This window comes from Pithys albifrons, chromosome 3 (genome assembly GCF_047495875.1).
Source record: "Pithys albifrons albifrons isolate INPA30051 chromosome 3, PitAlb_v1, whole genome shotgun sequence".
NCBI classification, from domain to species: domain Eukaryota; kingdom Metazoa; phylum Chordata; class Aves; order Passeriformes; family Thamnophilidae; genus Pithys; species Pithys albifrons.
The window spans coordinates 48,897,863-49,039,158 of record NC_092460.1 but is presented as its reverse complement, the minus strand read 5'-3'; the positions used below and the strand labels follow the sequence as shown (position 1 = coordinate 49,039,158).

Below are 141,296 nucleotides of genomic sequence, written 5' to 3'. Positions count from 1 at the left end.
CTGACTTCATATTTCTGTTTGACGTCTCAAAGGGGCTCTGTGCAGCACTTAACAGCTGCGTGAGGTTCGCGTGGTCACATTGACCTCTGGTGGCTGCAGCCTTGGCATGCAAGGAGGCACTAAGGAAAACGGGGAGGGTTTGGGGAGCTGCTGCCTGCTGCAGTTGAGGTGCTGCTGGGATTCCTTCTTCTCTAGACTCCATTCCTCATTACCTTGCCACTTGGGCAGTCATTTGTTTTTGTCCTAAAGCAGGTGTGATCTACACCCTCTTTGTGTGTACATCCTCAGTCCATGATTCTTCTCCATAAGAAACAAATTCTGCTTGAACACAATGGGTCCTTTGTTGGAGAGATGAACTCACTCCTGGTTTCTAAACAGTGTGGGTCATATCTGGAGGGAGCAGACACTGGAATACAGGGGACTGTATTCCCTGTAACTATTGTGCTGTCAGTGTTTGGACCCTCCTTAGGCAGCGGAGGGCAGACTTTAATGGTCCTCTTGCAAAATGTGATGCAGAAGCAGCTAACCAGAATGGACTCACAACGAGCATTGAGATGGACTCTCCACTGGCCCAAGTTCTGGAGAGAGGGCAGAAAAAAAAGCTGTGACCAATCCCATAGGGATAATGCCTCAAGAATAAGGCAAGAACCTTATTCTTACAGCAAGGCTGAGGTGGCAGCAAAGCATGAGGAGACTTCCAGGGTCAGCCCTGCTGAGTTGGAGCCCCTTTGCCAGAGGCAGTTGGGCAGCTCTGGAGCAAGAAAGCTCATCCCAGTGACTCTAATCCCGTCGTTCTGCTCTAATTGACGTCTTCCTTCCCACCCTGCACACCTCTGATGCCCTAATGAGGACAGAGCTGTGTTGCCAATACTTTACCAAAAGGCTCCCACATGCTTTTGCCTCTTGTAGCTCCAGGCAATGGGTGTGTTCCTGTGGTGAGGGGGAGGAATGCTGAAGGAAATATTTGCTTGTTTTGCTATCTCCACACACAGATACATGCATTTCCTTCCTGCTGTGAAGGCCACTCTATTTTTTGAGGGGGGACCTCATTCCTCTTCCCTTCTGCAGTCACCACTGTGAAGGGAATAAACCACTCTCAGTATGCCACAGCAGTCTTACATCTGCTATGAAAAGTGTTGGGGAGAAAAGTCTAACTCCTGACAAAGGTTTTTAATATAAACATTGACTTTGAAGAGTATCACTAGGAAAAGTGGTTTTTTCTATATGCATTAACTAATCCAGCACGAAGCAGCGTACGAGCCAATTAGATCAGGCTGGAGTCGATAATTCTGTTTCACAAATTCTTTTGCGTTTTTGGCATTTGTTTTTGTTCCACACAGGAACAGAAACTGCAGAGAGTTTTTTTACTACACTATATCGTGTTGGGACAGCTATTGCAGGGTGGAAGTTATTATTAGGGAAGCTATTTCAAACTTGCTTTCTCGAGCTGACTTGGAAAACCACCCTGGAGACTTTAGCAAACCTGTTCCCTAAAACTTCATTGGAAGCTGTAAGTCTTTACAAATCATCAGGCTGAAAGAATAACAGCATATTTTGATTGGGGAAAAAACCCCAAAAGACCAGGCAAGAAATGCATTGTTGATGATGTTCTGACAAGCTCATATTATGGACACTGTGTGGGTAGCCAGTTTCAGGGCAGCTTTGTAAAAACACTGTGCTTACCAAAACATAGGGCAAGGCTTTACAAAGCATTTAAGCTCAGCATCTGCATCTGTAGCCGCAGCTTGAACTTTATACTGATGTCATTTTAGCCACACAATCAGGAATTTATAAATTCCTTCCCCGCCCTTCCTAAAGCTGTTTCCAGGAGGGGGCAAACAATGCAGTACTGTGGAATATCCAGCCCTGCTCTCTGCAGCACTGGCTCACTCATCTCAGAGGGATCTCACTGACCAGTTAGTGTTGTTGGTCAGCCCCACACTGTAAGGCCCTGCAGAAAACTCAGGGTCATGTGTGCTAAGTCCTTCCTCTGGTGGTGGAAAGGACATGTGGCTCACCATTTGCTAGCTTGTCATAGGTTTCCTCTTTGAGCTGATGTGACTTGGAAAGGTCTACCAGTGTGACTATTTTGGACAGGATTTCAAAAAAAGCAACAAACCCAACCAACAACCCAACAACAAAAAATAACACACCCAAACACACCAATGCCATTCCTACTGTGAACTCAGGTGTGCCAACACAAAAGTAACTGCTACCAGTAAAGTTATTTTGGAAATATAATATCTGGCTGCTATCATGTACAGTCTTGTGAGACTGTGTATCTCTAGTGAACTGGGGTTGTTTTGTACAACTGCAGCTTCCCTCCAAGGGGTGAGCTTTGCATGTCTGCCTCCACACCCTGGTCAGAAAACAGGCACGGAACATATTCTTCCTCTCAGGAACTGTGTGATCTGTTGGAATCAGCTACCCAGCCCAGAGCCTTCAGGGTTGGTTTGCTTGCTCCTGGGATACCTATCAAGCTCAGAGGCTCTCCACGGAGAACAGCTAATGGAGCTTGTAAAAACATAAAAGATCAGTCACTTAGTTAGTCTAAGGACCTGTTCTTATTGTGATACCATTCAATTATTGAATTATTTGTCCCTGGACTTCAATATCTGAGACTCTTCTGTGTGCAACCTTGGGTGAAGAGATTTTTTCAGCAGTTCTTGATGTGAGACCTGCTCTGTCTGATGTCTGGGTGCTCTGACTCACAAAGTGTGGCAGCCATTGTCTGCGGGGTCAGTGTGGGTGGAGAAAGAGGATTTCTTTGTCATCAGCCTTGAGTTTGTCTTTCTCTGTGTGAATAAGAGAAACCAACTCTTGCTTTGGGACTTTCATCAGGATTGTGAAGATCTTATCTTCTATCAGCACATAATATCCTGCTCAGAAAATCTTTTCACCAGCAAGAGAGAGAGAGGCTTGGGTTGCTTCTGAGAGAATAACCAGCAGGCAAAAATTGTCATGGCCTGAGTCAGAACAGGTTCCCAACAGGCAGCCCTGCTTGTACTCGCTTTTAATCTCTCAGCTGGATGCTTCTGGCTGGAGGTAAGAGCTGGAGATAGGAGCTGGACCCTACTGCTGGTGGCCCTGGGTCAGCATGCGTTCCTTGGGCACAAGCTCTGCAGTGCTGAGCTTACAAGGCAGGGGAAGGGGCTGTCAGGACCACTTGCAGGGAGGTTGAGTCAACAACAAATTCATGTGCTCAGGGCATCAACCAGTACCTGTTAGGGTGAGTGCCATTCAAGACCAGTTTGCTGAAAGCCCCACGTGCGTGTGCATGCTCAGTGTTTGCTCAGGATCTGTGTACATTTTGCAACAAAAGAGCCATGTGCTCCACGCTTCGCACAGATACACTCTCCATTCCCAGGTCGTGGTTGTATCTTGAAAAGAATTTAGCAGCACAGGGAAAGAGTCTTGCTAAAGCCTTCCTTTCCTCAAACCACCTTACTGAAGCTGATGCAGGAGCCCTGTGGTGACCGGGGGGATGCATCTGACACTGGACTGGAGAAGAAACAAATGAAGACGTTCAGTTGGGGTGCAGCAGAAGTCTTTTAGGGAAGGGGGTCCAACTCATACCTCAAGATTGTTTCAGACTCACCTAACTTTCACTTCTTCACTTATCTGAGGGAGGAGAGAAAGACTTCCATGCAGAGGTGGGGTCTAGAAGCTGCAGTGTTGGGTTGCTTAGAGCACCCCCCTTTCGTGTGTGGGCAGGGGCAGGAGCAATGTAGGGCTCAGCAGTACTCTGGGCTACCCTGTGGACTGACCTTAAGGCTGGGGGAATCATTTCTCATGAGCTTGATATTGCACTGGGAATTTCCAGCACAGAGCCTGCACTGTCTCTGTCCTGGCCACTGAGGTCTCATACAGCTGAAAGTGATGAGAGTAAAATAGGTTTGCTTAAGAAAACGAAAAACACTTTAGCCTTGAAGGGGGTGGCATGTAACATTGGGAGTGAACCACGCTGTCCAATTCCATCTCTCCGAGAGCCCTCTGTCCCAGTGGTATGCACAGATTTGGGCAAATGAATACATGATAGGTGTGGTTACCCTGTGCAAACTCTTTGGGATGCTGTCTGGACACACAGGCCCACTCCTGTGGCCATTTGGACCAGAGAAAGGCTTCCCAGCACCCGCCCCTGGCCCGGGGAACTCGGTGCTGGGTCAGGCCAGGGGTTTCAAGCCCCTGCATGCCCTGGCAGTACCTCTCTGTCATACTGCCTCGGGGTGCGTCCACGCCCAGTTCCACCCAAGGACGCAGCTGAGGTCTGCGACCAAAATCTAGCCTGTGGGTCCTTTTCTTGCTCTGGATCAGGATTCTTTCCACCACCCTCAGTTTTTCCCTTTACTTGGATATCCCCTCCATCTGTAGCCAGCCCTACACCTTGGGTGGCCTAGCTAAAATTTCTAGAGCCCTTGAACAAAAAAAACCATTACCTCTTATGAACCTCTTCTGTGTAGGGAGAAGTGGGGGGTGGTAGGGTGGGGGTGGGAGGGTGGAGAGGCGCTGCGCCTTGGCCGGAGAGACCCTCATCCTGCCCAGGCAAAGCCCCAGCCAAGCCAGGCACCGCTCTTCTCCCGGCGGTCTGTCGGGAGATGAGGCCGGGTGCCTTTCGGAAGAGAAGTGGCTGGCGAGCCACATCCTTCCGGGGAGCAGCTCCATCCCGGGGCTGGGGACCGAGTAGGGGGGGGTTAGAATAAGGGGACACACGCAGAGAAAAATCCTACCCGGGATCGCCCAGGTGAGGAGCGGCTGGAGGTTCCTAGAAACTGGGAGTGGCCGGCGGGGATCCGCCCCCGTCGCGCCGGTGAGTGCTCCCGCGACCCCCGGAGGTGGGCAGAGGTGTGCTCTGCATAGCCCGGGGGGTTGCCAGTTCCCTCCCAGCCGGCTGGAAGAGGGAGGGAGGGAGGGAGGGTGGGAAAGTGCGGCGGGGTGGGGAGACAGCTTCAGGCACACCTGCCGGGCGGCGAGGCGGCGGCGCAGAGAGGAGCGGGAGCGGGAGCGGGAGCAACGCGCCCGGCGACTGGAATGGCAGGTAAGGAACGAGACGTCGGCCGGGAACAGGGTCCGGGGGGTAGCGGAGTCTCACTGTGCCCCCTCTCCCGCGGAGCCGGCGGCTGCCGCGCCCGTCGCCATCGCCCTGGTGCGTGAGTTTCGCACGGGCTCGGGATGGCGGCTGGCAGGGGGGTGGTGGTCAGGGGCGTGTTTGCGCCTCTTTTCCCCAGCCGCCTCCTCAGGAATGGCCTCTGGCTCGGCATTTCTCTAACAGCACCTCCGGGCTGGCGAAAGCAAAGCGCTGTGTCCCTCGGCCCGCCCGCCACGGGAGGAGGGTATCCCGGGCGGGAAGGGGGGGTATCCCGGGCGCGAGCGGGGTACCGGCTCCTAGAAAGCTCCACCAACCCCGGCCCTCTCCTGCCTTCTCCCGCCTCTCCCTCTTCTCCTTCTCTGCCGAGCCTGCCGGCCGGGAAGCTGATCGCTGCTTGCAGTTTCTGGAAGAAACACTTTGATTTAAAGGCATAAATCTGCAGCCAAGAAACAAGAGTTCAAACCAGCACAACTTCTGTGACCTGCTGTTGCATTCTCCTCCTACATACTTGTGTCCAAGTGAGCCTGTCTCAAATAAGAGTTAAGTTTCTGAAAGAAACACCTTGTTTTTTATTCAACCTAGGACAACCCAGATTTCTGTGTTTAGGCTTCTAAGCTATTTGGTGCTGGAAATGAGACACTTGAGTCTTTTTTGTGGAATCAACAATTCTCTTTTCCTGATATTCTTCATCCATCAGACTCCAAGCCTCCTGTGTTTGTATTTGGAGGATTAACTTCTGCACAGTTCTCTCAGGCATCCTCCTTGCTGTGCTAGTTATCTATCTGAAAGAGCATGATATTCTAAGCACAAGAATGGGAAAAAACACAACGCCAAAACCCAAGGAAAAGGAAAAAGACTGGGATGTTTCCTTCCCCCGTGCAACATGAACCACTACACTGCCCCGGTGATGTTTGTGTGTCTCCAGTACAAAAGCTGGACTTGATGCCCTCATCAGAGTGGCAGGTAACCATGCCTGCTTTGGAGGAGAGGTGGTCCCAGAAGATCTTTACTGTGCTTTGCTTTGCCAGCTAAAAGTATTTGTGATAGCCTGTGAAGGAGATTTTATTTCTCAAGTGAAAATAGATAATACTGGTTGAGTTGATCCACAGCTGGGGAGAGTGCTCCTTGCACATACCTGCTCTATCACAGCTTGTAGGATTTAATGGAGCAGGTTCACCATGGCTCTAAGGGGTTTTGGCCCACTGACTTTTGTTTTATTTGATTGGCAGAGCAGTTGCCTTGTTGCTACATGTTTCCAGGACTCCGTGCTGCTGTATGGCAGATATGTATGTGAAGGATATGCTTATGTGATTCCCCCTTGATTCCAGTACCTGTAGCCAAACTGCTCTTTGGGATGGTGCCCTTGAGAACTTAAGTTTGGTCATCAATGCTTGGGCATGCACAGGGCAAATGAATCCTCAGGGGTTCATTTGCTTGATCCTCTCAAGCCCCACTATGAGAAAGCGTGTCCCAGGCTCTCAAAATTCTTGGTCCTGAGAGCCATTCCCAGGGATGGGAAATAAGGGAATGTGTGTTGGTGAAGAGGAATTTAAGAATGCTTCAAGGATGAAGACGTCATCTTCCCTAGACTTCCTACTGTATTTATTCCTACCTCCCTTATGCACTGCCTGCCTTCTTCCTACCTCTTGCTCTAGGTGGACACTCAAGATCATGCTGAACCAATTTGTATGTAAAATATCTTCTAATGTATCTGAGTCCCATTTGCAAGACTAACAGGTCATTTGCAGGATCATACCTTGACCTATGTTCTCCCATGCCTATCATGCCTTCTGTGCTCCTCCACCATTTGTCATCATTTTTATCCTTTCCTTTTATCCTTCCAGCTGGCGAGAATGCCCCTCTTCAAGTCTGCAGCCTCTCTGAGCAGGAGGAGGAAGAAGACTCCATCTGGGAGAAGATCGAGAGTGCACGACACCAGCTGACCCGCTCCCTGAACCCAGCCAAGCTCACCCCATACCTGCGCCAGTGCCGTGTGATAGATGAGCAGGATGAGGAGGAGGTGCTGAACTCCTGCCGATTCCCTTGCAAGAGCAACCAGACAGGTGGGCAAAGACCCAAACTTGCAGTTAGATGAGCCTGGTTTGTGGGGAATAGCCTGGTTTTAACATACAGTGAAGGCTAACCAGCGTGTGGTGGTGGCCTTCTGCTTCCACTCACTGCACTGCTACCTCAGCTTTGTGGCTCTTTCAGGTGCTCTGTACCCAGACCTCCCCCTCATCCTCTGTGAGCCTCCCTCGGCATACACACACATGAGTGCAGTGCTCTCACCCCATTCCCTCTTCTAACCATTCCCATTTTTGTGGATGGAAGTAGGACTGGTGGAGATGCTACCCATGCCCATGAGGCTTAGTTATGCTGTTTTCTTTCTGTTTTACAGGGAATTCATCCTAGCTCTTTATCCCTTTTGCCAGGTTACCTGATGGACATCCTTCGTCGCCGTGGAAAGCGAGGCTATGAAGCCTTCCTGGAATCCTTAGAGTTTTACTACCCAGAGCACTACACACGCCTAACAGGGAGGGAACCAGCCCAGCGCTGCTCTATGATCCTGGGTAGGGGCTGGGGCTCTGTTCTCCTTTCAGCTGCTGCTTGCATGGGGAGGGCCAGAAATCTGTGCAGGTGCATGTGCATGTGCCTGCATAAAAACCAGCTTCATACTACCAGTGTGTGAGGAACACTGACAGCTCTGTGCTCTGGAACTGGCTGGGAGGGGGCTACATATACAAGTGTGACAGACTGTGGTGCCATAAGCCTGGGGCAACAAGGGCTGTACACCTGCAGGAGAGCTTGGAACCTCTTGGTGGAAAACAGTGTTGGGCAAGTCTATTTTTTGGGGTTACCCCTGTTTCAGAAGCCAGGAACAGATTCTCTTTTGTCTCCTCCTAGATGAAGAAGGCCCTGAGGGATTAACTCAGTTCCTGATGATGGAGGTGAAGAAAGTGAGGGCTCAACGGAAAGAGCACCTGCTGAAGGAACACCAGCTCCAGGTGAAAAACCAGGCTTTGGAGCAAGAGCAGGCCCGGCTGGAGCAGCAGCTGAAGGAGCTTCTGAAGGTGCAGGAGCGTTGCCAGCGGTTGAGAGAGGAGTGGGACTCCAGCAATGTGGAGCTGCTGAGGCTGAAGGATGAGAACTACATGATGGCCATGCGCTATGCTCAGCTCTGTGAGGAGAAGAACATGGCTGTGCTGCGAAGCAGGGACCTGCAGCTGGTGGTATGTTCCTGAGGAGCACAAAGGTTGGCAGTGGAAGGTGGTGGGGGTCTGATGGCTGAGAAGGATGCATATGGATGTCCCCATGTGGTGGTTTGTGAGCGTGAAGGAGCTGATGGCAGGCAGGATATGTGTTGGGGCTCATGCCCCTGCTCTTGATGGGAATGTGCTCTGCAGAGAGGCTGAATCGTGGGCACAGTGCAGGAGGCTTGCCACTGTCTTGGGGCAGCTGGAGATACATCATCAGCTCCTGCCACAGCTGGAGGTATGTCACCTAGAGGAGCTAGAAGTCGGGATGATGCCTTCCCTGGCATTTCTCAGCCCAGGCTGGCTGCTGGTACCACAAGATTCTCTGCTGGCTCCTGCCTGCACTTGCTTCTTACTCTGCTGACAGCTGCCTGTGCTCTGTCTGGGCAGCACAGCCAGGCAGCTGATTCTGTCAAGCTGCATGCTAGCATTTACTTGTTCCCCGGGAAAGGGCTTGCATTTTCCTCTCTCTAGTGAGGATGGTGGCTGTGCAGGCACCCGCGCTGGGTGTGTGCGTGCTGTCTGGAGCTGCCCAGCTCACCTGGCTGATCTTAGGAGCCTTTTGGCCCAGACTCAGTCCCCCCTGCCACTCCCCACCACCTCCTCATCTCTCTCATGACGTTTGTAAGACTCATGCCCGGCATAGCTGAAGGAATTCATGACACTGCACTCCAGCTGCCAAGCTCTCACCTCCAGCAAACATGCCTCCACTTCCTGCCTGGGCAAGGACAGCCCTACCTTGAACCTATTAATAACCCATGTTTTTCAGTGCTCTGCTGCTTCCTGGCATTCCCCCTACCAGTCTGGCCTGGACCTCTCACACAGCCTTCTGATTACCTTTCATTCCTCATTCTGTTCTGCCAGCACCAGGATCCTCCCCACCTTTTTTCCTGTATCCCTGCCAATGCCAGCTCTCTTGGGCCTCTGTGGAGCAGGGAGGTGAATCATTTGTAGGTAACTGTGGGTTGAAGAAATCCCCCTGAAACCAGTGTCAGCCTGCCTTCTCCTCCTGAATCTGGGATCCAAAAATGTCTGGTCCTCAAAAGTAATTCTAAGTCTTTTGAGCAGATTTACAGAAGTTACTCTGTTTCTGAATCCCTCGTTGGCAATTTTGGCAGTGCTTCTTAGTGGCTTTGATAGGTTTCTGCTGTCCCGTTTCCTCTCAAAGCATTACTTAGCTGTGAAACCCTGGTTCTTTGATCTGTCTAATCAGTCATTACAGGTCTTTGAGGACCTCTCTGACTCCTAAAAGTAACTGACCTCTGCTGTCTCTGCATCTTGGGACATGCTGGTGGAGGAGTGTGAAAGCAGGCCAGGGTGTCATGGTGCCCCTGTGGTACCCTGCAGCCTCTGGCAGCTTGAACCTCAAACACTTCCCAGGCCAGAAGTGGCCCCCCGACAGTGAATAGCCTCCAGTGGATTTTTCTGCTCTAAATCTGTGTCTCAGCTGCTCTAGGAGCCTTTGAGATACTCAGCTGCTCGCTCTGGCAGCGCATCTGAGGTCTCATGTCCACCCAAGGTCAAGGCCAGCTGCAGTGGGGATTGCCCTAGGGTAGTGAGAAAGTTGTTGGAGGAAGAGAAGATCCTGAAACTGAATGTGCTTTTGCATGTGTATCCTTCTTTCCTTGAGGGAGAAGCTTTTTTGTGCATTTATGCTGCTAACTTTGGTCTGGTGGTAAGATGGTAACATACTCCTTTACATGGTTGCCCAGCCTTTGCTTTACTCACCTCCAGACCGGTTTTCTGCCCAGTGCCTTCTCTGCTTCAGTTGTCTGCTAAGGCAGAGGTGCAAGGCTGTGTGGGTCAGACTGTGTTTCTTCCCTGGGTTACAGGTGGACCAGCTGAAATGCAAAGTCTCCAGCCTAGAGGAGGAGTGCAGCCTGCTGAGGAAACAGGCATCTGCGCCGCCCCAGCGAGAGGCAGAGGAGCGAGGCCACACCGACACTGTGTCTGAGCTGTGGGCCGAGAACCAGCGGCTCACAGCATCTCTGCAGGAGCTGCAGGGCATGGTGCAGGTACCTGGCAGGGCAAGGCAGGCTCTGGGTCACCTCTTTTCCTGGGCCACCCCCAGTGCTGGTTACACAGGCACTGGAAAGATGGGTAAATCATTAGTTTGGGCTGGCTTGTCCTCTCCTCTAAGCATACTGCTTGGCTGTGATGGCTGCCATTGCTTCTGGGTCTGGGTAGCGATGGGTCCTTGTTTCCAGCCCTGTAACTCTGGATGTGCTTACAAGAGTGACTTAGTGCCTTGGAGTACACAGTAGATTAATGCAGGAGTGATAATGACAGTTGTGCCAATCGGCCAGTCAGTGCCCTGGTCTGATGCTCCCTTGGTGCTTGTGGTGCAGTGACAGTACCTGCTCACCTTCCAGACACCTGGTGAGCGCCCAGTGCCAGGCTCGGAGCAGATCCTACTGGACATCCTGGAGCATGACTGGAAGGAAGCCCAAGACGACCGGCTGGATCTCTGTCAGAAACTCAACTCCCTGCAGAGTGAGCTGCAGTGGGCTGAAGAGTTGAGGGATAAGGTAGAGCATCCATTACTGCCCCCATCACCATTTTGCATCTCTGCACACCAAGCAGGGCCTGGAAGAGAGGGGAGGGAGGAGGCTGTGAAGCCACAGCAGTTGCTGTCAGGAGAACTAATGCTTGCTACTTGCTGTTACTAGTATCTCCAGGAGGTGGAAGATCTGCAACTGAAATACCGGACACTGCAGAAGGACTGTGATCTCTACAAGCATCGTATGAACACAGTTCTACTGCAGCTGGAGGAAATCGAAAAAGAGCGGGATCAGGTGAATTGCTTTCCACCTCCCAGCAGGGCATTTGTCTCTGCTCTGGATACCCTTTCCTTCTCCAGTGGATCTTGTCCATCCACGCCAGGAGAGAGGTAGCATGCCAGTTCTCTGCCTTTTCTCACTCTGGCTCCTTACAGGCAATTCAGAGCCGTGATGGGGTGCAGCTACAATACTCTCAGAGCCTGATTGAGAAGGATCAGTACCGCAAACGTGTGCGGGTCCTGGAGGAGGAGCGGGATGAGCTTCTAAGCAAACTGAGCCAGGCAGAAGGGCTGAACAGCACACTGGAGGCACAGCTGCAGCGGTGCCAAGGCAGCCGTGTCCTGGGCAAGGTGAGGGTGGCTAGAAAGAAGAGGGAGGAGAGAAGGCAGAGGGGTCAGGACTCATTTCTGGGGCATACAATGGGATGATTGAGTCCCTTTTCTCCCAGATGTGCAGCTCTTCCTACTCCCTCTGCTCCAACCTCAGCAGCACCTGGAGCCTCATAGACAAACCCACGACTGGGCTTATCAGTGTTCTGGAGACTCCTGTTACACCATTCCCAGGGGATTCAGCCATTCAGAGCATGGTGAGTGCTTCACCATGAGAGGCTCAGCTGGGGTCAGTGGAGACCCACACTGCTCAGGAAGGGCACAGAGGCATTGAAGTGCATTCATTGTGGGGCTCTGACTTGGTTGAAGACTTGGGCGTGGGGTGGTGTGTAAGGTGTGAGCAGATCTAGGATGCCAAGCTTTGCTCTCTGTCTCTGACAAAGTGGTCAATGCTGCTCCAAAGTGTGTAGCACTCAGCTGAGTGGGAAAGAGGGGAAAGGAACACTTTGTCCTGTATGACACCATGGAAATGAACAGCTTTATGTAATGTGTTAACCTTCTCAAAATAGTTTTATTTTACAAATGCTGGGAGAGAAATGCTTTTGAATCCTATAGTAGCATCATACTGTTTTTAAGGGAGTCAGGTTCATTCCTTTGACTCCTTGAACTATCACCCTAGAGCACCCTAAAATAGGCACTTCCACAGGTTACTCACACCTCTGGATGTGTGGTGGCTAAAAGTGAAATATAAGGACAAGATTGGATATTCACTTTATCTCCTGCTCCCACAGCTCATACATTGCTAAAACATGGGGATGCAGTGCCATGGATCTCTATTTGAGCTATCTGGGAAAGCGAGGTGCCCTTGACAGTTTGGAGGGATGTGGATTATCTCTAAAGGTGGTTGTGATACCTGAGGAGCAGTTTGCAACCTGGCCTGACAGGAGGGGAGAGTTGGTGCTGGGTTGATGTTAGCAAGCATCTCTCTTTCACTCTGCCCAAGGATGTGACTCCTGACAGTGAGAAGGATATCAACCGCCTTTCCACCTTCCCCTTCCCTCCTTGCATCGGCTCCATCCTTCGTCGGCAGCGGGAAGAGAGGTGCATGCCCTACAAAAGGTGATTGCTGGGGGCTGCTTGCGTCTGTGTCTCCTCTGTGGGGCTTGTGGGAGCCAGGAAGAACTGCTTGGCAGGGTTAGGAGAGAACCTGGAGTGGAAACTGAGAGTGGGAAGGCTGTCTAGGAGCTGTGTGCTGGCTGCAAGGGTGTTTGTGGATGGCAGGGAAGTCTGTGGAGGTGGGATTGAGAACAGAACTCACAAACAGGCTTTGGAAAAGCTGCTGCCTTACAGATCCATTTTGTGTTTCCTTTGTAGTTTGTCCTGTGGATCCTTTAGCAGCATTGAAGATGCAACAGGTACCAGGGTGGGGTTTTTTCCCCAAACACCTTAAGCTAAAAAGAAGTGGTGGCTGTGAGGAGGGGGGTTGGACAACTCAGCCTCCCTCACACCTTTGGTTTGTGCAGCTCAGTGTGAGGGTTCTGCACCTGTAGCAGGGTGGTATGGACCCACACATCCCCCAGCACAGCAGCTGGAAAAGCTGGCTTTTCCTCTGCAGAGCAAGTAGCTATTCGCATCAGCTCTGTTTAATTCATGGAAAGCCATGTTGAAGGTGTGGTGGGGAAGTAGGTAACAGAAGAGGGACATGCCTTTGCCTTGGGATGTTAGTCATCTGCTGCTACTTGGGTGATGGGTTATGAATCTCCTGGAGGGAAGCTTCTGATGCTGGCAGGTCCTATGTTGGGTGCTAGTGGCTGGTCTCTGAGCACATCAGCAGCCACACCCTGGCTGCTGCTGCCTTCTGACCAAAATGCTGATGAAAGAAATGAAGATTTGACTGTTCTCAGGAGATGTGGAAAACCCTTTCTATGAGGGTGACTGTTCAAAGCCCCCCTGCAGCCTCAATTTTCCAGTCAGATGCTAGAAAATGGCCAGGAGAGGGTGACAGACCCTTGCCACCCTGAGAACATGAGCTCCCTGCAGCATTAGGAGAGGTGATGTGCTCCTTCTCTCCTTTTTGCTCTCTCCTAGGCAGTGGTTTTGCTAGCACCTTGCTTGGGGCCTTCTCCTCGTCTTCCAGCAGCACCAGGGTGAAGTCGGAGATCTGCTTGTCCACACTTCCCAGCCGCAAGGAGGTCACCAGGAGGTGACCACTGCTCTCTGAGTTAGGCAGTCTGTGCCAACTGCTTGAGGGGACATTTTGCGGTTGCCAGGGCACTGTGTTTGGGAGACACTTCCTTTCTACCTTTCCTCTTGTAGGCTCTTTCTTGCTAGTGGGAAAGGAGAGAAATAAAGATCCTATAGTCCTCGCTTCCTAGCAGGACTTCAATTTCTTGTGCTGTCCCATTAGTTACAGCAGAGGTGGGGATGTTGCCCTGGACTGGACATTGTAGGAGCCCTGCTTGACTTCATTGTTTGGACTGATGGGATGGAAGGGGCTGTGTGGATTCATAAGCTCTGTGTGCCCTGGTGATGGGCACACCGTGAATCACGAGCTCTGTGCTGCAGTGAACACCTTGTAGCTGGACACAAGGCATGGGGGATTTGTTTTTAGAAAACAGAGTAAACTTCAGTTGCCAGACTTGGCATTTCTTCTTGCCAGGTCACTGGTGGTACAGCTCACTAGTGTGGGTCACCCCAGCAACCTCTCACCCCAGGAGAAGAGGCTCGGATCAGACATCTCCATCCTTGGAGGGAACAGGACAGGGATTTACGTCCAGTGGGTCAAACCAGGCTCACAGGTTGAGGACGCAGGACTCAGGGAAGGGTGCCGACTTATTGAGGTGAGTCTGAGAATGGGCTAACTTTGTGGGTTTGCAAAGCACTGGGATGATGAAAGGAGAGTGAAGTAATCCCCAGTGCAAGCTGATCTCTACCCAGCTTGAGGTCCACCTCCATTTCTTTTGTTTCCCCGAACTGTTCCCTGCGTAGAGCTTTATACAGCACAAATACCCATCCAGGTCTCAGGCACTCGAGTGTACCTATGTATATAAAAGTCCTGAGACCTTTTGAAACACTTTCTTGAGCTGTGGGTGGGGAGAAACAAAAAGGAGTCACACGAATAAGATGTGCATGTCCCTGGAGTTGTCTGTCACCTTGTAGTTTTTCAGAAGTTTGCATCCTGCATCCTGCTCATGCTCTTTGCAAAGCAAGCAATTCTGGAGCAATATTTCTCAGGCCTCTGTGACCCTTCTGAGCTATAGAGAATAATTGCTGTGAAGAAAGCTCCTGAAGGGAAGGAAAAGCATTTGTTTTGCTAAGAATGACAACACTTGAAATACAGCTATATTACTTGAATTAATATCTCACCTGTAACTGAAAATAAAACCAATTCTCCTGCTCCCACACACATTCATGCACGTGCATTTCCTTTCATGGCTGCCCAGCTTACAGACTGGGTGGTGGCTGACAGCAGGTCAGAGGCAGAGGGAGCCAGAGGCAGACTGAGGATGCTTTGTCCTCAGGTATAGGTTTTCCCAGGCCTGCCTCACTGTGTAACATCTCTTATGTAATCCTGCTGGGTGAGAGAGTTGGGGAAGCCTGCTCTCCCAGCCCTTAAGTCTAACAGCATCGAGTCCTTGCTAGCTAAGGGTGCCATCACTGAAGGAGGAGGTGCTTTCCCTGGAGAACTGCACACGGGAGGTTGCCTACCTGAGCCTGCTGCACTGGAGTGAGCCCTCAAGTCTCATCTTTCAGCTGGACCCAGAAGGTAAGGTGCTGGCAGCTGGCTCTTCTTTGAGCCTGAGCATTCTGCCTCATTTTCTAGACGTTCTACCCAGCCCTGAAGATAAATCTCAGTTATTCTCTCTCCTCTCCTGTTTGGTCCTAGGCCACCATGTCTGACACAGGTTAGCCGTAGCTCCAGTAGCTTTCCCTGTCTGGTGTGACTTGTGCATCCTCTGAGTTACAGGATGGAGGTACAGACCTTCTGTCTGTTTGCCTCCTCTGCACCCCTCACCCCACCCCAATCTGTAGCGTCACAACTGTGCTGGGGACTTGGCTAGCTTATTGGTGACGGTTGCCTCCTGTGTCCCTGCCTGCCGTGACCCACAGTGTATGCTTCAGGATACCAGGCTCTGCGGGAAGCCCTGGAAGAAGGGAAGAAATTTTCTGGAGACTCGTTCTATGTACGCACCAACCTGTCCCTCCTGGAGCCATCAGACCCTTATGCGCTGTGCGTGAAGTGTCGGGAGATCCTCCACATCACGGACACCATGCACAAAGGGCGTCTGGAGTGGTACTGCTCTCGTGTTGATCCCTTGACCATGCGGGACCTGGACAAGGGGACAGTGCCCAACTACAGCAGGTAACCAGGGTGAGGTGGAAGGCAGTGGATACCTGCCCCATTTATCTGAGCATCCCCTAACAGTCCTGATGGGTGCAGGCTGGCCTCTTCAATAGTGTTGGATACCCAAGCCTTGTATGGGGGGTACCAGTGCAGTAGTATTTGGGAGCCCTTGGGAGGCCAGGAGGTTGAGTGATATGCCTGTGCTCCAGCAGGTCTCTGGGCTGGGGAAGATGATGACAGCAGTCTATGGTCCTGAGGCCTTTGGAGTTTCTTGAGTGCATGCTCTCTGTCTTTTCAGGGCTCACCAGCTTTTGAAGATCCAAGAGAAGGGCCACATGCCTGGGCAGCAGAGAGGCCACAGAAATAATGTAAATCAAAGAAGCAGGTGATGAGCACCATGTGTGTGTGCCCATTGCCATCCCACAACATCAGCATGCAATCTGCCCCACTCTGTTGGTAAAGCATAGAGGTGGCAGATGGGTTAGCAAGCAAAGCAGGGGCTTATAGCCCAGGTAGTGTTACTGCTCCATGGCTGCTTTTTCACCACTTCCCCACTTCCCAGACTGAACTTAGTGGGTGGCAGACCCTATTCCATACTTTTATAAAGGTGCTCCATCCCTTTTGCCGGAGGGTGTTCTTCAGCCAGTTTTGCATGTGTGTGAGAAGGTCAGTGCTCTCAGTCTTATAGCCCTCACTTTCTCCTCAGCTAAAGAAACGGGCCTTAGACCAACTACGCTTGGTGAAATCCAAACCACAGAGGAGCCCAGAACAGCCCCCTCAGCAGCTATGGCTGGACCCCTGCTCAGGTGAGCTGTTAGCCCTGCACTGCCTTGTCACCCTTGGAGACCCAGTTGTCTCCTGTGGGCACTGAAGGGACACTGTCATCTGGGATGCCTCAGTCTTTCTGCCCAGAATACCTCTTATAACTCTGCTGATGGGATTTTGAGAAGTCTGTACATATTTAAAGCCTCTGCTCCTTTTCCCTGGTTTTCTGTGTTTTTTCATTGCTGCTGTCATTCTTGGGGTCATCTAACTTTTTGTGGAGAATAAACTAGTGTGTAACTCAAGAGAGTCCCAGGAAATGGGCAGGGGATCTACATCCAGGGTATCTGCCTGTGAACGAGTGTTGTAAGCAGGGTAGGATCTCTCCTGGGACGTAACATGGTTGGTAGGTACCTCCATGATTCAGGATGAGGGGTTGGGAGAGGAAGAATTGGATTATCTGTAGGCTAGTCTGGTCTTCTGTGTTCTCACCTTTGGCTTTCTTCTTCATTACTGTCTTCCAGGTGCAGACATGAACCTGAAGCCTTACAGTCTGGTGCGCCCTGTGGTGGTGAAGGCACCCCGTCCTGTGGTGCTGTCACCAAACTGCATTGTACCACGACTCATCAGGAACCTGCTGGACTTGCCCACCTCTCGCCTGGACTTCCATGTGTGCCCAGCAGGTAGGCAGCAATGAGTGGTTGGCACATCCAGGGCTGTTTTAGGAGCCTGTGGCTGAATGAGGTAAAGAATGTGAAGGCTGTTTTCCCTTTTTACCTCCTGTCACTTCTTAGCCATACAGTGGGAACCTAAGATGTTCCCTAAAGAGGTCACTTCTGTGAAGGCCTTGGTCAGTCCAATTCAGGGAAGAGTAGCTCTTGTCTTGGAAGTTTGAGTTACAGTCTTATGGGACTCTCGGAAAGCACATGAGATGTCTCTTCAGTGACTAAGTTGTGGGAGTCTCTCAGTCTTCCCACAAAATACCTGTTTACAGGTCACTTTTTTGGGCTTAATGTCTGTAAGATGTTCTCTGCTATTTTTAACTGTGTCCTATCCCTTTGGCTGACAGGGAAGCCAGTCTTCCCTTCTAGACTCCTGAGGCATGGGGATCTTCTCTCTTCCCTTGAGGAGGTGGTGGTGACATTGCCTTGATGCTCTAGGTGGCTCTTTCCAGAGATGAAATCCCTGCTTGATGTAGGATCTGCCGATTGATTTCATAGCAGCTCTTCTTTCCCAGGAATGGGAGGATCCAGCCTTAGAGCTGTTGTCCCCTTCCTTCTGCCAGCAGTGTGAGGCTGACACACTGCCGAAGAGGCTGGTGGGGAAAGGGCATTTCTCTGTAGGGAATGGTCAGAGAGGACAACGCCTTCTTTCCTCCTTCTTCCTCAGTTCTTCATCACTCTCCTTTGCCAGTTTATAGAGTTCTCCCTTTGCTAACTGCAGGACTGAAAAATGAATCAGTATCTTTTTTGGAGGGGTGATTATGGAGTTAGTAAAAACCTCTGGTTTGCTGAAGAAGGATGGCTCTGAAACTTTTGGCTGCTGGGCTTAGCTGAGTGACTTGGCCATATAGGCTGTCCTGCTGAGCCCTCTGCAGGGTCCCCTTCACATTGCATGGGGACCTGCTCCGATGCCTTTATTGTGGCTGGGAATTTACACTGAGGGCAAAAACTCCATGCTCCCCTGCCATTTTTGCCTGCTACTTGGGAGGGAAAGTAACCCATGAGTCCCAAGCCATTTCTCTTTTCTGTGCTGCCTTTGTTTTTCTTTGAAGAACGTCTCAGCCAGCTGATCTTCCCTGGGAGCTTGTTGCTTGCAAAGGAAACATGGCTTTGCAGGCTCCATGTCTACCTAGGAAGTACTTGTGCCACCAGCCAGAGGTAGCAGAGGATGCCCAGCCAGTCTTGGTTTTGGGATAACTGGAACGTGCTTTGGATCCAGTTCCAAACACGCCTTCTGCTAAAATATATTACTTTATTTCTATCTTAGGGATGTGCAGCTCCTGAAAGCCTTATTATATTCCGATCTTGTCTTTCTGTGGCTGTGTGGACAGCTGCCTAGAGCAGCATGGTTGGCAGGTAAAGCCCAGTGCCTGCTTCAGCCATATAGCCCATGTAGCTCTCAAGCCCTGCAGAAAACCTACTTGGCAAAATAGAGTGGTTATTTTCTGTACTCTGTTGCGGGGGTTGGGACAGTGTGGTAGTTGGGAGGGGCGCTGATAATGTCCATGAGCCAGCTTGGGCTGGTGTGGTACAACAAAAGGTGCTGCTCTTGCCATGCAAGGTGTCTTCAGCTGTGGTATCTTGCTTGTTCCATACCAGAAAGCTGCAGGAGATCCATGCTAATGCATACTGTTGTATAATTAGACTTGCTCTCCAGAATCCATAAACAGGACTCAATAAGCACCAGCACAGCAGCAAACGTGCGGGATCTGAGGTAAGAGGTACATGCAAGAGGCAGAAGTGGCTGACATCTCCCTTTGATATGTCCTCTTGACTCACAGAGAAACTGGCAGTAGGGGATCCCAGTGCAACCCACGCTCAGGTGTGTCCTGTGTCTAGAACTGCCCCACAGGACCCGAGGGAGAGCTGGCGAATCCATGTGATCCGGGAGGCAATGGAGAAGGTGCTGAGCTGTTTGGTGCCTGGAGGGAAAGCCAGGATAGGGCATCTCATTCAGATAGGAGGAGAGGAGGAGACAGCTGATTGGGGGAAGAGGGAGAGTGGTATGGTGACAGAGAAGGAGCTGCTTGCTTGGGGGCTATGTAGTTTGAAGAGTGTTTTAGCTCCAGGTGCTGGAGTTGTGGAGCAGCAGATATGGACACTTCCCTGAGTCTCTGATGAACTCAGATAAAATAGATGGTGAATGGGGATTCATGGGGGAGGCAGTGGGACATGCCATACACAGAAGTGACCTGCCTGCTCTCACATTCCTCATCTTCACCAAAGTGGCAACAGCTCTGCTGAGGGCAGACAGAAATGTGAGGCTGTGGGTGACAGCAATGACAAAGGGGATGTGAAGACAGGCTGTGGCTGGGAAAGGGGTCCAGCGAGCTCTTGGGTTGGGTTGGCAGTGATGGAGTGGGCGACCCTGCTCTTTAATTTTCCCCTTTCCTCTTGGCACTGTCCGTAAATCTTACTTTTAATGGAATTAGTATTGGAAAAGCAATGATATTGCACAGTATGGGTTTGATTTAATGTAACTGTCAGGGGCTGGGGTTATTTTTTCTCCATTTAAATCAGTAAATCTATTCAATTTCCCTTCCAGAATAAACACTGCCTGCTAGAGCTGGGAGTTCAGGGTGTGAGGGATCTAATTAAAAGTGAAATATACCCCATCGTTATCCATGTCGAGGTCACTGAGAAGAACGTTAGAGGACTCAGGTAAGAAAAGACGGAGTGGCGTGGATTAAAGCTATCATGGGAGGAGAGAAAAGCCCTTGTCTCTGTTCAGAAGGAGAGCAAGGATCAGGCGAGAGCACTTGATATGTATGTTGGGTTGGCCACTGTGAGGAGAATAAAGACAGGAAAACTGGCCTTCTGTACGTGTGAGGGAGTTGCTGCATTGTTTTGCCACCTCATCTCTCTATGCCAAGGGTAACATTTGTCACTGTGATTTCCTCAGGAGCTTGCTGGAGAAGGCAGGCCAGCGGGACTCAGAGGTGCTGAAGGTGTGCCGTGGTGTGGAGCAGGCTCTCCATGCTCTGCCGTGCTCCTGGGCCCGTGTGGAGCCCCATGCCTGGACCCATGCTGAGGAGCTGCCCAAGGTGGTTCGCGGGTGCATCTTTCAGGAGCAAGCCCGCCCACTATGGATTGAGGAGGGTGATGACTGAACTGGGGGTAGCAGAGTGGGTACTGCCAGCTCCTCTTCCCAAGAGGTGTTCTCGGAGGTCCCTGCCTCCCCAGGCCCCTCCAGGTAGAATGTTCTTCCTCCCAAAAGGGATGCTGGCAGCAAAGGCCCACACAGGTAGTCCTTCTGGTCCCCTTGAGGGGCACCAAGAGCTGGTAAGTAACACATGCTGCCTCCCCCATCTGAGCTTTCTGTATTTTATTGGAGGGACATCTTCCACTGTCAAGGTGGAAACCACCCTCCTGGGCTGTTCCCCATTACCTTGGACTGCCCTTGTCTCTGGTACGTGGTCAGATTGACAGATAGGGAATGCAGGGGAACTGTTGGGATCAGGCTGTGTAGGAGCATCTCTCACACGTATTTGAAGCCCTTCTCGCATCACCACCACCTCCCCTGTCCTGTGGCACTGTGTGCTCTGGGTCCCCTCTTCCCCTCTCTACCTCGCCTCTGGCCCCATGGCACAGGGAGCATGGCTTATATGCCTATGCCTATGCTCCACTGTGGCTGGAGAGACACTAAGGTTGCAAGAAACCCTCGCTTTATCGGAGCTGTACTCTTTATTGCTTGTAAATTATTAATGGAGCCTTTTATTGGCAAACCATGTGTAAAGGAGAATTAAATACCATTCATAATGGGAATGCATGGCAGGCTATGGGCTTGTGTGTTACTGGGAAGGTGTGGTTGATTTTTCTTCTCTATTAGGCCAGCCTTCAAGGGGAAGGAGGGAGCCCTGACTTTGGTATTGTAGGGCAGCAAAAGGTGTGGGGAGAGGACAGATTGTGTGCCACAGACCAAGTCCCCTCTCTTTTCTACTTGACCTCTGGTTTTCAATCCCTTGCCTCTCCCAATGCTGATGTTGGCCAGATTACTTTAGGAAAGTCAGGGAAAAGCTCACTTGATGTGTCTGGCTGAGGTCCCTAGAGCTTTGCATGCCTCCATGCCCTGATTAGTGTTAAGTGACGAGCCAGTTACCTCATCCTCCTGGGGGACAACAGGGTGACGGAGCCCAGCCAGGCTGCTAGGAGAAGGGGGGATGGTGCCCCTGAAAGGGGAGTTCTCACCTTAATACGGAGCCAAGAGTGGGTTCAAACTCTGGCAGAGGGAAGATGGAGAGTTTGGGTAGCTGCGACAGTGTTCATCTCTGTTAGCATGGTCCTGACTCCTGACCAATTGCCGTTATCAGACCCACTATGGGAAAGGGGTACTGGGATACCCATGGTGAGTCTGCTGAATCTGGGGTCAAGGGGAGAAGATGGGCAAGCAATACCAGAGTCAAGTCCTCTCTGTGTCCTCCTTGCCCCTGTGATTCGGCAGTGCTAGTGCCATGCACTTTTGAAGCTCTGAGCAAAGATTAACTTGCTGATCTTCATGAGTCCCCTGTGAGGTGTTATTTCAGGCTCTAAACCAGTTGCCTGTGTCTTTTATGAGGATGACAGTGAAGGGGGAGGAAAGAAAATGAAGACTTTAACTTAGAGTCACTGAAATGTAGAGCAAATCTTAGGTCTGCCCTGGAGCCATGCAACTCTCCTCTCAGGAAAGGGGGAACTGGCATACACATGGCTCCAGATGAAAGCTCCCAAGTGACACCCACTCCCGGGGATGCAGCCTGAGCATCCCGGCACAGCCAGTCCCCTGGGAGGGTGCTTGCCCTGCAGGCAAACAAAGTGGGACTCTTGTTGAGCTGATGAGAAGACAAGTCCCAAAGCAAGCTCCCATCCACCTTGTCATGAATTTGAAGATTAGAATTTGCAACTTTGCAGAAAAAAAATAGCACTTGAATATCCAGGGAAAACACTGTATGAGGCACTCTGACTCAGGGCTTGAAAATTCTTACTGCCCTTGCTGGCACTGAGAATCAACCCCAGCCCTATAGCCTGGGCGAACAGTGGTTAAAAGCTCGCCCACACACTTTGAGTAGTCAGGCTGTGCTTCCAGCTAATCACTTGTTACCCCTGCAAAAGAGACCTCCCCCAGCACCTCTGGTATCCCTATCTCTTGTTGTCAACCAGAGGGCTGGGAGTGAAGGTGGCACAGGGGGATGCACAGACATGTCCAATCGTGCAGAGTGGTGGTGGGGAAGGAGCCGGAGGTGCCATTTTGCTGCTGTGCCTGTGTGTCTCTGGGGTTTTCCAAAGAGAAATGACATGTCCCTTCCTTGCCCAGGAAATGGGGAAAGGAATCCTCATCATGGACCACACAAGAGCCACAAAGGACAAGTTGCTGAGCTCAGCTCTGCTACAGCAGCAAGGATTTGGGTGGGATATAAACTCAGCAGTGACACTGAGCCCCACCCCTGAAAGTGTTCAAGGCCAGGTTGGGTGTGGCTCTGACCAACGTGGTCCAGCAGAAGGTGTCCCTGCCTATGGCAGGAGGCTTGGAACTGGATAATCTTTAAGGCCACTTCCAACCCAGATCATTCTATGGTGAAAAAGGGATTAAAGGGAGGCAGCAGGCTCTCCCTCACACTTTCTGTTGCTGGTGTACCTGTTCCTGTGAATGTCACTGGTTCTTCAGCCACTTGGGGCAGCAGAATGCCCTTGGGCATCCTGGTGGGGATATGAAATGGAGGGCGGGGATTGTGTGGCTAAAGGCGGAAAAGGGATCTTCAAGAGCACAGAGTATCTGGGTCATGGTTTGGGGAGACAGGTGTCAGAAGTGGGGTTCACACCTCAACTTGAGGCTCTGGGGCACGGGGGGAGAACGGGACAGCAGGGAACACACAGCCCTGCTTTGTGAAGACAGGTTGGCATTTAAGGGCGGAGGCAGCAATTCTGACCTGTGTCCACAGGAAAAGTTTGGGGCTGAGGGAATTCCTAGGGTAAAAAATGTTCTTCCCAAGAACAATATAGGACCCCGCACCTTGCCTTCACCAGAGTCCACATCAATGCCACCGTCTGCTCCTCCCTCAAGGGCACTGGCCTGAGCAAGGCTGCAGAGATCGGGCTGGACTGCCACAGAGGAGCTCGGAAAACAGTGAAGCAACAAGTTCGTCCTCCCAGATCTGCTGTTTGCCACCTCGGAGGTGTCCCACACTGGGGATAACCTGGTGAGGCAAATCCACCGTCAGACGAATGACTGCCGTCTCTCCATCTTTCCCCCCTTGCTCCAACCCCTTCCTTCCTCGGGGTTGGCGCCCCGCCCCATGGCCGGAGGCGGGACCGGGGCTGGCAGGGAGCAAGAGCTGCGGGTGACAGCAGGTGGAGCGGCAGTCCTGGCGTACCCTGGACTCGCGGCCCCGTCCCTGCAGCCCTGCGTCCTCCGCTCGCCTGCTGCCGAGCCCCTGGCTCGGATGCGTGGGCTGGTGTCTTCTGGGGAACTGATGCCTTCGGTCCAGACTTCCCGCCGATGGCTCTGATCTCTTTTGCCGCCCCCACAACACCCAGCCTGGGACCCTGGGTCTCTCTGGGGAGCGGGGATGCTCACTTTCCTCCTGGCAGGCTGTGCTAGCCACGTGCCAGTCACCGTGGAGTATTTTCCCGTCATGTGTTCCTTGCTTCCTGGGTCATTGAGCCCCCTGTAGTCTGTGAAAATTCCCCCTGCTTGACCGGTATCCTCCAGGTCTGCTGCCTCTTTGGCTTCCTGGTCTTCACCCACCCTGTTCCTTGACCACACCCAGCTCAAACCCTGCTCTTGGGCTGATCCTGCCGCATCGGAGGCTTTGAGAAGAGCAGGCAGCTTCACGTGGAGGTAGAGGTAGAGTTTGTCCGTGTTTAATAGGATACTGGCTGTGGCAGGAACAATTTGGGAGCCATGGGCCGTCGGCTCATCCATGGTCTCTCTGGAGCTGCAATCTTCCTTACCAGTGTGGCTCTCCTCTCCATACGGCACCGGCACCATGGGGCTCAGGAAACAGCTCAGCATTCAGGGCTCAGGCAGGGCATGTTGGAGAAGCCAAAGCAACAGAACAAAGTGAGCCCAGAGAGAGGTGGTGGCAGGGGGCAGAAGGAACTCAAAGTCCGTTCTCCGGAGGGATACAGGACTGAGGGAAGACTGACTCTTGGGGACATTTTTATAGCTGTGAAGACAACCAAGAGATTTCACCAGAGCAGAATGGAGCTGCTTCTGGACACGTGGATATCCCAGGCCGGTGAGCAGGTGAGTGTGTGGATTTGAACTACAGAGAAGATGTTTGGTAGTGGGGCATGGATGGAGTGTCAGGTCAGGGGTATAAAAGCCAAAGGAAGGGGAGGATGGGCACTGTACTCCCACTCGGTATTTTGCCTCCTTTTCTCTAATTCTCACTTCACATTGAAAGAGGGATGCTACCTAGCAAAATGTTTCACCCGCAGCCGCTTCATGGGGAAGGTGGGCAGAGAGGCCACACCAGACTGAGTGCACAGACAATCCTGGATCTGTATGAAATGGTGGTTTTCTACCTCCTAGTGCCATAAGTTGGCTGGGTTTGGAGCTGACTGGCTCCCCTGGCCCTCCATTAGGATGCCTGCCTTGCCCCTGGGCACCCATTACCCTGGGAAAGTGGAGTGCAGTGGGCAGGAAAATAAGGCAGAAGGATCTGGAGGGCCTCCTGAAGTCAGCCCTGTTCACTCCTCATTACATCAGCATAATCCATACTTTGCTTTCTTGGGCAGATGCTTTCACATGTAGGGTCTTGAAGTGATGGGAGTGTATAGTTGTTTTTAAATTTTTTTTTTAACTGAGGGTCTGATGTTTGCAGCCTTTGCTACAACAGAGTTTGGAGCGTTTCCTTCATGTTAGAGGAGCTGATATGGGGCACCACATTAGTGGTGCTGTGCAGACTTGCTTGCTGGTGGGCAGAAGCACTCCCTGGAGCCTGAGTGAATTTCTCCCTCCCTCGCAGATCTGCTCCTCAAAAAAGAAGAAATCCTGTGGCTGCCCTGAAGGGTGGTTTTTTGCCTCTGTGTGTGTGTGATGGGTGCCTAGAAGGCAATTTCAGGCCTCAGTGAGGAAGGGGGACGGGGGCGGAGGTTTCAGGTAGGAGAGCGCTTGAAGCAATGCAGGGTTTTCTGGGTAAGGGTAGTTTTCCACTTCATGGCGCTGCAACTGTCTGGTCTGCTGCGGTCGTCACAGGAAGTCATGTCCTATTTTGAGCACGCTTCCTCTCCTGTCTGCGTGTCCCTTTCACCATCTGAGATGCCCTGCTTCCTTCTCCAGAAGCACTTCTTCTCTCCATCTGACCTCAGCCCAGCAGCTCTTTGGAGAAACCAAACCCAACCACATGGCTGCACTGGCATTTAGATATTGTTACTGGGGCCTTTGGGTTTTTAAGGAGCAGTTCAACTTTCCTTCTTCATGTGTGTGATGAGCCAGTGCCTGGCTATTCTGCTGATGACAGGAATTAGATACTAGCTCCCCAGATTCATCTGACCCTCTCTATTTGGCATGCAAGTGATGTCCAAATGTGGGAAGAGGTGTTGAATTTTTCATGCTGCTGCCAACCTCTGGGTAAGCTTCATGGACTGAGCAGGAAAATAGGAAGGAAGGGTAGAACAGAAGTGTCACCCATTTTAAGCAATGCTTTTTCCGTGTTACCAGTTTTTGTTGCAAGCTCAGTATTTTCCTTCCCCTCCTCAATTTTCCATGTTTTTCTTCTGCTTTTTTTACTAAATGGCTTTGAGGAAAGGGGAGGGGGAGTGGGAAGAAAGGTAAAGAGAAGTACATGAAAGTCAACCCCCTTTTTTTTTTTAATATATTCCTGCTTGAGGGGGGTTTTGAAGTTTAGGGGAAAGGATTAGTTTTGAAAATTTGACAGTATAGTAAACCTTGCTTAGCAAAAAAGAAAAAACATTTTCAATTCACAAAGTTTATTTAATTGTTGTGGGGACAGGGATAGTGCACCTGACCTAATATTGAGTTCTTACTAAAGCTCCTAGGCTTTAGGAGACAGTCTTGGAGAGATCCAGGTCTCAGAAGTCCTGATGGACAAAGATTGCCTCCTTCTAGGGCTGACCCAGCATCTTTCTGTCTCACTTGTCCTTACTCAAGGCTGGAGACCAGTTCAGCGAGTTCTTTTCCAGCAGTGGCCAACAGGGAAATTTTAGCATCTGGCCATGTTGCTGATGCCAAGCTTGGATTCAGAGCTCATTACCTGCATGGTGTCCTCCTGGCGAGAGCAACCCAGACCTCACAGGTCAGGCTTAGGTGACTGTAACAGGAGACAGAACAGCTGTGGGTTTTATTGCTAGGACAGACCATATAGTAGCCAAATTAAAAGTCCTCTGTGTTGGGCTCTGTTGGAGTAGACAATGAGAGGGAGACATTTTCTCTGAAACTACACTGTTTAAACAGAAGATGTGCAGTGGGTAAGAGATGGCGAAGTCTGAGGTGGGCACTGTTGGACCATGCTCTGCCTCTTGAGAACTGATCCATGACAAACTTCCCACAGGAGACTGATGTGAAAGTCATTTTAGTGAAAGGCCTTTTCCTCAGCAAAAGTTTAATTTAAACAGAAGTGTCTGTTTTGATGATTGTTCAGGCTGGATAGAATCTTGGAGTCATATTCTTTGCCCCAGTAGTTTTGAGGGAGATAAGTCTATTTGTCTTGAAATGGCATTTTGTTTGGTAATGCAAACTCATTCCAACACCTTTCCCCCTTTTAGAAGCCCACCTATCCAGCCAATTGAAATGAAACCTTTGAATAACTCATCCTGAACTGGCTTTCAGATTTTCAGTGTTGTAAATGCACTGTGGGTTTTGAATCTGTGCTCTGGGTGGGAGGCAACAATAACCCTACTGAGGTGTTTGTGTATTGGAGGGGTATTCTTAGGGAAGGGATAGCCTGGGAGATGAACAGGGCCTTGGATTGTCAGGTTCCACATCTTTATTGCCTTTTCCTATTCTTTCCTTGCAAGGCTACTTCCTCACTTTGGGATGAGGAGGTCTCAAAGTATAGTATTTACCCATTGCATGGGCTCATGTTCATGAAGAGCTGCCAAGCAAAGCTGTTTGGCAGTGTCTCCATATCACTGCATGCACTGCTCTTGAGCAGACCTCCTTTCCCAGTCAGACATCTTGTCCACTCCAGAATGGAGGGATACTTTCTGTACTTCATCTCTGCTCAGGTCTGGATTGGCTGCCTTGCTGTAGCATTGAGAGCCGTCCTGGCCCAGTTTTAGTGTGCTGAGGCACCACCGTGGGAGATGCTGCATAGCCCTGTAGATGGTCTGGTGGAGAACAGGAGGGTGGCTGTGAAGGGGAAGCTACTTCTGTCTAGCCCACTTGCCTGCAGCTGACACAAGGTGTTTCTCTGCTCCCATGTCCCCAACAGGTAGTGTAGCTTTGGTGAGAGACCTAAATCTCTTCCAGGCTCCATTAGTATGGACAACAGTGACTGGTGTCTTCTTGAGAAGGACCTGCGTAATTGGGCCAAATGGTCTCCAGGAAGGTTTTTAGCCAGGGCACTTTTTTCTCTCTCCCATCCCAGCCATCGTGTATGGCTTTGCTGAGGGACACAGGGTGGTGGTCACTTGGATGATGGCAGCAGCCCCTGTTCCAGGTTGCCCACTCTGAGGGGTGTGAGGGATGGAGAGGCAAGGATCCAGGCAGCTGCCTAAACTATTGTGATCTTCTTTAGCACTTCTGGAATACTGTAGCCACATGTGCCATGGAGATCAGAATTTGGAAAAGCCAGAAAAATCATATTTCCCAGTGCCCACACTCATAGCTCCTTTTCCCCAGTTATATTGGATAGTCTAGTGTTGCTCATGGTGACAGTGTACCTTCATCCTTGGGTTCCTACAGAAACATGTTGAATGTCTATGAAAAAACGTTTCCCACCTTGCATCAAGAGAAAAGTGGGAGCTTCAGAATATTGTCAGAATTAGAAAATTTGGGAAAATATGCAGATTTTTATTTTAAGTCAATCAGATGTAGTGTTTGTTAGACATATGATTTCTAGTTGTTTTTATGTCTGTAAGCAAGTAATTTCCAGCAACAATATTTCTAGGGTTTTTTTTTTAATGTGAGAAAGTTTAAATGGTTTCAGAATATTTTTTCTTAAGATGAACCATTTTACATAGTGAAAATTTCTGACACGGACGTTCTGACAAGGGAAATCCCATGCCACTGACAATCCCTGCCTTGCCTGAAGGTTGTGATATGGTCCCCTGATCCAGAGCAACTCCTTTACCTGAAATATAGCTAATTGCCTCTTGTCCCATGATCACCTTGAAGGTGGTTTTAACTAAGAAACTTCACTGGTGGGGTGAGGTAGGAATATGTGCATGGTTCATTGCTGCAGCTCAGCTGTTGGAGGGTAGTTCACTAGGCCAGAGTAGCACATACATCTGGGATCATGAAACCATCCTGCTGTCTCTGCTTGAGCCTGGTGATCTTTGGGGCTCCTTCGTTGCCTTCTTTTCATGCACAGAACATTTCTCTTGCTGCATCCTCTTGACAGGGATATATCTCCCAAATGCTATGTGGCTGTGGGGAGATGTAGGGACTCTTTTCTCCTTGCCCGAGCCTTTGGTAGCAATGGTGGCTCCTGGGGCTGTTGTCTGCCTGCCTCATTCCCTTTGTCCCTGTGCAGGTGCTGTGTTTAACAAGCTTGTGGGCAGCTGGTGGGGAGACTGTTTACAGCTTGTGACTCCTTTTTGATTTCATGAAAGCTCATTTTCTGCCTGAGTAAAGCTTTTTTCCACTGGTCCTGATCCTCGCCTGGTCCTGAAGAGGGGGAGATTTGCCACATAATGGCAGCAAGGGGGATTAGAGAGGCCTGGGGGTGGAGGAAAAGAAGGAGGAGGGTGGAAAGTGGCAGGGGGCTGTGCACAGTTAACACACAGACAGATGTTATCCTTTTAACTCAAGCATCATTTAGCCACAATGCTTTAATTTTTCTACAACTGACACCAAAGCCAGGGCTCCCTCACCCCCTCACTCAGTGTCATGGGTCCCCTCTTTCCAAGGCAGTGGGACAGGAGCAGAAATGAAGTCACACAAGTACTGATGATTGAGCCATGCATAGCTGTCCTTCTCTTCAACTGCTGCTTGAGCAGGCTACATCAGCAGAGGATGGAGTTGGGGTAACTGTGTTGAGTGTGTCCAGCTGTGGGAGAAAAGAGTGGGCAGGCAGGAGTGCACCAGCTCCATCCTTGAGAGTAACCTCTTTTCCTTGTTTCCCTAGACCTATGTCTTTACTGATGAAGAAGATGATGCCTTGAAAAGGAGAATGGGTAATGACTTGTCCTGTAATACCACCTTTTCACCCTGCCTTCAGCTTCTGAACTGCAATGGCTTTGAGAAGGGTTCTGGCATAAAAGCTGACTCTCCTGCACCAGCACTGCCCACTGGAACATGCCCCTTGCCATGTCCTGTGAGAGGACCCCAAGCTGGTGGTAGTGGTTTGGTGTAGTTGGCTTACCCCAGTGCACGCAGCCAACTGGAGGCAGGGTGCTGCCTGCCTTGAAGCAGCCGTGGGTGGAAGCAGCCCATGACAGAACCCGTCAACCCCTGCACCATGGTTGGCAGTGAGCAGGGCGAAGAGTGGGTGGCAGGTGTCCTAGTCTTGGCTAAGTGACTTTTTCCAGGTTTTACTTCCTAGTAAGGGGAAAGATGAAACCTGTGTCGCCATGTTGGGGGACCATGAGGAGGCTGGCTGTGAACAAACCCCTTCCCTCCTGCCCAGATGTTCTTGTGACTGCACAAAACTTTCCCTCTTCTGGTTAGGTAACCATGTGATCTTCACCAACTGCTCTGCCGAGCACAGCCACCTGGCCCTCTCCTGCAAGATGGCTGCTGAGTTTGATGCCTTCCTGGTCAGTGGCCGGAGGTGAGGCAGAGCTGGCGTGGGGGGATCCCTGCGAGCAAGAGGCACCCTCCTTACCACAAACCTCTTGTGTTTGCCTATCTTCCCCAGCTGGTTTTGCCATTTGGATGATGACAACTACCTGAACCCTCAGGCCCTCCTGAAGCTCTTGTCTTCCTACTCTGAGATGTGGGATGTTTACCTGGGAAAACCCAGCCTGAACCGACCCATCTGGGCCTCCGAAACACTGCCAAACAACCAGACGGTACAGCCTGTGTTGGTGGTGCAGGGGCCAATGGGTTGTTTTGGTGCTCTGGCTTATTGGCTGTAGGCATACTGCAAGGAGAAACAGATCCCAAGAGCAATGTGCAACAGCTAAAAATTTGCCAGTCAGGTCTAAACATGGCTATGGTTGTTGACTACATTTGATCAGCCTAGGGGAAGAGTCCCATGTTGCTGCTCTGCCTTTGGCTACCCGTCTGACAGGAGATAAGCTTGCCCTAGGCAGCCCACCTGTTGATGCCAGCAGGAGCTTGGCCATTCCAGTCATGAGGAGGTCAAATTCCATGCTGTACTGCTGGCAAGTCCTTCTTCTGGGCAGCAGTCAGGGGGCTGGGGTGACAATAGGGCTGTGTTTGTCCTAGTATCAAAGCTGGGTTTCCTGAATTCCCATCTCTGGGAGTCTGGTATCACCTGAGCCTCTGCCATTGATTTTCTCTGGTGTTTCTCTCTAGAAATCCGTGCACTTCTGGTTTGCCACAGGAGGGGCTGGGTTCTGCATCAGCCGCAAGCTGGCAAGCAAGATGGTGCCATGGGCCAGGTAAGCTGTGCAGCTGATGAGCATGGGAGCCCTTGGGGATGAGCAACATGGCTGCACATTAATTTCTGGCAGTGTCAGACTAGGATTTGTGTGTATGGTGTTTGCAAAGGCACAGAGTGTCACGTGTTACACATCTGAAAGTGTGCGGGACTGGAGGAAGAGTTTAGTGGGTGGGTCTGCCTCTTGACTGAAAAGAGGTAAGAGCAGGTACATCAGCAAACATGATCACAGGATGATATACTCTCCTCTCCCTGCCTCCTTTAATCTCTTGGTTACTCTCCATGTTCCTTTCTATACTTTTCAGCTTCCACTGACACTTTTCCTAAGTGCTTTCTCTATCTGTATATCTCCCCCTTCATTTGCCTCTTTCCTTAAGCTCCCTCCTACGCTAATTTTCTATTCCCTCATCCCAAACCCTTTTCAGCTTCTTAGAGTGGCCACTATCATTTTCTCAGCCTGATGCATGGAGAACAGAGCTGTGTCCCAGGGTCTTGTGATAGCCCAGCCTACAAGAAGATGATGTATTCCATGATGCCCTAGGTTATGCCACAGGCTGTATGCACATATACTAGTAGGCATTGTATGTGCCAGCTGTAACGAGATCTGACCATACCCAGAAAGACAGACCTGATCCATACCAGGAGACTGGTTAGATGAAGTCCATGATACATATTTTATGGTAGACCCAGACACGATGATGATCTGTGATCTGGGGTGAAATGAAAGTGGCATGGAGGGATAATGCCTAACCTGGCATAAATTCTGCCACTACTTTTAAAAAATGCTTAAAACTTATTTCAACTAGCTCAGGGTTGTTATAGTAGATAGTGCTTTGTGCTGCATAACTGATTCCAGTCACAGAGGCCTTAAAATTGGGTTTAGCCTATCATCAAAGGATGGCCATGCATGTGTTGTTACATTACAGTGGAGCCATGGATGGCTTAGGCAAGCTGCAAAATTGTCTCTTCTTCCTCTTGATCCTGGTTCCCACTGTTTCTCTTGTGGTGGCTTGTCTGACCCCTCAGGGGCTCAGTGCCACTCACCAGACAGCAGAAGTGACTCATCGAAGTCTGTCAGCTCTCTGCATCAGCTCAGTGAGTAGCAGGTACATATCAGGGACAGCACCTGACAATCCCTGGGACTGCATGGCTGGGAATGCTCAGACAGCAAACACACTCCTGAGTATTTGCAGATGGAACTCAGAGATTTCTCGAAAACCAGAGATATTTCAGTAATATCACACCCAAGTGGATGTCTGTATCTGCCCCTACCCTCTTCCTAACTCATGCAGCCCTACTCTGTTCCAGTGGCAGGAACTTCCTGAGCACTTCAGAGCTCATCCGCCTGCCAGATGATTGCACCGTGGGTTACATCATTGAGTGCAAAGTTGGTGGGCAGCTGCTGCCTAATGCGCTCTTCCACTCCCACCTGGAGAACCTGCAGCTCATCCCCACCTCTCAGCTCATGCAGCAGGTGAGGAGGGAAAATGGAGCAAGAGTGAGATGTGTGAGGCAGGAGAAGTGGAGGGGAACTTACAGGAACATTGCTCCGCTGATGGCACTGATGTGCATTGAATCAATCATCTGCTCTTTTGGGAAGGTTTTCCTGACAAATGCTCCTTGGAAATAAGGAGCAGATGTTGCTTGTAGTATACTTGCCAGTTGCAGTGTTCTGGGATCAGTGGTGAGGAGCACCTGTATGGGGAATTGTGGTAGGATTGAGGGTGTCCCTGGGAGAATGTGGCACAAAGACAAGCAGAAGTGAGGATTGACTAGGAAAGGGACTTCAACATGGCACTATATCTGCCCTATGTGGGGAGATAATAAGGGGTATAGGGGGCTTGGAGAGGCAAAGGACTAGTAGGGTGGACCATCATGAGGAGGAAGACAGGAGGGATGTGGAGGGCAGAGGCCAAGCCAGCAAAGAAAGAACATGAATGCAAGCTTCTGTTACCCAAAGCAAGTTTGTTGCTCCTGAACTCAGTTTGTACTCCCTGCTCCTTTCTCACCACCACTTTGTAGGTCACCCTCAGCTACGGTGTCTTTGAGAACAAACTCAATGTTATTGAGCTCAGTGGCCCCTTCTCGCCCCAAGAGGATCCCTCAAGGTATGGGGCATGAGTGCTCTGGGTGTTGCTGTGGTGCGAGCCCTCAGACAACAGGCTGGGAAGGGGAGGCAGCCAAACAGGGTGCAGGAGGCCTGGGGTGAGGGACAGAAACCTGGCTTATTGGGTGAAGGGCACACAGTATTAAGCTGTTTGTGAACACTTACAAACTTTGCAAACCTTTTTGGATGAGTGGGAGGAAAAGGAGCACTCAAAACATTTTATTTGGACTATTCCTAAGCCAAAAGTATTGCTGTTCATTTCACATTTTGAGGCTGAGCAAGCTAACCTTTTACCTCAGGGACAGGAACACAAATGTTCTTTTAAACTCAGGAAAGGAAATTCTGCTTGCTTTTTCATTTTATGCTTTGCTGAGAAAACTGAAGGGAAAAAAGAAAAAGGTTCACTTGAGGCTGACTGCAAACAAAACTGTTATTTGATTTACCTTCTCCTCTTTGAGTGAACAAACCTAAAGTTGTTATTTGCAGAGCATGGATAGGAAGATCCTGGCTGGAGATAGCAGGGGTGGGAAGCAGCTGGGTGATGAAAAGAGCATCAACAGAACCATGTAGCAGGGGCTGGTGCAGTGTCTGTCTCCCTGCCTGTGGTCAGGGTGAGCTGTGTGCTTGGGCTTCACGGACTAGAGCTGGATTTGGGTATCAAGAGGGAGGCTTGTCTGCTTAGCATTGCTGAGAAAAGACATTTTGAGGTGAACAACCAGTCCTGAGCTCTGTGAGGCAGGTTGTGTGCCTAATGTGGAATGGGACATGAGGGAGAGGTCTTCCATTCTAAAGCTGTGCGTTGGTGTAAAAACTGTCACCTGACCTTATTTTGCTTTCTCCCCATCAGGTTTCGATCACTCCACTGTCATCTCTATCCCAAGACTTCCTGGTGCCTGCAGGCTGTTGGCTAGTGATGCCTGAGCCTCAGCTGCAGTTGGTCCTGATGATACCTTCCAGGGAATAGAACACTGAAGAAGCTTGCTGCTCCCAATTTCACCTTTTCTACAGTGGTCTTGGGGCTCTGTGATGGCTTTTTTCATTCTCGCTTAATACTGGTGACACAGGATAAGAGACAGAATCTGTCCCAAACATGGATAACATCGGCTGGACACATGGATGAGTTTCCCATCTGTGCTGGGATACATGCAAGGCATGGGAGCAGTATGCTTTCTGAGTAGATCAAGGATCGAATAGTGATTGCTGGGCATCTGGGTAGAGATGAGGACTTGCTGCTGCTGCTCTGTTCTGTGGCTGCATCTTGCTGGACTAGAAAGGCTCTGGGTGTGTGTAGCCAGTGCCCAGCTGAGAATGGCTGACAGCATGTCATGGCTTCAGCCTCTCTGAGCAAGGCTTCTTCCTCCATATCTTCCTGTGCTTTCCCTACTGCCCACACTTCACAGCCACTCATCTGCTGAGTCTCTGTCTAGTCAAGGACTATAGAAATTGAAAATGTGACCATTTCTGTGCTTAGTGAATCTTGGAAAAGTGTAGTCCTTGTTGAGCAGAGGGGGGATGGACAGGAAGTATAAAGAATCAGGGATCCCCTACTCTGCTGGGACAAAGGAGAGGAAGAACGAAAGGGAGCCAGGAGGAGACTGACCGAGATGAGGATGGTTCCCACACTAAACACTGAAGATCTTGTATGGTGCTGTATTATTCCTCTCTTTTTACCTTCTTGATGTGAGGTCAGGATAATCTCTTGCTCTAATTACCAACCTGTCGTCTGAGATTAGACTCCAACTCCTATCTGTGAGAGGAGACATAAAGGATTAGAAGTTGATGAAAGAGAGGAGAAAGGAAGAGATGGAGAAGGAGCTCTCAGGAGCGGATTAGCGGTTACAGTTTTATAACCTTTTCTGTCCCCAACCAAAAAAATTAAGTCATGAAGGAATGGAAACAGCAAGGCAAAGAGTTTTTTATCTCTGTCTTTCTTTTCCCCAGATGCTAATAGCAGCTTTCTGCCTTCCTGCTGTCCCTTCTGAACGTAACAGGGGGAAGGAGTGGACCCAAATAGGTTACAAGCTTTCTGGCATGTTTGTGAAGAGTCATTTTCTCAATACAGAGCCTGGTGTGAAATCTGGTAGCAGTGCTACTTGCTGGGGAATGAACTTTGGCATCATTTTGTCCTTGTACACATGGTTAAATGGCTAAGGGAGAGTGTTGCAGGGAAAGCTGGAAGGCGAAGAAGCTGTTTTAAATGGCAGGTGGTGCCACAAACAGGTATTTCTCTTTAAAGAGCATTTCAAAACAGACTGCTGGGATCTGTGAAAGATCCTGTAGTCTCCAGATGAAAGAATAAATGCCCTTTCTCCAAAGAGCTGCTCAGCTTTGATGCTGCTGATGTGACTAAGCCTGCTGCTGGTGGGCTGGAAGAGCCAAAGGCGACTGTCACTATGGCTTTGCTGTTTTGAAAACTGGCCACTCTGTCACCTCCTTCCACCCCCCCAAGCACTAACATCTTCTGCACAGCACACGTGAGGTTTAAAGGAAAGGCATCAGAAAGACCTTCCACCTCTGCAGAGTGGGATCCAGAAAGGAACAAGCACTTTAATGTCTGGAGAAGCAGAAAGTGGAAGCCTGTAGAGCTGTTTTCCAGCCTGTTCATTCTTACTGGCATTTAATCAGCTTGTGTAGCAGCAGAGACCCCTGCTTTCTTCTGTTGCACAACATGTCCTTGAACTGGAAATTCATCCTGAGCAGGGATGGGGCTAGCTGATGCCAATGACCATTCCTTGAGTTCCGCACAGCACTTGGCTCACACAGCTATGCTAACTGAGAAACCACATGACACAAAACAGAGACACACAACTATTGAAAGAGGTACAGCATAAGAAGTCCTGCCCCACATGGCAAGCAATTGGCTTTGAACTCAACCAGAAGATGAAATAGGCTTTCATGAGAAGAAATGAGTCTTCAAGAGAAATGTACACTACTTGGATATATCCTTTTCCCCCATTCAAAGTTTCAGGGGATGTTAATGGAAGCTTCGAGTTAAAAAGCTGGTCCTATCTGTAGATGTTTTGGTGACAGTCAGAGCAAAATGCAATTCATGTGAGGAAACTGGTACAGCAGCTCCACTTCCCTAGGGAAAGATAAAGCAGAGGAACTGGGAGCTTGCTTTAGATCCTGGCCTCAGCTGGTCTGAATTGACCTGGTGCTTTTTGCATGGCAGAAGATCAGATGTGTGATGGTTTGAATCCTTGAATGGCTGCATGGGGACCTGCTTAAGACTGCCCTTCATTGCTGGAGTATTTAAGTGCCACTTTTGTGGAAAATGTCTTGTCTCATAAGGAAACAGAAGAGATGAGAAGATGTCTGGGGCAGGGCATCTCTTGGGTTGTAGAGAAATGAATAACAAAAAAGTCCTATTATGGCTGTGACTACAATACACTGGAAAGAAAATAGCTTCTCAGAGTCGACAAAAGAAACCAGGTTTTCTCTAAGAACAGAAAGACAGCTTAACAGGACGTTCACCACATGAAATCTGATCAATGTTAAAACATGAGTTAAAATTAGTTTCAGGAATGGTTCCTGCCCCTGGGGCTTGCTGTCAGATGTTGTGGTTTTACAGTCTCATTTTCCTAGTTTATTAAAATGTTTTGATGCTTGGAAAAATGAGAAACAATCTCATGTGAAACTTGTCAGAAGACTGTATTTTTTTATTCTCTTTCATGATTTTCTGATGTAACAAAGATTCCGGAAAGGTTCTGCTGGGTCTATTAAATTTCTATTTCTTTTTTTTGTCCCTTTTTTTTAAAATCTAGCTCACACTTCCTTTCCTTATTGCAGGAAAAATCCCCAAGCAGCTCTTGCAAGAATAAAAGAAATAGAGACATGAACTTTATATTTTACTGGGAAAAAATGGGGTCAAAAGTCAAAGGTCTTGGCATGACCCTGCTGTTGTACAACATTAAGTGTAGTTCAGGGTTTCAAGTACAGAGACCTCTGCCTGCCCAACACCATAGCAACCAACACTATTAATGATGTTTAAACTGTATACTGAAAATTCAGAAAAAGGAGAAGGAGAGGAAAAAAAAGCAGTTGCAGTATTTGAAATGTAAAATATTAAGTAAGGCTTTCATGTTAACAATATCTTTTCTTTCCCCTTAGCATGAAGAATTTTTGTAAGAAAACCCCATTTGACAGTGCAAAAATTGCTAATGACTATCCTTTCTTTAGGGGGAAAAGACAAGTTAGTGGAAATAGGTGGGAAACTGCAGTTGTTGCTAAAGACTTTAAGGGGAGAGAGAAGAATAGCAACACTAGACAATGCTTCTGTCTCTGGTGCCAACTCCTCTTAACAGCTCTGCTGCCACAGAAAACCAGATTTTTTAAACCACTGTGGGATTTACCCAACTTGTACCCAGAGTGCAGCCTTCAGCTCTCTCCCCAGGCTTCTTGCTAAAGAAACAGCCTTCAAAAGATGAGCAATTTATTAGACAGAAGCCAAAAGATGAGAAATAGGAACAGGAAGAAAGGAGATTGGAAGGGAAGAAACCACCAAGCAGGGCCTTGGAGGAGAGCATGGGAATTTTAGCTGTGCACTGAAAGTGCTGTTTGGGAGCTGCCCAGCAAGAGTGGGAAAAGGGATGTTGCCTGGCCCCCCAGCTCTGGATGTCTTTTTTTGTGATCAGGACAAATGCAGCTCGCCAATGCCACTGAAGATGGCAGCCTATGAGTCAGTTCACTGTGAGATCGGTTTGATTGGCCCTCAACCTTTTTTCATTTTTGAAATATCACTTCAGATAATGCCTTTTCATCAGTGTTATAGTCAATTTCTTACAGCAGACTTAGCTTCTTAATTTTGATATTTCTCCTGCCCTTGCTTACAATGCAGGCTTTTCAGACAGTCCAGTAGCTCTTTTCATTCATTTCATTCCTTTAGTCTTCAGTTTCTGAAATTGAGATTGACAACTGGCTCTCCACATTTCTGAGATGAATGCAAAGCTGAAGGAGGGTGGGTGACTGCTTCATTTGGTAATGTCATGGTCACAGAGAGGCATGGACCATCTTTATGTTCTTCCTCGTGGAACCTGCTAGCAGTTGGTGCCAAAGATGGAATACTAACTGGGACTTTATTCTGTGCCAAACAGGGCTTCACTGAAGAGGGTGCAAGCATTACCACAGATACGAGCAAGACTAGGAAGAAGAGCAATATCAGAAATGTACAAGTAACTGTGCCGGTTCTCACCAGCTGATGCAGGATTTTTTGCTGTAGACTTTCTGCCCAAATACCTGGGAGGTTAAAGAAATGCAGAGCTGAGCTGTTGTTGCTCGGATGGCATTGCCTCTTTTAGACTGTTCCTTGTAGGCCTGAGATTTTTGTCACTTCCTGTTTGATCCAGCTTGGGCTCCAAGAAAGCTGGGAACTCATCTTTCTCCCTGCTTGAACTGCATGTGATTAATTACAGACCCCAATAATGGGCTCCTTGTCTATCTCTTATGTTAAATTGCCTTCCAGGGTTTTGCAAGGCTAAAGACCATCTTCAGATTTTAAATCTGACTGTGCCTTGTTCAAGCCCCCTTTGGTTTTGTTGAGGGCTGCATCTGAGCCATAGTGAATTTTAACAAATTAAACTGAGTGCTTGTACATGGATTTGCTGGCCCTCACCCTTCTGATGCTGCTTGAAAAGAAGACAGCGTTGATTTTAGCAGTGTAGGAAAAAGAAACAGGGCAGTTGGATAGGGAGAAATGCTGCCGTTCTGAAACCCTGTTTTCCCCATCCCACCCCTAGAAGTGGGGCACAGAGAGAATCTGCAGCTGGTGCCTTTGGACATGGTGTATCAAATGGAGGATATGCCATGAAATACCCAGCAATTGCACTGGCAGAGAATCTAGCAGCTCTAGTTCTGAGCCAAAGCCAGCTTGTACTTCATATTGGTCAGGGTGCCTACCCTGAATTACTTACAAGCAGAGACAGGTTGGGGAAGGAGGGAAGGGAGGGCTTACATGATCGATGAGGCAGTATTATCATGTCTAAGCAGAGAGAACAAAATGGTCTTTGGGCCAGGGAGGGGCAGAGTTCAGGAGCAGAGAAATACCAAGAAGCAACAGATCTAAAAGATGTTTGATATAAGCACATGGGAAGGAAGAGATGAAGAAAGTGGTTTGGATAAGAGAAGGAGCCCTAACAAAACCTACACCCTCTTCATGGCTGTGCTGGCAAATAATGAATGTTGGCCTGATGACTGGTACCTTGGAGCCTCAGGATTCAGCGGAAAGAGGGGAAATCTGGAAAAAAATGCAAGGACTGTCTTCCCCTACTTGTGGCTTCTCACTCATGGCTCCCCCAGTAGCATAGGAGGAGACATGTGGCTTGGAAAGAGCATCAGACTCTATTCTGTGCTGCGGGTCTTCTGGCAGAGCATACCATACATAAGTCTGCTTTCATGAACACTCAGAGAAGCTGCGGGCTGGGGCAATGAGCTAAATGTATGTGCTGAGAGAAGTCTGCCCATTCCACACTGCCCCACCTTTCCCACATCGCCATTAGCTTTGGCTGGAGTGAGGCTGACTGTAGAAGCTGGCCAAGCTCTCTCTACTCATAATGGTGTTTTTTCTACTTTGCAGGGGAGAACTCTCCTCTCTGGGCTCTCAGATAAACCTGTTTCCCAAAAGCATGATGTGGGGTGCAGATAGACAAGGTCTTGGTGCAGTTGGTATGGAGAGCAGGGCCTTCTCATGCCCCCTTCCTTTTCCCCCAGTATATTCAGCTAGTGTTGGACGGTGTCTGTTTTTAGCAAAAGTTGCAGATTCAGCAGCTGAGCTGATTTTCCAAAGGGACAGATAAAACCAACAGTCTGCCATCTGCTCTATTGTCCTGGAATATCAGCTTGGAGGGTGGGGGAGAGGGAAGGAGGAGAATAAGGGGAATGAGAACAGAGGTGGGGGAGAGAGTGGGAAGGAATAGAAGCAGGAGAGGAAAAGGCAGGAGTGGCAGGGAGGTAAGGATGAAGGTGAAGAAGACTGAGGGAAGACAGATAGAGAAGGACTTAAAGAAAAAGGGGAGCTATGTGAAAGGAGGAATTTGGTGAGGGGAGAGGATCAGAGACAGGCATGGGGGCAACCATGGCTTACTTGGGATCACCCTGGCTAGATTCCCATCAGCATTGTGAGCTACAGGGGCAGGCACTTTCAGCAACCTTGTCTTTGCTGAGCCAGAGCCTGACTGCAAAATAAACAAACTGGACTTAGTGGCCTGGATAATCAGTCCCCTTCCACCCACACAGCCATGCCTGCTTGCCTGCTGCACAACCCCTCCTCTGTGCTGACTTTTATTGAGTGCCGCAGGGCAGGGATTGAACTCCAGGTTTGGCAGCAAAGTAAATAACAGCAACATTGGCCTCCCCGGCCTGGGAGGGAAGAGGGCTGGTTTTAATCAAAGGTAAATAACAGTCAGTTTTGTCTGACCCTTAATGCAATTTCCTAGAACTGGAGAATAATGTTCCAACTTAGACACATGGCTCTGGCCCACCAGAGGGGAATGGCTACTCAGCAAGCCAGCTGCTGGGCACAGGACAGCCAAGGAGAACAGAATTGGGAAAGATGCCACAAGGCAGGTAATTTGTCCTGGCTGACCGGGGACTGTGCTGTACTGTTTTGACTCTTCCCGGTTTATTTTCTTGCTTCAGTCATTCCACAAGATGGGGCTGGCTTGCTGGCTTGCTGGCACATCTCCATGAAATGTGGGCCCCGTCGATTAAAGGCTCCCTGATTTGCTCTGTTGACAGGAGAGTTGGCATCCAACTGGTGCCCTGCATCTGCATCCCTGAAGGTCATTTTGCCTTTCATGGTGACCAGGAGAATGGGGTTTATGAAATGCTTGCAGCTATAAGGTCATGGCACAAATCACTATGAGTTCCTGCTACATGTTAAGTGTAAGCAAGATTACAGTGTTGGAAAGAAGTGTTTGTGTTGTTATTAGTCTGGTAGCACAAGGATCTGTGTGACTGGAGAGTGTGCACTCCAGCTTGGTCACATATTAGAATCACAAAGAGCTAATGAGGTGGTGTTATTGAGCTATCAGGAGGTTGTCTAATCCTTCAGCATGGCCAGCCCACCCTATACCCCTCTGTCAGATGTTTTTCCAACTAACTTTTAAGACATGTTGTTCTGGTCTGGAATGTGGGTGTCAGATTGGAAAACCAGGTTGCTGGTAGCAAAGCACTGGTAACCAAGTTGATCTTGGAAAAGCAGGTTTGTTCTCACTCTGTGCCAACATCATTTGTAGATGTGCATTGAGCAGTTCCAGCAGGGTCTTGGGCACGGCTTTCTCCTCTGTGAGAAACTGCTGATTTGCAATTCTCTGGAACAAAAATGGCCTGATGAGGCTAGGACATGTTTGGAAAGAGGCAGAGACACATACCAGAGCTGAGGGCAGAGGAGGCCAGCTTCATTCCAGAACTTTCATCTTGCAAAAAGTTGGCTGTTCACAGTAAGGGCTTGAACTGCTGGGAGGACAGAGTAGCTGTCCACCCTGTGGATGGACCATGGTTTTAAGACCTCTTTTCAGACCAAACCTTTTGTAAGCATCAAGGCCATGGAGTGAAACCTCCTCACCAAAAGCTCCCTGGTGGCGGATGTAGTACAGAGCACTTGTGTGACTGCTAATTGCTGATCATAGACAGGCCAGGTGCTGGTGGTATAGCTGTGAGTTCATCCTCCCATCTCAGTCTCTGCTCTTCTAGTGTGGATGCTGAGAGCGTGGGATCCAGCAGCAATAAGGACAGAGGACATCCAGGCACATCAAGGGCAACACAAGCTAGGAGTGCTGAGAACCTCGCCCAAGGAGGAGGGAGGCCTGTCCTTCACAGAGAGGTGAAGAGGATGTCCAATCCTTACACTGACCTATCCAGAGAGGTCAAAAATGCAGTTTCAGAGATGCCTTATGCTCATTCACTTCCCTAGCCATGGATATACACTTTACTACTGGTCATCCAGTCCTGCTCTTAGGAAGTTCAGCTCCACAGCTGAAATTACTGGTAGAAGAGAAGGGAGAAAATATCTTTCATTTGTATTTATATCTAGTTTACTGTGTGCTTCTTTCCTCCCTGCTCAGCTCACTCCGGGAAGCACGCTGCTTTTGTAACTGCCTGGAGTCCCCGGAGTGGCCCCTGCACTCTCTGACGGGAAGGAGCAGGAAGAGAGGGGGCCTGGGCTGCAGGCCGCGGGCTCTGGTCAGGACCCTGGACAGGGACGGGACCACCGCCTCTGTCTGCTCTTGTCTTCCCTGCTCTTATCTTGCCTTCCTCTGCCTTGCCTCGTATTTCTTTCTCTTGCCTTGCCTTTACTTCATTCTATCCAGGCTGGTGGGCAGCCTCCTGGTATGTCACGACCCTGCTTTGCCTTGCAACCTGCACCAGCTCATTTTTGCTGTTGCTTAAGAGCAAATACAGAGTGCTCTGTCTGTGTGCACAGCTGTGGCTTAGATCTGGGTTATTTTTGCAGATAAATCCTCTTTTCTATCAGATTTTTACATCAGGCAATCCCTCCAGATCCCTCCCTTTCTCTCTGTCTGACTTCTCCCTTCCCTTCCCTGCCCTGTGTTCTTTCCTTGCATCTGTGTGCCTCCGTTCCCCTTTCCCTGTAGCCAGTTCTCTGTGAATATCATTTCATCTGCTCACTTTCTGCTGCATCTCCATGTTGCCCTATGTGCCTCTGCTGTTCTCAAATGTATGCATTTTCTGCTTTCCTTTTTATAACTCTTTTCCCCATCCCCTCTTCTGGTTGTTTCTCCATGGTTATTTCCACAGTGCTGTGAGTTTCTCAGAAAGCCCTCTCTGCCCTGCAGTGCTGCATGTTGAGATCAGATGCAAAATACCTAGTGTATTCTTGTTTTTTGGGACCCTAATACAGCTGATGGAGCTTGGCATCCTCTGCAGGGAACTTAACTGTTTCACACACTTCCCCTTGCCTTCCAGCTGATCTGGGGAGGAACTTCCAGGATGGTGAAGGCAGAAAACAATCACAGAGAAGGAATTAAAGCTGCAGGCAGTCTGGCAGACAGTGGGAGTCACTGGGTAATGGATGGTGGATTGGATAAGGGCTCTGACATAAAGCATTTCTCATATCTCAGAAGAACACTAGTGTTTGTTTTCCACATGGTCTGTGCCCACACAGAACAACTAGCCTGGGAATGGGGCAGAAAGCCATAGAGACCTTGAGGGAAAGAAGCTTGCAAAAAGCTGTCGTCAAGGTTTGTTCCAGGAATTCAGTGTGGATTTCTATCTCTCAGGTCTTCTTCCTAGAGTCTAGTCTTGATGGCATGGGAATCATTGCAGGCTGCTTCCCCTGGGAGGTCTGCAAACCTGGAGATGCCTCTGAAGCAGTTCTCAAACACTGCTGCAGGACACCAGTTCAGTGTATTGACTTATTTGGTAGGAGTTGGTACCTAGTGGGTGAGAAAACAGACTGAGGGCTTCTGTGCTACTTGGAAGTGATCCAGTTTGGGGTAATGGGATCTCAATTTCAGTTGCAGAAAATAATTTTCATTTACAGGAGCCTGACACCACTGTGCTTGGGATTTAGCCAGGGGACCATGGAGAACAGGACCCATGCCAACATCTTAGGGATCTGAATTTGTCTGGTGAGGAGAAAGGAAGTGGTCTTGGCTGCCTTTCCCTCTTTTTGGTGCTTTTTTAAACAGGAGCCCTTGTGGCAGGGACAGGCCCATCCAGTGACAGATAAATGGACTGTAGCAGATGGAGATTGAGTAGATGGATCTGGAAAAACAGCAGTTGTGTTCCACCTTGCTTGTTCAACAAGCCATGGCATGGCCTCCAGAAGAGCTCAAAAAGTGTTTGGAAGAGGCAATGGATTTTATGTCCTCTGTAAAGTGACATTTACATTTTTGCCAGACAAAGTTTTTCTGGCCTGCAATTCTTCCAGCTCTTTGGGTTAATAGGACCAGAGGTTGGCTCCTCATTGTCTGTGGCTCGACATTTAGATGATGGTCAGAGAGGGAGAGAGGCCAGTGGTTTCAGCAGTGCTTAATGAAAAGCTGAAGAAAAGGAAAATTTTTACTCCACCTTGGATGCTGTCAGCTTATTTTTTCCATTACTCTAACGAAGGTCAGGGAAGAATGATATCCACTCATAGCTTCCTCCCTGGCAGGGAGCTGCCATGCATGGTATTTCAAGACCACAAGCAGTCCCGGTAAGGGTGGCAATACTATGTGTTAGTCTCATGCTGGAGTCTTTTGATGGACTGCATGCGTAAGCAATTTCAGTGTCTTCTTCCAGTGTAGGGCTCAGCACTGTTATACTTGATGAGGCTGCAGGACACCTTTTTTCTCCTTTAAAAATACCCTGCTTCTACTGCATATGATTTTTTTTCCTGTCACTGTTTTGCAATATTTATAAAAGGCAGTTCCTGATGGAAGTACTTGCAGGGCTCAGCTACCTACCCATGACATGTGGGAGGAAGTTTCTCCTCAGGGACTCTCCCAGAGGGCTCGTCTGGGACTCCTCACTGCTCTGTCAGGCCCACTCATACTGGCATGTTCAGCAACTCATTGCATCTCTCCATCATAGGCCCCCAAATACCTCAACACACACCACAGTCCCAAAGGCAAGCCATCTCCTCAGATACACAGTTTCCATTAACTCTTTCCAACTAACAATTTTCCTGAACAGTAAATACATCTGATATTCAGCATTTCTGCAGCAGCTGAGCTTGGAAGCAGTCTGAAGAGAGCACTGCTAATTAGCTGACATCTTATCTGTCAGGTCAGTGTGATTCCTGCTGGAATGACTTAAGATACTAAAGTGCAAAGTGACCAGCTCCACAGAGGAACCCGAACCCTTTAATCTTGCTTTCTCCTTTTCTCCTCTGCTGATAGCCATTGAAGGTAACCTCTGTAGTTCTGAAACCCGGAGATAGTGTGTTAGGTTTTCTACTGGTGTAAATCAGCGTAGATCCACAGAGCGTTCAGACACCCACTCTGTATGCACAGTCTTGGGAAATTTCTTAGCGTAACTCAGGAATCAACTGGTAGGTCTGAACCTAGGTGTCCTGGGTCCAGGCAGAATGATCTCAGTGTTCCCTGCCAGTTTCACCATGGAAGACTGGGATAGTCAAAACACTGGGAGACATCTTAGGGGATCTCTGCAGGAAGATTTGGGGTATAGAATAAATGGAACAGGTAAATGACCAGGATGTTTTGCCCCAGCTCTGTGGAAAGTCATTTACAGGGTCAACAATCTGAATGGCACCAAGCCTAAGGGAGAGAATGTGTTTCTCCTCTGCCTCTTTCACCACACCTCTGATTTTCCTGCCTCTTGAAGCTAAGGAGCAGGGGGTGGACCTTTCCTCCTACTGAACTAGGAACATACCCCAAAACCCACTGTGAGTCCCTGCCACATCTCCACCGTAACACTCCAATGCAAGCATGAGAGCAATTGTTGACTTACAGTTATTTTTGTCTGCTTCCCTGTTGTGCTGGCTCCTCTGGGGTTGTGACCCCACTCTGGCAAGGCTCCCTGCTGCTTTGCGGCTGGAGTAGTGCTCACCACGGTAAGGGTATTGGGGTACAGCGGGGGCAAGCCAAGACCCACCTTTCCAGAGGTACCGGAGGTGTGCAAGGCTTGGACAGTCCAAATAGTCCGGAAATGGGGCCAGCAGAGGGCACTCCGATACCACCGCTAACCCACCAGACCCAGCCCTCAGATGGGAAACAGGGCCACCCCCAAAACCCTATAGCCCTTATGGGCTTTGCCCTGGCTGAAGGAGGCATCGAGGATGAAGCGTAACAGCATTGCAGTGCTGTTTTCGTCACTGCAGGAGGGGTAAAGTGAAAATGGGTACGGAAGATGCAAGGGAGAGATGTCCCAGGAATCTGCCATGTCTGTCTCCATCAGCTCACAGCAGTCACACCACTCGGACATGGACGGGGATGGTATGCACAGTACACACAGTCCTGGGTTTCCCCCCCTAAGGCAATGGTGCAGCTGAGGGAAGGCACTGCCTTTCACTCCTTAGGACTGCTAAGCCGCAGGCTCAATAGTAGGACCCGTGAGACCCCTTCCTTTCCCAGCTGCCTATCCTGGTGATGTCCCTGTCACTGCAACAGACCAGTTCTGGGCACATCCCAGCCATCCCCACCTTCCAGACGGTATCACCAGGACTGATTTGCAAGTGGAGAATGGTCAAGGCTGGTGCTTTGGCAGATGAAAGCATTGCCCTAGTGGAGAAGGGAGGAGCCATTTCAGCATTGCTGCTCAAGGCATAGGGTGGCCATAGCAATAGACAGGGACCTGGTGAAGCCCTGATGGGGTTGAGACACTCTTGTTAGAGGTGCCTGACAGCTGACTCTTCTGGAGAAGTGTTTTGTGCAGGCCACAGTGCATCAAAACCTTTCAGGAGATTGGTGGCAAAAACCTCACAGGAAGTTGAGGGTCACTGCTCTCTGCTGTCTCCTTATCACCTTGAAGAAGCTCAAGGAGTGCTACATGCCAGTGCAGGAGGAATCACTAGAGCTGTGCTTACATGATGCCTCACAGTCATCATTGGGCTGCAGCCACAAAATCAGAGGTGCCCAAATTGGCCTTCTGTTTCTGCCTGAAGTCTGTACACCTTCCCCATCATAAAGTTAGTATGACATGGGAAGCTGGAATACCCTGGAGCTCTTGGGAAGTGGGGGTCTCCCTGGCTCCTCTGCAGAGATTGCAGGACCAGAGCACCTTCCTATGTGCTCTGAGAGCCTGAGTGCCTTGTGGGTTTGCTGCAATAAATCTGGAGCAGCTATAAATCTGGAGCAGCTGGCTTAAGTTCCTCCAGGGTTCAGAAGAAAACACATCCAGCCTGATGTGTTTTGTTTGCCCACTCACTGTGTTTCTAATTGGAATGTTTGTAGCTTAGGAAATTGCTTCTTAGACTACAGTACCCACAGTCCTTCGCTGGCAGCTCAGCATCCAGCCTTTTAGGGGAAAGCAACACCCAGACCTGAAGTGGGGCTTTCCTTACCTGATCCATGCAGGCAGGTGGATGTCTTCAGTCAAGCTTGGCCGACCAACAGGTTCACTTACTTGGTTCACTGCAAAACAACTGGTGAGTTCAGCGAGTGAGAAATGTTCTGCGATTCCCCACCTTCTCTCAGAGGCCATTTCCAGACCCTGATCCTAGCAAGTAGGGTCTCCTGAGTTTATTTCTTCTCTAGTTCTGCACAGTCCCATCCAGAATTTTTTCTAAATGAACCCTTAAGTCCAGTTTGAGAGAGCTCACAAGGCAGAAACAACAAGCATAATGAACCATATTTAAAATTATATTTTTTCTGCCTTTGGAGTTTGGTTAATTTATAATCTATAAAAGTCTCTGCATAATTGTATCTTGATTAAAATGGTATAATTAGGCGCTCTGTATCTCTTTCCCCTTTCCCTAAGATTATTTCTGTCTAATTGCTTTAATCTGTGTTTTCATGCACCCACTAGAAAATCAAAGCATGCTCCCATGAGGATGCGGGTGAGAGTGAATAAAGCTGACGACTCATTAAGTGCAGCAGAGAGAGGAAACTGCATCTAAATCATCACTACATTAATGAGGTAAAATAAAAAATCAAAATGAAATAAATAACAAAGAGATAAAGGATTTTTTTAAAAAATAAAAAGCATCACAAACCCACAACAAAACAACCTGAGATACATTTTAACATTAATTAAGAATACACTGGATAGCAAATTGTCCTTAAAGTCAGCTTCCTCCATTGTTGAAGATGAGCAAAGGGTCTGGGAATGTTAATTCTTCAAATCTGGAGGTGGTTTGTGGATGGGTCAACTTGTGTAGAATGCAGTCCTGCTGGGGACAGAATAAAGTTCTCTGAGCAGAGATGGGAAGACCCAGGGAGGAAGGACATCAGTCCAATACAGCAGTTTAATAGCAGAGCCACAATTAGCTTTGGTTTGAGTGAGAACTGGATTAGACTCCAGGGACACCAGTGTCTGGACTCACGCAAAAGGTAATAATTGGCTGCCTGATTTGCTAGGGAAGCTTGACAAATCCCTCAAGAGCTGACCAAGTATCCTATCCTCTGTCCTAAGACCAGAACAGCTTCACCTCTTCATTTCAAGTGGCTTTCTGTCTTATTATCAATGGTGTTCAGGTACAGACTCTGCCAACTACTTCTAGTAACCTACAAACAGATCACTTACTTCCCTCCAAGTGAGATATCAGGAAAACAAAATATTTTTAAAAAGATTCTGGCAGGGTGCATGGTTTATTAATGTCTGCTCTAGTCTCCTGAGGAGAAGGCCAAGGTAGTGATGTCCTCTGTTCTCCTATTGCAGGGGAGACAAACTGTGCTATTTGCCTAGCTCAGGTGCAAATTCCCACCTCACTGCAGTGCAGAGAGGCTGATTTGTGCCCCGGATGTGATTGCAGAACTTTGTCACCAAGCACAGAAATGTTTACTTTCAGCAGTGCTAAGCAGTCCAGACAAGACACTGTGTTGGTGCAGCCTCTGTTTTCTGGGCTGTGGAGCTCTGCACTATGTGGCACAGAGGAGGTCTCTGGCAGGGCTGGTGATACAGTTTCCCAGGACATGGGTGAGCACAATTATTTCCTCCATGGTAGCTGACAGGATAATACTGAAAAAGAAAGTAGAATCAGCTGCTTTCAGCCCTGAAGTTCAAGAAGAGCCTAATCTAATTAAGTGGAGACCACTATCAAATTACCAGCTCTCTTTTAACTTAGCCATTTTAAGTGGTTTGGTGTATTTATAGTAGGTGCGTTAGGGAAGGCTTTTCTCTCTTGAGGTTATGCTTGTGTGTAAGGGAGATGTGTACCATTAAGACTCCTGCTTTGACTTATTTCCCACCCCCAGCCGAGAAAACACTTTGCTCAAGATTTAGGACACCAAAATCTGATCCCAGCTAGCCTCTTCCTCAGCCTATGATTGGAATGTCTGTCTGACCTGTTCCTGAATCTTGCCCCAAGTCAGCAGCAGGGAAGTTTCCTTTCGGGATTAAGCTTTCCTTAAAGCAAATCCTTGTGCATCTGTCTCGGGTCAGTTGACAGCCTTGAAAGGGCAAGAGGAGGGACTGGCTTGCTATGGTCAGAAACCAGCAGCCTTTTTCTGCTGAACTTTGACGGGAGTGGGATGCACCTGTCACCAGTCGTTACAGAGTCAGTGGAGAGGCTCTCAGCCCCACAGCCTGGCGTGCATTGCTGGTTAATGGAGTGGCCCCAATTTGTCTTCCCCTGATTAGTGTCTCTGGCAGCCTGCAGCCCTCTCTGTTACTCTCCACATAATTCCATCTCTGGGGGAGCTCTTGTGTAGCAGGATCTGTGTCAGATGATCCCCCAGGCTCACAGGAGGGAGAAGATGGGAAATGCTAGTTAGGTGTTGTTTTCAAGCATAACAGTAATAATCCTTAGCCCTTTATCTAAAGCTTTTACAAATGTTAATTCATTAACCTCTCGCAATCACCCTCTGAGTTGAGGGTTGTTATCCACAGGATTGGACAGATGGGAGAAGCTGAGACGTGGAGTGCCCAGCCTGAGGCTGTGGGACAAGTCAGTCAGTACCACCAGGTCCTCCTTTGCCCTCCAAAAACTTGTCTCTTGTCTTCCAGTGAGGGATGGGCTGGCTTCTACAGGTCACTCTGTCTCTGACAAGAGCAGACATGGCTGGCAATGTTTGTTATTGGTCTCTGGCTGCAGAAGAGCCTTTTGAGAGGAGTTGGGGCACTCAGCCTTGTGCATCTGTGCCACCGCAGACTGTCACCATGGGAGGGCTTGACCTGCACCATACATAGGCCATGGCACTGCCCTTTCTCCAGGTGCTGAGGCTCTCAATGTGTTTCTGGTCTGTCAGGTCATTGTCTGTATTACTGCTTGTAAGCAGAGGGGAAAAAGGAAGGAGGGGAGAGAGAGAAAGAGAAAGGGAACAAGGCAGAAGGCATAGAAGAGGACTTTTTGTTTCCTTCACCATCCCCATGTCCCTTCCAGCTGGGATTTCTTCTGCTCTTAATGATGTGTCTCATTCCTGATGTGAAAGATTAAAACCCAAGAGATTAAAAGATTACACAAAGTGCATGAGATGGACTTTGCTGCCTCCCTCCCTCTTGCTGGGACAGACCACTGGGAAACCTCTCTCTCCTGCTTTTTCTGTCTTACTTCCCCTCCCTTCCCCTCCTACACCTTCATCTTTGCAGATCAAAAGGCCCTTGCCTTCTGACAGCTTTAGCTGTGCTGGCCACCTTTAAGGCCACTCTCTAATTCTTGCTCAGGGGCAGGTGAAGAGAAAGGATATGTGTGAGCTTGGGGGAGATACTGACACAGTGCCTTAGCTGTCCAACTTCAGTAACTCTAGCATTTCTTCTCTGAGGAATCCTCCTTTACCAGGCAGTCTGCATTGCTGGAGAGCTCCTGGGATAAGGAAGGAAAAAGTTCCAAGGCATCCTAAACCTATTTTGATGAAGGCACTACCCATGGTGAGGTGAAGTACTCATTGGGAGGTAAGTGTGTGGGAAAAAGCAGACCAAACTGGTGCCAGGTTCCTTTGGCTATTCCTCCTCTTGCAGAGCAGGTGCCAGCACAGATGAGGGACCCCCTGAATAGATCTTCAGCTCTGACAAAGAGATTTTTTCAGTTGCAAATCTGAGAGAGCAGATATTTGCTCCTATTCACTCCTGAGGTGTTGAAGATTTAGAGAGCAATATGTCTGTTGCACTTTGAGTTGGTCCCTCTGTTCTCTGCTCTTCTGCCTTCAGACTGCCTTCTGCTAATGGGGCCTTTGAGGGCTTGAACTGTCCCATTGTAGTTCCAGACCAGGCCTGGAAAAATCCAACACCTTTCTGCCCTTTGATTGTGTTACTCTGTCCTTGTTTGAATTCACTTGGTCTTTTTGATAGCACATGAACCAACAGAGTTAGAACTAAGCCTGGCTCCCCCTGAACAATGTCTACAATATTCACTTGCAGGAGAGGGAAGAAGGTCAATTCCAGGGCTGGAGGCGCTACCTTATCCCAGGAGAGCCTTCTACCTGTAGCATGTGCACCTGTCAGCCTGATGGAGACAGCTGCATACAGTCCTTTCCCCCTCCTCTACATCCACTGCTGTAAGAGAAGAACCTGGAATCGCTTCCACCCTGGAATCTGTAAGGAGGTTAGTGTCCAATGCACTCGTGGCTTGGTATTTCCAAACATGCTGCCCTTACATTGAAAAATGCCCCCCCCCCCCACACTTGGCAAAGATCAAGGCATTGGCAAAACAGTGCAGTAAGTGTTCAGGCTATGTGGTGCCTCTGCAGTCCTTTCTGTTTCCCACATGCACTGCAACATGCATTTACCCATGTAGAAGGAGCCTCATGTCTTTATTCCTGACAAATGTCAGTCCCTGGAAAACAATCCCTTCCCTCCCTCCTCCTGGAGTCCCAAAGCCAAGCTGGGAGGCTGGGAGCACATGAGCAGGGAAGGAAATCTGCCAACTTTGTCTTTCTCCCTGTCGCTCCCTCTTTAGCTGCCTGTGAGTGAGGTTGCAGTAAAATAATGAAATAAAAGCCAAGGACCAGAGAAAGCTGATTCATCCACAGCCCAGGGCCAGCGGCCGGCTCCAAGCAGAGCTGTAAAATCAATCTGTCACTGCTCACCGCAGTATAGATCAGTGGAGAGATTCTGACTGCAACGAGGGCAGAACCTAACCCTCTCCCTCAGCCCATTTTCCCCAGCCATAGGACCTACTTGTACCCTAGTGGGAGACAGGCAGATGGGCAGGGTAAGAGGTAGAAAGGGAGAAGGGTGGATTTGCCAGCTCCATGAGCTGGAAATACTCCCAGTGAGACTCCCTTCCCTGGCAGCATACAGTGAAAGGCAAGTGCAGGCAGACTGCGTGGCTGCCTTCCTTGTCTGACTCTTCCTTCCTCGTGTGGGTAAATGGCACAAGGGCCAGGTGATGGGTGAGAGGGGGTGAATGGCTGTCTGCACTCCCAGATTTTACTCCCTAGAGTTACTGTAAGTCCATGCTGAACATTACCTCTGGTATTTCCCGTGTTGGGCACAGAGGGTTAAAAAATCAGTTTTGTCATAATTTTTGTGACTCTCAGATTCTGGGCTATTCTGGGACTTAACAGCTCCCTGGCATATGTTGGAATAACACTAGGGAACTGCTCTAATAATGTCAGCTTTCTTGTTCACCCCAAGAGCATATCCAGTCTTAGAGGATGCAGCACCCCAATAGAGCAGCAGCTGAACAGAAAGGTGTAAACCAAAGTGGGTTTTGGTCCCCTATTAAGGGGGCAGAGAGGTCAGGCCTGACTGGAAGGTTATGCGGTCTCAGAGACATAGGCATAAAAGAATTAGAAGATGATTCTTCTTCTGTACCTCTGGACATAGGGAATGAGGCACCTCTGCAGCTGACTGAAAGTATCTATGACGTCCTTAGGAATTTTTTTTTTTCTTTCTTGGTGATTTTTTTTCATTTGCAAAGCAAAAAACAACAGAGTCGTTCCAGGACTTTTGGCAAGGGCAGAGCCTCTGCAAAATAAACATGGGGGTGAGTTTCTGTACCCTCTAAACCATCTGCAATGAGCCAAATAAGCACAGAGGGACTGGCTTTGAACTAGATGAAGGACCCAAATGTCCCACACCACTGGGAATGTGGTGCTTGCTTCTGCTTGTCTCTAGTGGCACTTCTGTTCTGCTGGAGTCAAGTGCTGTTCGTAGGTCAGTGGGACTATGAGCAAGTACCATTTGTCCCCCACAGGCCATGGTAGTACAAGGATCCTTCCCCAGCACTTCTGAGTCCTGGAGGATGTGGGCCAGCAGGAAAGCCTCTGGGAGACTCATCACGAACAGACTGAATGATGATCCTGGAGGAACTCAAGTAGGAACAAATCCTGCATTAATTTGGAGTTGGAAACCTTTTCTCCTACTTCAACATCCTCCAAAATTAGATAGTGTCTGTCCTTGGAGGGAGTAGAGGGAGAAGGAAGCAAGTCTCTGTTCCTTTAGCTTTTGGCTTTAAAAGAGCTGGAGGAAAAACCCCACAGTCATAACTCCCCAAAGTGATAAAGTTAAGGAAACTGGAGCCTGTAGTTGCCAAAACAAACTTTCTTTGCCTCTGATTCCAGGAGGAGTGACTAGTGCTGGCATTTAATCCACTGGGAACAGACATCTACAGATGGTCCAGGGAACATCGCAACATGTCCTCAGAGCTGCACATCTGTCTCTTTGCAGAATGTGTATGTATGTGTGTGTATGTGTGTGTGTGTGTGTGTTTTGCTTGTTTTGCAGGTGTGGAGTACAAGAGGGCACAGCAAGCTTCCTATGTGTCAAGAGGGCTGATGACCTCCTGTGTTTGTACCTGGTGGTCCAACTTGTTTCTTTGTGCCATCTAGCTGGTGTGTGTGATGCATGGGGTTAGTTCTGTAGAAGAGTCCTTTGCACTTGCCTGTGTTTTGAGGGAGGCAACTCATTGCCATAGGACTTTGTATTGTTTGCCTCCCCATGTACCGTGTTTATGGGTTGGTGTCCTGTCCATGAGTCTGTTGTACACAAGTAAGAAGACTAGGAGCAGTTCTCTACTTGCTCGGATTGGATTTACATGAGATTGTCTCTTCCAACAGAGACAAAAATGTGCAGGAGGGTCCAAGGAGCTCACCTTCCCTCTACAGAACTTCAGGAGTGAGATAGATGGGGTAATTACATTGTTCTGTACTTTAATATTAACTAGCAGGCTGGAGAGGTGGGTCACAGGTGAACTTCTTTAGATGGAACAGATATGACAATTAGAATAGAATAGAATAGAATAGAATAGAATAGAATAGAATAGAATAGAATAGAATTTTCTGAGTTGGAAGTGATCCACAAGAAACATTGAGTTCAGATCCTGGCTCTTCACAAAACAGCTCACAAAATCACAGCATGTGCCTGAGAGTATTGTCCAAATGCTTCTTGATCTCTGTCTGGCTTGGTACCATGATAACTTCCCTCAGAAGCCGGTTCCAGTGCCCAACTACCATCTGGATGAAAAAATTTTGCCTAATACCCAACCTAAATCTCCCCTGATGCAGCTACATGCCATTAATACAACACATTTAATAACAGTGCTGCTTGCAGTGGAGTGTGTGTGTCAGACTAGTTCCTCGTCATTTTTTAGACTGCATGAAGAAAGTAATTAGTTTCCCATCAGAGGTTTTATGTGTTTGTATATCTGTACCTGTGTGCATGTGAGTGCTATGGGTCGCAGGGCTAGGTGACTATTTACCTAGAAGCTGTTGCAAGCATGTTGATATTTATGCTGAGGAGAATGTCTTCATCCAGCTGTTGCATGTGTGTATGTTTGTGTGAGGCAGGGGTGCAGATGGTGTCTTTTCAGGTGGAAGTGGAGGTTTCAGAGCATTTCCATTTGTTTTCATAACCTCTGTGCATGCCTGTGTGAAGAACATGGTCAGCTGGCACACAAACAGGTGGGTTTGAAATGGGCATGAGTAAATGCAGATGTTGGGGAAGCTTCTAACATCAAGGTGGCCAGGGGGCAAAACAGCCTCTGAGCAGGAAGCAAATAGTCTTGCAGTACTCAGACGGACCTTGAGACATTTGTGAGCAAGACCGTACAATGTGGTTGCCCAGAATAGCAGGAGACTGGATTGTACATCCCAGGAAGCCAGGTCCCATCCAATGTTCATAAGATTTTTGAGCTGTTGCATGTGTGCCTGTGTCTGAGTTCCTCCACTGCTGTGGTGAGTGAGAGGGATGCATTGTGTCCCTCCAGTTGTGATCTTGCATCCTTGTGCAGGAATTATTTATGTTTGTCATGTGTGCTTCTACTTTCCGCAAAGGGACTGGGGAGTAATCTCGTAAGAGTCACCGTGTGTTTGGGAAAGTGGTTTCCTAGCAGGTATTGCCTGTGTGCAGTATTTGGAGGCCAAGCTGTGGCTGATTCCCCAGCACCTGGTGCACATGAATTGTTGTTTCTGACTGTGAGCAAGATACTATTGGTGATGGCATGCATGGGTTTGGGGAGAGGGAGGTGGAAGGTCCTCCAGTAAGGTGTTGCATGTACATGAGGGTATGTGGCTCTGGGTGGTTTCTGAGGAGCTGCTGAATTTCTGTGGTGGTGATTTGAGGAGGTGTATGCAAGACAATCTCCCCAGAGCAGTCATATGTATGTGTTTATGTGTGGATGAAAGGTTTTCCCTATCTCCTGTTATCTTTTTATATGTCTTTTTTTAGCAAATACCTCAGGTGCATGTATCAAGGTGTAGTTTATACTGACACAGACCTATGTCAGTAGGTGTATAGCTGTTGCATGCATGTGTGTATGTGTGTGTGTGTGTAGCTACTCAGGAGCTGTTGTTTATAACTGTGTGGTTCCTAGAAGCTGTTGTATTTTCATGTGGATTACTTGATCCTAAGAAGCTGCAGCCTCCGTGTGTGTGATTCCCCAACAGCTGTTGCTTGTGTGTATTCCTGGGAAGCTGTTGTATATTGTGTGTAGCTCTTCAGCAGCTGTTGTAGGGAAATTGTGTGTGTCTGTGTGTGTGTGTGTGTGTGTGTGTGCAGTTCCCCAGCAGCTGTTGCATGCGTGTGCTCATGTCTCCGGTGTAGGCCCACCCCTTTCCGCCGGCACCGGAGCAGTGGCTGTGCAGGCGAGGAGAGCTCGAAACCGGCTCTACGGAAGGGGGTCCTTTGCCTGTCAGAGCCTTCCCAGCTGGGAGAAGCAGTGCTGCCGGCTCTGGTCCCAGAGCCCTATCAGCCGAGCCTGTGGTGAATTAATCACTTGCGTTTTAAATGCCAATACAGCCCTTTCTGCTTTCTTCCCCCAGTGATGCGGATGCGGCGAAGGCAGCAAATCCTCCGGCTGTGCGTGCCCTCCCTGGACTGCTGCTCCATCCCCGCCTGTCGTGCTCGCGCGTGTGCATGGCTGGGAGTGCTGCCTAGGTGCGGCAAGGAATGAGACAGCTGTGGGGCACTGAACAGTACAGCTCCAAGGGGTGACACAAGTGGGGGATACCCCCTCCCCCTCCCCCTCTCCCCACACACAAACACATCTGCAAGGCTGCAAGTTGCTTGAGGACAGGGGTCTTTTGTGCCTCCACTTCATCTTTGTGATGCCCTGTATGGAAGCTGGGAGCAATCGCCCCTCCAGAAGCAGGTACGTGCATGTGTATGTGTGACACGTTTTTGTGTGCAGTCCTTGTGCAGCTGCCTCGCGTGTCCTCAGCTCCTGGCTGTCATCTGTGTTGCCTCTTGGAGAAGCAGCTGAGATTGGAAAAGGGGGAGAAGGGCAGGATGCATGAATTGCCCTTTTCCTAGAGCTCGTGCACGAATTCCCTGAGGGGTGGATGTCTCTGATCTGAGGATGAAGGTGAGGGTGAGTGCAAGGGAGATGGGGAAGTGGCCCAGGGTGTGTGTGTGTGTTTGGGGGGGGAGATATGCCTACAAGGGGTGATGGGAGGGAGAGAGGCTTGGAGACAGGTCTCCCTTCCAGTGTGAGTGTGAGTGTGCACTTGCTTAGGATCAGGATGCTGAATAGGTTCAGCCTTGCTGCACACAGCTGAGTTTGACCCGTCTGCATCTATTCAGACCTTGCGAGAGGAGAGGACATATGTATATGTACATATATGTGTGTATTTGTGTCTTTGTGTGTGTATACATACATATGTATAGGTATAGCTATAAGTGTGTACCTCCACACATACATGGACGTGCATGTGCAGACAGTTACACAGGTAAATCTCTCTGTATATTGCCTGCAGCTATGGGACAGAGAAGGAGACCACCTCATCCCACAGCCTCTTTGCAAACTTTGTTGGGGAGCTTTTGCGGACAGTGATGTGTGTGTCTGTGTCTGTGTGCCTGTCCATGTGTGGTATGTGAATATTTGCCTGGTTTGGATGCAGGGGAGTGAGAGTAAATCTCTTCTCCACTCTTACACTATTCTGCTGGGAAGCTGACTGGCTGCAGAAAAGTCATCGCGTGGTGTCTGTCGGGTTTGTGAATGTGTCTGTGGTGATGGTGGGAACTGGGTATTTATGTAGGGGCCCAGGACAGCTACTCGAATGCATATGTAAGTGTATATGTATTGCCTGCAGGGTGTCTGCATGCCCGTTTGTTCCACCAGAGAAAGCATGGCCACATTTCTATGCATAAGGATCTTCCTGCTTTGGGGCATGGGATGGGGGGAGGAGAAGCTGAATGAATGAATGGGAGCAAGAGGAGGGGGAAGGAGGAGGCATGGGGGTGGGGGAGAGAGACGAACAGACGCATCCTATTCTCATCCCAGGACAGACAGGAGTGCACAGCTGCTGATGTTCCCATTCCAGAGCTTGGATCTGGCTGGGGAAAGGCAGCATAAATCTGCTAATGCTGCAGCAGGCAGCATATTCGGGAGCTGCTGTACGTAATGCCCTCTTGCGTGTGTGCTCGTGTGCCCCCCACCTCTGCACGCATGCATGCAAGCACATGCGTGTATATCCCATGCGTGTATGTGCACGGGGGCGGGGGTTGCTGTGCATAAACAATATGCTTGCAAACATCCTCACAAGCACCCAGGGAAGGAGGTGTCGGTGGGGCGGAGAGCATCGCTCGCTCGTGAGCTGCGGGCGCGTACATCTTGCAGCCGTGCACAGCCCGCGGTCCACTGGCACCCGCTCTGAGCTCATGCAAGCACAGTGGGTGCACACAAAGGGGTGCACAAGTGCAGGCCACACTTAGGACCTGCTTCCCTTCCTTTCCCCTAAAGGCTGGAGAGCAGGACCTTTCTCTCCACTCTGGAGGTAGGGAGCTATAAACCAAGGTGTGGAGCAGGGAGAAGATTGCTGAAATTGCAGGGTGGGTAAGGATTACATAGGGAGTGGGGAGAAGGAGGGGAGTCCATCCCTAGAGGGGGCCTAAGGGACTGGGGAACCTGGCTGCATTGCATGCTGCAAGCCAAGGAATTTGTCATGCACCAGGAGGTGGGAGGGAGTGGGAGTATGTGTAATGGGGGGGAGCGGGGGTTGAGGGGGAGAAAGGAAGCTGTGTTGAGGTTTGAGGGGATTTGTGGTGAGCCTTATCTCCCTACACCCCCACTCCCCGGTCCCCACACATCCCGTCACTCCTGGGTCCCGAGAAGCGCAGCCTGACAGCATCGCTAATGTAATATTCAAAAGCAGCTTCATTTGCATGGAACATGCATTATTAATATATTTAAATACAGCCCCCCCCTCCCCCCTTCCCCCTCCGTGCAGATCGTACTAGCAGCCGTGAGGAAGCTGCAGGGAGTGGAGGGGTGCCGATGCAGTGCCAGGGGTGAGAAACAGCTACTTTAATCCCACTGAATTCCCCAACATAGAAACCTTCCCCTCATCCCCTTCCCCACCTGCCACCCTCTTCACTCCATTATTTTCCTTTGGGGAGTGGTTGGCTTTCAGGGCACCCAACCCACAAGCATGCAGATTTGTCAGTATGAAGCAAGCTGCCCTAATTGCACTTCTCCCCAGTTCCCTCCTTCCCTCAAGAGCTATGACACCAAGGGAGGAACTGGGGGATGTTTGGCCTTTCCCTCTCTTCACCCAGCACCAGACAAAGCGGGTATTTGGGAATATGCTCTCTGATCTGCTGCACCAGTGCAAAGCTAAGCTGTGGAGCAGAAACCACTTGGAGGGTAGAGAGGGTATTTGGGAAAGGGGGGCATAAGGAGGTATAGTTTTTGCAGGGGGGCAGCTTGTGGCTAAAATCGGAAAGGTAAAAATTACAGGGAAGGCAGAAGGGAGGGAAGCATGGCTGTGATGATGTCTGTGATGTTTGTTCTTACCTTGGTCATGTCAGAAGCCAGATGCAGCTCCAGGCAGAGTGCAGCTGCCTCATCTGCCCCTGTTGAAGAGTAGTGGAGAACATTGCCCACCTGGGAAAAAAGTCAGTGGTCACATCAGGGCCTGTTGAAACCTTCCAGTGCTGTTATTAGCTGTATCAGAAAATACCAGCACATTTGCTGCAGGAGAGAGACCTGGCTGTTTTCTCTCTCATCCCAAAAACAATGGTTTTTTTCCTGTGTGGGCCTGGACTAAGTTGTTTCTTTTCTTAGTGTGAGGGAGGGCACAAGACATGCGGGGAACACCTCTGTCCTCACACTGTTGTGAACTGATGAGGGGTGCCCTGCTCTGGTAAAGGGATGTGATGTCCCTAAAAAACACTTGCAGTCCTCACCCATGCCTGTGCCCCAGAGCAGGACAGGAGCAGCTTAGGTGCAGAGAAAATGTGCTCCAGCAAAATACCCTATTTTTCTGGGAACGGAGGAGCTTTTGCTTTTCTCCTCCATGGAAGAGCAGAGCTGTCCTGAATAGTGATGGATCCCAGGCTGCTGGCAGCTGTGGGGAGGGCTGGAGTTTCCTCAGTAGTTCTGTGGGTTCTGCTGATAGGGACTGTCCAGGCTAGTCCTGACACTGAGCTACAGTGGGTGCTTGAACAGTTCTGAAGGGGCAGAGCTCAGTGTCCCCCAGTGCTTTTCCATGTGGGAAGAGGGTTGAAGGAGGACATGGAGTAAACTACTGAAGGGAGGCAGGCTGAATGCATGGGAGCCACTTCCCTCACCAGGGAGGGGGGTGAAATCCTTTTTATGGACTGGAAGAGGAGAGTGCAATGCTCAGGGAGCAGACCAAGGGGCTGTGACCCACCTCCAGCCCTTTCCCTCTGCTGGGTCAGGATGGGTTTCTCACAGCTGTGAACCAGATGAATGCTGTATTTAAAGCCCTAAATGAGTCAAACTTGGCACTTTGGAGGTGGCAATGACTGTGGGACTTCTGTTGTGTTTGCTTCAGTGGTAAGATGGACTGGCAGAAGTTACAGCTTCACTTTAGCAGAGCTGCATTTGTGCTCTGGCTTTCCTGTGCTCCCCAGCTGGTGTTAATTTCGTGCCTTTCTTTGCCGTTCCCTGACTTCCTCTTTAAGGGTCTCCTGGGTAGCTCAGGGGTACCTAGCCATTGCCTGAGATGAACTGTGTTCCTCACCAAATAATTTTCTGTCACTGAGGAGAAATGACCTCGTTTTCTCAACACTCATAAGCCAAGAAGAAACCCAGTTCCAGCTGACCAGCTGAGGTACAGAAAGAGGAAGGGCAGTTGTCACTCATTCCACTGCATTTTAAGAGGTGGGAAACAAGCTACCAGGAGTCAGGGTGAGATGAATGACTTGATGGATTTTGTCCCCAGATGTTGCCTCTTGCAGAGAGTCTTTAAAGGTACCCAGGCAACACTGGTTTGGGTAGTCTCAGTGCCTACATGGTGCTTTATAGCATAGCACCAGACACCATGGAGATATGCACAGGATCAAAACCCCACAGGAGAATCTGTCCTGCTGCTGAACGTGAGGCTCATCCAGTGCTAACCTGACTAATGTGCTGGGGCCATTCTCTCCCACCTGCAGTCACTCGAGGGAATGCATTTCCAGCTTTTCAGCCCTTTAGTGTAGAATTTTATTCCAGGTGATGCTTTGGGGAGCTGATAGTGCAATATGAATTTCATAGAGGTAAGAAACTGTGTCTGGGGCCCAAAAATTCATGTTCTTCCCTACACAGAGATACCCTCACACAAGGTTAACACCCTTCTGTTTTTGATAAGCTGTAAGGGAAAGGCTTTGCAAGAAAGTGTGGGTGCTTTTGACTCCTGTGAATGTCAGTCTAATAGCAGAGAAATGGAGCAAATACAGTTGTGAGGAAGGATCATCAGTAACATGACACAGGGACGGGGTCACAGAGTAGGCAGAGGGATCCCTAGCTCTGCCACATCTGCCCTGTGGGTAGTCCCTTTCTTCCTTTCTATGTTCCTCAGCTCTCATCTCACTTCTGAATAGCTTTGGTGATAAGGTAATGACCATGGAAGGTGCTGTAGATATGCAGGCTCTGTCTCAGTATGATGTATGTGCTACCAGTTGCCTTAAGGCAAGGTGTCATATGTTTGTATTCATTCTTTCCATGGCTCATGGGCTCAATGTGTATACCAGATGGATCAGAGCTGCCTGTGTATTTTTAGGTTACTATGAGGACTTCATGAGCTATCTTTTCTCCAGGAGCATTGGTTTATGCATGAGAACATGTATGTTTGTGAACAGGGAGAGCCCCATTTTCAGCTAGACTTCCTGTCCTGTCCTTTAGTATGCACAGGTTAGGTGTGCATGACCAAAGTCTATGTGTACATGTATGTTATTCCTGCCTCACTGTATTATCAATGTGTTCCTGTATGCACTTGTTTATGTGCCTGGGTATGATGCAGGTAATCGTATGTGGGTTTATTTGTGGAGTCAAATGTGTGGACGTGTGTATGTGTGTGTGTGTGTGTGTGTGTGTGTGTGTATGCACTTTTCCATCTCTTGGACTTCATGTCTTTTCTTGAGGTATGTAAGTGTTTGTAGTTGTGTCCCTTGTTTGGCTGCAGGACATCTGTCCTATGTGTCCATGTATCTTCTCCCCGCTCTCATGAATTAGCTTCTTCCTCTCCCTAGGGAGATAGCCTTCAGTTGTATTATCTGGTGCCACATGTGTGAGGTGAGTTAACTTTCTGATATCCATGTACTCCAGTACATCCAGAAACATCAAGCCTTGAAGCACATGGGAGACCAAATTCATGTTATTTCCAAGGCTTTAGTGAGACCAATCTGGAAACCCTGGCATTCACTAGATGAAGGAGGGTGGTAAATTGGAGGGAATTCAGAGAAAAGCAATGAAAATTATGAAAGGGCTGAAGGTACTTACTTATGAGCAGAGATTAAAACAACAAAATATGTAGAGCTTGACTAAATGATGATATGTAACAGTTTACATGTATTTGAGGACTGTAAACACTAAGGAAAGAGAGATTAGGGTGGCAAAAACTAGGCAAAGTCAGAGGTATGGGATGAAGCTGAGGAGAATATTGGTCTCTCTCTTGAGGATACATGCAAGCTTCCTGTTGTGAGTGCTCAGACCAACTATGAAATAGTGTGGCAGGTTTTTGGAGATGCAATTGCTTGAAGCAAGGAAACATGATGGGAAAAAGGGGTAGAGGGAACAAGCTTTCCAGTGGCGGAAGTGGAATTATCTACAAAGCCTCTTCTTTATATGCAGTGTTGCCAGTGAAATTTTGAAAGATGTTTGATTGTCTTTCACCTTTTATTGATTCCCTGTCTCATATATGGGAAGAACTTGCAGACACTACAGTTGAGGTAGCAGAGAGGTGATACAGGAGGAATGATAAACAGAGTGTGCTGGAGGTGGAGGAGAATATTCCCTCCATCTCTTCACCCCCTCTAGCTGGAGAGGTAGTCAAGGAAGGAATCTTGTAGGAAGTGCCTGTAGGTGAAAAGGGGCTTTGCCACAACTTTCTAGGACAGTACAGACTGAACCTCCTAAAATAAGGGGTTGACAGTGGGTCAGGAGGATCAGACTTCCCTCCTCTGAATTCCTAGTCACAGATGGTCCAGAATTAGGAAAACAAGGTCAAAAGGATTAATACCCCTCCTTTTTTTCCCTCATTGCAGTCACAGACCAGGAAAATTGAGTGAGATCATAATAAAAGGATTAGCGTGGAGAGGTTGCCATGAATAGTGTGATAGACAGGTCAGAAAAATGCAAGGGAATTCAAGGTGGTTGGACCTGTTACAGTTGGTCTGCTGAAAAGGCTCTGTGTTTATCAACAGGGAAAGGGAATTTGGTCTTAGAAAAGTCTAGAATGTGGCATTGAGGGGTCTAGGGCTCAAGCAGTCATGTTATTCCTAGCAAGGATTGGTATGGAATGGCTGGTTTATATGACCTCAGACCTCCTTCCAGCTTTAGGTCAGGGAGAAAAAAGTCCTTGGAATGGGCTCTGCTGTTTGCTGCCTTGTCCATCCATCTCTAAAACGATGTAATGCACCAAAATGATACTGTTACTCAGAGCGACTCTTTGTCCATGCTTTATGTGTCAGCCTAGCTATGGAAAGCCACAGGAATATAAAAAGAACCCTACTGAGCCAGGTCTGAGATCCTTCCAGGGCAGTATCTCTAACAGTGGGTGAAAGAAGGAAGGGCATACATATAGATGGGACAACTATGTAGCAGCACTTCCTCCTAACACTTTCAGCTTTCAGTGATGTGTGTCTGAGGGACCTTGTGCTAAAAGATCTGTGGTACACTTCATAGTTGTCAATGGATTTGTTTCTTCCCTGAACCTATTTTTGGAATCATGTAAAGTTTTAGCATCCTCAGAATCCTTCAGAATACTTGTATGGTAGGAAGTTCTGCAGTATAAACATGCAGTTTGTCTTGAACCTGTAATTTGCTGGTTTAATTTCCTGACCCCTGATTTTTGAGTGGGAAGAGACAGTTAACACCTCTCCCCTCTCCCCTTCTTATGTTATCTGTGGTTTTATAGACCTGTCTCATTTTATGGTCTCTGCTGTCTCTTTTCCAGTATCCCTTCACATTTCATCTTGCTGCATTTATCAGCTGCCTCTTTCTTGTCTACAGTGGTGTAACTTTTAGCAACAGGACATGGGGCATTCCTCGGTGGGAAGTGACATCACAGTGATGAGTCGCATGAGGTCCCGTACAGGTGAAAAAGTTTAAGTCAGCTACAGTGGCAGGGGGTAGGAGGAGATGAGGAAGCTGGAAAAATTTCTGAAACCAGTTGAGGGTGCCCTTGGCCATCAAGATAGAACTGGGAAGGCTCTTAGGAGGCTTGAAAAATAGGAAGAGAATGGTCCATGGTCTTCCCAGGCACAGAGGTGAGGTGGAGAGCTTGACAGTTTTCAGAATTCTTCTTTCTATCTTTTTAAAAGATGGGTACAGAGTTTTCCTTTTCCTGGTCACCTGGGACTTCATCTTACTGACATGACTTTTCAAATATCATAGAAAGTATCTTGGTAACTACATCAGCCAACTCCCCCATGAGTCTGAGATTCATCTTGTCAGGCCCCATAGACTTATGTATGCCCAGTTTCCTCCAGTGGTCATGAACCTGAACTTTACTTACAGTGAGAAGCACTTTGCTCCCCAAGACCCCATCCTACTGTCCATCCACTCAAGAGGTGTGGAAAGAGATGTTGCCATTGAAGACTGAGCCAGAAAAAGGTTGAGTATCTCAGCCTTCCCTTCATCAATTGTTACTAGTTTTCCAGCATTGTTTATTATTGTTTATCATTGTTCATCTCTAACCTTCCTTTTCTGGTTAACATACCTGGAAAAGATGAATGAAAATGAACATCAGCAATCTTGTGAATGTTCTTCAAATAGAATAGGTCCAGAGGGAGTAAACAGGCTCATGCCAGGAATTAAAAGGCCCTGATGGAGTGCAACAAATGTTGGAGAGTACAGGGAAAGAAGAAGGTGCCCCCAGTAGTCCTCAGAACATTTCCTACAAAGCAAAACTGTTCTGAGTAACCTTCAAATTAAGGGCTGTAGGGGAGTGAGGTAAGTGGTGGGAAGTCTGCTTGGACACTGTCCAGTATGACCTTGGCCAAGATAGGCAGCAGAGAGAGTGACAGACAGTACTGTCAGGAAGAGGAGAAAGATGAAGGGAGAGGTCTGGTGTGAAGGGAGGATCAAGGGGTGAAGGCAGAAAGGCCTGAGCAACATCAGAAGGAGAGATAGTAGTGATGAACTCTGTAGCAGGCACTTGCAACTTGAGATTTTAGTCAGGTGCCCCATTGGGAGCCTCTCACAGGGCAAGGAGCTCTTTCCCAGTTCCAGTACCCTGTACCAAGCCTGGTCACACTATGAGACAGTGCAGCTGCCTCGATCTTCCTTAGAGATCAAGGAAGGTGGTAGGACATACTGTGTAACATCATGTGTGTACAAAGCTTTTCTACCAATAGTCAAGTGTGGAGACAGCAAGGGAGATGTTATTTTTCCTTCCTCCCCTCTCGCTTTCTGTCCTTTCCTTGTTTTGCCTCCTCCCCCATGCTGGTTGTAACTTTCCCTTCCCTGTCTGCTCACCTAGCACCAGCTGCATCCTGTGTCTCTGTTTGTTTTCCTTTAATCCATGCAATGGATCAGTGACAAACCCCCACTGTAATTTTTTAAATCAAAGCCCTTTATCTTGAATTGAGCAAGGTCAGGGGAAGCTTCTTAAGGCATCTTTGTATTTTCTATCTGTGCCTCAGAGCAACTTAAAGGATGGCTCAACAGGATTAGCAGAAAGCGCAAGATTGGACAAATGGATTTGGCAGGGGCTGGCTGGTGGGCCTGGGGGAGTGGGAGCTTGCTGTGCTGGAAAGTGGAAGAGCTGGGCTCCATCATTGCCCACTATGCCTCTGGGCAGGCTAAGGCAGCTGGGCTGATGCTGAATGCAGTCCTGGGAGAGAGCAGCCCAGCCTGAGGCACTGCTCTGCACTAAGCAAGGATACTTAGCACCGGCCCGCTGCTTCAGGGCCAAGGCACAGGGATATCACCCTGTGCTTCAGGGATGGTTGCCTCAGTGCAAGCCTTTCTGCAAAGCCTGGAGGGACACACTGATCACAATGGAGATATGTACAGCTGGAACAAAATGGATCAGACCTCAGCTACAAGCCAGGATGCCTTTCCCTGTGGTTGTGGGTCCTCAAGGCAAGCTTCTCTCTTTCCCCAGTCTGCTGGCTGCTGCTGGAGGGGTGAATTAGCAGTCCAGAGGTCTTGTCATTAGGTGCTGCTTCCTTGGCTTAGCTTTTTCTGCTTCCTTCCTCCCCTGTTTTGTCTTACGGTTTTGCAAATTCATGTATTAGAAGAAAGCATCAGGCTTATGATCTCCCCTTGAACAGCCTGGCTGAGACACAGTGCATCTCTGACCAATTTGTACCCTTTGCTCCCCAGGCCCTTGGTGCTGCTGGCAGTAGCAGTCCTCCCCTGCTCTGCCCAGGGTGTCTTCTCCCCAGGGACCAGCTGGCTCTGTCTGGGCTGGAAGAGGGTTTGCACCAGGCTGCCCCTTTACCTATGCTGACCAAGCTGATTTAACCAGCCACCTGTGCAGCAAGCCACCAGCCTGTCCTAGGTGGGACCTACCCCTTCCCCACTGCACAGTTAATCTGCACCAGGTGGCAGCCCCTATCCATTTGTTCTTTGGTCCCACAAGTAACTGCTTCTCTCCTTCTGTACTCCCTCTGTCCTGTCCTGTGTTCTCAGCATACTGTGACTCTGGGCAGAAAGGAGATTCATGAGGGGCACTTTTCCCAGCTGCATCTAGTTCCTACAGCCTGCTGGCCATCAGACAGGCAACCCCTCCTTACATGTGATGTTCAAGTGCATACATCCATCATGTTATCCTATGTGCACACATATGGCAGTGTGAATCAAGCATGCAAGGGAACAGAGGTTCACATAACATTGCTCTTAACTTTCCCGAGCCTACTAGAAAGAAGTGATGGCTGGATTAGACAGGGACATGACTGCTCCTTCCCAGTGCAAGGATTTCTCTCACAGGACTTGCCACATTGTCATCTTCTCATTTTCAGCACCTCTTCTCTCAAGCAGATGTAGGGTCTCTCTGGGATCTCGTTTCCTCTCCACCTCTTCTGCACCAGCCTGATCGTATGCCCCAAGGTTTGTCTCCAGTCTGGGGCACCCCAGCCCCTCAGCATGTGCTTCCCATGGGGGAAGCTCACACTGTTTCTGCACAGAAGAAGATTTGCATGCATGGTGGGGGAGAGACAGTCTGGCCTGTTTATTCTTAATGCTCCATATTATCTCCATTAATAATGCCACCTCTGCCTCACATGCTAATTAAAGCTCAAGATTGTTAATGTAATAGGGAATTTGGGCAGAGACCACACAAGACTGGCTGGATTAAGTTAACCTTATGGACTGTTAATGGATCTCCTGGAGGGGCATTTCTGCCTAATGAGAATCCAGCTTGAATGGTAATCAGGGGCTCCCTCTTTGCATGCCTGGTGGGGCCTGGAATGCTGGCAGAGCTGCAGGGCACTATGCAGAAAAGGCATCAGAAGGAGCTGCTCATGGGACCGAGGAGGGAAGAGAAGAGCGCGGGGCTGGAGGGAAAGACCTCAGTGTGAGGAAAGAACTGGGGTGAGTGGAGTAGCTATGCTGTGTTGTTGTGCAGGGATGATCCCCAAAGAGATGCTGAGGCTGGCTCTGTGCTTTTCATGGTGGGCATTTAGATATTGACACTGTTTTTTCTGGTTGTGATTGCCAGCAGTGAAAAGATTATCCAAACTGTGTTAGCCATGAGAAGAGCTCCTCTCTAGGAAAAAAAAACCCCAAAAAACTGGCAAGATCCTGGCCTGTCTCCTGGAGACCTGCAGTGTTGGTCATGACTGCTGCTACACAGTGGGTTAGAGAGCCAGTTTCCCAGTCTGTTGTACAGTGTGGAGAAAACATCAGGGAAAGAGTCTGGCACTGAGCACTCTTATGTGTAAAGTGAAAGACTGGGTTCAGAAGAAACTTGGAGCCAGAGGGGTCAAAACAGAGTTTAGAGGTTAGGCTTTCAGTGTATAGGGTTGGGTGAAGTTTGGGGATACCACAGATTCAGGATTGCAGTTGAGGAAAAACAGATGATGCTTAATTGTTAGGCTGCATTTTAAGGCAAAACTGTATGCTCCTGGGCCTAGATGAAACTGGGTCTTGCTGGGAGCTCAAGAAGCCTTCCCAGAAAGGTGTGCATATTTTCACAAGTAGCTCCTGTGTGCTAGTTTTGTCCTCCAGAGGGAATAGGTGCAAAGTGGGATATAGGGCAAAAGCAAAGCCTGAAATGGAGGCCAGTTGTTCACATTTCAATTTGGAGAGTTGAGTAATTTAGATCAGCCCCAGAACAAACAGTAGAGGTGTTTGGGAGAAAGGTGGTGATCTGCAGAATTGGTTAAAGGAATAAAGAAATGTCTTTGGGGTTTTCATCCTGCTCAAGTCCCACTGCCCCAAGTGGGCAGGCTCCATTCTTTGGAAACTAGCCTGGAAGTCATTTAGTACATGCTGGATCTGGTCGAAGTTTTAGCCTTCTGATGGGAACAATGATAGAGCAGCTGAGACATGTTGCTTTGGCTCCGGAGGCATGAGTTTGAGCTCTGCTGACTGTAGTTCATGCACAAGATTTCTTACACCAACACCAGCTGTGGATGATTCTGGCTCGGGAGCTGAGAGTCAGACAGGTATTGCTGCAGCTGCAGGAGTCTCTCTCTACTTCCAGCTATAGGGCCTGCTCTCTTCTAGCTGTTACCTTGAGTTGCCTTACCTGAGCTATGTCAGCTCGAGATGGCCCATGGCTTGGATCCAAGCTATGAGTCTGATTTGTAAGGATTGGGATTTTGGGGTGAAAGTTTGTGGCTTTGGGTGAAGGCCTTTGAGTTTGTGGTGCTGTACCTGGGGGCTGGAAAAAGGACACAAGGATATGGAAAGGGAATAGGTTCAGTTCCGGTTGCCCAGCAAGGTTTTTCATCACTTTGTGGCTCGTAGTACTGGAAAATACCAGGGAACTGCAAAGAAAGGAGTTCCCTTGCTGTATGGTGTGTGGGAGTTGGTTCCCAGGGCAGAGCATGCTGCTGCCAGCCAGCAAGGGGACCTGAGGGAAGGCGAGAAAGTAAAAGCAGAGACCAGGAAGAGAGGCAGCACAGGAGCCAGACAGCCTGTTCTACCCAGAGAGGGGATTCCAGCCCTGCAAACCCGTATGCTCCCAGGAGTGCATGCAGCACATGCACGCTTTCCGAAGTTTTGTGCTGTTGCACAGCAATACTTTTAAAAGGATGCTCATTTTGCAGGTGTGCAGTAAGACACTGGTGTCACACAAAAGAGTAAATGCTGACACACACACACACACACACACACACACACACACACACACACACACACATGGCAACCCACAGAGGACACAGGGCTCCCTATGACACCTCACAAATGTACTGCGGCTTTCAGCAAAGTGCAGATGCACACACACAGATGCTGTTCACCCTACAGTACAGCACCTGATGCACACACATACACATCCCAGACATTGATACCTGTTGTCCACTGCCCACAGCAGGCACATGCACAACACCAACACACAGATACTCACCAGTGGCCACACATTCCTGCACACCCATGTGCGCACATGGCACCACATTGTCCACGTTGCCCCCTTTCAGCATAATCCCATGCAGATGGGCTCACTCAGGGCAACATTGACAGACACGTGTGTTTGTGTCTTCCAGGTCTTGCTGCATGCCAACACAAAATTGGCATGTGAAGATAAGGCAAAACACATCCCTTTGAGGTGAACAACATGAATACCACACTGAGCCACACATGGAAACACACATATGCATACCAGTTCGGTCCTGTTTGCCATGCTTTCACTATCCCTTTATCTTTGTTTAGCCAGTTATGGTGCTTCTTCCATGCCTCTGAAGCACAGGAGCAGATGGTTTGGAGGTCTGTTTAGTATGATGTCTCCTTTTTCCTGTAGTGGCTCTCTTCAGCTGCTTAGGTCAGTGCTAAGTGTCTCAGAGATGAAGATCCTCCTTGCATATCCACACATGACACCTCTGTGTTACTTCTCAGCTCCTATTAGGAATTCTGAGTCCAAATGCCTCTTTAAATTGCCTTTATGACCATACTTTAAACCAAGTAGCATTTCAAACCATAGCGGCTTTTACAGGTTTGGCAGCATCTGTTAGCTTTGACCAAATGAGGCAACTCCATCTCCACTCTGCTCTGTACATGTGCCTTGCTGAGACCCAAAAGACTCTAGTTTGTTCCCTTTCAGCCTGAATTATTCATCTCCTGTAATGCACAATGGCTGTTTGTGGAAGTGGCATGCAGGTACAATTGAGCATAGTGCCATGGAACTGACGGTCCTAGCAAGCTTGGATGCACAGGCCAAGTTTGGCTGAGAGAGAGAGGAAATTTTTACTCCTTTAAAGCCCTTCAGAAAAGTGAATGGTGGTGATGGTGGTGCAGGCAGAGGGGAAGAGGGGTTGTTTTGGCGGGGTTGAGGTGGTGGTGGGGGCTTTCCCACATTTCTTCTGGCTCCTCTTATGCTGCCACATGGACATGCATGTGGTGCATGCATGGGAAGCTGGGAGTGTCCTGGGGAAAGGTGCAAAGTAGGTGGCTCTGGGGAGTGGAGAGTTGACATGCCTGAGCAACAATGGGGAAGGTGTACTTGCATGCAGTGGGAGGGGGCTGAGGATGTTTGGTGAAGGACTGCAGAAGCAGGATGCTGGGGCACGTAATGTGCGAGGGCAAGGGAGCCCCTGAAAGAGGCTATTGCAATGTATACTCTATTGACCTGCACTGAGGTGTATCTGTATGTGCTCAAAGCCCATGTCTGTCCTATAGCACAGGACAAGAGCTTGTGGAACTCCTTCCATATTTCCTCCATGTTAGGCTGGGGTTAGACTCAACTGCAACCCCTGCATTGCCTGTGTCCAATCCATGCCTATGTCAGCCTCTTCGTGCCTGTTAGCTCTTCATTTTGTATCTGTGCCTCGACTGCTCTAGTGATCTCAAGACAGCCATGGACCCCTGCACCACATACCTGCTGTTGCACCCACACCCTGCTGCTTTTTCCTCTTGGAAACCCTGTGCTTTCCCATGCCTCTCCCGTTTCCCAGTGGCAAACAGGTAGACTTGCATGCCCTGATGCTGAACCCTGTTGTCCATCATTGCCAGCAGCATCATGCTGAGACACTACCGAGCTTGTTAAACAAGCCTGGCAGAGCGCTTACTGTGCTGTCCCTGGTGCAGGGCTAATCTTCCCTCCTTCCTTTATTTCTTCTTAACCACCTCGTGTATCTCCTTGTCTTTCCTGGGGTCTAGAGGAAGCTGGTGCCTTCCTGGCCAAATCTCTGCTTCCCACATGGGTTTATGTTTTTCACTATGCTTAGGTTTTGCAGTCATGTCCCCTGATGCCACTATCAACCAGTTTCAGAGGATTCAGGGCAGGTGGGACTGCTCACTCTTCTTTGCATGTGAATTATGCACATCTTGCACCAGAAGGAATGAGTGTGGATACTTTTCCAGGATTTCTGTTTCAGAGACTTTGCCATCAGGAGCTGCAACATGTGTCAGTGGACAGATACTTGGGAGATTCTAGAATAGGCAGAATTAGATAAAGTGCAAAAAAAGGGAAAATCGTAGTCAAAGCAGAGTTGGTGTGGCACTGGTGTGTGTGTATGTGTGCATGTGCACCTGCACAGAATACAGCTGTCTCCAAAGTGAATTCCAGCTTCCTAACTTTCAAGAATGTCTCTCCTTTTTTTTTTTTTTGTTTTGTGTTTTTTTTTTTGTTTTTGTTTTTGTTTTTTTAGTGAATGGGACTGGCTGTCTGTGTTTCATGTGTAGTTTGTTTGTCTGCCTATGTTGGATGTTGATGAGTATTTGTGCTTTCCATGTGATAGAATATGTCTGGTGTTTGCTAGGGCTAGCAAATGTTTAAGATTCAGAAGGATGCTATGCCACTGTGTGGGCTGAGTTTAGGTAGGTAACAGTATCTGATACGATCAGTTTGTATGCTGCAGGCAATTCATAAGCACAGTATATTTGTGTGTGATATGCAGCCAGTGGTGCTTGCTTGACTTACATTTCTGAGTGTGTGAGGATGTTTTATGTGCTCTCATTTTCTTATAGATGTGTGCATTGTGACTCGCTGGTGTGCTGTTTGCACTGACACAGACGTGTGTGTGCACATGGCACTTCATCATCTTTGTCACGGGAGTGGGCTTATTAAATGCTGTGTATTTCTTCAGTGACAGTTATGTATAAGGAGTCAGGAGTTTGTGTGCGCCAGGTATGTTTGGGTATTCAGCGTGCATTTGTGCAGGGATCACTATTCACTGTGCTGTGTAAAAATGTTTTTGCTGTGTATTCATACGAGTGGTGGAACAGGCTGGGTGGAGCTGATGTGGTTGTGTGATGGTTGTTTGAAATATCACATAGCATCTTTATACAGATGTGCACCCTTGTAGGTGAAGGATGTATGTGAAGAAGAGAAGCAACTCATACTTTAGGGGAACTCTGAATTTTTATTGACTGCATGCAAGGTGATCCATGGCAGTATGAAAAGACCAGTGAATGTGAATGTGTGTGTATGTGTGTGTGTACAGTGTGTGTGCGCTGAGTGTGAGCAGCATCCTTGCAGGGGGGCGTGCCTGGGTGATGTGAGCAGGGCTGGGAGGTGGCATGTCTGTGTGTGTGCAGCCGGGTGTGTAGGCATACTTCACCTTCTACCGGTGCAGCTCCATCAGCACCTTACCCTGTGCTGGGTGAGGTGCTCTCTCCTTTTTGTGTCCAGTGGGACAAGCAGGCTGTTAGGATACGGGCCAACCTCTTTCCATCCTTTAAGTCTCCTTCCATCTGGCTGTCTGTCTGCTCTGCTGCCTGTGTCCAGTTGTCTGTTCCCATAACCACCGATACACCCTGACTAGCTCACACCCCACACTGCCTGTGGACTCAGCAGCTGTGCATCTCTCCGTCCCTCCCTCCCACACACACACACATTCACACACACACACCCTGGATCTTCATCTGTGGCATATTCAGTTGCCATTGGAAACCTAAGAAAGAAGTGAATCTACCCTCCAAGTCTTAAGCTGGTGGTTTTTTTCCTTTTTTTTTCCCTCCCCTTTCCTCCTCTCCTCACAGAAGGCAAAGTCGTTTGCAATGAATCCATGGCAGCTTCCATCGAGCGGTGAGCTGGAGCACCTATTCACAGGCCACTCCTTGATGTGACTGAACAGAGACCTTTTCCAGCACTCACCGAGAGCCCTGGATTTACCTCCTGTGCACCGGGCTCCCCCACTGCAGGCACTGTGAGGTAAGCCAACCTCGGCACCTCTGCCTGTGCCTTTTCATCCCTCCCTCCCTTCCTCCCTCCCTCCCTCCCTCCCTCCCTCCCTCTTGTTGCTCGTTCCCCAGAGGTGTGAGGGAGGGGAAGGGCAGGGGTTTCTGCCATGATGTGAACAAAATCTAGGCTTTCATCAATGCCCTCCCCACAGTGGAGAGCTGCTCCCTCCTCTCTGAGCCCCTTTCCTTGCGGCTCTGCATGTGTATGCGGGGAGGGGTTGTTTGCAGAGCAGCCGGGGGAAGCGCTGCGGGTCCCCTGCACGCAGTCCCGAGTGCATTCTGCCCCTTTCCCGTCTCTCCCTCGACACACACCTGTCTGCTCTTCTTCCTTCATAATTTTCCTCCACCTACCCTATTTATTGGGAGAAGGAGCAATTGGGCTGACTCCACTGCAACCTGGCCAGCAGCATGGCTGGGCTCTGCAGCCCTGGCCTGGGTCCCCTCAGGGATGCAGCTTGAAGCAGAGCAGGAGTGGCCATCATGCTACCTGGAGTGGGGCATGCAGGGAAGAATTCCCCCTTCCTCCTCATCTCCTGGATATTTTAGGTATCCCAGTTCCCCACAGAAGATGCTGGCCTCCATTTCCTAGCCAGGTACCTCCTCTGAATACCCAGCCTAACCTGGCATAGCTTCTGGGGCCATGAGCACACTCTTTGTCACTGCTTATCTGCTGTCCCCTGGTGCTTCTTCCCAGCTGGAAGGGATGTTTTCCTACTGGAGACAGTGTGTTTCATAAGCTGGGAATGCCCTGTGCCCTGCACAGGCAGTAAAGGGCCCCTGTGCTGAGCCTGACCCATTTTGGGGCGCAAAGCTCTTGGGAATACCTGAAAGGGCCTCCTGCCATCCGGAGCTGGCCTCAGCGCCCCTTTCCTCAGCTCCTCTGCGGGGAAGGCAGGAAGATCAGCTGCACTATTTCCATGCCATGTCTCCGTGCTGCTGGAGCTGCTGCAGCATGGGGATGGGAGGGGAGTGGGAGCAGCTGTTTCTCCCATTGCCTGGGCAGGCCCAGACGTGCTGCCAGTCCTCGAGGAGCACGAACGTGCTTGGAGATGTCTTTCCCCAGAATAGACTCTAAAGCAACGAGCTGCTGTCAAGGCAGTGGGCAACCTCAGAGGAGTGGATTTTAGAGGGGAGGTTTGGGGGTTCACAACCTGCCAGGCTGTTCTTTCATGCTGGGCAAGGACTATGACAGAAACCAGGGTTTTCTGAGTCAGATTTTGGGGGCTGTTGCTTTTCTCTGAGGGGAAGAGACTGGCAGGTTGTGTGCTGCTGTGCAGCCCTTGCAGTGGTGCTGGTGTGGTGTGCCCTGAAGGAGGTGATGGGTTGATCTTTCCCTGCTCAGGTCCCACCTGGTGATGCTGGCAAGAAGGGTGCATCTCCCAGTGCATCTTCTGGTGCATCTCCTTGCTGCCACTGCAGGACCTGGCTGTTAGTTCTCCTTGTCTACAGTTCTTCAATGCCCCCTGTCCAACTACTCCAGTACCTACCCTTCCACACAAATTGCTGCCTTCAACTTCTCTTTGGTGGCACTAAGCTGTTTTATTTCCTCTTTTGGGATACCCTGAGCCCTGTATTTCCCTCTTTCAGTACCCCTTCCTCACTTCTCATCTTTTGTGACTCCCATGCTGGGCAAGACCAGCTTTGGTCAGCCTCGGGAAGGGCTGATGGTCCCCAACAAGATTGTTTCTGGATGCTGCTGCCAGCTGACAATATCGTGAAGCGATCTTTTCCCCTGTGGTTCACACCCTATGGTGCGCATGTGCGTGTCTTGCGGGTGACAGAGTGATGGTAGCATTGTTGATGTGTCACTCTTCTTCTTGTTTGGAGCTTGGCAGGGAGCGTGCCCAGGCAGTCGCACTCAGTTTCATTGCTGGGGAGTTTGCAGAAAGCAAGCTCTTCCCATATGGAGCCTCCAAAATCATTTGGCATTGGTTAAATTCCTCTGCCCTCTCAGGACATGGCTTTGGCACTGACTCAGGGTGGACAAGACAATAAATCCAGCTCCAGGGAGCTTGGTACTGGGTCAAAACTGCTGCAGCTACATGGTAGAAAATGCTGATCCAGTATGAATTCACTCTGCTGTTTCAGATTTGTTTAGAAAACAGTGTTTGCTTAACTCTGTACTGGCAAGGTTTATGTTGTGTTGGGTATTATCTGTCTGCACAACTCTAGCTTGATGCTGGCTCAAGTGTTGTTTGTGTGCCACATCTGGCACACACTCTGGATCGTGTGTGCCCTGGCTAGTTTGACAGATATAACTGCACACTGCAGCCAGCCTGGTTCAGTCCCTCCTGTTGGGCAAGCCAGTCTGAAAGAGGGTTAAATCACAGTCTGGGAGCAAGTCATGTCGCACTCCAGGCATCTGTCTTTCACTCTCTGGAGTAGCAACAGCCCTAATCTTCCAGGTGCTTTGAGAAGTGATACACGAGGAGGGAGAAACCCACCTCTCTGGAACTGCACATTTCTTAGCATCACCACAGGTCCAAGGAAATCCTAGAGAGACAAGTGTCTTCTCTGGCTGATGGCCATATCTCTGACTGGCTCTCCCCGAGGTTTTTTGAGCTGTATTTCACCCTCTGCTCTGGAGAGTGTGTGTGTGTATGAAAGGATGGCATTGCTGGGAGGAGGGCAGGCATTGCATGAAAGAGGAAGGGGAGGGAAGCATTGTCTCAGCAGAAGGATGTTGTTCTCCATCCTTGACCACTCTACAACCCTATGACCAGTGCACATGGCCTGGGAGAGGTGTTATCATTCTTCATAAGATCATGTTGGCAGAAAATAGAGTTACACCATGGGCAAAAGCTGAGACAGCCCCATTTGAAGGACATGCTCATTGGGACAGAGTATGTTATGCTGCAGGGACTTTTTCCAGATCTGTCACTCACTTGTCTTGCTGAGGGAGGTAATTTTGTTTGTGCTAGGGGCCAAAAGGGCAGAAAGGTGGTGAGGGGTGGTTCACCTCATGATTGTGTGTGGATGTGTGCAAGTTTCTGGTGATTAGGAGGAGAATTTGTTGACTAGGTTTAGCAGTATGAACCCAGTTTTTACTTTAAAGCCCTGCAAAATGAGCTTTTAGGAATTAAAGTGTCTACCAAACCTACTTGCTAAGGACTTTAGAACACTTATACCAGTGAACTCTCTTCCTGGTCACCATACTGTGCCTCAGTTTCCCCTACTTTTACATGGGACAGGCTGTAGCACCAAACACTGGGGATGAAGACAGGGTTGGGGAGGAGGCATGTGAAGGCATGCTTACTGTTTGCTTGGTGCTCCAGGCTGCGCAGAGGGATGCTGTGGGGAAAGGGAGGTTCAGCCTGGGAACTCTGCTGACATGGATGAGTGTTGTCATTCACAATGGGCTGGATGACGGAGGAGAATCTGTAATGACCAAGGGGCTGTGTGCCAGGGCCAAGGCAGTGATTCACTCAAGCCTCTGTTTGTTTGTGAAGAGAAAAGGGAGTTTGTGGCTTCTCGCTTGGGAAACAGAGTGGAGATTCAGTGGCTTCTTGGCTGGGCCTCCCTGAGCAGCCACACCATGTGTCTGTGTGTGTGTGTCAGAGGATCAAGGGGACCCTGGTACAGGCCATGGCTAGCAGCTGGCCATCCCTGGCATCTGTCACTTCACCTCCCCATTGCACCCTCTGCACAGTCACCACCGAGCAGCCAAGGACAGTCCACGACACATCAATGCCCGTGAGGAGGGGCAGATGAGTTAAAAGCCTTGCTAGAAGAGTAGCTGGATGGGATTTGTGCTACCTTCCTGCCTTGTTGATCCTGCATGTGGTAGCACAGCATCTGTGCAAGTGTCTGTGTTGCTTCATCCCAGCCGAAATAGGCATCTTCAGCAGGGCCGTATCTGGTGTGTGGGGCCAGGTCACAGGCTGGGGAATTGTGTTTGGCTAACTCAGGGGACGAGGAAGACCTCTTTCTCCCCTGAGTTCCTCCTCTGTCTCATCTCTGCTGTACCTTTTCTCATGTGAGCCCTGCCTTGTTTCTTGGAGGTAGGGACCTGCAGGCAGTGATGAGGAGGGAAAGGGGATTGTGAGACACACAGTGGGATGGAGGGAATGCAGACACTGAGAAAGAGGGAATATCTGGGGAAAAAAGGACAGCAAAGGAAGAGAGGGATGATGAGGGAGGCAGAAATAGAGTGCCATGTTTCTGCAGTGACAGTGTGGTATGGAAGTCTTTTATATTAATATTACAGATTAGAGTTTGACCTGACCATGTTTATACCGGGTATGGATGTGGTCTGAAAAGCTGTGGCAGGAGAACCAGCTCTTCACAGTGAACTGCTCATCTTCCATCCATCTTCTTAATTCAGAGAATAGCTAGCCTAATTGTCCTGCTTTGAGACTCTTTTTCCTGTGCATGTTCCTCTGCTTCCAATAAGGCGGAGGGCACATGGCTGAGACCCCCTCCTCATGTCCTCTCTCCTCCTGACCCTCACCTGATGGAGCTAGAGGAAGTGAGTGTGCTGCCCAGCACTACTGAGAATTGCCTTGCTCTGTGTCAGGAGCATGTTGGTGAGGTCTTAGAAGAAGTCACAAATCTGCTTTTAGATGGTTCCCCAGAAAAACTTACATCCACACTACCTCAAACAGGCAATGTCTGTAGGGAATGAATTCCACAAGCTACATGAGGCAGAATTTTTTCTACAACTGCCCAATAACATGTCCCATAAAAACTGAACAGCGGCAAATAGATAAAAGTGATTTGTGGAAGTTTCTCTTCCTCTTTCATGAAATATACTGGAGTACCTATCTGTCAGGTAAGGTAGGTATGCCAGGTCTGTCGGGGAATGGGTAGACTTCATATAGATGTTCTCAGTGTCAACTTTTGATGGCAGTGTGGTGGTTTCCAGAAGCTGGAATGTTAGTGTTGGTTTGCAGATGGGATGACGGGTGAACATGTACCCACAGCAGGTTGTGTGTTCACTGTGGTATGTTCACCGAGACATAAATCTGTGGGTGCTTCTCACCCATCTTGAGCTTCCTTACTGACCCCCTGTTGGAGGACCAATGGGATGTGGCTTGAAGTTAGTGGCCCATCAGACTTCACCCTGATCTTAACTCCAATGCCTTTTAAAGCCAGCCAGCATGGTGAAAGCTATTGAGGACCAGTCCAGCACAAAGAGAAAAACACTCATATAATGAGGCTACTTATTTGAGTTGTCCAGCATTTCCTATTACATTTCATGTCTTGTGGCTGATTCAGTTGAAAGGCAATCACTGGACCTAACAGCCCAGCATTGTTCTGCTCACCTTCTGATTTACTTCTTTTCATCCTATCTGGGTTTCATCTCCTCCCAGGTTCATGCATCCCCCAGCACTGAGGTCACTTTCTTTTTATTGCACCTTAGGCTGTATATAATCAAGCTGGCACTGTTTCTGCCCTGAATCTTCTGGGGTCAAGATGGAAATCACTATTCAGCAAGAGACCCAAACAAATGAGCAAAACTAGCCTGGTTGGTCAGAACAGGGTGGAAGTTATCCAAGAAAACTTGCATTGATCAATTTCAGTCACCTCCTGTGTTTAAAGTGACTCAGTATCTCCATTTTTAGGATGTTGCTGGGGAGCTGAATTCTCATACAATTTCTCTTGTATCAGCTGTCCCTTACCAAGGGTGTTTGTGAGATTCTTTCCATATATCTGCTTAGATGAGGATCTGTTGGAAAACATGCTGGTAGAATAATGGGTGCTGGGACAAAGCCAGTAGAAAATAAACCCAAAGCCCACTGAAAAAAAAACAAAACACAAAAACCTCCCCCCCTTTCCCCTGAACAATAAGTTATCAAGTCCAGATGGTTAAATCCGAGAGTTTGGAAGGAGCTTAAGTGATTGAGCTGCTAACAAAATATGCAATCTCTTGTGAAAAAAAAAAAGCTACTGATTCGGGAAATTGGAGAAGACCAAATGTTGTACCTATATTTAAAAAAAGGCTTCAGTGATGATCCGGGGAATTAAAGATCAGTAAGCTTTGCATCTGTATCTGGTAAACTGGTGGGAATGATAATTAAAAAGCAATGCTTGAAAACATCTGGAAGATTGTGGTCTGATAGGGCATATCCAGCACGGGTTCAGCAAGAGAAAATTGCATCATGTTAATCTCTTACAACTTTTTGAATGTGTCAATAAGGCAGAAGATAAAGGAGAACCCATTGATATAAGATATTTAGACTTCCAAAAGGCTTTTGAAAGATCCTGCACAAGAGCTACTAAGGAAGCTAAGAAGTCAGTGAGAGACAAAATATTGACATAGATCAAAAACTGAGTCGGAGACTGAAAGAATGAGGGGATTAAACAGTCAAGTTTCATCATGGCAAAAGGTTAATGTGGCCTCCAGGTTCTCTTCTAAATCCCTTGCGATTTACCTTATTGTTTAATGACTTGGAAAGGTGGGAGGAGAGATACGCCATATGAAAATCAGCAGATGAGAAGTTATTAGGTTGGCTGTGGACAGAAAGGGCTGTGAGAAATGCCTGGGAAAGAGAATTAAGTTAAATGAACACACTGTGCTCTGGTGAATGAAACTAAGCACTGAACTGCATGTTCAAAGTAATGTGTGTTGCAGGGCAGACTCAAAACTCTTCAGATACCCAAAAGGTCCTGAATCAAGGGTATCAGTCAAATGAAAGTGAGGGTGAATGTCAGGGAGCTCTTTGCAGAGCTCTGCCCAGTGCTGTGATGCCCTTGAACAGGCAAATTAGCTGTCTGGATGCAGAGGCAGTGTTGGTACACCTGCAGTGTTGCCACATTTGGAATTGCATGCCAAACCCGGGTGAGCCTGTTTCTGGAAGGATGCTGGAGAATTGAAGGGCCTCAAAGGTGAGCTTGTGAACACCCCTGAGTGAAGACATGGAGGAGATGGGTTGTCAGTGTCAGGCATCAGACTGGAAGTGGATGTTGAGAAGAAATAAAATTATGAGACAGAGGAGGATATCTATCCTTCCTTTCCTCATCACATAGGAATGAGGGAATGCATACTGAAATTAAAATGCATGGGATTCAGGTTCACAGGGTTGAGCTACAGAGCTCTAAGTCATGAGAATTTGACAGGTCCAGGAATTTAGAAAGGTTCATAGTGGGCTTGTGTGTTTTCTGGAGAACCAAAATACTCCAGTGAGCTTTAAATAAGGATGAGCCCAATTTTGGAGCATGAACTTTACCAGGTTCACTCTTCAGAGCCTATATTAACCTGCATAGTAATCATAGTGACAAATAAGAAAAATAAGATAGGAGCACATTGTCCCTCATTTGTTTGCTCTGATGTTTTTCCAGCTGCTCCCCACAAAAAAATCTGGTGTTTTTTCTGAGAGCCAGTGTGGACATCTCTCTGACCTGGAATGGATTTTCCCCAGTGTGCACATTACCTGCTGGGACATGAGCAGTGATATTCTGTTCATGTCCTAGGCTCTTCCTAACATCACATGTGTTCAAGAGCATCCTCAAGGTCAAGGAAGAATGGGCTCAGATTCCCTTCTAACACAATCTGGCATTATCACGTTGAGTTTGAACTCAGTTCTAGTGAAAACCAAACACTGTGCCCTCCCATAGAAAAGGTGCAAACCTACCTAAATTTTTGAAATTGTCTGAGATCAGAAACCTCACCAGCAAAGTCCCCAGACATTCCTCATGCTTCCATCTTCCGCCTGAGTTATGGATGAGGAATCAGCACCAGGATAACAGGGTATCACAGACTTTCCAATTACCAGGCCAAGCTGGAGCCCAGAATTAAAAATTTGCTGGGGCTGAAGGAAGAAGAGAAATCCCTGAGCCTATTGAAACTCTGAAACCTTATCTGATTATTTCCTTCTCTCTTTAGTGTAAGAATCTGAGTCTACAAACACCTTCCTCCCTGTCCAAGAGGATTCCTTATGCAGGAGCATGGTCCCAGTTCTTGGGTTTTTTTACTGAGTCCATGATACAGGGTTTTGAAGTCTTCAACAACTTGGCTAACTGAGCTTGTTAGATTTCTAGCTATTTTATGTAGCTACACACAAATGTCTGTGTAGCTGCACACGAATCCCAGACTCTTCCTAAGTATGTCTGCTTCCTGGACAACCCACGAGGTGTGAGCAGAGTGACTTCTTGCACAGAGAAATGTTTTTAAGCCAGAAAAACAAACACTGAGAATCATCTTTGCATGCTGCTCTTTGCTGGATCTCTGAGCATTCTTGTTTTCTTAGAGCTGTGATTCGTTTTGGTGGGTAGCTTGGAGCTACACCAACTGCAGCTGATGTAGATAAGAGTGGGAGCAGTCAGGCTTGTGTCCCAATGCCGAGAGACCTGAGGTCAGTATAACACCTTTCCATGTGGTTCAAAGTTCCTGTGAGGCCAGAGGGAACTTTGGAAGTGTTTCAAAGCTGACACCAGAGCCCCTGCAAACCTCTGGGGTGGCAGCAATACCTTCAACACCTCTCCTGGAATCCAGGAGCTGGGGACTGCGGGGGCTGAGACACTGACGTCACCCATGCTGCTTGCCAGCAACCCCAAGGCTTTGGAGATGACTTGATCATCAGTACTCTATTATAGCACCTAAAAAGACCTCTGGGATTGACAGACGAGTGCATCTCTCTGCTCTATTACAGCAGCCAATGAACCTCCAGGGTCAAAGGATAAACACACCATCTCTGGAGTATTATAGCATGTAGAAACCTCACTCACTGACTCACAGCTGTCTGACCCTCTCCACCACCACCTTGTATTGGCATGTAAAGGGATAATCCCAGTGCTTCTACAGTATCTGCGTGTGTGCAGCACTGAGATGAGACCACATTATCTTCTCACTTGTTGTGGTACTGGGAACACTGGTGTGATGCATGTGCCAACCATTTGCTCCATGAATGCAGGAAGGAACCACTGTAATAAACAATTTCCTCTCAATATAGCATCTGTGAATCTCTGGTACTGCTTTCCTATGGCAGACAGTCTGCTCTCACTTGCTACACAGTGAGGGCTCTTCTCAGACTGCTAGGGGTGCTTCAGGAGACCACTCAGCACCTGAGAAGGGCTGTGTTGTACCAGCAACAGGAGCATACTGATGGAAAGGGGGATACTTTGATGGTCAGCTTTCCTTTGGAAAGCATGAATTAATTTCTCAGACACCCTAGAGAGGTGGGGTTCTGTCACATTATGAACCTGACTTGTAGATTCTGGGGAAAATCCTAAAAGCTTTTGGTAATAGAGGTTTTAGTGAGTTTAATGCCGATGGAATTAAAAGTCTCTAGGCGCTCGTTGTGAATGGATTTACATCGGGGAGATTAGAAAAGGGAAAACATTATTGGTGTCCAGGAAACTCAGGAGAGCAGCTGTCAGCTGGTTTAGATGGAAAGTTCACCAGTGGACAGGAACCCTGGCAGCCAGGCAGCACACACACACACACACTCTGAAGTCAGCCCACACACTGGGGGACAGGGGACACGTCCCAGGGTCCGCTGTGGGTCATGTCATATGTGAACATTCACAGTAAGCTGTTTGCTCTAAGCAGTTTTATGGACACATTGAACATGAGTTAATGTGGGAATGGTCTGTTCATTTTGTCTGGCATGATCTTACATGAAGACCCATATGCCTCATCCAAGTGCTACTGGCCTGTTCCAGCATGTTCATTACTGTTCAGTTCTGCTGAGGAGCATGGGGAAGAAAGACCTGCCCTTCTCCCTGCCTGCAGAGACACCACACTGGAAGGACTGCAAAGCAGTCTCTTCCTTCATGGATGGGCCTTTTATATTCCCCTCTGTTACCACCAGAAATTCACCTGGTATATAACTATGAAGGGCAGTTAAAGTGAATACTGGGCAAGATCATTACAGAATAATTTTGTAAGGTTTTATAAATTCACAGTTAATTTTGGCCAACCTATAAAATCCATCATTTTCAACTCCTCTGGGAGACCTAGGGAGGCATCTCTAGATTGGCCAAGTTCTGCTCCTTTTTCTCAGGCCTGAGTGTTTGTCACTGCTGGAGAAAGCACCCTGGGGCCACGTCGCCCTTGCCTGTGTTCTTAGATAAGAAAGGCATGATTCTGGAGTGTTTTGCCTTGCTTGGACTTCCCTGCTGAGGCTGGGTTGCTAAGGCTGTCCACTTTGCTGAGGGATCAGGTAGGCAACAGAAGAAAAGACACCAAGAGACCTACAAGAGACCTACAGAGTGAGAAGAGTTATGGCCTTAAGTACATGAGCTAGTTATGCTTCTGTTGGCTCCAAGAGATGATTTGACTGCTGTTCCTCTTGTTATTTCTCTCCAAAGTCCTCATCACTTGTTGGTGCATCTTTTCGGGAGCAAAGATCAGGGTTCATTCACCCTGACCTTCTTCTTAAGAGGTACTTTTTCAAGCTGAGGACTCAATTCACATCCTGTTTTGAAGATCTCTATCTCCTCTGCCACTCAGAAGAGCTTGCTGGGAGATCAGGCTTTGTTAAAGCAGGGAGCCCCTGTCCCAGGGATGATGGGCAGGAAGGAAAGCATGGTGCCTTGCCAGCACAGGGAGGTAATAACCTGACTTTATCAACTAAGTGCCCACGAGCAAGCCAAGGGTAGTGTTAACCTTGCTTTGTAGGATGAAGATAATACCCTGTCCACAACATAGAACAGGGTGCTCGTCTTTCTGTACAGTATGGATCACTGCTTGTTAAATGTGAGGGCTAGGGGGGGGAAGGGGGGGGAGGGGAGATGCTGCTGGAGTGGTTGACAGGGCCCTCAAAACAAGATATCAAGTATTGAGTACCAATGGCAAGGCAGATACAATGTCTCTGGTGTCACTCTCAGTGAGTGCATAGATGCTCGCTTGCTACCAGGGAGTCCACACAAAGGGAGAAGGAGATGGGAAAGATAACACCAATAGGATGAGCAGGCTCAGTGCCTCCTGAGGAGACCCCTCTTGTGCTGGGAGTGCAGGGAGTCAGGGAGGGAAGGCAAGGACGGGGGACGCTCTGCTGGCAAGCTGACATCCCTCGAAGTGGCTGGGAGTTGTGGAAGTCAGCTTTTGTTCCTGGACTCCCATTCATCAGCTGGTAGGTGCAGCTTGGAGGAAAGAGAGGCCTTAAGTAAAGTGTAGAAGCAAAAATATTAATGCGACAACTGGGGCTACAGCATTGCACAGTGAGTGATCAGCAGTAATGCTTGAGTAGGAACTGGAGCTTACCCTGGGGGTGTGGGCTTGATCTGTGTTGGGAGGTGAGTAAATATATTGCGGTGACCTCTTATCCCAGGAAGGTGCCTGACCTAGCACTGCTGAGGATATACTTGTCCTGAAAATGGGCTGCATCTGAGCTGCTGGGCATGCAGGTACCTGCCTTTAGAGGACACACAGCAAGGCTGGGGCACACTTCTGCACAGGTTGCATCGGCAGTGACAGAACCAGAGCATGTCAGCAAAGAGACCCGCTCTGGAATCCACTTTGCAACTGGCTCTGCAAAAATGTTTTTGTCCTTTCTACATCCTGGGCAACAAAGCCTCCATCACACCGTCACCTTTCTTGAGGCATCTCTGTTTCTGTCAATCTATCCACAAATGCAAAGAGAACATTTGTGCAGGTGTCCCCCCTATGCCAGACAGCCGTGCTGGCTGTTGTAACAAGCTCATTCAGGCAGGATGTGTTCACCCCCTCTAAACAGTAGTCATTGTCTATTCCTAGGCAGAACTGTGCTTCTGGAGGACATCTAGCACAACTAACTCATCATGACAACCAGCAGCAACTTTAGGCTGCTTTCACAGAGCTGTTTGTGGAATCACCTCAGCCCTTTAGCACAAGATGTACACTTGCAGCAAGACCTGCCACTACATAAGAGAGGCTTCTGTTTTTTGCAACTTGTGTGTCTCTGGCAAATGCTAGTCCATGACTAATGTATTCATTGCTGACAGGTCAGCATGAGATTGGAGAAGGGGGATCTTCAGCTCAGTGGGATTGCTGAGAGCACATGGGCTTTGGAGCAGTAAGGATGTGATGAAGTTGTTAGCTACAAAAGACTGTGGTCTTAAGGCCTTGACCTAGATGAGTGCAGGTTCATAAACACAGGATGGGGCACACTCACAGCTTTCCTGGAGATGGGAAAAGTTATTTAAGGGCAGGCCCTAGGATCTTCAGGACCTGCCCCTTGCTTTCTGGTGATGAGAGAACCTGATCCTGTTGGGACTGACTAGCAGAGATCCCAAGTCTTCCCATTTGCCTGATTAGCAGTGTTTCTGCTCACTGTTTGTTCAGGGACGATCCTGTGTGTGAAGCTGTACCCTCGCCACAGAACACTGGGCTGAAGAGAGTATAGTGGAGGGTGGAGGCTGAGTGCACCTGTGATTTATGGGAAGATTACAACATTGCCTGCAAATCCATGTGAATGTCAGCATGGTTTATATTATCTGCACCACGGTGGTATGTTACATTCTCACAACATGTGGAAGGTGAGAAGGGGCAGACTTTTCATATGGAGCTGCCTCTGGGCATTGCTATTTTTTACTTCATCCTTGGAGCTGGTGAGTCTGGTATTGTTGCAAGGTGACATGTATGAGGAAATCTGACACCAAGCTGGAGGATCTATGTGGATGTATCATGATACAGTCAACAAAGTGAGCTGCTTGCTGTTGCTTTGATGTGATCATATGACAGTTTGATGCTTTATTCAAAGCACTGGTTACAACTTCCTTACCCTTCTTTCCCAAGCACTTCGAGGCCAACCAATGTATTAATAAATGAGAGGGATTAAAGTAAACAGTACTTTGAAAATCATTAGGCATCCCAAATGCCTGCAAACAAACAGCAGTTGAAGTAAAAATACAAAATGCAAATAGGCTAAGAACTGGGCCATAAAATATTGTATCCTAGCCTTGGGGCAGCTCTGGAAAGAAAAAACATATTTTTTCCCTTACCTCTTTGGGTTGAGACAGATGAAATAGTACTGGGGCACCGTGAATGAGGAATGGCCCCTGCTCAAGTTCCTGCAGTGGTACAGAGCCTGCCCCACCAGTAGCTTTACTGGCTGCAGACCAAAGATGTGGGGCAATGAGGCCACAAGCACCAGCTACAGGGCAGGAGCTAAGGCAAGATCTGAAGGCTACAGACTGGGGACCATCTGGGTGAGCAGCTGTCCCAGGCAGCTCCTTCTGCTGCTCTTGGTCCTGACCCTTACCCCCCAGGCACTGCATACCCAGTTCTCTCCTCCTCTCAGCTCATTGCCTTTCTCACTCCAAGTCTAGCTCCACTTTCCTTTTCTGAAGACCCAGGAACTGACAGAGACAATTCACACAGCATCCAGTTCCATTTCCCTCAGTGGTACCAAAGCTGGGCCCCCAGCACTGGTGGCCACATCAGCAGGAATTCTGGCTGCTGCCAGGGCAATAAAAGACCACATTACTCAATGACCTTTCCTCGTTCTGTATCCTGGCTGGGGTGGTGCATTTATTGTTGCCAACTGCCTTTTTCTTCTCAATCTGTGCTAACTTGCAGACACACTGTTAAAAGCTCTGTCCCAATGAGAAAATACACTCCTCAAGGACATCACAAGGGGTACATACGGTGGATGAGAGTGTGGCTGATGATCTGATTGTGATATTTTGGGTGGTGTTTATAGGGGGATTACTTGAAAAAATAAGTCTTTCAAAAATGCATTGGAGAAATATGCATGTCTTTGATGTGTTTTAAAACTGGTGTGGTCCTGCTTAAGAAGTGGAAGTAATGAGGGCAATCAGTCTCAGCTCAGTAGGATAATTTTTAGGCCAGAGAAATACTAAGGGATCACAACTGACTGATGTTCCCAGCCCAGCAAAGAACAGGAAGATCCAGTTTTCCAGGCAGTTGTTGGAGGTCCAGTGTTGGTGAATGAGATATTCACCACCTTCAAGACTGAGCATCCTATCTGTACTTGGAGAAGACTGTGTGTTTGTGAGGAGGAGGTGGGGTTCAGCTGTGAGAAGTCTGCCTGATTCAAGAATTGTCTGGACCATCTTGAGTTTCTCTTGCGTGACAGACTTCACAAGCATCACTGGCCAGGGAGAAAGCAGTCAGACAATGAGAGAAAGCTGGCCTAGGAAAAGGCAGAGCCTGTCTGATAATTGAATACTTCTCCCCGCCTGGCCAGCGTGCTGTGAGTGGAAGACATCATGAGGCCAAGTGCCTGCCACTGCCAAGGGACTTTTCTCCTCCACACGGCCACTGGAATTTCTAATCCAGGCTGTATAGGACAATGCTGTCATGTTAGTAATAGTATAACTCTCTTAGCAGTCTACCGGTATGACAGTCACAAAGAGAACAGTGTAGGCTGAATATGCACTCATGCTTGCTAAGCCTGTAATCCCAGCTTTGATTTTCTCTCCCTCTTTTCATTTTTTCTTTTTTCCCTTAAATAATCAGTTCAAACTTAATAAGAGTGATTAACTAGTTGCCTGTTTATCCTTGGCATGGTGTTCAATTTGCATTGCACAGGGCAGAAAGACAGAAGGCATGGAGAAAAGGAAGAACTGGGGGAGGGAAGGGAAAGCAGGGGAGTATTCCTGTTTCCTCTCTCCATGTAAACTAAGGTTGGTATAATTTTGTGAACCTGAAAGTCTTGGCTGTTATTTCCCCCATGGTCAGAAGAGGCTGGTGATCAGCTCTGTTCTATCGATTTAGATATTTTGTGGCTTTCTTAGTAAAGATTCAGCAGCTGTTAGCAGCTGATGGGAAGTGTTTGGTGGTCTGTGAGACAGAGGGAGGCAGGGCTTATGAGTGTCCTGGACTTCTCTGGATTGTGTGCTTGTGGTTGTTGGGCTTGGAGGAGGCAAGGGTCAGTGATGGAGCTAAGCCCTTCCAAGGCTGTCTCATGCAATTTTGTCTGAGACTGTGTCTGTACCTCCTTGAGGCTGATCTTTTTTCTCTGCTGATCCTAGCAGACCCCAGATGTTCCTCAGCACAGGCAGATGCAAGACCTGCTGTGGGGCTGATTGCAGCACCATAATGTGTTTCTGCATCCAAACCCCTTTTGACTCTTGTCTGCCCAGGAATCGGACCACCTCTTCTCAGAAACTGCTTGGGCTGGGCAGCAAGATTCGCCATTGGGCAGTAGTAAGTAAAAACAAGGAATTGCTGGGTATGCATGTGAAGACTGTTGCCCAAGAGCTGCTGTTAAGAACTGCCTTGCACTGTTCTTCTTGCTCTGGGCAGTCACTGGCCTCTGTCACACCTCAGCCAGTTTTGCCCCAGGTGCTTCTTCCAGGGTGAGCCTCCTCCCTCCTTGTCTCCAGCGGTAGGCACAGCCCCGCTGAACTGCTCTGGGCTGCAGGTGGCTGTGCTTTTGGCTGGATGACACTGAGCATAGAAGACATGGAGCAGGTCATCCGGAATAAGCAGTTAAATGTGGGCTAGTGCACAGGAGGACAGTGAACACGAGAGGGCAGGAAGGTTAGAAAAACTGAGAAGTATTTGTCATGTCTGGGCTTCGTGACCGAAGATTTGGGAAGGGCTCTACCCACATGGGTGGGCTCTACCCACATGGGTGTGCCCTTCCAGCCTGCGCAGTGAATATTTTAGGTGAGGCTCAGCGTGCACAGAACTGGCTCCACCCTTTAACTCCTAAGGTTCATCTGCCACGGCTGAGCGAGCTTGGATGGTGACAGTGTATTAGAATAGTACTGAAAGGTGAGTTCAACTAGCCTTCTGCTTCACCTTGGTTAAATATTGTGTGCCCATGGTTCACCATGGCATGACTGGTCCTGACTCCCAAAGAGCTGTGTCCACATGACCCATGTGTGGTGCTGAGACTGCCTGGCATAGAGAAGACAGCTCCATCTGAAGCTGAGGGGAGCTCTGGGGCACTTTGGCAGCTTGTGGGGTGATGAGTGATGGCAGGGAACATGCTGTCGTGCAGTATCAGTGAAGTACTGCTCATCTCTCAGCTGTCTGCTTCTCTTGCTTTTTGTGAATCTCTTCTCACTTCTCCTTTTCATGTGCTCATATCACCTCTCTTTTGCTCACTTTCTCTGTGGTGCATGGCTCAGTGAATATAATCCATAGATAACCCTCTATTCTCTTTTCTCTTCCTCACCATCTTTCTCACTCATTCTTTCTTCCTGTCTCTCACTAAAGTTCTGTTGCTCTCCCTGCCAATTTATTCTTCTCTTTCCTCCCACACCGTCCCCATTTAATCAATCTCAGCACAGTCCTGTTTTTCACCAGAGCTGGTGTTTCATGCTTACTCCTATGGAGGTAGGGCAGGCAGGTGTAGGGTTAGGGTACCAGGTAGGAAACAGGAGAGCTGAGACTTTCTTTGGTGACCAGGGGCAAGTCACATCACCCATTCTGTGGCTTGGCTCCTTTCCTTTGAAATGGGAACACTACAGCTATAAGTTAATCTGCAGTGCTTAGAGGTTGTGTGGCCAAGGTCTGCAAAGCTCCTGGAAGTGGGCTGCAGCTCTTTGGGTGCTCAAGCAGTGTTTGTCTTTGGTGCCCAGCTAAGCCCTTGTGTCCAGACTGACACATTGGAGGCACGTTCTTAGCCCTGCCCATTGTCCTATTCACGAAGTCTGCCCCACCCAGTCTTTCATAAGAAATAACCCTATGGGATACAACTGACAGACATGAAGTTTTGATCTGCAGTGATCCAGAGCTACGTCCCTGCTAATCCTTGGGCAACTCCTGTTCCTGTTGATGCTACCCTTGTAAACAAATCACGAAGAGTCCCCGCCCCTCCCCTTTCACCTTTCTCTACTTTCCTTTTTCCTGCCGTGCTGCTTGTACACCTTCGCATACCAGAGCCTGCCTTGCCTGCTGGCTGTTCAGGGCTCGCCCGGAGCTGCCAGATGCTTGCACCTTCTTAGCTCTCACGGGTAGGAGTTGCTATGGGAGACAGCAAGAAAGAAAAAGAGCCTTCCCCAGCAGCCCTAGGATCCAGAAGTCTTCTATTGAGTGGAGAACACCCCCCTCTTGTGCTCCTTCCTCCCTCTCAGCCCCCCTTTAGAGAGCACTCTGCAGAAAGCCGCCTTTGAAGCCCCTTAATTAGTGTCCCGTGTGTCCTGAACGAAGCCCTTCATTACCACCAGCAAGAGGCACAAATTGGCATGTGTTTCAGGTTTGGGCTCAGTGCCAGAATTTTTTTCCATTCCCCTCTCTCCAAACCTCTCCAGCTTCCCCGTTCCTTGGACCATGTGCACACACACATTCACTTTTTCTCACAGAAAAACATACACACACACAAGGGATCCTGCCAAAAAAAGAAACATCCCCTTACCGTCATCCCAGATTTGAGAGAAAAAACCCAAATGACAAAAGGTCGCTCTGATCCCTGCCTCCCCAGCCCCCCGGCTCGCTCTTGGCTCCGCTGACCATTCAGCATATGCAACTGCACGGTTGGGGTCATTATCAGCTCCAGAGTATCTCTCACAGCCTGTGGATGTGCTCAGAGGGTGCTAATTAGTGAGAGAAGGGCTGATTAGGTTAGAAATTAAGTGTTTATTTTCTCGTCTGCTTTTTTTCTTTTTTTTTTCTTTGTGTGTGCATGAGTGTAAAAATAGTGAGGCCAGATGGAGTCTCAGGAATGATGGGAGAAAAGGCAGCCAGGAGTCAAAGGGGGTGAATCTGTATCCTGCCTCACCTCTCCTGCACACCCTGGGTGGACAGGCATTCTGCAAATTCACAGTGTTCCTGTAGCACACAGGCAGCCACCACACCACACATGCCCTATGGCTCTCCTTGTTGGGATTGAGCTGGGCATTGCCTCTCTGCACAATGTCCTGTAGAAGCTTTTCATGCCTGCAGAGCCTCTCATCTCCACCATCTCATCTTTTCCAGCTCAAAAATAATGCCTTAGTTCCTCCCCCCCCCCCTCATTTTGTTTAATCTCAATGTCACTATTAGGCGCAGCCAACAGGTTACTGGCATCACCAGCCTTTCAGGGACACTCCTGGTCTTCTCCTGGCAGTGTCTCCCTCCATGTTATTGTTCTCACAGAGACATCTCACCTCACAGGGTCTTGCCCTTCCAGACTGAGGAAATTCAGTCTATCTCTGCCATGGACTTTGGCTCTCCATTGCAAAAGGTGCAACACAGGACTCCCAAAGCCAGTTAGGAATCTGATGTACGGGAACACCAAAGTCTCTATGCCTGAGCAAACCCTGTCCTTGTTCTGACATCAAACCATTCTCCCCTGCATCCTTGCTAGCTTCAGCCTGTTATGGTGTCTCGGTTTGAGGGGAAAAACCAAAATGTTTTACCCACAAGCAGGGGAGGGGCCTCCTCCACAATAATCACACCACTCTTTATCAAATTTAAGAAAAGGAATTTTAATACAAGAAGGATAACTGCTATATATATATATATATATATGTAAACAGACTAGTGCAACCCACTTCCCCAACACCATAAGAGAAAAAAAAAAAAAAACAACAACAAAACCCAGCAGGTTTTCCTCCGGGAGAAAAGGTTATACTTAAGTGTCCTTGTCACAGCCCGGCTGGCTGCAGAGTGAGTTTCAGTCCCTCTCCAGCGAAACAGATGAGCAGTGGGCTTTCAGATGGACTCAGTCTCTTCCCCCTGTGTTCCCCGTCCAAGAAGCAGAAAGGTACGAGCAACCAGCAGCAAATCCAAGGCAGGCAGCAGCACGGCAGGAAAAAGTAGTCCGAAGTAGGCAGCGGCAAGACAGCCAGGGAAAACCCCAGCAGTAACCAGCAGGGCAGCCTGCCTCCTTGGAGCCCCCACTCCCCCGTTCCGCCAAGCCAAGACTGAGGAGAATATCCAAAAAAAACCCCAAAAGAGACAAACCTGCCCCCACCCCAGCGATCACAGTTAACTGCTTCTTTTGTTAACCGCTGGCCTGGGCAGTTAAGTGGCAGGGGAGAGAATTTACATAATAATCCCAAACTACAACATATGGGCTGTGGGATAAGGAAGAGCAGATCATGGTCTGGCTAAATAGCAACTTTGCCTTTCTACAAGACTATTCAGTGCTTCCAGCTCTCCATGGAGCAGCTTTGAGGCTGTGAGGGGCAGTTGAAAAACCATCTTCTTCCTTCCACTTGGCCTAAAGGAGATCGCTGGGACCAGTATTTTGTATGCACTGGACATGGAGACTTTCTCCAAAGGCCAGTATTTAGGCTGACAATATTCAGGTTTCAGCAGGTTGGAGGAGAGGAAGGGAAAGAGGCTGTACATCTGGCTTTCTGGGGTGGGAATTGTGCTGGCAGACTCAAGATGAGTCCACACCGTTGGAGGTTGGCATCTGCAGCAGGCCAATTTATGTGACCTGAGAGCTCGCTGTGACGTTGGGAATGAAGGCCAGCTAGGGATATGACTGTTGAGAAAGGTCTGAGTTTGTTTTGTTGATCATCTGGAGGTGGATGGTGGTAGTGTGTAAGATCTAACCACTACAGTGCGCTAGAGGAGTATTTGTAGGGAGGAGCATTTGCTCAGTAACCAATTGGGAGATTGTGATCCTTTAGAATCATAGCTAATTGGGATGTGTGGATCTGACGGCAGGGGAGATTCTTTTGCTGACACAAGTTGGTTGACCTGACGCCATGACTCTTAGTTCCACTTCAGAGCCCAGGTAGAAAGTGTCTAGTGCATGGGGGCTTTGTACCTGTGAAATAATAAGTCTGACTTCTTTCAAGAGTGGGAGAGCAGCTAGGAGATCCCCAGCTCCAGAGGTGTATTTCTGGTGGGAGGAGAGGACACATGTATGTGCTGGTGTTCCTCAGGCTGTGTGCTGTAAGTTTGACTGCATGCATGACTGTTTGGCTGTTGCACGAGAGGAGGGTTTATTTGTCTGGCTACAATTCAGGCCTCATTCCCTTTTCATCACGATGGTGCTTTTTTACCATGTGGCTCCTGCAAACAGCCAAACAAATAAACACACACATGGGAATCCAAACTCCCTATTACCACCACATTGCAGATGCATCCTGGTTTGGCCTGTATTTCTCCCGTTGCCACAGCAACGGTAAGTCAGAGAGTAAATCAGAATATCCTCTCTGGTGCTCAACACCTGCATATGGCAAAGTAAATGACAGTGTGGAAAGTCTGGTCCATTTCCCCTACCTCTCCTTCCCAACTTCTGTTTAGCAGAGACCCTCCAGAGACCTGTCATATGCCTGTCACAGCCCAAAGGAGATCACAAACCTCCTCCACAGAGCATGAGGGAACACCATCTCTGCTGTGACCAGCAATCCTCCTTATTGCCTCCTCTAGTTGCTGTGTCTTCCATGGAGAACGTTTAGGTCTGAATCAGTGTTCACTGTTCATGGTCTCTGCTCAGCTGGCTTTTAACAAGATGAGTCCCGTCAGCTCCACTAGAGACCAAACAGCATCCAAACCAGGCTTAGCAACCCACTTCTTGCTTCAGCAAACTCTGCTTACAGCTGGGAGAAACAGAGCCTTTCAAGAGGAGCAAAGCAATCAAAGCACATTTAGGACCAGGACTCCTGTCCAGCTGAGTTCAGAAATATGCTCACTGGGACAGCTGCCAAATGGGCTTCACCAGCTACATTTTGTGTTGGCCTTGAGCACTTCTGATGTCGGCGATGTGCTTACAGGAGAGCTCTGGCTGTCCAGAAAGAAGAGTCCTTAGGAGGAGAGAAGGGACACTGTCCCTAAGAACTGGTGTGGGGCACTCCCCTAGAAGTAGGGGAGAAGCTGGACCTGTGTTTTCTACAGCAGCTCTTTCTATGTGCACCCCAGTTTGGGTATTTCTAGGTGCTACAAAAGCCCTGGAGGACAACCTGCACCGGCTTTTGTGCCAGCAGGTGATTACAACATATCCATCACTTGTGCCTCCCTCAGGTTTGGCCATGACTACCTTAATTAGGAATCTCACTCTGTTCTTTGCCTGGATTTCCCCCCGAGAGTCTAATTTATGGCTCCCCAGTGATTGCTATGTGTAAATACAATGCACTTCCAGCATGGCAATGTGAATGCCCTAGTGCATTGGAGCTGTTAACCCTTCAGCAGCTGAAGATACTCCCCACACCTCCCTGTTGTGAGACCTGCCTTGTTTGTCAGAGAGAGGGTCCATGGGAACCCAGCCTGGTTCTTGGCATGCCTACAGATAGGTGTGATGGGTGGATCCAGAGGTCTCCTCAGGTTCCTCTGGTGGGAAAGGGAGGAGGCAGAAGCGACCCAAAGAAAAAGCAAAAGGGCCATTTCATGATTAAATGCTGGAGCACAGCAGCAGTGTAAAAATATACATATATCATAAGCCTTAATTAACACAGGCGAAGGGAAAAGGAGAAAAAAAGCCACTTTTTAAAGATTTCACAGAGACTATAAACTGGCAGCAGAGAAAAAATGTAATACATGCAAATTAATGGCATAAATTTAGGGTTACTTAACTTCACAAATGTTAACAAGCTCATAAAAAAAGTTATTCTTTCTCAGTTTCCTGTCGATGTTTGTTTAATTCTCTCTTTCGCTGTCTTTTTCCCCCTCTGTTGAGAAGATTATGTTTTCAGTATATTCCTCCTAAACTAATTCTGGCTCTCTCTCTTCCTTCTAGCTCCCTCCTCTCCTTTGTCTCTTTCTCTGTACCTACCTCATCTGTTCGCCTTCCTTTTCTGTCTATCATATTCTTAATGTCCCCATCATCATAGTATCTTCTCATGGGCTCTCAGGCTACTCCCTTTTTCTCCTGTGTTTTTTGGGGGTTTTGATTTGGTTTGGTTTGGGTTTGGTGGGCGGTTTTTTGGTGTTTTTTTTTTAGTTTTTTTTTTTTTAGGTTTTTTTTTCTGTAGCAGTCAGTGTAACTCCATCCTGGTAGTGCTATACACAACACCGTCAATTTCCAAACATGCATTCTTCCCTGCCACTGGCAGACAAAGAAGGCAAGGAGCAAATTAAGTGGTCTCCAGCTGAACTGCTCGTTTATCAAGCGTTTGAACGGCTGTTTGTTGCTGCAGACTGTATAGCTGGAGGCAGAGGTAAGAGTGTGTGGGCAGGCTGCGTTGGTACGCCATAGCCCCACTTTGAAATGGCTGTCACAGTTCCCCCTACACTGTCCCCTTTATTCAAAGCTCTGCCTTCTTACAGTGGTGTATAATAAAGGGCATGGTAGCTCCTTGCTGAGCCTGGGAAGTCATGAGCCCCTGAGGTCACAGTGTCTCTGCTTCCCGCATGTTTCTTGCTTTGCTTACAGATAAAACTAAGTTTAGAAAACTCAGGCAATTGCCAGTTTAGCTCTGCCAAAACTCATTTTTCTGGAAAGAGGACATATGCCTTTTGTTCTGCTTCTTTTAAAGGCACCAAGGACACCCCAACTTGCATTACTTGTGACGTAACTCATCCTTTCCATGATGCTACTGCATTCTGTTCTTAGGCTCTTGTTCTCATTGCTTAAAGGGAGGATGGTTGGAAAAAAAATCTCATTTTGACTTATGGACCAGACTGAGTCATAGGAAGACATCATTAAAAAAGAGAGGGGGTGGATATCATCATTTTTGGCCACAAGCCATCCTTGGAGCTCTCAAAGTCATCTGTAAATATTACTGCCAGATCTGTTTCAGTATCAGAGACAGCAGTCCTGGCCAATAGCTTTTCTCTTGAGTGGCCCAATTTGGTATTTCAGAATACTGGAGAGAAGAGGGGGAAGTTGGTGTTTTATTCAACATAGCAACCTTTGGAAATAGGAGATGAAATTACAAGTTGGAGTGCCCCGGCAGCAGTGAAAATAAAAAAATCCAAACAAGCAAAGTAAAAAAAAGGAAAAGTCTGGATTTCTCAAAGCAAGAGAAAGGATGTTGGTGAGTGGGTAACAGAGAGGTTAGGAAGAGGAAACACAGAGGGAAAATCTGTTATGTTTGGAAGATGTGGGAACTGTCAACACAGATGTTGCAGAAGAAGCAATTGAGAAGCTGAATGGGACTTGTATGGGATAACAGTTGGGTGGATGCTTAAGTATATTGCTAAATGGAGACCTGAATGAGTGAGAACAAGAAATAATCATGCGAGAGTCCCTGTGCAGTGTCAGTCTCTGTTCAGATTGACATCACAGGCTTTCCCACTGATATAAATCATTGTTTTTCCTGGGTAGGCAATGAGTCAGGGTGACTCCAAAGCTTAGGGTTTGGCCTATGCAGATTAAGAGGAGTAGTAAGGAACAAATAAAATATGGCATATACAAGGATGACTAAAGACTAGAAGAGAAAAAAAGAACAGTGTGGGGAAAGGAATAGGGTCATGGTGAGGGACAAGGAAGGGCTGCCAGATGAATTGCTTGCTAGGGCTACCTGGAGAGAGATTTAGGGGGATGTGGCATCATTCCCTGGCCATGAAGTGTGTATTACCTGGGTTAATGGGTAAGACATTACCGTGCCCCTATTAGCTAAGTGTTGCTCCTTTTTTCAGTTCTTTCTGCTTGGATCAGTGTAGAACAGTTTTTTTCTCACTGAACATATTTGCAGCACCTACGAAACCAGGGACCTGATAGCAGTTACATCCTTTATGTACTCTGCTACTGAGAGCATCAAAAGAGGCAGAGCAGAGAATAGGTGGGAAAAAAAGATGGAAATCTGGACTGGGCAAGAAGAAAGGAAAGAGTGGTGTTTTTTAAATTAAGCTAGTCCCTATTTTTGATTGCATTGTAGCTAGAATTAGCTTTGGCCTACATAATTAAAATGGAGATGCCGAGGTACCAGCAGGAACAATTATTTCGTTGGGTTATTTGCATGGATCATCTGTTTGCTGCAGAGCTGCTGTAAGAAATGCAACACCATGAGTAGACATTTATAATTGTAGAGAGGGGGAATGAATAAATGTGTTTCAAAGAACAAGAAGAATTCTAAATGTCAGCAAAGGGGTATATGACTCACTCATTGGGAAAATACTATTATTGGATACGTAAGTAGGACTGTACAAAGCACTCAGAGGAGGGATGCTACTAGAAAAAAGGAGAATTAATAAATGAAGGTAACATTTGGGTAAGTGACAGTGAATGAATGGGGAGATGTCCTGTAAGTACCATGAGCCAACATAGGCCTGGAGTGAAAGCAGAGGGAGAACGCGGGGTGAGAATGACGAAGGATGAAAAGAGAGATCATGGACAATGAGGAGGAGCGTTGCTGGAGACTGCTGAAATACAATGGAATGGATGAGTGTTTGTTAAAAAACTACTTGGCTTTTGGCAGTATAATGGTGGCAGAGAGTATTCTACTGACTCAGGATTAAAGAAATAAATGAGGTGGAACTCCATGGGAGGAGAGGAAATAGCTGTGTTGAGAAGGCAGGAGGAGGCGCAGGACCCACCTGGAGAGGTGGGTTAGGCTGGGATGGACGCATGGTGTGGAGGTATCCTGCCCTGTTTTTCAAAAGAAAAAAACAGTGTCTGAGGGTAACAGAGGATGTTGTATAAATTACAGACACAGTTGAAGTGAGTAATGCAGGATCAAGGCATTTTGCATAAATTCAAGACAGGCATTGAAAATAATTAACAAATGCTCCTGGTGCAGTTGACAACAAAGTTGCAGACTTCTTGAGTCCAGAACATGTTGAACTTGAAACCTTTCAGTTGCCAAATCCAGGACACCACCCCAACAACCCATCCCACATGTCTAACTGGTCATCCTTACAGCCTGAAACGCTGTGTGCTAGCATATCTGCCCAAGCAGAGGCCAAGGAGTTCAGCAACTTCTGTGAATGGATCAGTCCAGTTTACACCCAGGGTCAGAGGATCTCCAGTCTTAGAGATTTCCTGAGCCTTTAGTTTAGGTCCAGCTGGGAGCAGATTTTATTTTGGTTTTGAAACCCTGAATTTCCAGCAAGCTGCTTTTCTGGCTGTCTTGGGTTGATTGAGTTGGTAGAGAGACAGATGTAGGTGGATAATGGGGGGAGGGGGTGGTAAGTGGCAGAGCTATTGCCTTAGCGAGAGGGAAGGATGCCGTATAAGTACTGCCAGTCCCCATTCAGTGAGCAAGTGGTGAGTCAGGGGCAGGTACTGAGTCAGCAAGAAGGCGGACGGCTAGGTGGGTGGGTAGAGCACCCTGGCGAGCTCAGTACAAACCACTCAGCTGCACCGTTGCACTCAGCTCCCCGTGGGAAAGTTGCAGGCAGTGGTTCAGGCTACTGCATCAGTTTCTCCCCTTCCCATGCAATTCCCTGGTCTGCTTTTCTGAGACAATGGGGATTTGGAGAGGGCCCCTGACCATAGCCTCAGATGGGCACATATTTTCCTGATGTGTCTGTGAAGCTACTTGCAAACACTGCCTCACTGTGAGATGTGATATTAAAAGAAGAGGAATGAAAACAGCTGATGAAGGTAGAGAGAGCCCTTCAGCCTGTCTCACCCCAAAGATACCACTCATGCAGTCAGAGAGCTGATGACAGGTAGGAGGGGAGAGAGAAAAGAAAGAAAAATAGAAATGAGGTGGAAACGAGAGTGAGGGAGAGAAAATATTTGAGAGATGAAAAGAAATTACCATACGGCAGGATCCTGTTATTCAACCTAATTTTCAAAGGACTGCAGCTGTCGCACTGAGATAATCTGTTAATTATAACAGTCATTGTGTTTTGGCAATGGAAGAAAAAAAACAGGCTCTAAACAAGGCAAGGTAGTGGGGAAAAGAGAGGGGAGGTACGACTGTGTCAAAATGCATGGCAGATATTAGCTTGAAATCTAGGTGGGCGAGCTGGCCGGGAGGAGGGTCCCTTCCCAGCAAGGCTGAGCTATGCCGTTGCCTGCGGGTGGAGGATGGGAGGAAGGTGGAAGCACCCATGTGGAAACATAATGCCCTGTCCAGTGTGGGGCTATTCTTCTTGCTGAATCCAAGCATACACTGACCAGAGGAAGAACTTTGAGGGGCCGAAGTGTGCCTGTTAGCCTGTGCTAACACAGCATTTCACTTTTGGGTCACCTGAAACAGCTTCCCCACACCTTTGTCTGCTTCTGCCTCACACCAGGATCAGGACTGCATCTGCCGTATTTGAACCACTCTCTCTGCTTCTGGTTGCCTCTCCATTTGCAGAAATCCTGATCACAGGGGCAGTCCCATCTTTTGACATCTTGCAGATTAATGACTTTGGGAACTAACACATGACTGTCACAGACACCCTGTCTGGGAAGGTCTTGCAAGGGCAGTCCCTTTTTCTCACGGGAGTGGTGGCTTAACCTCCAGAATTTTCACGCTGTGGTGGCTGCTGCTTCTATTTGGAGAGAGGCCTCACTGCCAGTGAGGGAACCTCTCTCACATGGTTGCCCAGGGCAAGGTTGCTTGGAAGGTGAGAAAACACTGAAGGATACTTGAATGCCAGTTCTTGTACCCCACATGAGTTTGCAGGCCTGGAGGTATGCTACACAGGAAAAATGGCTGCCAGTCACCTCATGAAATGATTGCTACTCCAGGACCTATGTGATTCCTTAGGGTCTGAATGCTTCCAGTAAGAGAGAGCAGTGAGCTATACTACAAGGGTCCATGCCCTTTCCTGCCCTACCTGCAGGGTGGCATGTTTGGGGGCATTCCAAACTGGCACCTTTGTGTTGCTGGGGATGTATTTCTTATCCAGAAATACTGGAGGTATGCTTGGTTTGAGTGAGGGCATCTTTCAAATAGCTTGTGGTCCTGCTGTTCACAGCCAGACTGGTAACAGCCAGTTGTTGAAGTAAATAGAGCAGCAAGGCCGGCACAGGACAGCAGAGGCATGGTAATGACCCTGAGGGGATGGGGGGTCTTCGCAGTGACATCACATACAGCCCAAGAATGTCTCCTGGCCTCATGCTGGACATGCTGCATAGGAGCACACAACAGACAGAGTGCTCCCACCCTACTCCCTACAGCTGTTACCACCCGTGGACCCAGAGTCCCCACACCTGGCCTGTTTCCTGCAGCAGCTCACAGACAAACCCATGCAAAGCTGCCACTCCTGTCCCTTTACCCCTTGACAGCTGACAGAGAGCAGAGGTCAGTCCTTGTCCCCTACAGCAGCTCTTTCCCACATGCCTGCCCTCACACTCTGCTCCCTGCAGTGATTCACATCAGGGGACACATACAGAAGAAGTGTTCCCACCACTTTTCCTACAGCCCTTCACCCATACGTGCACTCACGCAGCCATGAGTGTCTCCCGTGATCTGTGTATGCCCACACACAGCCCACACTCCCACTCCGTCCCCTACAGCGCCTCTCACACAGACAAACACTCCCACCCCCTTCTCCAAAGTGACTGCTTCATGCAAACACATACACTCACAAACAGTGCTTTACCTGGTTCTCCATGGCAATTCCTCTCTCCTCAGGAGCCAGCACTGATTCTTTGATTCACAGAGTGATTAACCCACATACACCCCCAGCCCACACATCCACCCCATCACCTATGGCAACTCCTCCACATATACACCCCCTCCACCTCGCACTCCTGGACCTGACACTGCCACCACTTTCTCTACAGTGACTCACACCAATGCACAGCCGTGCATCTGCATATCTTGCTCTTGCATTCCCTACAGCAGGTCCCTACAGTCAGTCACACAGAGCCAATGCTCCCTCCCCTTGGCTGACAGGAATTATTTCTAAGCCTTTCTACTGCCTCATGTCTGGGCTCATGGGATAGCAACAAGGGGGAGTGATGTTTCTCAGGCCCCCTTCTCCCCTCTGGATGGAGAGTGTTGAAGGCAGCCTTTTTGCTGATAATATTTTTATGACACCTGTAATCTCCTGACATCCTCTCCTACCTGGGGAATGCTTTTCCTCAAGCTTACCCCCATGTACATACCTCTGTGGACTGCTGCTGTAGGCTCTCTGGGTGGAGCTGGCTTGATGCAAATCCCCCTTAATCTTCAATAATCATATTAATATAAAAGGTAACCATTTCACTTTGGAAAACAAAAGTGGCTTTCTGGCCTGCCAGGGAACTACTGGCATATGAAAGACCTTTCTGCCAGTATTTATCACTCTAAAATAAGATTTATGCTTCTAAAGCTCTGTCTTTTCTTTCATGCTTCTGAGCTGCTTCATTTTTTTCCCCTGAGCCTTCCCATTCTCTCTCTTGCTGCCTAACAAATTAGGCATCTAATCGCTGTTGGGGAGGCGCGATGGGAGAGCAGGGGGTTTATATACAGCATTGTGTTGGGTTTTTTTCATGGTTAGTCTTTACGCTGTTTGGCTCAGGAAAGGTTTGGAGTTAATGGCTGTGCATTTGCTTGAGGCTGGGTGCATGTGTGTGGCATCTGAATTCTTCCCGTGCCCCAAATTGGCCAAAGGGCAGGACTGCAGAGCAGCATGTCCTTGGGGCAGTACTAAAGCCTGTATTTCAGCCCTTTTCCCTTCTCCTGTGCAGGGACTCACTATTTCTGGATGGAATTTGAACTTTGTGAGCATCCTTGCAGTGGTGTTCTGGGAGAAGCAGCTAAGAGCTTGCTTGGTTTTTTGGGCTTTCTCACTGCAATGTCCTGCTGGGATTCTAGTGCTTTGGGCTTCCTCATGTCAGGGGCAGCTGGAGTTTGGGAGCTGCAGTCTTCCTCCCTACTCATGGTAGGGCAAGCCCAGCTTTCAAAGGGATGATTTTTCTTCCAGCAGGCACTATGGATTTGTATATGGTGAAATGAATTTGACCAGAGTTGAAGCATGACTTTTTTCTTGCAACAACAATTTGCCAGAATTCACAGAGCCTCTAATGTTGACTGGACACCTTCAGCAGGACTCATTGAAATCAGTTCAACCCTTGTGAGGGATGAAAACTTCATCTGGTTAGTGACATGGGAACTTCTTTTGTTGCATGACTTTCTAGGGTGTCTCTACAGCTCCCATGACCTGGATTTTTGAAGCTACAGGGCCAATTTCAAAAAAACATAACATTGGAATGGAATTCAGAGATGTTGAGATCTCATGTGTTTCATGAAAATAGGATAAATTAGAGAAGAGAGAACATGAAAGAAAGACCTTCACTGAGACCCACTGAATGAATGAGTATTGTATGAACTTAACCCTTGGTGAACATCAGAGAATCTGCAGTAGAAGATACTCTCTATCACTCTCTCTCTCTCAAATGCCTTCCACAACACAGAGTCATAGGTCAGATTGAGCTCAGTCTTGCTTCCTCTCCATCTTCTCTTGGTCCCGGACTTCTCAGGGTTTCTGGTGCACGTCTGGGCACAGTCATGGATTCTTCATTGTATGACTTGATGGTAACTCCTGCAATAAATAGGAGCATTCCAGGAAGCAGCAGGGCTGAGAGGGAAGGGACTGCTGTTGTGTAAGTGTTACAGCAGTGCTGCAAGCTTCTCCCACGGCATTATGCTTGCACTATAGCCAGGTGCAAAAGCAAGGACAATCTCTGAGTGGTGATTTGAAGTGGCTGCAGTGATGCTCAGACCACTGTGTGTTACAGAAACTACCCAACAGGTATAGAGAGTCCCTTCAAGTAAGGCACCAATTCCCAGTGTCAAGCACAGCTGGGAAAGGCTACTCCTTCAGAAAGTAGTTAAAGGACTCTTAGAAGGATCTTAAAGCCAAGAAGATGAGGCAGAGCCTCTTGGAGATGGTATTTATGCCCTGAGGCCTGCCAGGAGCAGGCAGCACACTGAGCTGGGAAAAGAGATGATGCTCAGCTGCAGCATGAAGCTTAAGAAAGCAGCAGGAGCTTTGGCCTGGTTTCGGGGTGTCCCCAGAGAAGTCAAGAATGTTTGGCAGGTTTTTAATGTGTGCATTTCTAATGGGAGGCTCTTAGCGCCGTTTAAGCAATGGTAGAATTAAGTGCTGGCTTTTCCAGTGCATGGAGCCCCAGGAGGACAAGGTTGACAAGGTCAGAACTTCAGGCCCAAATTGCTGCTATATGTGGCTTTTCTGGTTGCTTTGTATTCTCTCTCAGTTTTGGCCCTTCCACCCCCTTGGTCCCCAGCTTTCCTCTGTCTGTCCTATCCTGTTGGTCCATACTCTCACTGGATATATTTTAACCTGTCCTCAACCTGGCCATCTAACTAGTGACTGTAATCCTGTGTCACCCCCTATGCCACCTTGATCTCCAAGTCAAAGGGATGTCTGTGGCCATCAGGACACTCAGCTCCTGACTCAGATTTTGTGCTCTTCTCTCTCCATTTTACCTTCCCTGCTTTTTACTCTGAACAGTGGAACCATCCCTGTGGCCTGCTGCTCTTCTCCAAACAAAGTCATGCAAAGAAACGCTGAGGCGTCCATTAATAGAGAATAAACCAGAGGGGAATTGCTGAGAGGTTGTAGCTGGTGGGTTGACTTTGTGCCTGCCAAGGAGGGTACAGCTATTCATGGGTACAATGTCCCTACTGCTCCTTGATGCTGTTGTGTACATGAGGATGCCCAGGAGCCAAGGGCTTGTTGTGAGAACCATCTTGGGTGACACTGAAGAGTGTTAGAACCTTACAGCTGGGTAAGTCCAGCACATGGAGCTGGTGACCTTGTACCTTCCTTATAAAACATATCCCATGTCCCAGATTTTCCTCTTGCCCATAAGCTCTCCACAACTCTTGCAAACCCTTCCTTAGCTCTCCTGTGTGCTGAAGTTGCTCATCCTTGCTTTTTCTGCCCACTCTCCATCCCTGCATCTTCTTGCTGTGTTGCAAGGGAAGAAAACAACCAACTCCATTGTCAGCACCTTTCTGTCCAGCAAAAAGGACAGAGTGTTGGTTCCTTGTGCTGTTGGACTCCAATGCTATGTGATTTATGATCATTTGGCTGTAGACAGTTGAGGGAGGGCAGGCTGCTGCCCCCCATTCCTGGCCTCCCTTTGACTATGAAATGCCAGGGTCAGGGAGCAGCTGCTCCCTAAAAGGCAGGGCATGTCTGTGGTGGAGCTGGCATTGGGCTGAGCTCAAATGGGGCCATGGGCAGGGGTGGAGTAGGCTACAGATTAAGCTGGCCTCAGGGCCCTTAAAACCAACATGATACCAGGGAAACAGGAGCTATTGGGGGAAGAATGTTAGGGTCTGTGTATTTCTCATACATAGCCACTTTGGGGATCCAAGGGGACCAAGGATTTTGATTTGAGGAATGAGTTGACCTTTCCTTTGGCCTGCAGCTGAGGCAATGCTACACAGCTAAGGAGGAGGTAGACAGGAAGCAGGTCTCTATTCATAATCCCCTTGTTTTTCACACATGGCAAGGACAAACACCACCTTCATTTCCATCCACCCCTTAACCCAGCCACTTCTTTTCTTTGCAGGCTACTAGGACATCTGCCATTTCAAACCCTCTCTGTCCTGCCTGAGTGCAGCTTCTTGAGTGGGATGGGGTGGCTCTCACCAATTGCTGGGGCTGCTCAAGAGAAACATGGTCCTGTCCTCAGAGTTTCTCTCTGTGCACCATGAACAAGTTAAGCAGGCAATGGTCCCTTCAACACACCATATGGAGCAGCCTGTGCTACCAGAAGGGGTCAAAGTAAGGGGGCTAGGTGTTCCTGTATGGAGTTGGATATTATGCAGAGTATTTCGTGAGGTGAGACAGGCAGGCCAAATCATAATGCTCAGAGAAGGATGCTGGCTAAAATTTGGGCTAAACTATCCACTACTTGCTCAGGGGCTACTCCTGGCCTCTCTCTAGCGTGAACATACTTTGGGCAATAATATGCAAAAAGCATGATAGTATCTGCCACTCCTTTGTTCAGTGGAAGAGATCAGGTAAAGCGAAGGAGCATTAGAGAGGTGTTGAGTAATATCAGAGGCCTGTGGGTTCCAACTTGTGGAGAGCCAGATGTGCCTCTTAGCTGATACATCTGGGGAGAGAGTGTCAGGAAATTATTTCTCATTGTATTGTAAGGCTGAGAAACAAAGCAACAGACTGTGAAAACCTGTGCCTTCTGCTTCAATGCTGGCTGAGGCAAAGTGGAGGCAGCAGCTGGAGGCCATCATATGACAACCATAAGTGACATGAGTTTGGTAGCCTCAGCTGTGGGGAATGGAGGCTTTCTTTCTATTGGTCTAGCTCTTCTCCCCCTCTCTTTCTCCATCTTGGCTTTACTTTTTGGATTATTGAATATTTAAGTGTTTCTCTGTGACACTATCTCTGATCCCTTAATCCAGCTGGCCTGGTAATTCCACAAACCCAAATCAGCTCAGATTTCTCCACAGACATAAGCCTTGTTCCTCAAGGGTTCACTCCTCCTTCATTTATCTTCCTTCATTTTATTTCTGCCCTTTGTGTCTCTGTGCTAGAAATCGTTTCAGCTTTTGCAGCAAAAGCTTTGGCAATATCTTTAGTGAGCAGCCTCCCCCCAAAATAAAAAGGGGAAAAGGAAATTTTTTTTTTTCATTAGCCAAGAGTCTTCTTTTTTTTTCTCATTGTTTCCTTGCTCCTCGAAATTAAAAAAAAAAAAGCACAGTGCCTACATGTTTTATCTGCTGTATGAAATTATTTCCTCTGCACTGCCTGAGGACACCCCTGCCAAGCTCCTGTCTCAGCACAGTGGGAGAAGGATTGAAGCTGTAGCTGGAGAGAAAGGTGCTCCAGGCTGCCCTTCCCAGCCAGAACCAGAAGCTTGCCCAGAGCCCAGAAATACATTTGTTGTGGTTTAACAAGCAAATGTCACTTTGCCTGCAAGATGTGTTTTCTCATAAAGGGGCAGTGTTTATAACCCCAAGGAGAGGTGGTAAAGTACAAAGATGTAAGCTGTGCACATCTCTGTGGTGGGGGGTAGGTGGGTGATGTGCTTCACCTCAGGACTGCTGGCATTATTAGGTGAGAGACTGGAGGCTGGTATTTGACACACTGCCTGCACCCTGCTCCCCACCTCCCCAGCATGCTCAAGCCAGACTGGTTCACCTCAACAGCCTTGTCCGTGCACCAAGAGGGAGGAACAATTTTTAGAGCAGAAGTGGTTACACGTGGCTTGAATTATTTATCCCTCTTGCATCAAGGAAGAAAGGAAGAAAAAAAAGTGGTGGGTTTTTTCTGGGTTTTTTGTTTTTGTTTTTTTTTTTGGGCTGGGGGGAAGCTTGTCTGCATTTTCCGTGCTTCACGCATTCTGTGTACAACATTTTCAGAAAGTTGAAAAATCATGGCTTTGGCTGTGCTTGGGGCTTGCCCTTGTTTACACAGGGAGTTTTGAGCCCCCGCAATAACAGCTTTATGTTTCCCACTCTCCCTTTCCTTCCCCTTCTACTCCCACATCACTGCCTTCCCCCAGGTGCCTGACTGTGATCACACTATTTAAGGAAGCCCAGATGCCCTTCTGCATACCTCTGATATGAGATTATAGATCGTGAGGGTTCCCTTCTCAAAGGCTTATCAGCATGGCAGGCAGTACTCTCCTCTCCTGTTTGCACCCCCCAAAATGCTGTCTCTTCCTCATATCCCTCTTCTCATGAAACGTTGCTGTCTATACTCTTATCTCAAAGACCTTTCCAACTGATGTTTCCTCTTGTCTCCTGTGTGTTTCTTTTCCAGATTCCAGTGACAGATGGATCTCTCTCGTGTGCACTTGCTCTTTCCCTCTCTATTTTTGTTTTCGACATGTTTGATCTGAAGCTCTGAAGCTTCTCAGAGGGAACCCAGGAAGGGAAGAAGAGAAGGAATAGAAACTGAAGGAGCGTGAGCGACAGAGGAGGCAGCCCTGCCTTGTTCTTCCAAATCACACTGTGGAAGGGCCAGGGAAGACTACAAGGGGGAGGACTTGTGTTTGTTTTGGGGTAGGCTTGGTGCGGGTGGGGGGTGTGTGGGAAGGAGAAAAGGGAAAAAGGTATGTGAGTCATTCATGAGCATCAAAGAAGATTCATTATCATTGCCCTGAACTTTTGTCTAGAAAAGAAGGACAAGGTAGTTCCCTTCCAGACCAAACATACATGGTCTTACCTTTTGGATGTTCTGGAAGAAGACTGCATGTGTTCCCCCTCCTCTATGCTCCTGGCTTGATCCAGGGAGCAAGAAGAAATCATGCTGATGACATCCACTAGGACTGGGGTGCTCATACCTTTCCATTGCTAAAGTTCGGTTACTGCCCCTTAGTTTCCTTTTGCTGTGGTCCTGACATTTTTGTTGGGGATTTTTTTTCCGTGTCCTGATGAGGTCACCACTGCAGACCATGCTGTGCCTGGGATTATGGGCAGCTGCCCTGCTCTGCTTGTTTTCCCCTGGGACCGTGCGAGGGGACTGCTGGCTGATTGAGGGGGACAAAGGTTATGTGTGGCTGGCCATCTGCAGCCAGAACCAGCCCCCGTATGAGACAATCCCCCAGCACATCAACAGCACGGTGCACGACTTGCGTCTGAACGAGAATAAGCTCAAAGTGGTGCTGTACTCCTCCCTCAACCGCTTTGGCAACCTGACTGATTTGAACCTGACTAAGAATGAGATCTCCTACATTGAGGATGGGGCTTTCATGGGCCAGTCAAACCTCCAGGTCTTACAGCTGGGCTACAACAAACTCACCAACCTAACAGAGGGCATGTTGCGGGGCATGGCCCGTCTTCAGTTCCTCTTTGTGCAGCACAACCTAATTGAGCTGGTCACCCCTACTGCCTTCAATGAGTGCCCCAGCTTGATTAGCATTGACCTGTCATCCAACCGTCTCAGCCGTCTGGAGGGGAACACTTTCACCAGTTTGAGCAATCTGATGGTGTGCGAGCTGGCTGGTAACCCCTTCAACTGTGACTGTAGCCTCTACAGCTTTCTTAACTGGCTGGCTCTCTTCAACAATGTCACCAAGAACTATGACCGCCTCCAGTGTGAGACTCCACGGGAGTTTGCTGGGTATCCTCTTCTGGTACCTCGTCCTCACCACAACCGCAATGCCATCACCATCTTCCAGTCCATGTGCAGAGGTGGCACCATCCCCTCCCTCTCCAGGGTCAATCCCACTCCTTACACCCCTGACTCCCAGCGAGACCTGGATGAAGGCTCAGCCATCAGCCCTGGGGACTTCCTCTCAGTCAAGCCTCCAGCCTCCTCCACCACTGACTCCTCCTTCAGTCCCAGCATCAAGTTACATGACGTCACCATCACTTCAGCTATCCTGATGGTAACCATCCCCATGCCCTACAGTAAGATGTATGTGCTGGTCCAATACAACAATAGCTATGTTTCTGACATAGCAACACTGAAGAGCAAGAAGGAATATGTCACTGTCAACAAGTTAAAGGCCCACACTGATTACACGTTTTGTGTGGCCTCTATCCGCAACAACAGGCGTTACAACCATACTTGCCTGACCTTTGCAACCCGGAGCAAAGGCAGGGAGGACCCTATTTCGAGTACTTCCACCACCACACACTATATCATGACCACTCTGGGTTGCCTCTTTGGGATGGTCATTGTCCTGGGGGTTGTGTACTACTGCCTGAGGAAGCGGAGGATGCAGGAGGAGAAACAGAAGTCCCTCAATGTCAAAAAGACAATTCTGGAAATGCGTTATGGATCAGATATTGATACCAGTACCATGGTCCATCCTTCCCAGAAGCTGGTTGAGCCACCTGTCATCCCTGTCTCACGGATGTCCTCTATCCCTTCCATGATTGGGGAGAAGTTGCCCCCATCAAAGTCAATGGAAGCTGGGATGGAGACTCCTAAAGTCACCACTAAAGGTAACTACATTGAGGTGCGGACTGGTGGTGGGGATGGGCTGGAGAGAACCCAGCGGGATGAGGACTTGAGGGAGCTTGACAATGGGCAAGGCTCAGCTGCTGAGATCTCTACTATAGCCAAGGAGGTAGACAAGGTCAACCAGATCATCAACAACTGTATTGATGCCCTCAAGCTGGACACAGCATCCTTCCTGGGTGGTGGGACTGGTGTTGACTCAGATATGGCCTTTGAGTGCCAGTCCATCCCAGCTGGTTCCTCGGGTGCACTAGAGCGGCCCAGCTTTCTTTCCCCACCCTACAAGGAAAGCTCCCACCACCCTTTGCAGCGCCAGCTGAGTGCTGATGCTGCTGTGGCCAGAAAGACTTGCAGTGTCTCCTCTAGTGGTTCCATCAAAAGCGCCAAGGTCTTCAGCTTGGATGTGCCAGACCACCCACCACTCAGCAAGTCTGACTCCAAATACATTGAGAAGGGCAGCCCACTGAACAGCCCTTTGGATCGTCTTCCCTTGGTGTCTCCGAGTGCCATCCACCACTTGGAGGTCAAGCCTTCTTACCATTGTAGTGAGCACCGTCACTCCTTCCCGGCCCTGTACTATGAGGAAAGTGCTGACACCTTGAGCCAGCGGGTGTCATTCCTCAAGCCACTCTCCCGGTCCAAGCGAGACTCAACGTACTCCCAGCTCTCCCCCAGACACTACTTCTCGGGCTACTCCTCCAGCCCTGAGTACTCATCAGAGAGCACCCACAAGATCTGGGAGCGATTCCGGCCTTACAAGAAGCATCACAGGGAGGAGGTTTACATGGCAGCTGGGCATGCCCTGCGGAAGAAAGTTCAGTTTGCCAAGGACGAGGATCTGCATGACATCCTGGATTACTGGAAAGGAGTGTCTGCTCAGCAGAAGCTGTGACTCTTCCTCACAAGGAAACAATACAAACCAAGACCCCCCTCAAACAACCAGAAAAAAAAGCCACTTGACTGTGAAAGATAAACCAACAGCAAAATACTCCTGACAAATACAAAATTTTTCTTAAAGTTTACAACAACAGAAAACTCTTTCTCTCACACACACACAGAGATGCATAGACATACACACACACACACATGCCAAATTGTCTCTACTGTGTTATGGGGACCATTGTTCTGCCTGCAGATGGCTAGGAGGAGCATCCTGCTCTAACACTGTGGTAACAACATTGGAGTGTGGGTGGGTGGGAATGGCCAGGGAGTGGGTGGCAGTGGTGGTGGGGGAAGGGTAGGGATGGACACTCACTGAGCACGAAACTCAGCTGTCAACTGTTCATCTTTCTGTTCCTGTTGTGGGCTGATTTTTCTTTTGGGTGGGAGGGGAGGACTTTGGTTTAGAAAGCTTCCCTGTCCACCTGAATACACCTGCTATTCCAAATCTTCCTTCACTAACTTTTCCCTCATTTCCTTTAACAGTGGAGGATTTTCTCTCTCTCCTGTCCCTTTCCGAGCAGGTGGGATTTGTTGGAAGAAGTCCTCTCACTTCTTTTCCTTCGCCCTTCTGTAACCCTTCTGTAGGGTCCCTAGGGTATCTAGGTACTTCATGAGCCTCCATCCTCCTCAGAGGAAGGAGAGGATGTGTGAAGGATTAAGGAGGTAGGACCTGCCATATAAGAGGCTCTGGGCCCTTTCTGCTCTTCTTCCTTCCCTTCTCCTGCCATGTTGTGCTGATGAACACCAGCAATTCTGGAGTGACAGGCATTCTCCAGGCCTGCCCAGAGCCAGTTTTCTGCCAGTCGATGGGGGGAAAGGGGTTATTAATGTTCTCTTTGGCATGGCAAGCCAGGTCCTCGAGGAGTAGAAGGGGAAAAGGTGGGAAGGTCTGGTCTCTCAGAGGTATAAAAAGTTCCTATCTCTCCGTGAGTGTCATGGGTCAGAGGTCCTCCCCACCATACACACCTATGCTCATGCTGCCCTTGTGCAGTAAGTTGAATACTCTCTGTTCACTTCCCCCTTACTATTAGGAGGGGACCTGGAGAGAAGCTCAGCAGAGCAAGTTCTTCATGAAGCTTCTGCACTTTTCCCAAAGACTTGCACCATGGGCCCTGGGCTGGGCGGGTGGGGTGGTGGGGGTGTGTGTGTGAGAAGAGTACCACCCAAACTCCTCATTTTCAGATGGGTATGAAGAATAGGATTTCAGTTGCTCACCATATTGGATAGGCCTCACAAAAAGTCTTCCTTTTGGGTCATGGACATTCTGGCATGGATAGGATACAGCCTGGGGTGAAAACAGGGTCACAGAAAACAAATGGGATATGAGAATGGGGCCTGAGAGTGGCTCCAGAAGGATGGCCTTGGTAGAAGCTCCCTCTGTGTGTGCAGCCACACTGTGTGTACCAGGATAGAGGAGGACACCAGCCTCTGGTGTATGGCAGTGTTCCTTTGACTACTTAGAGGCCCTCATGAGAGTCAGAGCAACATAGCACCTCCTAAATCCTTCACCTCCTCACAGTTAGGTGTTACAAACATTTCTTATGGATCCTTTCAGACCTTGACAAAACCCCAGTTTCACTTGCTAGGTGCCAACCTCTGTCCTTTGGATAGAAGATGTGCTACAGAGTTGGGAATGAGCCTAACCCTCTCCAACTAGTCCGATTTTTGAGTAGCCCAACAAAGCACAATTTTGGCACCATCTCCCCCGAAGTTTTCTCTGTCAGGCAGGGGTGCTGCCTGCTGAGCACGCAGCACAGTGGGCCTCCTCTCCATGATCAGACCAACACTTGATAGTTGTTCACCTCTATCAGGATGAGAATGAGGGCCTATGTTGTGTTGGCCCTCCCTAAGTGGTTGTTTCCTTTTTGAGGTGCTCCTTAGAAATCTCAGTGTTTCTGGGGACCTGGAAGAAGGATGCGGGTGTAGGATCTTCTCTGGGAGAGATTTATATGCTGCATGCAGAGAATTTACCTGTTATCTGCCAGCTAGTAGCACTGCCAGCTGTGAGACCTGGTTTCTATGCCGCTGGTGACATAATTTCACCTTCTGTAAGTGAGGAGCAGCAGTAGGCAGAGCCTGGTGCAGGAAAACCAGAGGGGGTATCCCTAAAGTCTAAACTTGTGAAGATGTGTGGAATTTCTTCTTTGTAGGGATGCTTATGTTAACAATCCTAAGCCAGGTCCTGATCCCATTGGCTCAGGCTCCTTCACTGTCAGACTGCTTCCCCAGAGTAAAAGCATTGTTTTGCCTTGAGTCCAGAGGTGTCCACGGGACTGACTCCACACAGTATGAGCCAGTCCTACCCAGAAAGGGTGTGTGTGCACGTGTATGTGTGTGCATGTGTGTGCGTGCAGGAGAATGAAGGGAAATCACAAAGGAAAGTCATACCATAGCTGCCAGGCATCCCTCCATGCTGGGGCCATGCAGCAAATCAAGACAGGCAAATGCTGTGAGAGAGGCTTAGACACAGCAGAACGTCTCCATCTACCACATGGAGCAGGTCTAGTGGTCTTCCAGCATGGCTATGATCCAAGCAGAACAGACTAATGGCTGGGACACAGAACTGGACAGGAAAAGGAGGATGACAAGCAAGGGAGGATAGAGTCTTGTTTCTCATCCTACCTCTTTCCTCCCTGTGCTTCTCTGCTGTATGGTCTTGCAAACAGTTTGTCTCAGTCAATACTTTAGGGGGGACCGTTGACCTGTAAAGGTTTCTGCTCCTTCCCCATCACCTCAACAAGGCAGAAAAGAAAGGTCAGGGATACAGGTATCATCAGGCCCTTCTTTTTCCTGTGGTGGGGGTGAGGCTGGATAGGAGGGACAAGCCATTTCTTTCCCAGCTGTAGCCCCCCACTCCAAACCAGTGGAGGAAGTTTGCACAAGATGGACTGTTCTGTGGGAGGAAGAGGGCGAGGAAGGGGAATAAAGTGTCTCACCTTCCTTCCTCCTCCCTTCTTCTTTGTCCTGCTCTCTCCCCAGGGATGAGGGCTCACAAAGTGATGCCAGCCCTGTCGGAGGAAAGCAGATTTAACGTTCTATTTGCATGATGATTTTATTGTATTTTTCTGAGCAAACACCTGTTGTGTATGTGCCAGTTTGTTGGAATTCAACCTCCTTCCTCGAAGTCTCTCCTGTCCTTGTCCCTGTTTTCCCTGCTCCTTTCATTCATCCCTGATGTGATTTTATGAGGCACTCCTACCAGTTTGGGAGGGAACATACCCCAAAGAGAACCCAACCCAATCAGCCCCATAAAACCCTGTCCTTCTTCTTTCCAGGGTCTCCTTCCCCTTGCCCCAAATGTGGTGTCTCAGCTGCTTTTCAGGGTCATGTACGTAAAGGGGGATGTGTCATATACCAAAGGCCTGCTATTTCTAGTGGCCATCATTCCTCCTAGTTATTGAGAAACAGGAGAGAGGTCCATCGAAACAGATCTCATAAGAGGAATCACTACCATCCCTCTGCCCTGGTTGTTCTTTCCCAAGATTTACAAGCAAGGTTATTCTTGGGGTGAACAAGGAATGCTTCAGCTGCGGGGAAACCTCTCATACAGCAAAAATCTGATGTGGAGCTGGTTAAAAATGCTTAGGAGACCTTCCACCACCTTTCTCTTGTTGATTCCATGGAGCTCTGGATTAGGTCTGTCCTACACATTCTCTGCCGTGGATAGCCCTGGCAGAGAGCAGAGCATGATAAAACCTTAAAAGCCTTTTTGTTGGGAAAAAGTGTGGAAACACTGCCTGAAGTTTCTAAGCCTTCTATGGCTTGGCTTTGGGAAGTCTCTCAATGCTGCCTTCTCCCAGGGCAAAGTGGATTTCTGGGGCAGAACCAGGACCAGACCCTTTCACGCTTTATTTCTGGCTTGGTGACTCTTGGCAGGGAAAGCAGGGGTTTAGTTCACCTCAATGGAAATTGTGAAGGGTGAGGAATGAGGTTGGGTGCAGACTTGCCCTCTGTCCCCAGGAACAGCCTTGAGGGGAAGCCTCGGCTGGGGTCTTGCACCCAGAAGAATGAAGGTGAGATCTTAGGTGTGCTGTTCCACGGGACAGAGCTCTTTCCCACACCTAATGTTGCTGCCCCAGCTTATGCTGTGGTGCCATGTTCCCTTCTCCCCTTCCACACTCTTCCATGCTGAATAAATCCCTCTCAAGGCAGGTGTGAAATATTCATGACTGACAAATGAAGAATTATGTCGGGCTGAGGAGGCCTCTGTGTGTTTGCAATGCTAATCAGCCTGGCTTCCTGGAGGAGGCTCTGCCTGGCAGGCTTGAGGGAAGAAGGGGAAAATGCAGGAGGGAAGGTAGAAAAGGAGCTGAGAAAGAGGGAGGGAGCAGACACAGTAGGCATGAAGAAGATGTGGTGGGACCATGGAGTGGAGAGGCAAGGACAAACAGGTACAGGGAGATGGAGAAGGTGGAGAAGAGGGACAGGCTGGAAAGACCCAAGGAACAGATGGCCACAGAGTAAAGAATGGAACGGTAAAGGGCCAAAGGGACTAGCAAGGTAAAGGGTTAAGTGCAGGGGTGGAGTCTCTCTGAGGGGAAGTAAGAAGTAGGTCAGCAGTGCCTGGAGAAAAAATCTGGGCACACTTCATGATGAGCTGTGACCCCTCTCTGTAGGACAGAGCTCAGCACTACAGGGCAGGCAGCTGCCACACGTGCAGCAGTTGGACCCAGAGCCCCAAAAGCACATTTTCCATGCCTGTTGCTGACCGAGAAGCTCAGCTGCGTTGGGAAGGACACACAGCCTCCAGGAGCTTGGAGAATGTCCCTTTTACCACCACCACCTCCTTCAGCACAGGCCACAGACAAGAAGAGCTGATGGAGCCGTGTCCTCTTTCTGGAGTCAGCTGGTGGCTGTTCCACCTTGTGAGCAGGAGGGAGCATCCTCAAAGTGGCTCAGTGTGGGACAGACACTTTGTGCCAGCCTCCACTGGGCGATGGGGGTATCTTGTAGGGCTGGCAGAGCCTGCCCCACCTCAGCTGCCCCTTGCCCACCTTGTCTGAGGCAGATGTTTTTGGGTCCTTCCCCAAAGAAGGGTCAGAGGGGAGTGTCTGTTGTGTCCCCCCTACACACACATGCACTCCCAACCCCATCCCTCCAGCCACTTTGGCCTTGTGCTGGGAGGGGTGTTCCCGGCCTGCCTCTCCTTGACTGTCTCAGCTGCGCGCCCTGGAGATCTGTCTCTGTACCTCTCCTTGCTCCATCCCTCTGGGGCAGCTCTCCGCAGGGCTGCCCCAACCCACCGCCAGTCCCCGGGTGGACAGAGGGCATTATCTGTCCTACTTCTCCTTCTCCCACTTCCTCTTCTCCCTAAGTCCCCTTTCCCCCCTTTATGGTCCTCCCTGTATGCCCCATCTTTGCGCATTTGGCTTGGCCTTTGCCTCCCCCATAACTACCACCGCCACTGTGAGGCCTTGCTCTTGGGTGGCCTGTCCCCACCGCCTGCTGTCCATCTTCCCCAGGGGGAAGAGGAAGAGTCTGTCTGGGTCAGGCCAGACCCTCTAGGGCTGGTACGGCTGGTCCATCCACAAGCACAGCATCTGGGGTGAGGGGGTGGGAAGGGGTGGGCAGCTGCCAGGCACAAAGAAGGGGGTATCAGCCCTTGAATGTAAGGAAGGGCCTGGGAGGCAGCTGCTGGGACTGGCCTCTTTGGTGTTCCTCCTTCCGTAACAACCCTGTGACCCCCCCAGTTGTGTATGGACAAATTTGAGTTGGAGTTATGTTCTTTTATTTCCTCTTCTTTTTTCTTTTCTTCTTTTAGATTTGTATTTTTTCTCATTCTTTTCTTTTTTTCTCTCTCTCTTTCCTTCTTTTCCTGTTTTAAAACTGAATGGCACGAAATCGTTTTTCCTCAACTCGGAGATTCCTGTATGGAGAAAATCAATTTCTATATTTGCAATAAATTTCTTATTTAAAAAAAACAAAACCAACAAAAAAAACTAAAAAGAAAACAAGCAAAAAGTAAAAAAAATTGCTTCTGAGTCCATTTGTCTGGGAGATGAGGTGGGATTGGAGGGGAGGGGAGGGAAAGGAAGGAGAGTGGAGAGGAGGGAAGGGGAGGGGAGGGGAGGGGAGAGGATGGAATGAGAGGAAGTGGGATATGGGTGAAACTGAGACAGCTAGGTGAGAGCTTGGGAGAAGGATTCTCCCAGGCACCCAGTGGCCATCTGCTTCCCCTAGAGGCACTGTTTCTCTGCCCTTGGCTATTGCCTTTTTGGATGCATCCTCATTTTTACAGAGTCCTGAGTTCTGTCCTGATACCAGTCCTCTCCTGCACTGACCAACACCCAGTTCCTGCCCCATCCTGGGCATGTATGTAGCACTGTAGGGCAACACTTCTCTGTCCATCACCTACACAAGTGTTCAGCTAGTGGAGACAGGCATCCTCTGCCCAAGTTCCAGAGGTCTCTGGAGGAAGGCAATCCAAGGCAGGCGATCCAGCCGTGGGTAATGACTGAGCAATCTGTAGCCTAATCCAGCTGTTCCTAAGCATCAATATTTAAAGTTAAGAATACAGCAGGCAAATCCATGCCTATTGGTGCATTTATACACATAATTAGGCCAATTTGTGTATGGTGACATAGCAGCCATTCCCTCAAATGTCTTGTCTCTTCTCTGCCTCCTGTTTCTTAATGTTTCTAGTTTCTCCCAAGAGTGATATGGCTTCTTGGCTCAGAGAGTTTCTTTTTTTGCCGTTGCACATCCAACGTTAAATAGACAGGTTGAACCATGGCTTCTAGGCATCCTTTTTGGGTGTGCTGAGCTTACAATGCCTGCTCTGTGTGTAGTGAGAGACGGGAATAAATGGTCCTATAAATGGTCCTAGGGAGTTGTGAATATGGACACAACAGCTCCTGGATATATATGATGCAGTAGCTGATGACTCTTATTAATGCTTGAATTGATTTCAGAGCAGACTTAGGAACAGATGCTACTACAGGCAGATGCTTCACAGTCTGATATGTTCTCCAATGGACTTGGGAAGACTGATTCAGTGTGGGAAGGAATGGTGCTGGTCTGTGTATCTCTGGGGGTTGGACAATGATAGATAACAAGGATTAGCTCTTATGGGGTTAATCAGAACTTCATCTGCTTGGTGGAAAGCTGGATCTTTCAGTCAAAGTGGTGTTCCTGGAATCTGCATCTCCACAGTGCAGGCATACAGGCCTTCTAAGACAGGGAATCTCAAATCTTGGGAGGAATTAATGTATAAATTATAAAGAGTCGTAATCTAATCAGTAGAGAGCCCGCATGCTGTTTATTTTGTTGCTAAATTCGGTTTTGTCTCCACAGTCCTTGCATTTCATTTGGTTGTTTTGCCACAGGGATGAGAAAGGACAAGATGTATTTGTAAATGCTGTCTAGGGGGAGTGGGAAGCTTTGGGAAGGGAAGACTGTCAGGGCTGAAGCCATCACAAATGTCCTGAAGCCAGGTGAGTACTCTTGGGCTGGGGGAACACAGAGGTACTGTAGTCAGCCTTCTGGACCAAAATGATCTGTGATGAAAGAGTTAAGCAGTGCTGTATTTAAGCAGCCTTTGGCTGAATCCAGTCAGACACCTTATGAGTCCTCTGCTCTGCAGTGTTTTGTGAGCTGGTGTGCGTCTAGGTAAGGGATGAGATGTGAACTACACCTGTGAGTCTGCATTGTTCTTCAAGTGTCTGTGAATATAACTGTGTCCAGCTGACCACAGCCGCTGCAGCAAACCACACTGACCTCTGCCTCTAGAACCTGCCTGGTGGACTCCATGGAGTCATCATGGAGTGAGAGAAGAGTCCAGAGCCCAGAGCTGTGCTGTGGACAGTGAAGTGGCTGCAGTGGACAATGTGAGAAAGTGAGTTTTCTGGGTGACCAGAGTGAGTTGGCCTTCTAAGCAAACCCATCCTGGAGAAGAACAGTGCAGTTTTGCATAGCTTCATGTTTTAGGCTGGCTGCAGACTTGGGAAGACCATCTTGTGGTTGGTTCATGCTGATGTGGTTCTTTTCCACCCTTATGAAGTTCAGTGCCTTGTTAAGTTCAGTGACTTATCCAAGCCATAATTTGCTGCAGCACAGAAAGAACTGACTTAGCCACAGAGCCTTTTGCTGGAAACCATATGGGACAGTGGTAATCTCTTTGACTATGTGTGCATGTGCCTGTGTGTTGTGGTCCTGACAGGCATGTAGGCAACATTGCCCTCTTCTGGACTGACTGTAAGGACTTCAAGAGCATCTTTGATGGAATTGCAGCCTGACAGATGAATTCTGTTTCCACTGCAAAGGTAACAACCTTACCGAGTCTCGATTTCCTATCCAAATCCTGGTGGCTTTGGATCAATCCATCCTGAGTTCTCAGAGTTAGACCAAGCCTAAGAGAGCAGAGTGACAAATCTCTTCTCCAGACAATGTTGGCTTCAATGGAACGAAAAGTTAACAGCTCTGAAGGGTAGTAAGAAAATGGAGGAGGGTGTGAGTGTCACTGACATTTGACCTGAGGGTTGTCCCTCAAGGGGATGAGAGCAGTGCAGCAGGCTAGGGAATGGTCAGGCTGATATCTTTCCCCAGGTCTTGGATATACTTTCAAGTAAAACACTAAGGTGTGTATTGTACAGAGCTGCACAGAGCCCAGGGGGATTTGGGACTCTAAGTACAGAGGCCATGCCCACCCTTAGCAGGGGATCAGGGGATGTCACTGAACAACTCATACATCTCACTTCTCATCCTTGGAGGAAACACAATGTAAGAGAAGAGAAACTCAAACAGCCTGAGAGTGAAATATTTAAGAGTGGAAGGATAAGATAGGTGGAAGGAGAACTCAAATACTTTTATGCAGGTTCACGTGCACATGATGGATTTAGTATCATTGGTGCTCCCCTGTATGGACAAACTCAGGGTTCTGCCACAGGTTTGGTGGCAGGATGCAGAACTGCTCCATTTCTTGTCTTCATAAATATTCAACAGGGACCTATGTCTCCCCTTCCCTTGTCAGGCTTCCTGGAACAGGGTCTGTCTCTCACAACGCGGTTATGTGATGCCTCTTGCAGTGGGATTACCAGAGTCCTCAGGGACTGACAGTTAACATGCATTCTCAAAGGAGAAGAGAATGGCATCTAAAGTGATTCCGAGGAGCTGTATTGGTGACTCCTGCTAAGCAAGGCAGAAGTAAGCAGGTGCCCAGCCAATGCTACTGTGGAAAATGAATCAAAAGCCTCATCACTTTTTAAATAAGAAGCATTTCAAAAAGAAAAGTATTCAGCTCCATCTCTCTGTATATGTCACCAGAAAGGGCGTCATTAAGAATTCATTGCAACTTCTACACCCAATTTTCCAGCCCAGTGCCTTGTCCCACTTGTCTTGCTCCAGCTCCAAAGACGGTGGAGGCTCTGCCATGAGTATTGAGGGACAAACGGGACCTGAATAATAAGATGAAACTTGAAGAAAGAGTGGGGGGAGCTGAGGACCTCAGATGAAGGTATGAAATGGCTGAAAGAGAGAGAAACACAGTTAGGAAAGGAACATGAGGAAAAGTTAGACTTGCCCACAGATGTGAGCAAATAGGCACAAGCCTGCTTCAGCTGCCTGCTGTTGCCAGCTCACATGGGCCTGAGGATTTCTTCCTACTCTGTTCTTTTCTTCTACTCTGTTCTTTCTGTTCTTGAACATCTGGAGTTGATACGGGGGATTCCTAACAGCTGAAAATGACATAGTTGGGCAAAGGTCCTGAGCTGCAGGACAGTGATGCAGCTGGCAAAAATGGCCAAGTCAAGCCAAACTGTGTCATGGATTCATCAGGATGAGGAGGTGCAGGTTAAATCCATTAAGGTTGAAGTGGCTGTACTTGTTGGGCATGAGTACCTTTGGGCGAAGGAAGTGGCTGCTTAGTGTCATGACACCTGCTTGTCTGGAGGAAAAGGTGCTTCATTCTGGGCTTTGTTCAAATTGAACATTGGGCCAGGAGACATATGAGATCTCAGCTTCTCATCCCATCCAGACAAGGTGGGGAGAGAGTTCTCACGTTTGTTTCTCTGTCATACATTTTCTATCTTGTGTCACCATCATCCGCATGATTTCCCACCCTTGACACCTGTTTCTCTTTCTCTCTGCTTCTCAAGTGGCAGCCAGCAAGATAATTGGTATTTTTGACACTGTCTGTTGAGCCCTTTGTGGCAGGAGCTGTCAGGATGAAGCTGTGAATTATATAATAAGGGTTAATTAGAGGCTTTTCAGGGCTGTGTTACCATACTTCATGAGGATGGTGCCCTCCTTTTGAGGCCATTGTAGGAAACGGTGCCTTTGTGGGAGAGGAGCAAGGAGGTGTCAGTGGCATTGATTCTGGCTGTGGTGGCCAGGAAAAGGCTGTTCTGGCTCATTAGTGGCACCGGAGGTGCTGTGATGGTGCACACAACTCAGGAAAATGAGAAGCAAAGTTGGACACAGACTAATATTTAATGACTGATGTTATGGAGGTGGAGTGTTTTTAAATTCCTGTAGAGCTGTGGTATAATGTTGAACCAGGAGCTGAGTGCCAGGTTCCTCACTGGCCCTCATTCCTCCCTCCACTGCTGCAAGGAGCTGAGCTGGAAAGTAGAACTTGCCAGGGCAATGTCCGTAGAAACCAAGGCTTAAGTGATCTCTGAAAGGCCCTCAGCCAGATGACAGCTCTGCTCCTGCATGGATAGCTTGCTTCTGTAAGAAGGTATCATGGGTCCATCCTAACTCTCTAAGAAGGTTGGCCTGCCTGTGACTGAGTATCCAGTGGTAGAGAGCACCAGTTCAGTGGTGGAGTGTGAGAGGGAGAGAAGTGATCCTCCAGGTTTTGCTGTCCCTATTGCCCCCAGAGTTTGACTTTGGGGATGATGAAACACTGCTCCCTCACCCCCAACTAGATCCTTAATGGAAAAGGGGGCACTAATTTCTCCAGACCTGTGGTGCAGTCTGTGTGCCTAAAGGTGAAACTGCCTGAGGCAGGTTAGCCAGCTCGAGAAGGAGGTTTAGATGACAGATCTCCTTCCTGCTTGCAATTGTTACTATGCAGGGATGCTTTGAAGTGGTTGGCTTTGCCAGCACAGCCTCTCTACACTCCTGTGCCATCTCGGGGAAGTAAGAAACTTGTCTTGTTGCTTGAAGACCTTGGAGTGATCATTCTGGCATATTATGGAGACTTTCCACAGAAAAGTGTGAACTGCAAAGTCACTACATCTGTGAATTCACACAGTTACAGCATAACATACCCTCCTGGGTCTGATGAAACTTGAAGAACTCTCTTCTGGCTTTGGGGGAGGAATAGACTTCCCTAAGCCTCTTGGAAAGTGACATCCCTTATCCGCCAGATAGAGTTCATGAAAGACCTTTGGGAAATAGAAGAGATTTGTCTCCCTTGCTTTCCCTCCACATCACTAAGTCCTACATCTAGTCAATGTGGTGGATGGAGGAAAGCAGCACAAGTTGCCTACCAAACCTCTGGGCATCTTCTGCCTGGCAACTTTCCTGTGAGAAGCATCCAGTCACCTGAAACTGTGAGAACAGGACATAGGTTCTCCTTCCACCTCTGCTTTACCTTCTAGGCCATCAGCTCTCTCCTTCTTTTCTGTCTATTGTGCTTTCCTCAGAATTTCCAGTTAGTCACACTCTCCTTCACTGAACCTCACCTCTCTGTTCCCCAGGGAATCATGGTTTCCTCCATCTCTCTTCCACTTTCTTGATATCTTCAGTCACCATCTTCCATCTGTTGTCCTTTTCCTGTTTCTCCATTTCTTTCCTTCTGTTCAACCCCTTCTGTCTCCTCCCATCTCCATATATTTGCCCCTCTCATATAATATCTAATATAATTCCTCACATCTTGAATCATCATCATCCTAACCTACAAAGAAGTGGTTCCCTGCAGGGAAACAGAATGTGAAAAATATCTTTGTTCACAAAAAATTAAATACTGACCATATGGAGTGGAAAAAAAGCCAACAAAGTAGGCAAAAAAAGTGCCAGCTCATTGCTCAGAAAGGGATGAAAAAAGGTAAAAGTTGTCTGAAGAAGTATTCACCACTGGATTTAGTGCATTTCTGCATCAGTGTGCACTGAAAGCCTTGCTAAGGTTTTCAGACAGAGGCACTGCAGTGGGGCCAGCATAGACTGCAGTGGGATGGACAGAAGGTGGAACCTGGGATGCAGCTGAGATATAGTCAGTGTGTGAAACAAACTTAGGGTATCTCTTACACACACACACACATACACACATACACACAGAGTCCTACAGCTTTGTCCTTCTAGGCTGAGTCAGTTGGATATTCTCTGCTTTAGTCCTTATCAAGATGATGCCTCTGCCCAAATTACTCCCATTGTGAGTCTTCCAGTGTAGGGAAAAAGCTGACCTATTTGTTGTAGCAAGAGGTTTTTCCTTGTCCCAGCCTGCTCGTCCACGACGACACCCTGGGTTTCAGCATCCGGATACCTGGATGAATTCTCACAAAGATAAAGGTCCAGGCTCCAAAGTGGGTGTCTTGGTTTGAGATAAGCAACTGCCAACCCCCCCCAAGCACAGAGAAAAAAGCCTCCCTCCTAACACCAGGGAAAGGGAGGAAAAGAGAGGGGAAAGGAAAAAACCACTTCAAACTGCGTTTATACTAAAACTACATATATTTTTCACAGAAAGAAAGAGACAATTAGAAGAGAGTACAAATATACACTCACACAAGTTTGCAACCACAAGTTCCTCACTTCTTAATGAACACACAAACTTTACTGTCTTAATGACACATTATTTAAGAAGAAGCTTATTCCCCAGGGAGACAAACTCAGGCAGAAAGGAGAGACTCAGAACAACACATTTTACTTTCCTGAGGTACCCTGTGAGCCAGTGGTGGGCCTGGTCCTCTCCATCCCCCCTGGGACAGCATCGTGCATCCTCCCAAGAGGAGGGCTGAGAAGCGACTGCCTTAACCACTCCCACACTGGTTCCTACTTCCCTGGAGATGATGTCATAATGTGGTATGGAATATAAAATTACTGGCTAGAAGAGGTCAGCTGTTAGCTCAGCCCAGCTCAAGTCAGCTGACAGCTTCGGCCTAGTCCAAACTTCAGAGCCCAAATCTAGGCCCACCTACGTGAACCCATAACAGTGGGTTAAAAGAACGTTTAGCATCTTTACTGGGGGGGTGAACAGTTTATATAGTGTTTTCTGGGGTACACGTGAACTGAGACAGCTTAGGGATAGGTTGAGAGACCTGTGCATGAGGCAAGGGTCTCTTTTCATTGGCTGAAAGCCAGCTACCACGACCTGGCCACACGCTGGGCAGACTAACCTCTGGCGACAGGCTGTCACTGTTTTGGGTTGTTTACCTCCTCCTTCGGGCTGCCCCAAGGTCAGGCTGACCTTGCTAGCTTGCTAGGTCCTAACGTGAGGTCGTGCATGTGCAGGGGCTGGGGCCAAGCCTCTCCTACATTCTAGAAATGGCTGTGATTGCGGGGTAGGAACGACAGATGTAGGCTTCTTCTAACATGGGGTCATACCATCAGAAATAGGGACCTGGTGAAGCATCCCTGGAAAAGTACTTCCACGAGGCATCAGACACTTTCCCCTGCAGACACATTTCCCTGCCAGGTCCCCAGGTCTCTTCTGGTTCCATATTGAGTGTTCTCAACAGTAAACAACTTCTTCCACACCTTGATCCCAGAGATGACCTACTGCAATGTCTGAGCATTACCCACAGGCTGGAATTTCTTGACAAAGACCATACTGCAGAGTAAGTAAAATAGATTTTGGCAGGGCATCACCTCAGAAACGACTGAAGGAGAGAAAGTAACATACTGTTCTTACAGGCAGAGGACAGACTCAGCACCACATAATGATTCAGAGAGCAACTTTGGTGGGCAGAGAAAGAAGATCTCAATGAATCCCTCAGACCTTTCTGTTTCAGTGATCTATTAAACAAGCCATATCTCTGTGTACTGCAAGTACAGGATTAATCCCACGTGATTCTGGTATTTTTAGCAGTTTGCTCATAGCTAGGGTAACTGGGACTTCTTTCTTGTTTTACTTGCAGGAGCCCTGAAGCCAGTCTCCAAAGACGCCTAATAAGTAGGTAGATCTCAAGTGAAAATCTGTGTCTCTGAGTGCTGCAGTGAGAGACACAAGATGTTTGATTACAAGAAAAATGTCTTGGGATCTAGCTAAGCCAGCTGTTCTACAGCTGGATCTTAGCCTAATTCACTACATGACCCTGTTGAAATCCATGAAAATGAGCGGACGATGGAGAGACCGGCATCTGCTTCGTCAGTGCTTGAGACAGCACTTCATGTAGTGGTGGTGAGGCAGTGTTGGGTCCTGATGCGGAGTGAGGCTGCATACAGACAGGAGACTGGGGAAGGGACAATAGTAGAGTGATAGCAATGGGATGTGCCTTCTAACACAGACCTTGAAAGTGTGTGGTCTTTCTCTGCAGGGCAATAGATCTCTCTCCTTTCCCAGTTTATCATAGCCCAATCTCAGTAGTATGTCCCAACCTGGGGCATAGAGTTTTCCAGCAGTGCAGAGGTTGTGGCTGTGCTGCCTGCTTCTGATGTTTTGGAGTTGGAATGTGCTCTGTAATTGCAGCTGGGTTCTTCTGGTGTGAGATAGAAAACATGTGCTTCCCACTTGCTGTTATAAATGAGGGGATATGGTGGGCAGGAAAGGATTCCCCTTATGGGTCAGCTCCTTCTCTGAGCTTCTACTGACACCACTTGGAACCATCTGGACAGAAGAGATTCCTTGGATCTGCACCAAAGTTTCTTGGACAGCACACATCCAGAAGACTCTTGCCAGAAACATTCCTTGCAGACAGCATGATGTCAGGGTTTCTTATTCTCCAGATGAGGCAGCCCTCATAGCTTACTCCTGCACTGCTAGAATTTCATGCAGGAAAAAGGCACAGTGGAAGAAGGCATGTGTATTTTCTGGTCTCTGCATGATCATCACCAGGTGACCACCAGGCAGCTACAGCAAATTTATCAACCCAGGGATCATGATCTTTCTTCCAAATGAAGGAATTACTTTGTGGAAAAGCAGCAGAAAAACTGCCAAATCAGTATGAATCAAAGCTATCTGCATCTTCTCCTCCACTGGGAATTCTAAAATCACAAGTAGTTTGAAGAAGGCAAGCAGGGCTAAAGTTTTGTCTATTCCTATCAATGTGGGAACATTGAGTATCCTTAAAATGATTAGGTATCAGGTTTAAGAGACAATTCAAGAAAATCTCAAATCATAATACACAAATAGCTGATGAAATTCTTTGCCAAAGTGTTTAAACCAAATTTCTGTAAGACTTTAAACTGCTATTGGCCAGTATCAGGGAGAGAGACAGAACACTGGGAGAGATGGACCTTCATGATGATCCAGTACATCCATTCTTCTGCATTATTGCACATCTTATCCAACCTCTGTCATCCTTGTGCCAAGGTCTGCCTAGCAAGGCTGCTGTAATGGTCTGAAATGTCAGATAATTCTTAGCCTGATGCTAAGATCATCTGACAGACCTGATGGGAAAAGAGCTGCATCTGTAGCTTCCCAGCATTGCAGCAGTGCGACTCGTGGTTTCAGAACAGAGTTTCTGCAGCTGCTGTTTCCAGTTGTCCAAGCACACAGTGAGCACCTGCACAAAATTTAGGCTTTGTAACTGGCATGGATGGAAACAACCAGTGGGATGTGCAAGCAGAAAAAAGCTTCAATGTACACAGCAGAATTCTGACAAATGACAGGAGAAAGAACCACATTTAGCTTGGGCTTCTCATCAAATAAAACCATATGTCAGGACAGCTCTGGGGACACACTCGCCCTGAAGACCTGCTCAATTTGCACATCAGAATCTTCACAATTATCCTGGTCAGCACCTGACTAAGACCAGGGACAACCAATGACATGAGAGAGGGAGAACCATAAGACCAGGGCAGTGGAATCCTCCTACGAGCAAAATTTGTCTTAAGACAAAAATGCTGATGTCAGTGCTTGCTGACACAGGAGTGTGTATGGGGAGTGGTAGGATAAAGAAACACCAGGATTTTATTGGTGAAAATAGACAAGAAAGAAGCTGAAACATATGACTTCATGACCTAAAGCCCCTTCTGAACCAAGATAGGTCTTGAGACAGGAAAGTCCCTGTGGGATTGATCCTGGGAGATGACTATACCAGATGTGCAGATGGTAGGTATACTCTGCACTTCAGCAGATGGTAGGTATGCTCTACACTACTTGCCCATGGGACACAGTGCTGAGTGTCTCTGAGTAAACCTCCAGGTGAGTTCCCTATGACTGTCCAGAACCCTAAAAAAAAAAAAAATACAAAAGTGTGTAAGGGGAAAAAGAAAGACTTGGAAAATATGGGTCCACTGCTAAATGGACCAGGTGCCTTGGTGAGACAGGGCATGGCAAACACTGATGTATTGAGTGCTGTCTCCAGCTCAGTCTTTACTAATTATATTGGCCTTCAGAAATGCCACGTCCCAGAGACCGGGGAAAATAGGGAACAACTTAACCTGTGTGGAAGAGGATCAGAGAATAATTAAGCAAACTGGACATGTGGAAGTCCATGGGCCCTGATGGGATCCATCCAGCAGTGCTAAGGGAGCTGGCTGATGTCATTTTAAAGTCAATCTAAATAATCTTTGAACACTCATGGTGACTAGGAGAAGTGCCTGAGGACTGGAGGAATGTAAATGTCACTGTGGAAGTCCAAGTCTATAGGAAGTCATGGGAAGGATCCTGCCAACTGGAAAGGATGGAACTGAAATTCCTCTGTCTTCTAAAGGCATGCACCTCTAAGAGGGCTGATGCTGCTGTGAGGAATGCATGCACTTTTGATTCCTGCCAAGTTGGAACAATGTTAGTGAGGCAAGGTTTATAGAGGGAGATAAATTACTTTTTTTGAACAAGCCATATTAAATGTAAAAAGGGACAAGCTCTGTTTTGGGCTTGCTGTATTTACATTCTTCAGACATGCATGTGGGCCTGACACCCTGACCATTTATTTCTGCTTATATCATAGCTGATCCTTCACACAAACCTTGCCACTCTTACCATCTTCAGATGTCACGTTTAGAGCAGTCCTGATGTTAAAGTATGAATTCTTATTTTCACAAAGACTCAGTTGTAAAAACAATATACCCTATACTCATTGGTGAGCCGAGGAGAAAAAGAAGCTGAAGATTAAGGATTTTATTGATAAGCCATTTGCATATGAGTACCCACTGTGATAATCCACACCTGCAATAAGGAAGAAGAGGATCAGTTCTCCTTCCAGGTAGTTGAACTGCAGTTCAACAGTTAATCTTTCAGAGCTGATCTTGTATAGCTTGTTCTTACATTAAGCTCACCTGGTGTTCAGGTGGACTCATGTGAACCTGCCACATGCTGGAAACATCACTTTCTGACAGGTAATACAGCAAACCAAGCAGGCTCTAAAGCAAAAACCTCCTGAACTTGCCAATGAAGGCAGGTGTTGGTGAATCCTAAGAACTGGGCCATGTTTCTTGGTAAGCCGTAAGGGTTTGAGCTCCTCCTTAAGGGGACTGAACTGAGCCCTGAGCAAAGCAAATAGCAGTAATATAGAAAACAAACAGTACAGTCAAGCAGGGACCAAGATACTGCAGAGTGAATAAGACAGCCTTGTTCCCTGAAACTCCCACCAATGCCAAAAAGAGAAACAGCCAGAAGAAAAAGAGATGTCTGCAAGCACAAGTGTGAGGGGAGTGAGCATGTGTGAAACACATACTGCGTGATGGAGAGGGATCCTGTACAATGCTTGAGAGACATGGGTCCTGTAGCCTTTGTGTTTGTGTTGGAGCTTGTGTGTGTGAGAGACAGACTGTGTGAGGGAGCCTGAGACAGCTACCATGTTCATGTCAGCAGGAGCAAGAAAGCCAGGCAGAAAGTGAGGGGTGAGCTGAAGCAGAGCCTCTCCAACCTCCTCTGTGCCTGGAAAGCCCTTTCAGGGTCTTGGGGTTGCAGTGGGTTGGCACATTTCAGATGAGGATGGGGAGTTCTAAGAGCTATGCACTGATTCTTCTGGCTCTAGTCAATTATGCCCCAGGATCTGGGGTGTTTCCACAACATCCTGTCTGTACATATGTCTTTCCTGTTATGGTGCTTATCCTCCATCCCCACCAACCCTGAAATACGCCGTAACTGGTCTGCAGCAGTGAGAATGGAAATGAGGGAGACTGGTCAAATAAACTTTTTCCTTTCCACATACACTGGGAAGCCAAGAGGGCTAGTCCAAATGACCCAGCACATAGTAGCTGCTGTCCTGCTCCCACAGCTGATCCTGCTGCCTTTGTGTCTGTGCTGTTTGTAAGCAGAGCAGAAGGCAGATGGCCTTCCTCTTTCTTGCAGGAGGCTCCTCCATGGAGCCAAATGACCAGCACAACATAGCCAGGTCCTGCAGCTGTCCAGACCCAGTACAGTCTCACCACAGACTTCCAGTCTTGGAGAAATGTGGACATCATGTTCCTTCCCAGCACCTGCTTGGCAGGAGCTATCCTGCTCCTGCTGCCTCTGCAGAGAAAATTGCCTGTCATCTGATGCTCAAAGACCCCTTAGTTTTGGCCAGGGCTCAGTGACAGATCCTTTTGAAGACCTGCAAGAGTGAGGAAAACATAAGTGTGGTGGCAAAACAAGGGTTTCTGCATTGCTCATGTACTGTGAAATGCAGCTTGGCTCTCTGCCAGCTGGAGGGATAGGAGCGTGAGCCAAATGCTGGGAACAGCCTTCCATGTTTGAGTGGCCATCCTCAGAAGAGAGGAAAAGCTGGATGAAAGGCATCCCAACAAGGTTCTGGAGATGGGACATGGCACCATTACTGCAGGTCCTCAGGGATTTAAAGGGGTGAGATTGTGTTTTCCAGAGTCATAGCCCTAAGGCTATCCCAAACATTTACTCAGTTCTGGCAAATACCACACAGGACCTGTGGGAGATATTCTGGAGGAGAAGCTGAAGAGAGGTGGGTGACCTTGCACTGAACCCCAGTGTTTAGACCTCTGACTCACTTCTTGACTGACATAATTTGTGCTAACCCTTAAAACTAGGAACAGCATGAGCATTCCCGATTTGTTCCAGGGTGATGTCATCACTGCAAAGTCCTGATGTAGGGCTGATAAACCTGTTCTTTCCTGGTGAGAGCAGGTCTTTCCAACACCTTTCAGCTGGTCACAAATTCACACGTACCTTAGTATTGCACAGCAATAAAACAAAGTAGCTTTCAGTGTTGTTTGGGAATGTGTTTTGTGAGCTGTGTGATTGAGATCGTGATAACAGAGTCAGAGACAGTGGCCTGTACCAGAGGCATCTCTTGTGCTGTCCAGGTGCAGGTCTTCTGAGCATGCCAAGTGTCTGTGGTACGTTCCAGGTTCACAAGCTCTTCCAGACTGTATACAGCCCATGGGCTTTAGGTCTCCCACCCTTGCCATAGACAAAACAATGAGGCCTTGTGTGGCAGCCCTAAAGGTGACTGCGAAGACAGGCCATCAGCATGAGTTTTCTCAGGAAATGAAAACATCATGCTTTCCTTCTACATTGAGAGACTGTGAGTTGCAACTTTTAAAAGGCAATGATACCACCCCTGTGAGCCTCTAAAGAGTCTGAATGATGTCACTAACTTGTGTAGCTGTAACTTGCAAGGTCAGTTCTAGAGACTAAATACTGCTGAAGCACTTGAGCACAGTGTAATGCCCAGCTGACCACTCCTAATAAGTAGGATGTCCCTGCAGGCACTAATGAACACTTGTTGTGATTACTGAATTGGAGCTGGCTGGGGAATTTGAGCACATGCCTTCTTATTGTAGTGCAGCGGAAGTGTCTGAATGCACTTACCAGCAGGAGTACCTCAGGAGAGAGTTACAGTGCTAGATAAATGCCTGGTTTTAAGCCTTCCAGAAATCATTGATCTATGTTAGAGCCATGTGGCTGTAGCTCAGACCCAGAGAACCATGTGTCCTTGGGGTTATGACTCTTCAATCCAAACATACATGTTACTGTTGTCTGTGGAGTGAAGGAGCCTTTCTTCATCACTGCTCCCATGAGAAAGAAAGCATGTCCTTACCTGGCAGGCTGGGTTGTGGGTGAATTCAGCTGGGCTGAGATGTTGAAGACCATCTAGGGGTGTGCAGATATGTCTGGAGTGAAAGCTATGCCCAAATCTAAGGCAAAGACTAGGATAGCTGTCTGTATTCAATTCTGCATAGTGTGCATGTGCACACAAAGAGGTGAGATGTTATTCTCACTCCCACCAGTCTCCCCTTGGGCGGCCCAGCACTGTCCAGGGTGCTTCCTGTGGAAGTCTGCTCTTCACAGCAGCCAAAAAGCAAGGCATGGCTTTATTGTTCCCTCTGTGTCCTTGCTTTACAGTGTCCTGCTCCACTACTTCTCCCTCAGTCCTGTGTCTCCTCCTTGGTCACATTCCCATGCCCGTGACCTCCATCAGTATTACCTGTCCATTCCCATCAGCCTCTGAGAATGGAGAGAACAAACTGACAAGCAAGAGCCATTCCTGATGGAAGGAGGAAGATAGTCCCCACAGCTCTTTCATCAAGATGCCACTCTAAAACCATCCTAATGAGATTCTCCTTAGGGCCCCTGTCAGCTCTTTCTTTCTTTTCAGGCTCCTTTGACAGACGGATGTCAGTTCAGGGAAAGCTGTTTGATGTTCTTCATCTTAATGAAAGTGATCCTCCAGCAGGCACTGTCTCCCTTGCCTCTAGGCAACTGTGGTCTAGCAGTGTCAGGCTATTCTGTGCTTTGTCATACTGGATCCTAATTAGTAGCTGGCTCCTGCTGTTTCTGGAGTCAACAGGGAAAACGTCCCTTTGGCTGCAGTGGAAGAGAAGGTAGAGGATAGGAAAGTCAACATACAGAGAAATAGCAAGGGTCTTTACGAGTTTCTTCCCATCCTCTTCAACTATTACTGTCTCTTTTCCTCTCTAAGGATGGATAGGTAACCAGCTTTGTGTTTGCTCCCTGGCTACTGTTGACTTCTTGTGCACACACATGCTGCTGTGAGTGAAAGAAAAGGCACAGTCCTGCTCAGGCTAGCCAGCTAAGTGCTGAGAAGAGGTGAACCTAATGGGAGATGTGCTGCACAGTGAGAAGACACATATTACAGGATCCCTGCTCTAGACTTATCCCCAGATGATGTGTTGCATCTTTTTGATTCAAGCTGTTGGCTGAAGTTCAAACTCCTGTATTTTGTTTTCCTTTGAGGAGACATATTAACAATGGAGCAAGGAAGTTCTCTGAGGACACTCCCTGTTTCCCAAGGAACTATAAAGTGCTTCTTTGATAGGTCAAAAACTAGAAAGCAATTTCTTTGCTGCCCAAACTGGTTTCTTCAGGCAGTTCTTAGTGGTCATTTACTTCCTATCTGTAATCTTATTGTTTTATCAGATCGCACTGCTTTCTTTAGTCGTCTCTTAAACACATCTCTTCTATCACAAATCTCCTTGTTTTGGGAGGTGGTGTATGCCTGTGTTTAGATGATGACCGCTAATGCTGCAAACAGGAGGTTAATTGTGTCCTGGAACCATCTTAAAGAAAGGCAGCAGCTAAATCCATCTGATTAAATGACATTCGATCGGTTTGTAGCAGAATGTATTCAAAATCCAGTCAGACTCTCAATCCTCATCCACAAGCAAATGCAGTCTCCCTAGCAATCATTATAACTGCAGCATCTTTTTTATTCATGCCTGTCAGACATGCACAGCCCTGTCCTGGATTCCCCCCTGCCTTCCCAGTGGGGGGGCGCGTGTCCAGCTGTACAGTCCAGCATCTCTTCGTGCTTGTGTACTGCAGCTTTCAAAGTGATCATTATATTGCTATATGCAGCACAGCAAATGACTTGTTTCTTTCCATGGTTCTCACTATGATTTCTCTGGGATATCTGACAAATCCTGGTACCATTACAGCTTTGGAGACAAAGTGTACAGTGGGCTGCCTCACCCTTCTGCCACTGTCAGGTCACTGTGGTCATACACAAGGTGCAAGAAGACCAGATCTGACTGTGTTGTGGCTGTGTGGCCAGTCAATTAATAGGGGAGGCACTGGTGGGCTTTGGCACCTTAGGACTACCACCCAGATAGCTGAAGGGGTTTTGTAGCACAGCTATAAAATACCAGATTTCTGGAAGCTAGTGGAAAGCATAGACAGATAAACATCTTGGGAAGCATGTGACACCAACAACATTGTGGTATAATGAAAAGTCTTTGGGTTCCCAAAGCTGAGATATGGTTATGATAATGAATTTTAAATTCTGTTTGCAATACTTGGTAGTTTTTGTCTTTGAGCTTTATTTATACAACTTTCCTTTTATTTTGTAGAAGCACATATATTTTACACATAATTCCCAAGAACTCAAAATTATCCCCTCTTCATCTGACACCAGAAAGTGGTTCTTTAAAGGAGAATAGCCATTGAGAGACCAGGTGGCAAATTGCTAGGCTTAACAAGGGTGATAGAGAAGGGAAGGGTAAAGAAGATTATGAAACAAAATCCATAACTGCTATTTGGAGGAGATGGAGGGGGTGGGTGGGAGCACAGAGAGGGAAATAGTTGTCCTTATAGAAGCATCGAATCAGGGAGCGCTGGCCCCTCTCTGGAGGGCTCTGCTTGGCTGGGCAGCTGATTAACTGAAATGGAAGAAAGTGGAGAAGATTCAGGGCAAAGCAAAAGACACAGGGACAAAGGAAGGCCCGACTGATGAGGGAAGATTAAGGACTAAATGTGTTTATCTTTGCTAAGTGATGATGTGTGATAACCGCCTTCCCATCTGAGAGACATGAATAATTATGTGCAAGTGTGTGTGTGTGGGCATGCTTTGGGGCAGCATTGGGACAAGCCATTTCAAAGAGCCAGACCACAGTGGTTACCTTGCCCCTGCACAGGCTCAGGGGTAGGCAGAAGCCCCTCACAGCACCAAAGAAGGACCAGTGCCGCTGGGAGTCAGAAGAGATGAGGTTAGTGTGTTTGAATCAGGTGGGAGATGGCATGGGAGGAAAATGAGGAAATCTCTCTGGTCCATCTCCAGATATAGTGATCTCTTCTGCCCTGCCCTTCCATTTTTTTCATGTTATTGTGAAAAACTACCCTTCAGTTGCTCTGCCTCAGTCTCCTCACCTCAGCCTCTTCACAGCCTGCCCCCACTCTTTTCTCCACGTTGCCTATCTTCATTCTTGCTCATTTTGTTCATAGTTTCTTCTCTCTGTTGCAAATACCCTTCTTCTCCTTGTTTTTCCCTTCCTTTGCCCATCTCCCCCTCTCCCCCCCGCCGCCCGTTTCTTTTTCAGCAGGTAGATCTGTATTTGTTATTGAAGGTTCATTTTCCTTTCATTCTGTGGGTGACAAATTCTGACTTGGATAATCACTTGTGAAAAATTAAGAGAGAAGCAAGCTGCTCCAATGGCACAGGAACTGGCTGTGATGTTCATGAGGACTGAAGGTAGGAAGGGTGAGGGTTGGGAGGGTGCTGTACAGGGAAGGAAGATATTCTTCTTTCCCTTCACAGGGTGGAAGGGTGGAGAGGGACGTGACAAAGACGCTGAACAGATCTAGGGCAAATGGAACATCTCTTCCACAGAAAATTTTGATGGAAGTGAGCAAAATGGAATCTGTCTCCGGAGATCTGACCTCATGGGGAAAACTGGATTTTGACCTTCAAGGTGAGGGGAAAAAAAGGTAGAGTTGTGTAGAGGTTTGACCACACTGAGAGGTGCAGAGCACACTGTGTTTGTCCATATTGCTGGCTCTAGGTTCAATTTATGTGTTCACAGTGAACTTATGTCGAGCCCCACCTTGGTGCTGCTGGTATACTGTGCTGAAGCAAGCATTAGAACAGGCCTTGCTCCATCCAAACTGTGTGACCACGGGCCTGTTAAGGTGTCACCATGCAGGTGACATCTCTCCTACTGAACACCAGCAACCTCTTAGCACTGACGTGAATGATTCTGATCTGGACAGTAAGTCTGGTTCATGTTCACTGAATTGGCTTTGTCAGGATTACTCTTCCATCAAGCTCCCAGTCGCTCTCTCTAAGGAAATGGCTGGATGTCTCATGATCCCTTCTGCCTTGCAGTGCTGTTTATACAAACAGGGAACCCTCTGTGTCTCATGGCACAATGGCATTCACAAAAGCTGTCATGGCTATGACACAGGGACTCTGATGCTCCTCCCTCCCTTGGGGGATGTTGTCAGTCACCAGTGTCATATGGAAGATCCAGGTAAAGCACAGTGAGCCTCAGCACCATCAAATGGAAATACTTGCTTCTCTATTCATGTAGCCTATGTGGAGTCACCAGGAAGCCATAAAGTTCTCAATGTGAATAAATCCTCTGAGGTGAAATGTGTTTGTTTCTCCCATGGGGACACCACTTTTGCTTTTAGACTCTGGGGCTCTCAAAGCCAGAAGTTCATCATCTTGATGCTGGTGAACAGAAAGACTTAGGTCTGTGGCATGAGGAGACCATGGAAGATCCAGATTGAAAGGTACTGTTGATCCATTCATCTTTTTGTTCTTGGCAGCTTAGTCCTTGGAGTCTTCAGCATGCAGCTCCAATGGCATGGTGATACTTATACTCTCAGCACTTATATGTGAGAAGGCATTCCCCTTTGCTCTGGAGGAAGCTTTCTTCCTGGGACACAGGAGAATGAGCAGTGAGTAAAGACAGATGGTAGGAACAGACAGACCTTGGGGCTAAACTGCACTGTTCCACCTTATCTTTTCTAAGGCTCTTCTACAGTGCCATGAAATTCAGTGTACAGAGAGATGAGAGAAGAAGAAAGGTGTTAGATAAAGAGGAATTTGGAAGTAGGAGACAACAGGACTAAAGGAGGCAGATAGAAGGCAGATCTGACTGGGGATAGAGATGACTGTGGGACTTGGGCTGGTGCTTGTGTGGAGCTCTGGCCAAGCAGAACACAGAGGAAAACATGGCCGTGAGGAAGCTACAGGGGCAAAACTCCATGCAAATTAGAGACCAGCCCATCCTGCAAGGAAGACCACAGTTCCCTTGACTTAAGAGATTGTTTTCCCTGCTTCCCTACCTCCCTCTCACCTTAATCAGACTGCCAGACAGGTGCTGCCCAACTCCTCCAAGAGATATATAATCAGCACAAGCCTATTCAGTCCTTCTAGGACTAGACTGAGGGAAGGAGTAACTATGTTGTTAAGACATATGTGTGTTAGGATCTGGGGCTGTAATAGTCCCATGTTTGATGGATTCCTGTAGCCCTAATGAGAAATACCAGTACAGAAAACATACCGTGTAGGAGACAGAGGCTGGGGTACAGGGATAGTGGGGAAAGGAGGGCTAGCTGGTTGGCAAGGAGACCAGATCTGTCCAGGCAGGGATCTGGGAGGAAGAGCATGTATGCGCATGCGCATGTGTGATAGGGGAAAAGGCAAGAAAGAAACAAAAAATATTAAAGATTTGTACCTTTGCTCATGCTCCTTATTGCTTTATTAGCAACAAATTAATGACTTAGTGTCCCTCTCCCACTCCAGTTTGTTGGCTCCCTAGCCCTCAGCTCAGAAGCCTTCACTGATGGGGTGGGACAGTGCTACTGAAGGTGCCTCAGAAGGTGCCGGATGAGCTGCTGTGGCTGTGTGGTTTTCCTTCACTCCCTCAATCTGCCTTTTTTTCAATCACCAATATGGCTTTGATGCGGCTCAGTGAGAATTTCCATTTATATTTCAGCCTTGCCTGTGACACCATCCCCGAGTCCCTGGAGCTCTGACGCATGCTTACCCGCTCTTCTAAATGCTCTGCTTGGCTCAGTCCTTCCTTCTTGTCAGCCTCTTTGCCATTCCTCATCCAGTCATGCAATCTTTCCCTCTCCCTCTGATCGTCCCTTCATGCCGCTGCTGATGCCTGCTGTCTCAGTCACTCCATCTTTCCCTGACATGTCTCAGGCCCTCTCCCTGTGTTCCCAATTAGCACAGTCACCAGGTTTAGCCAGGCAGCTGGTGCAACCAAGGCTGCACGGTAGAAAGATGGGGATTTCTGCTTCAGAGCCAAGCTGCAGGCTCTGTGGTACCTGAGGCTGGTCTTACAAATGTTCGGCCTTTGGCCTTGCATTGCAGAAAAAAAGTCACAGCCCAGGCCCCTAAAGCTTGCTAACAGGCAGAGTGGCCCCCATATTCCTGTTCACAGTTCCCCCCAGAAAGTCTGTCCTACACAGCTAGAAGCTGACACATCAGGTGTCCCTTGCTCAGCTGCCTGGCTAGGCAACTGGAGGAGCAGACGATCCCCCATAGAGACTTCAAAAATGTAGATGTAGCATGGGTACTAAATCTGTGCCCCCTGGATTAAATAGCCTGGGTTGGCCCATGCTTCCATGGGCTTTTGAAGTGTACAGGCTTTGAAATAACCTCTGGAGGATTAGTATGACAACCTGAGCACTAGATCTCAAACACCCAGAGACTGGGGGCCAGAGTTTTGCAAGTCTCCTGCACTAACAGCCCTGCTCCCACCCACAGCCAGGAAGAGCTGTTGCAGTGATTCATCCTCTGCACACAACACCTGGACAGGAGAACAATCCTCCAGGAGCGGCTCCTTGCCCTTCCATCCCTTTGCCGAGCTCCTGTTGCACTCACTGTGGGAGGATGCTCAGGGATTCAAATGCTGGGAAGCAGCTGTTGGCCTGATTAAAAGAGCAAATATAACCAGAGAAAAAGAGAGGAGGAGAGAGAGGTGAAGGGAGGTGGGATCCAAATATTCTCATTGTCAACAGGAAAAATTATCTTGGTGTTGGGAAGGGGTGGTGTCTTCCTGCCTTGCTCTCCTTTTGGATTATAGAGACTCAGGATTAAGGTGGCGAATGATACAGGCAGGCACAGCCTTGAGATGAAGAGGAGTGAAACAGGCCATGCCATCTGGGAGCAGCACTGATTACACATGGCCAAAGGGAATGGGGAGGCACCAGCTTAGAAGGACACAGGGTTCCCACACATTGCAGGGGCAAGTGTGGCCACACCTCCAGTAGCTGGGGGGAGCAGGGGCCACTTGCCATCTCTCTCTGCATCCAGCCTTTTCCAGTGACATTCCCACACCACCCAGCAGTTGCTCACATACAGCGAGCTGGTGATCCTGCACTTACAGAATTTCCCCTGAAGCACATACTGAGACAGTGCTACTACCAGCCTGCTCTCGTCAGCGCAGAACAGAGAAGTCATCGAAGAAGCTCCTGGGCAAGGCAAATGTTGCATCAGGAGATTCTGCAAGTCCCTTTTTGCTTAAGCATCAGGTGGGGCTCATGGTGATGTAAAGAAGGGAGAACATCCATCAGAAACAGAACAAAAGAGAGGACATTGGGGAGCGACACCTTAGGAAAGCTGGGGTGCTTGGAAGCTTTCAGAGAAGATGGAACATAGTAGACAGTTTAGCCTTGGACAGAAAGGCTTCATTTGTCTCAGGAAGCAGTCCCAGCTCTGAGAGGGAGACATTTGGCTGAGAAGATCTGCTGATCTCACTACCTACACCATATGTGATCTCTACCTGTTCCCTCATCCCTCAAAGCAGCCACTCAAGCAGAGAAGAACAAAGCCTGCAATGTTTCAAAGTCATTGTCTTTCTGCTGTCCAAAACTGTGGTTCTTCCTCCCTTTGCTCTGTCCAGCACCATACATAATCTCTCCAGAGGGTGAACTCATCGCAGCAGTCCTGCTCATCAGCATAGTCAGCATTTAGAAAATACCACAGCTGAAATTATCCTATGCTCAAGTCCTTTCATAGGAGGGCTGAAGTCACGGTGTCTGCTAGCAGACAAGACCTTTCCAGGACCCCTTCCACTTCCTTCCCACCTCCAGGTCTTGGTATTTCGATATCTAGCACACCTCACTGCTCTATTTAGCCTACCTACTGTAAGCTCTCTAAGAGTCCTACATGCTCCCTGTATTTCAGCAAACATCCCGTGAAGCACCTGAAATGCAAGTTACTTCACCCCAGTCACATGAGGAGTCTCCCTGCCACACTCTTGTTTGCAGCCCAGTGACAGCAGAGGGCAGTGATTGTGGGAGCTGCATGGTAAACATGCTGAACTCGGTGTTTTCCCCAGAGAGGAAAAGCGGGAGTGGGAGTGGCCACGCAAAGCTTCTGTTGCACAGGACAAAGTTGAGTCAGATGCTGAAGGTTAAAGGAGTGAGGACTGGTGGCCATGTTGGGAGCTGGATACCAAAATCATAGTGGGCTTCTTTTGAAAGCCTCAGTCAAAACACTTCTGCAACTCTGAAGGGGGCATTTGATTTACTGATTTTGACAGTAAAGAGTAAAGTTGGTAGTACTTATTGAGTCCTACAGCTGCAGGAAAAATGATGTGAAGGACAGAAGGGGATTTCCCTGGAGAACATCAAGAGGTAAAAAAAGTAGTGGAAACAAACAGGGGAAAATACAGCGCCTGGCAGGCACCTCTGAGAAGGCTGGGAATGGCAGGTAAAGGGGTAAGGCAGCCCTTGAGGAGCAGTGGTAGAGCAAGGGATGGGGGTTTGGGATTGCAGGAAAAGGGGGGTGGGACAGGTGAGAGCAGTAGAAGACAGAGATTCAAAGTAACAGTGGAGGTGAGGCAACTCACAGTGTTCATGTTTGGTGCTATGCAGACATAGTTTAGTCTGAACGCCAAAGGGTCTGATCCCAGAATGGAAGTGAAAAATTGATGTTTACAGGATTGTGGTATGTTCTGGCATTGTTTTGCACTTAGATCACCACAGGATAGGAAATAACACCAAACCAGGCAGATACCTTTACAAAAGCGTTCTCAGCAAATTAAGCTGTGAAGGTGTGAAAACAGGGAGTCAGAGAAAGGCTTAGGGAAAGGCTTAGCCTGATCTCAGCAGGGCATCCTGCAGCACTGGCTGCAATGAAACCAGAGCCCTGTCTTGTAATAATCTCCCATAGTCTTCACTGTGCTGCCACAGGAGCACACTCCTTTCTCCTGAGGGATGGATTATTGCCCTGGACTTCTCTTCATTCATTTTAGAAGTGGCCTTTCCTGAGAACCTCTATACTCATCACTTTTCTGGCCAAGTCTGGCAGGGCACTGAGCTTCTCCAACAACTTGATAAGCTGTTGTTGTCACAGCTGGCAGCTGAGGAGGCACAACCCTTCATGTATGAACACTCTGAACATCCTCGTCCTTTCCCTTTTGTTCTCTCCTGATTGAAGGGTTTACAAGCTGAGCATTGCTGCTCGTGGGTCTCCCTAAAGAGTGTCTCTGAATTTTTCAGGCAGTAACCTGGAGAGCACTTACTTTCTGATTAAAGAAATAAGGCTCCATTAGTGGAGAAAGGGAGCAGAATGTGAACAAGAGTGAAAGGCCTGACATCAGGCAGGGTCCTTGTTCATTGCTTTAGGCTGTCCCCTCTCTCGGTGCCATTCATCAATTTAACCCAGTATGATGCCATGGTTTTAAGCGACTCCAGCATTAGAAACTCTGTCAGGCATGAGATTTATGGGGTGATGTGCAACAAAGCTTCTTCCTCTGCCAAGTCACACATTTTGCTCTTTTTCTTTCCTTCCCAATATTTGTGGAGCTAGAAAATTGGGTCCTCACTGATTCCTCCAGACCATTTTTGAGATGAGAGAAAGAACCAGTATTTCTGCAGTGGACTGAAGGAAAAGAAGGAGGCTGTGGAGAACAGATCAGTGTGGGGCATGAGGGAGCCAGAAAGACTCAGAATAGACTCAGAATGGCTTTCAAGAGTAATACAGAGCACCTTTTTTTTTTTAATGGGCTTGCTCCCAAACCCTCTGTAACCTATCCCTACCTACAATGATGAACTTTATGCTGAGGCATCACAACCCTTTTGGATCTCTCAATAGGCTTGTAGTTGTTACTGTTTCCTCCCTTATTCATAGCATGGGTCTCACCAGTGCTGTCAGAAGCCAGTTGGGAAGTAGAAATCAAACAGTTCTCTGTGATAGCCGGCAACCTGCCTGGCTCTGGTCTCCTAGGGTAGCTAAGGCCTGGGATGCGGAACAAAGTCTGGCATCAGTTGGGGATGACTGTAGTCCCCTCTCTGATTTCTTTCCCACAAGATATCCAAAGGGCCTGTCCCAACCACACTGGAAGCTCCAGCTTTCACAGCATTCTGTTTGGGTGCTCAGTGGGGTCATGGTGGGAAGGTATTTTGGAAAAGGCATGAAGATGTGATGGAGGTGGGGTGAAAGAGGAGGAGCAATGGAAGATGGGCCCTGCAAAAAGCAGCAAGCATGAGGACAGAGTGTGTATCAGTAGTACATAAACCAAGAAGTGTGCAGCACTCAAGTGCTTTTCTTTCCTGATGCTCTTCTGCTTAATGCACTCTGTGCTTGTCCCCTTAGATCCCATTTCTGTCGGATTTAGCAGCAACCCTGTTAGCCTCACACTAGGTAACCAGTTTGTGGTGAAAACAAGAAGAGAGAAGCCCCCAACCACCCTTGGCAGATCAGCTGTCAAAATAGATTGGCTTCCAGCCCCTTGCCAGCTGCCCCAAGCACCGGCTGTCTGTGCAAGTTAAGAGCCTTCTCCTGAGTTGCTGAGAACTGCCACAGCTAGCCTGTATCATTCACAGCATCCATGAGCATGGAGCTGCTGTCCGGACATCGCATGTCCTGCAGCACTTTGGGCACTCAGCTGGTGCAGAAGGGAAGCAGTATATATTTGTGCGCACGTGCGTGCACAGACACAGACACACAGACACACACACACACACACACTTAAGCTGCGCAATGTGCAACGGGAGCCTAGGCTAGCACCTTGCAGGCACAAATCCAAGCTGCCACTTAGACTTTCACACGCTCACAATGAGCAACTGGGCACACAGGGTGGGTGGACATGGAGAGAAACATACACAGAGCCTGAGCACATGCACGGTGAGAGGTCTGCACTTATAGAGGCACATGGCACGTGAGCACAAATCACTGTGAACATAGTGAACAAATGTGCACGTTCTTCTCTGTCCCTCCATCCAGCCACTGTGAGTAAAGCTTGTTTTGTGTTGTATGACACTGTGTCTACCTGTCACATGATGGTTTCTATCACCTACTCTCTCAACTTTATGAAATGGGCTGATTTGGCCTTCTTACACCGAAACCTCCTGCCACCTCTGTATGCCCACGCACATGGCTCCATTCCCCTTCCACATTCCTCATTCCCATCCTCTCACCTTCAGCCAGGTGAGTGCCCATGGATGCAAAGGCCTGGCTCTCCAGACCTGGATGAGGCTGTTTATTCTTTGTCAGTGAAAAGCCTGACTGAATTGTTCTGAAAGAGCAAACCAATCCTCATGTGCTCCACTCTCCTCCCTGCCCGATGCCCCTGCATTTCTCACCACCCCTCATGGGGGTCTGGTTTCTGCTCTGTGCTTGAAGACATTATTAACATTGCAGAAAGAGTCATCACTTCACAGCTGCCATGTGAAAAACAATAAGTCACTGCAATTAGGAACTTGTTAAAGAAGCCAGTGAAGATCCATCTGTAGGGGTGATGGAGAAGGAGTGGGCTGCCCTCATCTCCCTGCCTGCCTTCCTCTTCCCCTTTCCCCTCCTCTCCTGCCTTCCCTATTCTTCCACTCATCTCTGTACCCTCTCGTCTTTCCCTTCTCTGCCTGTTCGCTCCCTGCTGCTGTCCTGCCATGGCACTACCTGCCACAGGCAGCATCACTACATGTTAATTAGGTCCTGCACAGCTCTGCGATGAATGCTGCTGTTAGCTGGAGCACAGCTCCAGCCTCCCCCACCTGTGCACACACAGGCTGCTGCTTTCTCCTCATCTCCTGGCAAATGGAACTGTCAGAAGACCATTTATCCATAATGGTCCTCTGTGATAATAAATTTTTGTTTATGGGAGAACCAAAGAAGAAAAGGTAACAAAAATGAAGATGGCCCTGTGATGGTAGAAATTGCCAAATATGGTGATGCCTCTGGGGAAGCTTTCTGGGAGAAAGAGCATGAGAGTAAGGGTGAGTGAAACACATGGAAGGCTCAAGGGTTTATCTGCTGATCAAGCCAAACCTTGACTGATTTTGTCAGGAAATGCAGCTTCATCTCTCAGACCCAGTCTCACAGCCTTCTAGTGTCTTGCACATTCATGGAAGAGAGAGGGAGCAGGGCTGGAAGGTGGAGGGAGAACTCCCAGCATAAGCAGGAGGTGAGAGAAACTCTGATTGTCATTAGATGAGAGGGACATATGATGGCTTGTTCATGGAACAAGATGCGAAAGGATCAGGAGCC

The 141,296-nt window shown here is 48.5% G+C and overlaps 3 protein-coding genes across 5 annotated transcripts; all 3 read left to right on the top strand.

Moving 5' to 3' along the window:
• The first annotated feature begins 4,953 nt into the window (after positions 1-4,953).
• On the top strand, positions 4,954-21,042 carry CARD10 (caspase recruitment domain family member 10). The gene is made up of 21 exons (XM_071551735.1): positions 4,954-5,035; positions 6,931-7,149; positions 7,519-7,656; positions 7,991-8,316; positions 10,173-10,355; positions 10,713-10,868; positions 11,010-11,135; positions 11,276-11,470; positions 11,569-11,706; positions 12,453-12,568; positions 12,824-12,864; positions 13,538-13,652; positions 14,109-14,289; positions 15,092-15,215; positions 15,572-15,812; positions 16,093-16,162; positions 16,501-16,600; positions 17,081-17,239; positions 19,060-19,181; positions 19,824-19,939; positions 20,181-21,042. The coding sequence occupies exons 1-21, from the start codon at positions 5,029-5,031 to the stop codon at positions 20,386-20,388; spliced, it is 3,081 nt and encodes a 1,026-aa protein (XP_071407836.1). The 5' UTR covers positions 4,954-5,028; the 3' UTR covers positions 20,389-21,042.
• Positions 21,043-23,603: 2,561 nt separating this feature from the next.
• MFNG (MFNG O-fucosylpeptide 3-beta-N-acetylglucosaminyltransferase) lies at positions 23,604-36,792 on the top strand. 2 transcript variants are annotated; one of them, XM_071549845.1, is made up of 8 exons: positions 23,604-24,500; positions 29,509-29,557; positions 30,051-30,153; positions 30,241-30,394; positions 30,864-30,949; positions 32,257-32,422; positions 32,971-33,056; positions 33,903-36,792. In XM_071549845.1, exons 1-8 carry the CDS (start codon positions 24,156-24,158, stop codon positions 33,964-33,966), a joined length of 1,053 nt encoding a protein of 350 aa, XP_071405946.1. In that variant the 5' UTR covers positions 23,604-24,155; the 3' UTR covers positions 33,967-36,792. The 2 variants fall into 2 exon arrangements, with proteins under 2 accessions (XP_071405946.1, XP_071405947.1); XM_071549846.1 differs by lacking the exon at positions 32,971-33,056.
• Positions 36,793-55,887: 19,095 nt separating this feature from the next.
• On the top strand, positions 55,888-109,340 carry ELFN2 (extracellular leucine rich repeat and fibronectin type III domain containing 2). 2 transcript variants are annotated; one of them, XM_071551734.1, is made up of 3 exons: positions 55,888-56,144; positions 72,525-72,696; positions 106,015-109,340. In XM_071551734.1, the coding sequence occupies exon 3, from the start codon at positions 106,628-106,630 to the stop codon at positions 109,052-109,054; it is 2,427 nt and encodes an 808-aa protein (XP_071407835.1). In that variant the 5' UTR covers positions 55,888-56,144; positions 72,525-72,696; positions 106,015-106,627; the 3' UTR covers positions 109,055-109,340. The 2 variants fall into 2 exon arrangements, with proteins under 2 accessions (XP_071407835.1, XP_071407834.1); XM_071551733.1 differs by lacking the exons at positions 55,888-56,144; positions 72,525-72,696 and adding an exon at positions 88,028-88,332.
• Positions 109,341-141,296: the final 31,956 nt, after the last annotated feature.

Bases quoted from the DNA above. Each gene is read 5' to 3' on its own strand.
- CARD10 (XM_071551735.1), top strand. The intron at 11,471-11,568 runs GTGAGGGTGGCT...CTTTTCTCCCAG, and splicing joins GCAGCCGTGTCCTGGGCAAG to ATGTGCAGCTCTTCCTACTC. The intron at 12,569-12,823 runs GTGATTGCTGGG...TTTCCTTTGTAG, and splicing joins AGGTGCATGCCCTACAAAAG to TTTGTCCTGTGGATCCTTTA.
- MFNG (XM_071549845.1), top strand. From the start codon at position 24,156: ATGGGCCGTCGGCTCATCCATGGTCTCTCTGGAGCTGCAATCTTCCTT. The intron at 29,558-30,050 runs GTAATGACTTGT...TCTTCTGGTTAG, and splicing joins TGCCTTGAAAAGGAGAATGG to GTAACCATGTGATCTTCACC. The intron at 32,423-32,970 runs GTGAGGAGGGAA...ACCACTTTGTAG, and splicing joins CCTCTCAGCTCATGCAGCAG to GTCACCCTCAGCTACGGTGT.
- ELFN2 (XM_071551734.1), top strand. From the start codon at position 106,628: ATGAGGTCACCACTGCAGACCATGCTGTGCCTGGGATTATGGGCAGCT.